General features: G+C 39.9%; 4 protein-coding genes across 5 annotated transcripts; 1 reads left to right on the forward strand and 3 right to left on the reverse strand.

Moving 5' to 3' along the window:
- Nucleotides 1-10,587: 10,587 nt before the first annotated feature.
- On the reverse strand, nucleotides 10,588-56,255 carry LOC309699072 (uncharacterized protein; the record flags this gene model as incomplete). The annotated part of the gene is made up of 6 exons (XM_082521927.1): nucleotides 55,696-56,255; nucleotides 54,985-55,022; nucleotides 51,915-52,091; nucleotides 45,239-45,443; nucleotides 13,363-13,405; nucleotides 10,588-10,726 (listed from the first exon to the last, which is right to left on the reverse strand). The coding sequence occupies exons 1-6, from the start codon at nucleotides 55,853-55,855 to the stop codon at nucleotides 10,588-10,590; spliced, it is 762 nt and encodes a 253-aa protein (XP_082378053.1). The 5' UTR covers nucleotides 55,856-56,255.
- A 718-nt stretch (nucleotides 56,256-56,973) lies between these two features.
- On the reverse strand, nucleotides 56,974-67,053 carry eif3eb (eukaryotic translation initiation factor 3, subunit E, b). The gene is made up of 13 exons (XM_082521870.1): nucleotides 66,884-67,053; nucleotides 66,294-66,411; nucleotides 65,497-65,614; nucleotides 65,307-65,349; nucleotides 64,098-64,202; nucleotides 63,866-63,991; nucleotides 62,129-62,253; nucleotides 61,680-61,806; nucleotides 61,488-61,589; nucleotides 58,728-58,837; nucleotides 58,340-58,442; nucleotides 58,028-58,162; nucleotides 56,974-57,317 (listed from the first exon to the last, which is right to left on the reverse strand). Exons 1-13 carry the CDS (start codon nucleotides 66,971-66,973, stop codon nucleotides 57,279-57,281), a joined length of 1,341 nt encoding a protein of 446 aa, XP_082377996.1. The 5' UTR covers nucleotides 66,974-67,053; the 3' UTR covers nucleotides 56,974-57,278.
- A 28,509-nt stretch (nucleotides 67,054-95,562) lies between these two features.
- Nucleotides 95,563-98,260, reverse strand: LOC309698190 (transmembrane protein 74). Of its 2 annotated transcripts, none has more exons than XM_082520494.1 (2): nucleotides 97,782-98,260; nucleotides 95,563-97,427 (listed from the first exon to the last, which is right to left on the reverse strand). In XM_082520494.1, exon 2 carries the CDS (start codon nucleotides 97,379-97,381, stop codon nucleotides 96,611-96,613), a length of 771 nt encoding a protein of 256 aa, XP_082376620.1. In that variant the 5' UTR covers nucleotides 97,382-97,427; nucleotides 97,782-98,260; the 3' UTR covers nucleotides 95,563-96,610. The 2 variants fall into 2 exon arrangements, with proteins under 2 accessions (XP_082376620.1, XP_082376619.1); XM_082520493.1 differs by having other exon boundaries at nucleotides 97,638-98,260.
- Nucleotides 98,261-116,542: 18,282 nt separating this feature from the next.
- Nucleotides 116,543-120,676, forward strand: trhrb (thyrotropin-releasing hormone receptor b). Its single transcript, XM_082521310.1, has 2 exons — nucleotides 116,543-117,669; nucleotides 120,222-120,676. The coding sequence occupies exons 1-2, from the start codon at nucleotides 116,887-116,889 to the stop codon at nucleotides 120,645-120,647; spliced, it is 1,209 nt and encodes a 402-aa protein (XP_082377436.1). The 5' UTR covers nucleotides 116,543-116,886; the 3' UTR covers nucleotides 120,648-120,676.
- Nucleotides 120,677-128,153: the final 7,477 nt, after the last annotated feature.

Here is a 128,153-nt window from a genome sequence, read left to right on the forward strand (position 1 = left end):
GAAGCAGCCAGTCAGGGGCCATCCTGCAGCCCACACCCCTCTGGATTTTACACCAGGAAACTTGATCCCGGACGCAGCCAGCAGGCAGCGTGGGAGGTGTCTAACTCAAGGTCTTCAATGTTAAAGTTATGAACTATAATAAATTTTACTCCTAATCTTTAAAAAAAAAAACACATTAGTTCTTTTAGGATCAAAATAAACTAGACGGTAGACATGCAATTGTTTTTTTAAGAAAACAATATTAAAAACGTCTTAAACACTGTGTTTAAGATTGTGTACTTAATCCCAGACACAATGGCCAGTATTCAGCTGTTATCTGATCTGCGGCAGCGAGACACACCCTAACCTGCTTCATCCTCTTTGGTCCGCTAGATAACCTGAGACTGGCCATAAAGTATTTCTGTGCTGACACCTTTTGGTAAGAAGACAGAACTGTTCCAACAAGAAAGACTTCCTACCTTGGCCGTGTTGAATCAGAGCCTCCATAAAGTCTCTAGAAAAATTCATTTCCATCGTAGCCAAAACAGGTTTCTTGATGATTTTTCTTTCTTACTGTATTATATGAAAAATGCAGCACACACTAGATTAGGAGTCAGCAGGTTACACACTCTGTGTTCTGCTGCAGCTAACCCACTCAAATACAGTATGGTCTTTTTAAATGTTGGAGTTCATGTTCATTGCAGGCTGGGCTAAGTGGAGGTTAGATGAAAGGTGGCAAATGCCACACACTCTGTGTTTTGGACTGCTTTGCTGCTTCGCCCTTTTTTGTGGAGGCACAGACAGGAAAAGCTGAGTGTGGTTTAATGGCACTCACATTTTTCCAGTCTCTGCTGAGTCATATATCAGCCCGACAATGGAAGGTTCTCAGGCAGATGTCATATTGAAAAGGTAGAGCCAGGGAATTCAGCACGTGGATTTGCAGAAGCATTTATCTTTTATAAGTCTTTATGCGCTGTATTAATATCTAGTTTGGGGGCCGTGTGAAATGCAGCATGTTCTGTGAGATGAAGAGAGATGGACACGCGAGTGCATGCAGCTGCAGAACAGCAGATGCCAGAATTAATGAATCAGCCACATTGATGTAGCGCACGCAGCAGCACAAATGTTTGCATGGATTTAATACTGAATACTGTGTTTAGACACCTGTAGATACCCTACAACGCCACAACATGTTTGCCAGAGTTTAAGTTAAAAAAGAAGATTTGACCATATAACACCCACACAGAGGTAACTACAGTATCTGCCTCCACTTAGACTTAGTTTATCTGAATATTTTAATGTCTGTTGACACGATGCAGACATCTCTCTGGTCTGGAATCTCAATATCTCTCAGACGTGTCAGTAAACTATGAACCAGCTTCAACAGGCTGACAGGTTCTTCCACCAATACCAGAGAAGCCTCTTTGATCTTTAAGGCTTCAAAATACAAAAATAAATAAGTAAAAGAAATTAAAAGATTCTTGTTTGGTTGTGTTTGTCAGTCATGTAGTTGCTGGTCTTAATTATAATTTTAACTGAGTTCTGGTTGTTTTACTTAATTTAATTTGTTGGTTTTCTCAAGTTTACTATTTACTTTATTTTTACATGTTTTTTTAAAAACATTTTTAATTTAATAATTATCTTTTTAAATTTCTATTTCTTTAATGAATTAAAATGATCAACTTTACCCCTTTTCATTAATTCAGGAGCTTTTGTGAGTCTTTCAGTTTAGTTTTGATCTCTCTATTGTTGTGCTGCAGTTTGTACCTGCTGTGCTACATAAATATAATTTTGCTACCTTAAAAATAACAAGACGTTAATTAAATATTCATTGAATTAATGGGTAGTTGATGCTGTTCTCCTTGGGGAACTGAACACACTGTTTTTCGTTTGAGTATAGATCACAACCACTGCAGAACAAAACTGCCTGTTCTGCTGAATATACGACAGTAATAATCTGCTTGACAGATGCAGTTTGAACATGTAGAAGCTTCATATGTTATCTTTGCTTTTTGCTTGTTTTTAACCCTCGAAACATCTCAAAGAAAGAGTTATATGTGTTTCCAGTTAAGAAGACTAGCAGAGGTAAAGCATCACAGGCCACATAAAACGAATGATCTACAAGGTGTCTCAATAATCAGTGTTGGATAAAAGTCACATTATTTTCTTATTTGTTATAAATTCTTAATGTTTCTACAGTTCGAGTTTTAGTTACTGTGAGTCCCGTAAGCAGATGTGTGACAGTAAACAAAATGAGGACTTATGCATTTTAAAAATATAACTGTACCCTCACTAACATACAGTATGCAAACATGTGCATGATTCACATTTAGACAAAGCTTGTCTGTGTAAGTGGGCCACTGGTTGCCACAATCCGCATCTGTAAAATGACACCTAATTGACAGTCTGTTGTTATTTAGCTATATGAAAAATGACAGGACCATTATTTGTATCAATAAGAGACGAGATTAAATTATCTCTGCTTCATCCACATAAACAGAGCCAGCAGCCATAGCAACACCAAGATAGCCTTTACTGCAAATGAAAGAGGAAGAAACGGGAGGAGGAGTTAGAAGAAGCTCAAACCTTCAGGGAAGTCAGGCCCGGTCTTCTGAGCATCTTTACCTTTTTCAGGTTCTTCTGTAAGAGTGGTGCAGTCTACCTGAAGCAGAGGGATCTTCAGAGCTGGGTAAACTGGTGGGACTATAGGGACGGGACGGTCTGCTTTAGTGGCTGCAGTGGAGGAGGCTCCAGATGCATCATGAGAAATCATGACTTCTGCAGAAACTATTGTCTCACTGTCTTTTTCATTCTCTGTATCTGTAATGTCAGATTCCATTGTTTTTTCCTCGGGAATATTTTGCACAGATTTGTAAGTGTCACACTTGGATGTTTCACTTTTATCTGCAGGGCTGTAAACTTCAACCATCACATGTTTCATCTCCTCAACATCACCTGGCAACTTCTTGTGGTATTCTTCTGTCACAACGTCAGCAGAAGATCCAAACGGAGCTGAGTTGACAACCTCATGGAGAAGGTCTTCATCTTTCTCTTCATCATCAATAAGCTCTTCCATCAAAGGGACTGCCTGGGGGTCTGCTACCATTTGTATACCGCATTCACTCGCAGGTACCTCTTCTTCAAGAACCCCCAAGAACAGATATTTGGTCTCTCTTCTCATCTCATTTAAGATCAGTTCTTTTACAGGTTCCTCAGTTGTAGTCTTCTGCACCTTCATGGTGGCCATAGCAACACGTCCAGACTCCTTATAACCTGTTTGTGGTTCAGCACATGTGTTCTTAAACGATTCCTGCAGGACCTCTGTTACTGGAACACCAGGAACCTTCTGAACTGTCTGGATTTCTTTTGGAAACTTTATCACAACTGAAGGAGAATGAAAACCTTGCTTGGCCTCCTCGACTGAGTAATGACCTCTGGTGGCTTTGTCTTCATGGTGGAGAACAGAAGCATTGAAAACTTTACTGTGACTTTCCTCTTCTATGCAGAGGTCTTTGTCCACCTTGAACAAGGTAGTGTTTTGATCTCTAGGCTGACCAATGGACATCTGGTAGGAGCCTCTGAAGGTTTTTGGAAGTCTGTCAGGTTGTTCTTCTTCAACTCTCTTGTGACGGTAAACGTGCCTGTCCGTAACACCCTCTTGGGTTCTTCCTTGGGCCTTCAGTTCTGAAATGGAAGATCTCGGGCCTTTCACGCTTTGAACTCGAGCAGAAAATCCAGGGCGAAAAATGCGATGAAGGGTTCTAGGCATGATTTCTGGAGGCAGGTGCAGGTAATCTCGCAGGTACCCGATACCTTCATTGGTGAGATAATAATAGGCATGTTTCCAGGCAAAAGTCTCCCTGACGTAGCCTTTAGTTTTGAGAGAGCCCACGGCACGGATCACCTTTAGGTTATTCACCCCATTGAGATCAGGATGCATGGACTGTGGCCGCCTGTCCTTCTTAACCACAATGACGCCATCTTTGAAGAGAAGCTCGTAGATTGCTTTCAGATTGGCTAATGGCATTACCATTCCAGCCACCATTATGTCTTCCCTTGTGTTCTTTGAGATCCTCAAGGAATTCCTTCTTCAGATACTATAAGCACTTCAATGCGCAGTATTTGCATAGAGAAATATATCACAAAGAAGACCTGTTAAAAATTCTTAATTCTACATAATTTTGGATTCACTTTGATGAAGCATTTATCTACCCAGTTGTCATCATGAGTCAGCATGGAGAAACAGCGATGCTCAGAACCCCTCCTACCTTCTCAGTCCCCAGTCGAAACAGAAACAGTGTGGATGAGAGGCGAGAGGGAAGAGAGGAGGAGAATCTAAAGGGGTGTGCGCACACAGGATGCAAACAGAAACCAAAAGGATCCAAACAGAGACGAGAAAAGGAGGTTTGGACCTTGTGTGGGTAATGGGCAGTGCCGCTGCTACAAAACCCCTGCTACCTTAGCCAGCTTTCAACACAAAGTGCAAAAACAGTGTGGGTTTTATATATATAAAAACGCAAACAATGAATTCTTTCTTTGCTAAATAATCCGTCAAAATCTATGCACAAATCAGACAGTGTATGACAATATATAATCATGAAATAAATATTTAAAATGCAAGATATTATTCATGTCTAGTTACTTAACGTGAACCAGTTTTAGTACTATTAGTTATTTCATATATGAGCTGATGGTGTAGAAAACTGTGCATCACACACAAATTCACCATCACTAGGTTGTCATCTTAATCCTTCCTCACCAGCCTCAGATGAGAACAACAACAAGAGTTTACCAACAGCACTGGAGACAAAAACAATAAAAATAGTTTTTGTAAAGTCACTGCAGGACTTACTGAAGGTCTTAATAACGCAGGATTGGAGTAACTGTAATGAGCTAGTGGTATGTTGACTACAGTCCAAACGGAGCCTGGCAATAACTAAAGAATTAAAACCAAAAAAGCCAGACATTACATTCTGCCTTTTAGCATACCTCAGAGTCATTTGGACAAATAACTGCACAGAAGATTTTCAGTAAAAGGATGGTGATTTAAAATGTGCAGCACTCTAACACAGCATCAGACATTAGAAGTAATACACCTGTAATAACACAGGGATACAACAATTAGCGGTGATGGGTGGTAATCCAATCATCTGTAAGACAGACACACTGCAGAATAGTACATATACCGTGTTACATGCATGAATGAAATGAGACTTTAACATTCAAACAGATGTGTAGGTAACAGATAACAGGGAAAAAACAAGCTGAAAGCTAAAACATCTGATATGGGGCAGGGATGACACAACCAACACCGAACAGGCCTGAGGGGATAACAACCATGCATACAATGCTGTGCAAAACAGGGACAGCTGTGGCGAATCATCGGCATGTGTTTTTAAAGGCAAGAGGTTTTGAAAATGTCACTTTGACGAAATACAAGGTTCCAGAATGAAAGGCTCTCTTTGTATTCTAAACTACTGAATTTGCCCAATATAATATACAGTCATGGTCACTAATGTTTTCCAAAGGTTCTTCAGTGCTATTCAAAGACACCAAACCTAAATGTCAAACATTAAGTACAAACAGTGTATAATCTTTGGTCTCCATGCTTTCCTTTCCTCACTCATAGCCCACATCTCCGGCCAGCCAATTCTGCAAACCTAAATGGAAAAGCCATCAAGTCGTGGATTTCCCCATAAGAAAAGACAATTGTGCCTGTGTTTAGGTCCATGTTACTCAACCTCCTCTGAGACCAAATGAGACTGAACAGCAGTTATAAGAGTCCAGGGTAACAACAGCTGCCAGTGGAGCTAAAAATACAAACAGGAGGTTTGGAAAAAGTCTGCAGGAGATGGTGATTTTCCCTAATTCTTCCTAATTTTCCCTCTTCTCTCTGACAGCTGCAACATTTAACAGTCATTTAATAATAATAATGAATATAGGAGCACATCTCTGCTGATCACATTAAAATCTCTGAACAGAAAACCTATTAGGGTGAAGTGTTGAAATAAATACAGAGGTTCAAGCTTTTTAATTATTTTTCCAAACAATCAATTTTATAATCTGCTTAATGAAAATCAGCTTTTGCCTGTTTGTGTCAAACCCATTTGTCAAGAAACTTGATTGCTCTACTGGGCGCAATGTTTTATAAGAAATCGCTTGGAGTAAGAGCATGCAGGAGAGGGAAGATGACTCCCTCTAGCAGGTCTGGGGCAAACAGTATTAAGCTATTTCAACATTATGCAGTCACATAAACACTGCCACCGATAAATCAGAATTCTGGAGATGGATATAACCCCGCCCTTTTGGGGCATGGCAACAATCAGCGCAAATAACTTTTGCGCCAGATGAGGCTCCACTGCAGATCATACCCGGCAAATGATCTCCTGCCAGTTCCATCGTATTTCGATAGGCTGTCATAGAACTCGAAATGATATACTGAAGCGTTAAGTGAAGATGTCTGGAAGAATGAATCACAATCTTTTTGCTAGCACAGATAAATTCTTGCTGCATGGCACAGCTGGTAAGAACTCTTCTGGTAAAAGAAAACAGGCCTCTCACAGCGCAAGAATTTAGTGGTCTTGGGATTCATCAAAAAAACTTGAGGACTGTGTTGGCTCACTGGATGCAGAGACTTAATCGCCATGTGTTCTCCATTACCTGTCCGTGGCTCTATATCAAACACACTGGCGGCAACAATAGAGTTTTTGTTTGGTTTTCAAACACAGAATCATAGATGGAGTGAAGTGAAGCTGTCTGCACCTGCGTCACACCTCTAACAGCTTCAGTTGTAGCCTTTCTTAAATGCAATCTAGAGATTGACGATCTCCAGTCAATCTTATTAAAAACAGCCTGATGGGAAAAATAAAAAATAATACGCATCCTCAACCTTTGTCTGGATATAAATAATGTAGATGTTTATTGTTGCTCTCTCCAAGTCATGATGAAAGCTCATTGCCATGGTGGCGATGGTCGAGGTCGAGGGAATGAAGACAACTCAAAGTGACACTGGGTGCTTTAAAATAAACCTATTCAACTCTACTGGCAGATAAATGCTCTCTACATTCCAGTGCGTACTTTATAGCGAGTCGTTTAAGCTGTATGGTTGTCTTCCAAGTCGTTAAATTCAAGTCTGCATTTTGACATTTGGAAATGGAGCAGTGGGAAAATGCTGGGAGGACTATTGCTGAAACAGTTCACACACACGTGTGGTGATAAATTCTGCAACTATTGCACTTAAAACATGTTCCTGACACGATGTTCAGTTAAGTCCTGAGGACATTCTGCAAACTGAACTGTCTGCAGTGCAATGGAGGCCAAATTCCTCTGGATAATGTATGCATTAAAGGCGTCATCCGTCTTATTCTCTGATCCATCTGTGCTTCTGGAGTTAGTACTTACATCTGTCCACCTCATGTAAAACGAGTGCAAAAATCTTTTAGTGATTTAAAAGGCACATTTTTTCCCAAGGCAGATGGATACGGTGTCAACTTTTAGCAGAATGGCTCATGGATTTAAAATTTGCTGGAAACTCCATATAATGGAACCTTTATATGGACATCTCTACCCTTACACATCAGCCCACTCACAAATATGAGTGAAAAACAGAGAACACACACAAGAAAGTAAGTGTACCTAACATTAAACTAAACAGAGTGATAAGATTCACCAACAAAGCTTGTAGCAGTTTCATACTAATTTTAGAGATGGAATCTCTACAATGCAGTTTAGTTTAGTATGGTTTAGTTTAAATGTATTTGAAAAAGGAAACTTAAATCTCATCAGAAAAAGATGAATCGCACCTGATTAAACTGCAAATGTTGAAATATTATACAAATACAAATCCAGTTGGCTGTTTAATATATTGCTTTTTGATTATGCATTTAATTAAAACATCCCATATAAACCAAAAATACAGCTAGAGGTTTTTTGGGAACTGATAGATGGTTAATGTTGACAAATCTGATTTTAACATCATGGACGTATATGCTTGTTACCCGGATAGCATCATTAAAAAATGCACATAGGAGAAAGCAGAATTTCTCATAAGCATTTTTATCAGTGCTCAGCGAGGAGTTAATCAATTTCATATGGAGCCATGTCTCTGCTGCAGTAACGAGTCCTTGTTAAGCTGAATAAACACTGTGTGATTTGGGCCTGTCCCAGAAGAAAAACAACCAAAGTGAAAGAATGAAGCTATAAATGGAGCTCCAAACACTGGCCAGGTCAAAGCTGCCCACTGCAATGAAATTGTTTTAATCAAAGGAGAAAGAGAGAGCTGCTTGTGGCAGCAGGAGTTTGTTTGTATGAAGTGTCTTTATGCTGTTATCATGACAGCACCAAGAAGGATGTAGCCTGTAAACAAACAGCAGAGGAAACGCAGCCTTGTGTCACAGCCTGTGAGTCATTGCACCATCTAAATATACTGAACTTCTCAATGTTTATTAGATACGTGTATTAGATACATGTTGCAGAGCGTGGGTTTGAAGTAAATTTAGACATGATCGGGCTGTTGCTCACCACTGTCCACTTTTCTGTTCTCTTAGCTAATAACAGAAAGAAAGCTACTTTTTCACAGCTTTTAGACACCCTTAAATGTGTATGACTACTTGATTTACGCCTACCTGGGACTGACACTAATTATATATCTCTGTATATGAGCAGACAGCTAAGTTGAGGGCAGCCAACAAGGCTATTCAAGCTTTCCTGACTTCACACCTCGATGTCAAACTGTCCTTGAGTGAGATGCTGCAGCATCCTACTGCAGAAGAGGGACAAACAAGAGGAAGATCGCTGACACTCAAACAGGTCTGCAGGCTGATGAGTGGTATCAGGGTATTTCAAGCATTTAATGGTTACTGGAAACTACTGACTGTGCAGAGCTGTGGCAGACTTGTGACATGTTAGCTTTACTTGGCAAGGCCTTATTTTTTTCCTGAGCTATTTTTGATGGCTGTAGCTTTATGTTTCTCATGTTTGATCAGTAGCATCTAATCTCTAATCTGAACACAATCTCTAATGTGACCAAAGCCTGAGAGCAGAACATTATTGTGTTGTTGCTGGTGTTTGTTTTAGCAAAAATCTTGTCAGTGCTGATAGTAGCATGCTTTATCCTACCATGCACAGGTAAATGTGGACAAATATGTAATTAAGACAAGAAATGGTTACATAAACCATGTGAGTTTTAGAAAAATGTAGCAACTATTCAAATATTTGAAAAGCATATTTATCACTGATTAACACAAAATGGATAACAGCATCAATGCATTGTTTTGGCTTTAAAGGATCACAATGTCAAGCCGAACTTATTAGACTACAGGTTTTTGTTGGTAATGCACAAACCACTATAAATACTGTTCACAGCATAAAAGCTTTGGATCACAAACCATCTGAAAAAAAAAATGGCTGATGCTGTTAGAAACTAATGGACCTCTGAGCCAGTCTGAGGCAACACGGGAAGGAATGAAGCAGCTCAGTGCAAAGGTGGTTTGAAAAATCCTGAACCTAAAATGGACGACTTGGAAAGTAGAAAATGGATGAACGCCAGACTTCGCCAAATCAGATAGGAGCATCATATGATTAAGAGGAACCACAGCGTAGCAACGGAAATGTGAAAGTGTGTGTGTGAGTGACCACTGCAATGAGTCATCAAAACCCATGGCAGGGCGTGGCTGGCCAGGAATGCCTGCAGCCACAGTAACATGACGCACCAAAGAAATATGAGTGCATAGAGTACAAGGCCAGAACAGTGGTCAGAGGCAATAGCATCGCTACTGGCAACAATAAGAAACAGACACACTCGTCCAGATGTTGAGAGCTTCTCCTGCTCACCACACAACCTGATCCAAAAGTTTCAGGTGATAAAAACATCAAAAGAAACTCTGGTTTTGACATTATTTTGGAGTTGCTCCGTTACCATTCACGCACACACCAACCAAGAAACTCAACTCGAGCATTTCAAAGGAATACTCCCCTAAAATATAACCTGTTGCTGAGCCCACAGTCTCCGTTTGCCTTCAACATGGATCGACGGACCTCCTCATAACCCTGGATCACCACTAAATATCATTTTAATTGATTTACTGTCGAGGAAGGAACTGTTCAAAACATACTGAACATACCGATCGAGATTACTGTGTAAAAGCTGTGAGACAAGTTTAATTCTCTGGTATTCTTTTCTTTTGCCTTGATACTGGCTCACCACTGGAATGCACTTAAACTGCTGAGAATCCCAGCTGATTATACACAGATCACCCACAAGTTCTTAGGAAAGGGGAGTAAACAAACACTCCTCACCAGTTATAATTAGGGGACAGTGTATTGATCGAACCCTTCAGGCACATCTCAAACAATTAATTATGTTAGTTTTTTAAGTAATGTATTAGCTGTATATTTTCACCTGCATAGATTTATCTGATCTGCATTGGGACTACAGGTCTAAATTATCACTTTCAATTAAATGTGGTATGTTTGCATTTTATATTTATGTCTATAACTTTGACCGTCCTTGTTAAAGAAACAATAAATACTGTGCAGGACCCCCTTGTGCAATCAAAGAGCTGGACACAGATCTGATGTGGTGCAGAGTGGGGTCTCTGAGTATCTAGTTTACTCTCGGATGAAAATCTTGGAGGGTGTGGAGGCAGCATCAACACTGTGCTCTTTGTTGTGTTCCTCAAGCTCTCCCTGAGCTGTTTTTCGGGCGTGGTCGGGAGCATCGTTCTGTCGGGGAGCCGTTTTTAGGAGTCTGCACCAGTTTTCAGCAGGATGACCTGCAAGGTGCTTTATCGTGACAAAAATTATAATTAGAAAAAAAGAGGTAAAGTGTGTCTTTTAATTACATAAATTTTCATGAACATGAACTAAATAAGCGTGAACTCAGTGCGACACCCTGATGGGAAGTGAATTTGAACTTTTAGAGAATAATAGGCCAAGCACGAAAAGATAACTTATTTTAATAATATCTTATTTTAACAGTCCGTGAAAGCTAAAATTATAACTGAACCTAAAATTTAATTAACACCATCCCTGGTATTATATGTCATAATTCAAGGGATAACACTGCATTTCTTTGGCTCTTTTGAATCTGTCAGTGTTGTGGTTGACTGATGTAGATGCTTTTCTTTGCAATGAAAGGGCTTTGTAATTTTAAAAGAGCTAAATTATGCCAACAAAACCACAAATATTAAATTAATCAAGTGGCAAACAGTTAAAATGTGGCTGACCTGCATTTATTCTCTTTTTATGATAAAAATCATTCCAGATTATTTTAATCCTTAATTTACACAGCCTTCCATAAAAACATGGAGATTAAACGTGTGGTGAGAGGAACGTTTAATCTCATTTAAAGTGTGTTTTAAAAGTTAAATTAAATACGGAGAATATAATAAGACCATCGAGTATATTTATGTCTTCATCAAGAAGAGTGGAGACATTGGACATTATGTTGAAGGAGACAACACGACGAGACGAGGAGCTGAAACACTAAAATTCCTTGAATTGTGCTCACATAACTGGATGTGGAAAAACCCTTTCCTCAAGTCCCAGGTCTCCGAAGCAAAATCAGTGTTAGACTCTGAGGTTTCTTCAGCCATGTTTGTAAGTACTGTTGTTGCTTCTGGTTTTCGCGGAAGGGTACTGAGCAATAATGGGACGGCTGATAATAAAATGCAAACAGTTTTTGAAAATCATCAAGTTGAGGGCTGAGTTAAGGGTTTGAGGGATTAAATCAGCGAGAAAACCAAAGTATATTTCACATGTGCTTGATATTGTGTGTGAAAAGCACAGTTTGTGACAGTGTGTCATATTAAAAGCTATGTTAATTATGTATATTTTGCTCACTAAGCAAAGACGTAGATGATTTTCTTTGGTGCGTTGAGTAAATTCACCAAAACATTTTTCAGTGTGCATATCAACACCAAAGGAAGTCATTGGACCATGTCCAGTATAAAGCCAGGTGTGCCGATTTCCACTGGCCTCTATGTTGACAGCAGCACACAGTCACGCTTCACTGACTTTCTCTCCATGGAGGCTGCAGGGCTTCAATCAGACAGCTCCTGTGTTTCTTATTGTTAGATATTCAGTCATGGCTTATTAAAAGACCCTTATTCTCAAACTTCTCAGGCAGGTCCAACTAACTACCAGCTGAAGAAGTCCAAAAATGTAGTCACTGTGGGGATGTTACCCACCAAGGTGATTTAAAGTAATGGGTGATAGATCCACCATGGTCCCACAATGGGGTTTTGTTTACTACCAAGCGAGCAAGAACAAAACTTAAAAGCACTTTGACAAGACATCGCTCTCAGGAAACCCCCGAAGCAACATGTCAGCATGATGTGTGTTCAGTGCCATTAGAGGAGTCCTATAAATCAGCTCGGCCTCCTCGTAAACTCAGCCCTGACACAATGTGACTGGGGCTTCACCTCCACTCTGTCCAGATCCCGTCCACATTCCCACCTCCTCAGGCCTTTTCTAGATCACTCCCAGACTGTCACTCCCACGAGAGAAAAAAATAAGCATGATAGTAACTGTTATCTGCTTCATAGAAAGTGGCAGTGAAGGGGTCTCACAGGGCTTTTCATACAGCAGGGCGCCTTGCTGGCTGTTGCTGGCTGTTTTGCCTGCGGTGAGGGTTGGCGGACAAACAGCCTCAGTTGCTTTTATAACGTCGTCTCATGCCAGGCAACTTCTGGAAACGGCACCAAGCTCGAGGGCTTTAAAACTTACAATTACTGACAAAGTTAAATGTCAGTGGGAGGGATATGATTTCACCCTGATCCTTGAATACAGCCCACTCTTACACTTGCAAAATATAGTGTGTGCATGTATATAAAGAAAGAAATTCAAGGAGTAGTAATTTATGCTCTTGTAACTTGAATATATTTACATTTGGGAATTGCTTGTTGACCAAAACCAAGAAAATGACCCAAAAAATATCGGAATATTGAAATAATTGCGAGATGCAAATTGAGATTGAGACACGATACAAGACAGAGATATAAAAGTGCAAAAGGAAAGCGAGACATGGCCTCAAGCTGCAGATCCAGTTTACTCACTTGGCTTGGCATCAGAAGAAAGAGTACAGAAGACATGATGGCAAACAGCCTGCAGCTCTTTGTGCCACAAACAACGACAGCACTGTTGTACCAGTGACTATTATACCAAATAAAAAGCAGCATTCACTTGAAGACTGTCACACACAAAGGAGTGAGGAATGAACAGTTGCATACTGTAACGAAATACAAAACTCGCTTGTCTAATTATGCCCCTGCATTAACAGAAATGAAAAGATACTTTAGAGTAAGAAGCAAGGACAGAAAGATCTGATGCACAAGCAGGAGGCGCTCACCCGTCCTGTGACACCGGACAGCCTCCTATTGTCACCTGGAACCCCACAAAGTTACAAAAGGCAGGAGCAGCAACTTACCTAGAAAGAGAGAAAAAAAAAGGCAAAAAAGAGAAATTCAACTTTCCTCCAAAGCAGACTCTCTCCCATTTCTAAAACCCAATCCTTTATATTTTTTATTACAATTGAAATCTTAAGAATCAACAAACAAACAGCAATAATTATGTTAACAACAGACGTCTCAATAGCCTCATTAAGGCCGCAGCAGCTGCACTAATAGTGCCCCCTCCTGGCCACTTTAGGGAAAGAAACTTAGCCGTGTGAACCCTCCGTCTTACAAGCGGCACAGGAGTCACCTTGTTTCAGTTTCCCTGCTGAATCCCCTTTCCCTAACAAAACAAAGCATAAAGAATGTAATTACGCTCCACTGAGAATGGGATTAGAGGAAGGATTGGATGATTAGACAGGATGTGTCAAATTATGGAGGCAGTTGCTCTTCTGAATTACAGGAAACCCAAGGTTAATGGGATTAAGCAATCTCATCGGCCAACTCAGGGGGGCACTCGCGGGGACCGTTTCCAGAGTTATCAAACAGCATGACTGACAGCCTCGCTGACAGCTCCAGCACTCTTCAGTACACAGGACCCCATTAGGGGGCTACACTGCCTCTGTTTAATTGTACTAATATAGGTCAGCTAATGTTTCTAACTGGAACTACTTGTTATTTAAGAAAAGCTGAAATTTGGGTGATTACATTTTATAATAGCTGAACAATTTTGAGATTTGTGTTCATTTTGCGATTGAACTTTTTTTATTAGACAGTTCTGTCATGTGTGTTGATGTCTAAAGATCATTCAGATAAAACGTGAATTGGAAATAATAGTTTTTGTTTGTGTTCCAGTCATTAATCCAGTCATCAGCTCTGTTTGTTTTTGACCTCTATAGAAAAGCCAGAAACCTGTAAATCAAAACCAAAGCACAAAAAAACGGAGGTATACCTGGATCGTGGTTCCACAGACCTGTGATACAAAATCACCTGTAACTAAGTATTGTTGTGTTCATTAGTTTAGCACAAGGCCTCTCTACAAACATGTCATGTTTGTAGAGAGGCCCCACTTGGACCCACAACATAAGGCTGGATGAACCCAACAGTGGACTTAAAAAGGGATAAGCTGATGCCACAGAGTTCCAAGAACAAACTTGTTAGCAAACAGTTGATGACCTGTTGAATGTAATGCCGATATTTACTTTCTTTTAGCTCAGTATTAGCCGTCAACCCCTTTAGTGCTACGATCTGAAACTGGGAAAGAATTGTATGATGCATTTATCAGAGCTTTTTCACTAAAAAAAAAGAGGTGCAACTTCTGCTGAAATCTCTGTCAATGAACCAAAACAGTAAACTTGCAGGTTGCCAATCCAAAACAATGAGCTGAAGGACACCGTTCTGCCATTCTGGGAACAGCTAGTGTAGTTAGTATCCAGTGTATTTGATATACAAGACAAGACATCCTTTCTTTACAGTCCAAATACATCTAAAAAAGAAAGCAGAAAACCTTAAGTACAAATTCTGAATACTGACATATGTTTAGCTAATCTCAAAGATTTCATGTTTTATATATGTCTGTGCACAGAGTGTAGGGGGAATGCTTTGTGCAACAAGCCTAGTCTTCACATCTGCAGTGAATCTTAACTCTGGCTGCAGAGAGAGAAACCTTGAATATAGTTATCGACTAATTCCTGCAGCTCAGATATCAGCTGAAGCATTTTGGAGCTACTGAGACTAAGACAGCTATATATGAGCCCTCTATCCATAAAATATAGACAGGATGTGTGCAGAAACACAAATACACTGTGAATAAATGAAGCTGTATAGAAACCTGGATGTAAACTTATGATTAACTAATATTTCAAACAGCGTTCCTTCTCTTCTCTGTCCCAACGATGACAGCCCCTCATTTATACCCTTCACAGAAAGTGCAGTAGCAAGAGGAAATTTGTGATCTTTTGCAGATATGAAACAGAGCATGACCGGAGATACACAAGCACGGGAAACTAGGAAAATGAGTAAGCAAATCAAAGGGGAATACTTCTTCATCCCTAAATTACAGATTCCTATCTATATCATACAGGTCTTTAATAACAACTCAATGATGACGTTATTTTACTTGTCAAATTTGGCCAAAGAGAGCCCACGTACTGTTTAATTACTGAACTGGATGTGGTAGTCAGGTCTGACAATCAAGACGAGGGTGTTTTAACCTCACGAAATCAGATCTGTTCACCGAAGCACAGTCCACTTTTTAATCTAATCAAACTATCCAACACAAATCTATTTATTCCAGCTGTTAAATGTATCCCTATTGTATGTTCTACTGTTTTACTGAAGCTACGGTCGCTTAAATTGTCAAAACAATGTCACCAAGCATCTTATCTGACCATACATAGCACCTCCTGTATGTCTCTGTTCTCGTTAGTCACAAAGATCTACACTCAGGCCTTTAATCTGCTGATTAGATCAGCCGCAGGTCTAACTGGCAAACAGGCTTTCAGCTGCTGGTCTTTCAGCCCTTTGTACACAAAGTAAATAACTCTTTATAGAGTAAAAACAATGGCTGAGGCTGACTGCCTGCTACTGTTATTGTAAATGGAAAAAAGGGGATTTAACTACAAGAATCCAGCAAAGACCATGTGCATCATGTGGCCCACAACACTGGTGCCAGCCTGATGTAACAACTAGTCAGTGGCACCATTTCCTGATTCATGGTGCAACAATTTCAGTGCATTTACGCGCTGGACAATTAGTCTTTACAGAGAAAGCTGTGGGAAATTATCATGTTTGTTTCTGTGTTAAAAACCAGACAAATAGTCAATGAAATGGAGAAGTAGGCAGCTCTGAAGGATTGCTGTGCTGTCGGCACTGGTGGGTGTTGTGTTATGTGTTTCGCATGGCTACAGCAATAACTTTGCGGTGGACGGAACAGGAATAAATCTAACAGGGTCAAGAAAAGAAGCGGTTGCCTTCCTGCTTTTAGCTTACAAATAGTGCTACCCTGGTCTCATTGCAATGAAGGGACATTTCTGCAGCCCGGCCTGTAGCTGCTGGGATATAGTCACACTACATGGATATATGCTGGCGTTATTATGGGGCATCAACAAACTGTCCATGCTCTGTTAGTATGTCAAATTGTTTTTTTCAAATACTTATTTTAAAGGAGTTAATGAATATCACCTGTTGGTCATCATGGTGCATTGATATGTGTGTGAACATCAGTTTCTTTCTGTTGCTACGGACCATTAGAAGTAAAATTCATTCATTGTGAGCGCTGACACTGCATTAGACAGCTTTAAAGTTTTTAAGGAGTCAGTGCACATCACAGTGCAGCTCAGCACACCTGCTTTTTTGCCAAGTACACTGCAAATTATATATTTATTAGACGACCACTCGATGTAGTTGTAGTTTATACTGTTATTTCATCGGCACCTGTAACCCCGAAGCCATGTTTTATGTTTCTGTTACGGTAAATCCACCACTATGCGCAAGACATTTAATTAAAATGATGTTTTTAATGCTAAAATATAATTATTGTTGTCATCCAGGAATTTTCAAGTTGACTGTTTTACCAAAAAACAAGAAAAAAAAAAACTGTAAAGCAGATTTTTTTTTTTTGAATTATCATGCCAAATCTCATGTTTTTTGTTTTTATGACAGTTTGTCTTATACACTGTTTAAGCACTGGATCTCCAAATGTTTTCTTGTATTCTTGTGTGGTGTTTGCAGCTCTTTTCCTTGGTGGGTTAATAACGATCACCTGATTCATTACAAACAGGAAAGCACATGATCTGTTTAAATTCATTTAGAAAGGAAACATCTCCATAGACATCATAAGATCTTGATGCTATCTTCAACATCAAGAGGAACAAAAAGCAACGTTTCTGGTGAATGTTTTCACCAACCTCCAGTGTGCTTGTATGCACGGTGGTCAAACCACATATTCAACTGTTGTTTTTCTTGATTATTTCATTTCTGATAAGTATTTCTGATGGCATTATTTAAAAAAACATCCTCACTTTGTCATGATTTCCCCAATACCCCAAAATGCATTTTAACACTAATCTATATAAAACACATTTATTTATTTTATGTAAAAATATAACAGTCCATTTCATTAAATAAACCTGCTTAAAATATGGAAATACCTCTAATAAAAGGTAGGGACTTGTCAAATGACCTGCTTCACCTTTTTTTTTTGTCTGCAACACAATACCACAAGAGGTCAAGTACTTTGACTCCTGCACCGAACTCCTTTTAACTGGATATCCTGTGGACCTGTGCTGCTGAAAAGCACAGCCATCTTTCTTTCACCAGCACGTATCCTTCAGAAAGCATCATTCATAACAGAAAACCTGCTGACAAGAGTTTGAGAAACCCTGGGGTAGAAAAAGTGCTGAAAGTAAAGGAGAATGTCTTCACTCTGGTTATTTTCTATTTTGAATAAAACAAAAAGTAACACTTTATTTAGTGTGGTAAGCCAGGAAACTGTTTTATAAGAGAGCAAAACGATACAAAAAAGAATACTTAAGAAAAAAAAAAACAGGTAGTGAAAAAGCAGAGATTTCAGTGAGTCAGTGAATGCACCACAATGTAACTTTTTTTTAGAACTTTTCTTCAACTGAGAGCAACATAAGCCTGAAATGAGGCTAAAATAATTGGGTCAAGACTGAGAATCGGCTTGTAGAAAGCAGTAAAGCAGACAGGAAAAAAATATGCTAATTTCTATAATAGCTGCTATGCACCTCTAAAGACATACAGCAGATCACCAGCAGGCTCCTGACTCTGTACCAAGTGTCTGAGAATAGGTGACACAAAGAGACAATGGGAGTGATGGTCCTGCAGTGACGACATGCTTACAAATGAACTCAGTCTGACTGTGTAAGCAGCGGTGTTCGACATATTAAGTAACTCCATTGGGAGCGCTCAGTGAAGCGAAGAGCCTTTGTCTCCACAGCCCTGGGGAACACATTCTCAGCCTATCCAAATGGGCAGGACTCCTTCAGATCCCTCTCCAGGATCATTTAAATGCCTCCGCTGCCTGGAAAACTTTTCCAAAGCGTTACCACATTTTGCCAGAATACTGCAGACAAACCACAGCTCCACACAGACACCAGCATTAGAAAAAGCTGCAACAGTCTGGTTGTTCTCTCCTCAAATTAGGGGCTTTCTGTCTCTCTAAATATAAATATATTTGTCTCTTACATGAAGTAGGCAACAATATCCATGACCTGAACAAATGTACATTCATTTAAATGCATAAATTATGAAACCGCAGCTAGAATTCCTAAACTTAACAAGGTCTTTCTTTTTCTAATTTTCTAAACTATTGATTTGAACGAGACCTACATTTAAATATCAGTGCTAAAGCTACAACTCTTTCCTTTTCCCTTGTAACACAGGATCAGCAGGTAGCATCATATGTTTCATTTTATAGATGAAATCTGAGAGAAATATTCACTTGTTATTATTTTTTCAAGTGTTAAAGCCATTTGAGTTCTGTAACATTTTCACAAGAAATCTGCCAGCCTTCTAAAATGAGTATATTTATTAGATAAATCAGGAACTACTCATCAAAAAAATATAACTAGGAACCTTTTAAAGGTTGATTTTGATACCCTTCATTTATAGGATAAGACATATTTCATTTTAATCTCAAAAGCTGTAAAATTCCCATGTTACAGAAGCCAAAACTAATAATCATAATCTGTAACAGAACTGCTTAAAAAGTAGGAATATCTAGATGCATTATATTCTATATGACAAAATATTAAACATAAGGTTAAAACTGAACAAAAGAAAAGTAATAGAGCTGATGAAAATGTGAATTTGCTTTTATATTTATTTAAAAAATCAAAATCTTCAAAATGGGGATAATAAGTGTTAAAATGACACTTTGCAGTACTGTATTTATGACGTCTGTGACACTGAAGTACAGCTGAGTGAGACACTTGAAAAGAGAAGGTGGGTGGAGCAAACTCTGATGATGTAAGCACTAATTATAAGCAAACACCGAAGCTCGCTGCAGCCAAACAAGCAGCACACAGAACACAGACTACGGCTGTAGAGCTGTGTGTGATCAGCTCCGTCTCTGCACCATCGCCGGTCCCATCTCAGGACTCACGCTTAACCATAATTCCTGCTGTTACCACGGCGATGCAGCAGCCGCTCTGCACCAGGCGTTGAGTTCTGCATCTCCCGGCGCAGACGCATTCAATGTGCCGCATGCAGCAGCACCAGCCTCCCTCAGCATCTCACACACACACACCCACCCACCCACCCAGCCAGGCTCATAAAAGACACCGCCTCACAGTGACCCCTGCTCCAACCCCTGTGGTCACGCCTGGACATCAAAGGGGAAGAAAAGCTTTTCACCTCTGTTATCCGCAGAAACGAGGCGGGAGAACAGGGGACTATAATTCCCCCATTTAACTCCCAGAAACGCTCACGACTGAACTTTTTCTTTAGCCTGCATCTATACAAATGAGGAAGTCCTGACCAGAGAAGGATTGTGGGAAAACAAGGCGGTCCTGAAAGCATATGATGGTGATGACAAGTCAGGAAGTTAAAAAAAAAGAAATTATGGAATAAAGTCAGGCGTGGTACCTTTGAGAGAGCTGATCTCATGCTGGATAGACCTTCCAGGATCCATTCTCACGGCTGCTGAGTCTCCAAACAGCAGTTTGAGCCCTGCAATGTCAGCTCAGCCCTGAAGCACCACGCTGGAGGATGTAAACGTCCCTCAGCTAACGGCAGTCTGTTTCTACCACTCTCTGCCTCCCTCCCTCTCCCTCTCTGCTCCCACAGGACTTGGCAGCTCAGTGTTTTTGTTCTCTCTCTCTCTCTCTCTCTGCCCACTTGCACACAAACCCTGTCAGCAAAGAAATTGTGAAAGAGGGAAGCACACCTCCCTCTTTTCCAGCTCCTACCCCTCCCTCTTGCTGTTCCTTCTCATCCTTGTGGTGTTTCACAGGGAGGTGCCTCAACCAGTCATCCTCCACCATCACATCACTAGCACGCAAGCAGCTGGTGTCGAGCAGGCAGTGCAGAGCATTTTTGACTCGAGTCGTGAGTGATAGGAGGGAAGAAAAAACCTTTAAATGAAGGTCAAATCCCCTGCAAACATATCTAGACTCTAAAATTAAGATAAACTTGACAAAGAGTCACTGTGTTGTTCATTTTTGCACTGAAACATTAACTATGATTCAGCATCTCCCAATAAAGTATTCCACTACTCGACTGGAAGAGTCCCTCTAATTTTCATTAAATGTACTGCAGAGGGGACCTCAGGGTGCTTTGGATGACAGAGCAGTTTTAGGAAACTGAATTTTGGAGCCTTAATAAAATGCACTCGTGCATCTTTTTAAGCACTACCATGATTCAACTCTGCAGAGGTCACAGTAATGAAGTCATTAATCAAAGCCACAAAACAAACTAAGATCACATCATTTCATCTCATGGATTAACAGCCATTCTCAGCATTCAATCTTATCATCAGATAAAGCATAAGAAAGTTCCTGTCAATGAACCAACAATCAAAGGGCTTACATTATCAGAGCCTTGACAGAAATATTTTAGAAGATGACAGCAAGGTTATGCTGACTTTGACTCAGCAGTCTCCTCAAGCCTCCAGTGACCGGCTGACATCGCTGCATTGTGCCTGAAGTCAGCAACAGCAAAAATGCTTTTTGCTTAAGCACGAATAAACCGACAGAGGATTGATGAGTGATCAGCATAACACACGGCTGTATGAAGAATCTGTGAACTTTTATAAAAGCACAGGAAACTTTCTTGCTTCAAATTCCAGTAGATGCATGCAACTAAATAAAGAACAATTCTAGTTGTTCAAAGAGATTTTATTTGTACTCAAAAACACATAGCAGGTGATAGGACATGCATCACACCAGAGTAACTGCACTATAATCAAGTGAGACTATTCAAGCAAAGCACAAAAAGTTTATTTTTTGATTTGTAATTGCCAGACATCGATAACAGATCTACTAAATGCAACTCTGGGAGCCTAAACATGACTGCGTGGCTTTTTCTTTGAGCCTGCCCCATCTAGTGGCTGGAGTGGACGGGGGTAAGTGGAGGTGATGATACCTGCAGGGTTTGTTTGAACTTCTGGAAACTGTATTTCAAAAATATTTGAAATAAATTGTGCTCAGATGTGAGGAGTCAGACATTTGCTGAGCTGCAATAAACAGTTCTCAGAAAAACATGAAAAAGGGAACATTATGGCAAGACATTAAAAAAAAAGATGATGAGAAAAATCTCATTTTCTGGTTCATGAGTGGAAACAGTGCTGCTCTCTACTGCTGACGTGTCAAAGCATTATGACAGTTGACAGGTAACGATTACGAGGAGAGCCGGCTTAGCTACACGTGAAACTCATGAGTCACTGAAACACAATGTGTACAAGAACCTCGTCTAAACCTGAGAGTCTCCCTTAAAGGAGAAATCTGCTTTACAATGCAATGAGTCAGCACAGACAACGTTGTGGTAATAGGCTTATAAGACCTAAGTTAGACTAATCCTTTGTAACCAGTCAGATTATGTTTACTCATAATCAAATAAGGAAGAGTAGGTTACGTCTATCAAACTCACGGGAAAGGTTCAGTCTCAGAGTCGGCTGTGTTTCCCTGCTAAGAGTTTTTTTCCCTTCCTAATTAATCGTTCAGTGGCCAGACTACTTAAAAGCACCTGTTACAAGCCAAAGGACGAGCTTTTAAGGTTCTCAGTGTTGCAGGTCTAAAAAGTTCCCCTGATCCATGACGCACAGATCTGACAGCTGCTTTCAATTAAAAAACATAAACAGCAGAAATGTTCCAAACAGCCTGCAAACCGAGCACTGACAATAAATCATCTTTAAAGAATTTTGACATCTAACAAAACAAGGTTGTTTTATGAGGTATATGAAAAACACGAGACGTGCATCAATCACTGGGGACAAATGTCTTCAAACCCTGCAGAAACAAACATCTCTGAGCTCACATGTAGACAGACGGGAATAAAAATAGCTGAATATTCCCTGGAAAAAAGAAGCTGCTGCTGCTGCTGCCGTGGATGTTTTCTCACTGAGACACTTTACAAAAGGTGTATTTTCTCTCCTAACAGAGAGCTGCTGAATTCAACAGCTGGTGTCTGACCTTAAACTGTTTCACACTGATGCTTCAGTTGTTCTAGTGTGAGAAAAAAAAAATGCCAAAGACACTACACCACTGTAGAGCACTTACATGACAAATAGTATCGTGATGTTGGCACATTTTAGCAAAGCACAGGCCACAATCATGGAGGAGGTTATGTAGGCAGGATGTAATGACCACTTCTACAATCAATACAAAAATCAATGGCTCATCACAGATCCAGTTACAACAGCAGCAAAGAGATAAGCAGGGACCCAAGAAGCAAGGGCTAATTGGGAGAACCTGGAAGAGATTAAGTCTTTAAATGATGACAGCAGATCCTACAATAATGCAGTTTGTGATAGATTAACAAACAAGACCAAACGCTCATTTTTAGATTTGTGTAATCCACAAATCAGCCCTGTTTATTACTCCCGCTAGAGTACAAGAAAACCATCACAAAAAACAAAATTCTCAACCAAATTACATTTATTTATAGTTCCAACACAAAAGTCACATGTAGCAACTCGGCTCAAAGCGCTTTACTGGTAGTGTCTTAATGTCCTTGGGGACCCAACCCCAACCAGTCGCAGCAGATGGCCCCGCCCCTCCCTGAGCCTGGTTCAGCTGGAGGTTTCTTCCTGTTAAAAGGGAGTTTTTCCTTCCCACTGTCTCCAAAGTGTTTGCTCATAGGGGGTGATATGACTGCTGGGTTTTTCTCTGTATGTATTATTCAAGTGTCTCCCTTACAAGATAAAGTACCTTGAGACGACTGTTGCTGTGATTTGGCGCAGTATAAAGACAGTGCACATCACACTAAAACATACCATTTCAGTGAGGCAGGACAAATGACTGGAGCTGGTCTTGTGTTAGAAACTGCAGTTCTTCTAGTGGCCACTTGAGGCTGGCCCAGAGAGCGAGTCAAACTCGATCACTTCCCATGCTGAAATCTTTAACTTTACATCAGTAGTATTTGACTGAAGAAAAAATAAATAAAAGAAAGACTCCTTGAATTCTACAAAGATTCCAACGTGCTGAGATGCATTTAAGTTTTTCTTAAAATCAAGACATCAAGTTTGACAGATGGATAAACAGAGGAATGAAAAAACAACCAAGTAATTTGACTAATAAACAGGCCAACTCACTCACACTGATGTTGGTCCAAACCACTCATTATTTTAATCCAGTGATGCAAACCCTGACTGCTCTTTGCTCCTCAAACAGACACGTATATGAACTTTCAGAAGTTAGACTATTAAATCACATGATGCATGCATGTGACTCTAGAACAAGCAAACCTGTTTAATCTAATGACTCAGTCACTAAAACTGCGGCATTCCCCCTCGTCTTAGTGCTTTGTGAAAGTATGTTAAGAAACACGGCTTAACAACCGCGAGCTGCCTCAGATCTGCAGAACAGAGTAGAGCAAAGGACTTCACTAAGCTAGGAGGAAATTAAACCAGTGGTTACGACAAACAGCAAACACCACATGTGTGTCAAAATAAACACCCATCCCCAATTTTGGGCCTCTTTAAATGCTCATGCAACATATATACCACTTAAAGTTAAAAATAAGGCCCACCCAGTCGTAGCGTTGGTCTGTAAAGTGTTGTGAGCGCCAAACTAAACAGATGCACCTCCACACGCATATTTCCGTACAGGAATAAAAAAAAAAAAAAGCAAATCTGTTGCTAAAGGCTAGGGCTGTTCGATATAACGATATATATCGGATGACGATATAAAAACGTCTATCGTTTCATTTTACGCTATCGTTTGTTTCGTGGTGTCGCAAAATAAACTGTTTACGGCAATATTTTTTCATCGTTTTGATGGTCACTGTAGTGGTTATATTCATTTCTTAAAGTTCTCTCTTTCTCTTATATTTTATATAACCACACTACGGACGGACAAGCGCCTGTTTTTATGTGTTGTCGGTAAAACCATTGCGTGTCCGCTTGTTTATGTTCCACATAAACCTTTCACAATAAAGCTCAAGATCCTGTTGAGACTTAAACTGGATTACGTGAAAGAGCAGATTATTTACGGATGAAAAGTAAAAAAGAGCCGCCAGGTGCTAAAAAATAAACCTTAGACTCAAACGTTAGAACAAGCTTTTCCCCACAGCACGCCGTGTGATAAATACAACTTATGTCTAAAAATGTAGTTTCATGCATCGGTTAAAACATTCGACTCCAGCTACATGACGCCCAGCTGGAAACACTTCACGCAAGTCGAGCTGCCCGAGATTCACAGAATTTACAGAAAATGTTACATTTTTGTGATTTATATCGTTATCGGACGATAGATGTCTTATATAGGGATATGAGATTTTGGTCATATCGCACAGCCCTACTAAAGGCTGATTTGAACAGATGTGAGACTGAGTAACATACATCATTGCAAAGACTCAAAAAGCAAGGTTTTGTTCATGTCAGCAAAAATGGCCTCTGTGTTATCCATTTTTTTTACTTTAATGCATCATACCTACATTTTGGGGGATTTGCAGTAAGTTCCACTACCACATCAGACACTTCCACACAATCCAGCAGACGCTCCTGCTATCCCTGTTTCTTATCCACTGAACTTTTGAAGTGGGCAAAGCTTTTCCCTGAAGGAATGTTTGGTTTCCAGGTGCCTCTTAAGCTCACTTGGCATCATGCTGGCATTAGTTAACTGTCCCCAGCAAATGCAGTCGGGCTGAAGGATGATGACTTCCCGCAGTGATTTCTAAAGATTGCTTTTTCGGTGGTTTTGTGGAAGTTCAAAGATATTTTCTTGTTGTTTATTTTTTTAATGCAAGCTTCTACTTTCAGCTAGGTGAGAGTTGTAGACAGATGTGCAAGAACAAAAATGTAAGACTTTGCATTTACATCTGGATACGTCTGGTTTTACGAAACAGTCCATAGTACCAGTATCGGTCATAATCAGGCCTGTGTTATGGTGTGTTGTTAGTTGGCTGCAGGGTAACCATCTTGTTGAACCGTAAAGAGAACATTATAAACGTTAATAAAGTTTAGCGGTTGACTGGTTAAGGGCTTTATGGGCCTGGCTTTGACATGATTCTCATTTCTCACTACAGCCCGTCGAGGAATTCAGTTTACCGTACTCTGCATTACACATGAAACCTGAAAAACCAGCTTCATAAAAACTCTAACAAAAGAAGTAAAATGAAAGGAACAGGTTTATTTCTCTACATGATATGTATGTACCTTCCACAGGGTGCATTAATAAAAACATCTGGTATTAAAGTGGACAATCTAGTCTCAGAAATAATTCATTTTAATTTGATTTAGTAAAGAGCTTTGGCCATGTTAAGGTTAGATATTCCCTCTTACGTAAATATTAATGTGCATGAACCTTTAATCACATAGGAACCTCACCTTGATGAGGAGCACTGGCAATAATAAGCATTTTCTGAACACCTACACACTAATGTTTTGAGATGGAAAAGGGTTAGTGTTCAAAACCAAAACTTGCACACCACCTTAGGAATTTCCTAGCTTGTGCTGGAGCCAATAACAAAGAAACATAACTCAGTGATTTGTTTTTTGATTAACTGTCAACTTTCTCCTTTTCAACTGTGACTATTTTGGGGGATTTCATTCCTGGAGTTTACTCTTAAAAACAGCACAGTCCTACACAGTAAAAACTATTGTTTCTGTGCATATTTGAGGAGTCAGAGAAAATTCAATTTCCCAGCTAAACGTCATTGTGAGGTATATTAAGCCCCCTGGCTCCACACCAGTTTGAATGATATTTCTGTTTCCAAGCAGCGGTGCCAAAGCCTCCAGTGCCTTTTAATCCCAGGTGGAAGACCCGATACACCCGCTCCACCCCTCTGTGGGATGTGGCTCCTCCCACTATGGAAGTTCAGCCATTAGAAGCTGGAGTGTCACCAACATACTCTGGGCTTCAGGGTGGGGCGTGTGGAGGAGTAGGTGGTGATACCCCCACATCAGTTCCTGTCTAGGTCCATCGGTGATATTAAACTCCCTGTGCAGTTGTTGGAGTTCATCTGAACTCAAACAAACAAGCCGAGAATTCAGCAGCTAAAAATAATCTCTTCACTACTGCCACTCCCTGATTATCTCACACATAAAAAGAGCCCATTTTAACATCAACAGCTGGTGGATGTCATCCTGTTTATATCATGGCCACTTGGTGACAAATTTCCCGATATTAACGGAATTAAAAAAAAAAACATCAACATCGACTGGTTTGTGGACTCCTGTTGAGTTTGCTGTCAACATGAACTCAGCGATGGGTGAAAATGACTGAAAGTCGAGGACACGGCAAAAGCATGTAGTGAAACCCGACTGAAAGTAAAGTCATCAAAAAAATGTTTACGATTATTTTCTTTGACTTGATCAGAGGAGTCGCCCCCTACTGGTCATAAGAAAGAATGCAAGTTTAAGATTTAAAAAGTAAATACAGAAATCCTTTAAAGTTACATTAATCTTTTACATAGAGTGTGTGTGTATTTGCATAAAATCTATGCAAAACTTCACTATGTTAACATTTACATTCTAAAGCGAGACTCGTGTTGCCGGTTTTATGCCACAACCATATACCAAACCTTCAAATATTGGGCAAGTACTATTTTCAATGCATTTAACTGCATGTTACGCTTCCAGTCATTTATGCAACTATTTCGTTTTGAAACTTTTTGGTCTTCGCAGCAATAGAATTATTACATTATATCGAATTTTGGTTACACAATTTATGCGTAACAGAAGCTCCCAGGAAAGGAAAGGAAAAGAAAGCAACCACAGAGGAATCTGTGTGTGTGTGTGTTCTATGAGGCTTTGTCTAAAGTCCTTTCAGAGAGGAGAAAAGGAGCACTTTTCAGGAGGACCACAACACCAGAGGAATTCACAGAATGTGTCATGATGACATATGTTTTAAGGCTTGTTGTCTTTCAGATCTGCACTCTGAAAAAGACACATTGAGGATGTCTGTTTTCCTTTTGGGTGTCTCTGATTCACCAGAGTCAGGACACCCAGAAGTAGTTTATTTACGCTGAACAACGTATCCATTGTGTGTGAATAAGATCAAGATCACTAACACGTTTTCAAACACTCATCGAGCTTTTAACTTCTGCAGTATCTTTCTCCGGGAAATTAATATGCTACTTTTTGCAGGCACTCTGTTTTAAATTCTTTCAATGTTGCAAAGCACTAGAAAATAAATAACTTGAGTAGTAACTTCTGAGATGAGCTCATTCTGTTTCACCTCTAAAAATGAGACGAGGTGAGACAGAAATCAATATAAACGTTATTGTTGAATCACCGCTCCAGACAAACTGCTCATAGCCTCGTTAGTATTAAAAAATAAAAGAAGATAGAAGTTGCAGACTTCAAGGGTCGTGGTGTGTGAAAAAAGCAGCAGCAGGGATTTTCAAACCCTGCAGAAAAACAGTGAGAATGCCAGTCAGCTCCCTACTGGCATTCCTGGCATTAGTCGGGATTACTGCAGCATGCCATAAACGGGATGTTAGCACCATTGTTCAGCGACCCAGGACAAACATCAGGCTGGGATCTCTGTGCTTCCTGATTCAAAGGTTAGACTAAGAGATGAGCAGAAGTATTCAGGTAAGGTGGGATGTGCTGCACAAATACAATGTCTTTATCAGGGAGATGAAAGAAGTAATTGTAATATTATGAATGAAGACGTACTCATACTGAGCAAGCTAGTTATATTAAAAACCTAAGAGTACATCCTGTCTCACGATCCTGGCTTTCAGTGCTGACGAGTTTTTGTTGTTCCTTCTTGTGTTTCTATTTTATCCATCTCTGCCTCTCCCTGTCTCGCCTATGCAGTAGTGCCTTTTGTCTTCCTTAGTTCTAGTTCTGGTTTTGGAAGTACATCTTATTTTATCTTCATGCTGAGAGCTTCTACATGGCGTTTTATATTAAACAGCTTGACATGAGAACTGTATCCTGTTTTTCATCTAACTATAAGCAGCAGAAAAACCAAAGTGATCTTTATTCCAAAATACAGACCTTTTCCTTTAATCAGTCAATGAAATGGATTTGTGGATACAGAACTTTGTGCTGTAGTATGCTGCAACTACAAATCATATCACGTGGTGTGGAACTATATTTTAATCTATTTTTGTAAGCACTTACAATCTTTTATAGCTTGACTGTGCAGAGCGCTCAAGACGGATAAAATAACAGTTTGTATATGACTGTATCCTGGAGACTGAAATCTCCCTGCGACCAGAATGATTTTTCCTCCAGTGACATCATCCTCTCAGACAGATTAGAAAGACATCTTTCTGTGTGTCACTGCTATCACTCAATAACCCACCGGACACACTGTACGAAACCTGTGCTTTAGAGCACTGTGGGGAAGTAAAGAGTGACATCATCCTATTCAGTGACCTGAGGTTGATGATTATTGATCGATTCTTTTCCTCTCTCTCGCTCTCTCTGGCCTTAAAACGGACAGTAAACAGTTAAAGCAGCTGTGCGGTTAGAGTGGCAAGCGAAGGGAATAACAGCTGTCCAACCTTCAGCTGTGTTGTTTGTGTTTTATCAACTAATATGTTAATTTGATCAAACATTCAGTCAGCTGCAGCAACGTCTGTAAGTGAAAAGTTTAGACAATATAGAGGTACCAAAAACTGCAGTTCCTCTATTGACCACTTGGTACTCCAAAAGCAAGTCAGTCCCCATGTTTAAAGACTAATAAACAAAACATATAAATTAAAAATAAAATTGAAAACAAAAACAAAACTAAACTAACTGCTTGGCCTCTTCATAACAACTCCACAGAAAGCTGGAAAACCAGTTGATTTTAGCAGAAAGCTAAACCAGTGCCACAAAAACATTTTGTGATGTTTAGTGTTTGGAGCATTTTTAATACATTTCTCTAACAAAATTGAAAAAAACAAAACAAAACTGTTCAAGATCCCTGTTCTCTAGTTTTGGTGTGTCAGACTCATGTATGTTAACAGGTACCTGTATTTGTGCCATGCATCAATAAAACCTATACACACACCTGGTAACCATGCTTGCTACTCATCACTCCGCCCGCTGGTCCAAATATAATCAGTTATTTTTAAACTTTTTTAAAAACAGAAATTGCCAAAAGTTTATGCATAAAGATTTATTCTTTTTTGTGCAAAAAATAAATAAATACAAAAATCAAGACAATTACATGTGGCTGAGAGCTCAACAGACATCTGGTGTAATCTAACTGAATACACAGTATTACAAAAATACTGGTGACTGCCAGTGCTACCCCTCAGCCTCCTAGCAGATGAACGTATGGTATAAATTTAAATCCCGGTGACTTCCTTTTTGCATTATTGCATCCACAGATGTTTAATAGACGCATCAACAAATTCAATTTAAAAATCCTACTTCACCTCGTTCTCGAGGTATTGCATTCACAAACTGGGGTGTCCATGCTGCTTGTCTGTCCACCTGGTAGGGTGACAACAATAATCCAAACTGCAATGCTTTAAAACTAATTTCCTAACCTCCTGACCCTCTGTACTGTGCAAAAGTCTTGCTTAAGTAATAGTTCTTCAGGCTTTCTGAAGGTCTTTCAAAGTTTTTCTCTGGACTTTGGCTGCTTTTTCAATAATTTTCAGTCCGAGTCTTATAGCTGACTATTTTCAGAGCAACGTTTTTTTCTTTGTTTATTTGTTGCCCACTTAACACTGCGACTGTGACAATAAAAATATAATATTTCTGATCTAGTTAAAGACTAAAAGAAAGTTCATACATTGAACATTTTGCAGTGTGGTTACATAACAAACGTCAGCTGTTATTGACTCCATGGATTTGGGAGGGCACTAATCCTCTGCTCCAATACAAATCCCATCTCAATTACAGCGGCTCTCACCAGCAAACTTTGCCAGGCTGAGTTCACTTCACGGCGGTTCACAGTCAGGATTTCCATTCCTCCGCAGACTTAAAGCAGTTCCACAAAAGAAACCAGAGACACAAACCAATTACATCTATATGCCATTTATCATCAGAAAGGATTTGGACTACGTGAAAGAATGTGAGGGCATCTATTAGATAAAGAGGCATGACCAGCACAGAATCAGCCAGATGACTAGTCTTACTGCAGGAACTGAAAGGTTTCTGAAAATCACAGCAGACTGGCTGATATCCTCTAAGATTTCAAAGCGCTGTACCTAATCCAGGAATAAGACGTTTCTGAGGTTGTTGTTGGCTTTAGAATATGTTTAACAAGTTGAACGGCCTTATGAACATCAGAAAGAAGAACTTGGTGTAGCTAAGGTCAGATTTCAGATAATTTTACATATAATAACTCAGATAATTACACAGCTTGTGCCTGGTCTACCACTTTTTTTTTCTTTTTTTTTTAAATGCAGCAACATAAAAAGTTAAAAGCCTAAATCTACACTAGTTGAAGATCGACCACACACAAAATACATGCTGTAACTGAAATGATTCACTGAATATAATTCTTAAAATTAGTATTTTGACAACTTAGGTTTGGGTCCTTTTACATAAAGATACTTATAATCGCAAAGAATTGTAACTCATGAGTGAGGAATTCCTCCGGATTCTTGATTGGTCTGAGAGTCAACCCCTGGTGGGTTTTTGTCATTGGGCTTGAGGCAGTACTGAGCAGTTTTTGCAGAGTGGTGATGTGCGTCGGTCTTGGGCTGCAGCCATTTTTAAATAGATAATACATATCAAACCCACATTCATATCACTTCCATGAGAAGATTGCATTGTAACGAGATGATATTCACCTTGCTCGTGTGGGATTTTGTTGTTGCTGCTGATTTACATGCTTAACGTGCAGCAGTCTGCACGGAATATGTTTAAAGGTGAATAGAGGTGATAGAGGTTAAAGGTGAGCTTTGAGTCCTCTGCAAGGGTATAAAAGTGCTATATAAGAATGAGTCCATTTACCATGTTTAAGCAGAACATACAGACTAAAAGGTCACCTTATAAACTCAAGAGAATTAGCAGACAGACAGGTGAGAATGGCCTACTGCAGCTTCTGAGTCCTCACTCATCTACCAGATACTGAGCCATGCTGTTGGCACAGTGGGATGGAGTGTAGGTGTGAACATATGTGGGAATAATGTAGGAGTATGTCCTCTGTCAGAGGACAGCAGCTCTCAGGCAATACATGTGCCCCTTTATTTCTCCTGTAACTTTTCATGTCTGCAAAAAAGATTTATAAATTTGTGTGTTTTTAAGAGGAGTGTTATCTGATGACTTGACAGTTTTCTCCGTGATTATTTTCAGGCTTTCAGCTGACGGTGTCGATAGTCTTGACAGGCAGAAACTCAAAGAAGAAGGCTTCTGATTATGCATTCAGACCAAATTCAATTCCATGACTTCAACTTGTGCTATGCTGCAGAGCAGAGTAACTATCAGTGCATGAAAATGCTAGGGGGCACAACTAAACTTCCATCAAGCGATCTAAAAACAGCACTTGAAACTATCCAAACATGCACAAGGAGACGGTCTTGAGCATGAGACCCGCCACATTTAAATAGGACATTGGTTTTGAACTTTTTGAAAAGACGTCATTCATCCAACAGCATTTGTCTGTTTGGCCTTGAACTGTGGCTTATTAATCAGGAATGTGTTGTTGCTTGCCGTGTAATTACCAGTTAGAGACCAGTCAGAATATCTGCAGATGTTCAAAAGTGCTCAACAGATCAGGATGAGGAGTTTTTACACTTTGGAGGCTCAGATCAACAAATTAGCTGGACATGCATGGACATGAAAATCAAAACAAATGTATGTCTGTGAAGGTTCTCAGTCATCCAGGTCATCGCAGTCCAAGGAGCTTGGAAAGAAAAAGCGTCTGGACTTCTTTGAGTTGCTTGAAGACGTTTCACCTCTCATCCAAGAATTGGATTGGGAAACTCCCACTGGGTTTAAATCTGGGACTCTCCACCATTTGACCCTTAGAACTGAAGAAGCTTCTCGGATGAGAGGTGAAACGTCTTCAAGCAACTCAAAGAAGTCCAGACGCTTTTTCTTTCCAAGCTCCTTAGACAAAACAAATGTAAAAAAATGTAATGTAAATGTAATGATAATGTGAAATATATATATATAAAAAAAATATACAAATAAAGTGTGTTTTTTTTGTAGAACTTCATAGATGTTAATGGATTATTCAGGGGGAAAAAAGAAAGAGGCGTTGTCCACTTGGCACATATTAAATGACAGAAGAGGAATATTTTTCCTATTTTACAACCTGGACACATCTGTGTGTATGTGTGATCACGCGTCCATAACTTAAGCACTATTACTATTTTTGAAAGTGAGGTCAAGTTGCATGAAACCTTATCTGAGGCAAGTACTGGAACTGAGCGGAGGCTTCCTCTGCGGGTGCTCAAGCTCGACAGTGATTCACAAGACAAATTTATCGCAGCCCTTTTATAAGTAAACTCTGTTAGTATTTACACACAGAAGCTCGCAATGTTGACTCTTTTACGTGTGTTTAAGAATGGGGAGTGGGACAAAATCCACCTCGCAGGCAGGATTACATCCCAGACCAACTCTTTACAGAACAAACACAAAGATCACATCAGCACAAACAGCTACTGCCATGTGACGCCTGTCACAGTTCACCTGTAAGCTAAAAGGAGCAAAACAAAGTATTATTCCAGTTCTCTTGTTAACATATATTCAGTGTTTCCCACACATAATACCACCTACCAATTATATTTGATGACTACATTTCATCTGAAAGAATTCCACCACTATTAGTTTACTAGTGGAAAACACTCTTGAAAATTCTGAAAATGTAGCTGTTGCTAACTCGCTTTCCTGTCTCATGTTTTTCCTACAGCTGGCTATTATAGTACTTACTGACATTATTTAGCTACTTCCCCCAGAGAGGATTGTGTCCCGTGGTCAGACTTATTATAACTCCATCACCTTGGACTATAGCTAATATAGATCTCACTCCTCCTAACCAGAACCTGCAGAAGGTAGACGAACTGATCCTGTGGCAAGGCAGCAGAGCATAACTTAGACTACTAATACTGGCTACAGTCAATTATGGTGAAGTTGGAGTTCATCCTTAGGATGAGAAGTAGCTGTAGAAGATTATATTGCTCAGTTCTTTAATGGTCACTTGGAAGCTTAAACTCTTTAAGCTTTACTAGAATGGTGTTTTAGAAACATTGTTCCTTCTGCAACTTGGTTGAAAAGATGAATATTTAGCAAAAGTTAGAGCGAATCCTTTCTCTGACATTTGGCTACAAAACTATCAGCCAACCTCTTAAGAATGAGTATTTGAGGTGAAGATAACCCAACAAGGTCAGGGTCACTGGAGTCATTAGTAAGTGCAGGTAATTGTGCTGTATCTGGGGGACTCATTAGGCTTCTCCAACCTTCGATGTTACAGCGTCAGCATTTTAGATTATCCAAGAAATTCCAACACTGCAGCCAACCATCGATAATGGAATAATCTCAGGAGTTTTGTCCAACACACGTAAAATGTGACTGGAATAAGTTACCGCGACCTTAATAACAAACTCCTCATTGAGTTAAATGCCAGAAGTTATTTAGCTTGTCTTTCAACCAGAATAATGCCAAGACTGACAGAGTAAACTCCAGGGATACATTTGCAGCGCGTATTTAAAGCAGGGCTGCATGTTTTACACTAATAGATGTGATCTGTTGCTATTCTGACACACAGCTTCACCCAGCCTTCATCACTCCCATAGGAAGCTGCATTTCACCTGTTGCAATAACTTATACAAATGTATAAGCCCGCTCACGCAGGAGTAATAACTTTTAGAATATGAAATTAATCCCTAACCATGTGATACTGTGTGCACGAATACTGCCAAGAGTAACAGTCCATCCTCCCCCTGCTACATGCAATCTGTGCATGATGGACACTTTATCAGGATCAGATCTCTCTCACCTGTGTTGTGAATTTTGAACCGGTGTCAACACAGACTAAAAATAGAGTGGTGTACCAATCCCAGTCAAGTATAAATTCATGGTTGTTTCAATAATTTCACCTGATTATAGGACTAATTGAGTAGCTTCATCTTAAGGTGATTAATGACCAGCTTAAATTCTCTAATCCAGCTCCATATCAAAGTTTTTCTTCCAACACTCAACTTTTCTTCTGCTTCTTTTAAAATGACAGGAACACTGCTTTATCTAGGCCATATTTGAATTATTCAGCTCACACACAGAGCTGCACACACATGCAACAGCTCAACACACAGCTTTACAGAAGGGGCTGACATCTCACGACAAACCCCGGCACCCTACTTTTCGCTCAAAGCTCAGATCATCTGAAACCACAGGTAAGGGCTGATAAAAACAGCATTTATATTTGTTATCGCCCATCTCCTCGTCTTTAAGGAGATGTGTTCTATTTATTCTAAGTGTACAATTATCTAAAACAAACAGCATCCGGTTAAAAACCAACAATAAGAAAGAGTAACAGGAAGTCTGATCTTGGCAGAGAGACTGGAGGTTATGAAAGGGGCGTGGAGCACCAGACTGGTGCCAGAGAGGCACAGCAGGAACACTGCCCACAGTGACATGCACAGTAGGCAACCACATGGGAAGAAAATTACTAGACTGATGCGACTGGATGGAACTGCTCGGTTCCCAGCATACCAAGGCCCAGAGAAGACTTGCACTGACAGTTTCCTGTAACTGGAATTTCAGGCCCACACTTATGGGTTCTGTTTTTACCTCCAACACATGTTAATCATTCATTCTGCTAATTATTCATCGTGCCTCTCAACAATTATGCTTTTATAACAGTGGAGTTGTGCACAGTGTGGGACTCATACAAACTAATTTGAGGCTCTAGAAAAAGAGATGTTTCCTCACTGATGTGTGACATGTTTGACAAGTGTAACATGACGGCACAGCTGCTCCTGCCAGCCTGTGTCCTGAGCTAGATTACCTGCAGATGTCAATGTAATTCACCTGCCTTACAAAGACATAATAATGTCTTTGTGATGATCTACATAGATCTGAATCAATCCATAAATCGCATCCATACAATAAGAAAACAAGACAAGATAATCTGGATTAATTAATCCATCTTAATCTATCAAACTTGGAGCAAAAATCAATGCATTTGCAAACCATCAGCTTGACACACATTAAAAACAACACGTAGACCCAATCTCAGATTCATGCACAAGCACAGGAATAAATATATATAAATATGAGATGTCCCATTTATATAATGATCTGATTCAACGTCTGCTCCATGATAACTGATGCAGATATGTTCAAAATGTTGTCATTAGAAAGATGGCTTGTATCGGTCACACTGTCTCCATCACTTATTGGCTAATAAGATGAAGTTTTCCAGTGGCACCAGCCAATATTTCTCTACAGTTTCACATCACATATTTTGTGCTGTTAAAACTTTCCAAGGCAGTGAGCTTCCACAATCAGTGCATCCTTTAATGTCATTATAGGCCTCAAGCATACACTTAATGCTGTTAGATGAAACTGCGCTAAATTTAAACAACTTTGTTTTGACATAATTTTGAAGGTTAACCAATCAAGAGCACCAGTGTCAAATTTCACAACTATCATATGTATGCAAACTGGGAGAACATGGCATGGAAGCTGGTTTCAAGTGCATTGAGGTGATTGTCTTCCAGGTCAAATTCAGAATCATGAACCGAGTAAACAAATGAGGTGCAGGTGCATCTTCAAGTCGTCTGGACTTCCTGTTTCTATCAACCCTGCAATTCTTTCTGAAACAAAATAAAAACACTCACAAGTAGGCTTTTACCCACATGCTGCATAACTGGAAACATGTTGTTCTCATACGCTACCATGTTGGCTGGCAGCTCTTATCATTCTCGTTGCATTGTTGGACCTGTGCCATTCAACCAAAGGCCAAATGTCTCACCTCTCTGTGCCCACGCTGCCCACAGATTCCCCTGTATGCAAAGACAGCAGCCTAGCCTGAGAAGGACACAAAGCATGCAGAACAGGAGTCCTCTTTGTTTTATCGATGCAGCTGTTCTGTTAGTGCACCTGTAGAAGTGCACCACTTAACCATGTTCTCCGTGTTGATCTGTCTGCAATACAGGGGGTTAACTACAACAACAAAGACATCACTGGCAGAGCTGACAAAAGTACCAATCCACATGCCCATGCCATTGCTATTTTAGAAACACAGCTTACAGAAAGACTCCATGAAACATCAATGAAAATCAAAATGGAATCAATTAAAAGTAATACGCTGGCCAAGGCTTAACAAGTATACTCACTGAGGCATGCACTCACTCTACACACCCACCTCCCATTCAAACATGCTTTCAACATGTTATCATTTGAGTTGAAACTCCAAAAAGAAAACAGGAGGTGTTGTTACCTTTATATTTCTCCCTGACGTTTTCATAGGCTTGAACATAGTCTTGCTCCTCTGGCAGTCGCTGACCTGGGTCAAACATGGGCATGGACATGGCTTGGCTGATACTGAGTCAGGGTTAGGGCACCTTTCTCTCTTCAAACTTTCCTTTTAACTTTCCCCTGGCAGTGTAAACCCCTCTTTGAATCTGTGTGTCCTCAGTGCTGATAAAAGCCCTCCTGGCTATCTGTCCACACCTTCTTCCTCACCCACACTCAGCCACAGTATTCCCACTCTGAACTGTACATATCATTCCAGACCACCACCACTCCCCTCCTCAGCTTGAGAAATACCCACACACACTTATATCAGACCCTCCTCTTAAAGGCACAGAGACAAACACAAGCCACAAAGATAGGTACCAGCTGAGACACAGCTACACACACACACAGGCACACCGTGCATGCCAACTCCACCCCTTGTAGACACGGCTACCTCGATGAAAAAACAAATGACGGAGCTGCGTGGGGTTATTTGAGTTCCTGCTGTTGGAGAAACTGGGGCAAGGCGCAGCAAGTGGGTTCTGTAATATTTACAGCTTTAAAAAGAACTCCCATCACACTTACACGGTTCTTCTCAAAGTCACGTCATATTCCCAAAACTGAATGACGGCATAAGTGTTAGGGGACCACACCTCTTCAGCACAGAACACTGGATCAGAGCAAACAACAGCTATAACTTTAAACAAAGACTTTCTAATAATCTTCAGGTACAGTATACACAACTCCTACTGAAGAACAAGAAAAGTGAAATGATACAAAATGCTGGCACAACCATCACTCTATCAAACATCACTGTATTTGATTTTATTTCAGAAACACACATGATTAACAACGCACGTCCACATTATTTGATAAACATGTAAAACTTTATTCCACTAACCCTAAATCACTTTTTTCCTATATTAACATACAGTATTTTTCGGACCATAAGGCACACCGGGTTATAAGGCGCATTAAGAGAAACAAAACAGTCTGTTGAATTCTCTCGCAGCTGCTCTATTCGCGTGTTGTTGCAGTATATTAATGACAAACTCATATTGTGGATGGATTATCTCAGTTGTTCTCTTGACTGAAGTTTGGTCCGTTTACAGCGTCCTGCCATGCGATTGCATTTGTCCCTAACCATCGCGAAACCTCACGTTAATTTTTATCGAGTGGAAAAAAGTTAGCGTTCATCCTCGAGCTTCACCGTTTATATTATGGTAACATAGCTGTGTCGCTTACTTAAGTTAAGACGTGGTATTATTTTTCATCAATCTTAAATTCCCTTCATTCATTCAGTTATGAAGAAGTAAAAGTAAAACTGATATATTTAAATGAGGGCAAAACACAGCACTAGCAAGTATCCCTCTTCTTAGGCCGTAAAGTTTATTGCAGCATGAAGACAATAGTAAAGAGACCTACTGTTTTATTCAAATTAGTTACAGACTCTCATGGATGAAGCAGTGACAATAGTAAGAAATGATGCCAAGAAAAACCCTGACTGCAGTTGGACCTTCCTACAAGGAAGTGGTGCTTGGAAGAAGCACTGAGACTTTGTCTCTGAAACAAAAACTGGAAAAGTTTAGAGGAAATTTACTTTGGATCCGTCAGAGTGTTTCTTTCTAAAAAGCTGCATTTCCCCAGTGAAAACAACCCAGTGTTGAAAAGGGAAGAGTTTCAGTGGTGTTTCTTTTTTTTGAGATGTTTAAAGTTATCAAATTATCCTCAGTAACATGCAGCAAGTTGGTCACACATATGTCTGCTGATAGTTAAAAACACACTGATATTTATGTTTCCTTTGTCACTGCCATATTTAAATTAAATATACCCATAATTAAAAACAGGGCAGATCGAATTAAATATATGCACAATATAATATCCTGGCTGCAAATAACTTGAGGTCTATTGTGAAATATACACACTAGCCACTTTGTTAGGTACACCTGTTGAACTAGTTGTTCATGTAAATATCTAATCAGCCAATTTTATGGTAGCAACTCACTGCATTTACTCATGTAGACGTGGTTTAAGCCAACCAAGAGTCATTAAAGGGAAATAAAGGTGCATAAAGTGATTTTTTAAAATAAATTAAATGTGAACAGCATGAAAGAATGGATCCATCCTGCCATTAAACCAGTAGTTTATATATATATTAGTAGTAGTGCCGTAATGGAGTGGGGGATATTTTCTTTTCACACTATGGGCCTGTTAGAGTGTTTTCAAGATCCACACCTGAGTGCAATTACTGTGTTCACACATGCACAAATGAATCGCCTCAATTTGGAAAACAAACCCGAATTCGATTTAAACAGACTAAACACTGCACGTTGATACTAACACACTTAGTCTCAACTAAGTATCATTGAAAAGCCACAGCCTGTCTGACTGCATGGGTACACTGACATCCAACAGGATAACGCGCTGTCACAGAAGTCAAATCATCTTAAACTGGCTTCTTGAATATGACAATGAGGTCATTGTAATAGCTCCACTGCACTTAAATTGCCTCAAAGTCACCAGATTGCAATCCAATAGAGCATCTTTGTGATGTGAGGGAACGTGAAACTTGGACAGGCAGCCAACAAATCTGCAGCAATGGTATTGTTCCAATATGTACCACAATCTGAGTATTACTTCCAGCATTTTGTTGAATCTATGCCACACAAATGTCCATCAGTACATCTAGGAAAAAGTTGCCATAATATTAGGATAAAGTTCTGTAAATAACTGCTGTGAAGTTACAGCCCTCTGTGCTAAATATTTGTAATTTCACAGTAAAATGTAAGCACAATTGGAAATTTACCATGTCGAAAACGAAAGAAAAGAAAGAAAATACTATATAAACACAGTAAAAGAGGTGGTGCCACTGTCACTGTTTAGATGTAAGGTAATAAGGCAGATATCCTGGCAGCCTGAGCACATACAGCTGGGAGTTTGTGTTTACTCAGCTATCGGGAAAATTTGCAGAGTTTCATCAACAAGAGACTGCAAATTGCAAAATCCGTCTTGATAAATCCTTCATATTAGGAATGTGGAAAAATATTTCAGCACTCTGACTCACTGGAATCATCAGTTACCGCGTGGCACCAACCACCAGCGGTGCGTCTCGACCTGTGAGTTATGAACTGAAAGTGAGTAACAAGAACGCTAATGAGTTCCAGCAGCAACATCATTATGAACTGAGGTTTTCTTTTAAAAAAATATATATCAACAGAGCAGCGACTGTTTGCAGTCCAACATCTGTGTTTAGTCAGACAGTTAACACTTCAGATCCAACAGAGCAGGCGATGTGATCTGAAAGCTATATTATAGTGCTGACATGACATTTAAAGACTTGTTTAAAAATAATTAAATAACTATGGTTCAGATCTAGTAAAGGTAAAGGTGGAGTAACTCAAAACACATCAGTAGAAAGTCAAAGAAGTCACTGTCACTGAAGAGCAAAGACAATCTGACAGTCTCTGAGTTCAACTCCAACGACAGCATCCATCACAGCATAGCCTGAAGATATCTCTAACAACAAACTGAGGACGTACAGTTTGCTTGCCTCCTTTATTTCCTCCATTCAGCAGAACGATGTGGTGTTTTAATACTGACGGCTTGTGGGATTTTTCAATTGTGCACTCAATCCCCATGTGTATAAAAAACCATCCCACTGTTTTCTCATCACTGGCCACCGGATGGTGTCTCTCAGAGATAATTTTTTTTTTCACTTTTGTCTCTCTGTCTGCTTCTCTGGCTCGAGTGTCAGGACTGTAGTGCAAGCCAGCGCTCCCACACATCACCAAACTAAAGCCTCTCTGCCCCAGTGGTGGCACTAATTTATGTTCTCTGCAAAAATAAAAGAAAACGCATCTAAGGAGGGATACAACGCCACCACTCACTATTCATTGACTGTTTTTGTGTGTATTTACTGATTTGTGTTTGTGAGACTTTGCCTGGTTACTTACTTACCGGTTGGTAGCATGAATGTTAATTAGAGGTTGAAAATGTAGTGGCCCCTGGGATAATGAGCTCCCTGGTAACACATTACTATTAAAATGTCGCTGTGACAAACAGCGAGCCTCTTTAGCATCTCTTTGGGCTCCACAGCCGCAAAAATCCATGACAAAATTACCTTTCAGCTTATGCTGCCCTTATGACAAGACAGATTTTAGTAAGCACCCGAACAGTAAATAATGTGAGCTGGGATCAGCTCCAGCCCTCAAGTGACCCTCTAAAAGCATTAGCAGGGGTACTGCTAATGGAGAGATAGATGGAAAAGAAGCAGTGGGGAAAAGAATTGACAGTGAAGGTAGAGCACAATAAGAGTCCCAAACTCTGAAAGTGGAGAAAGTAAAGCAAAGTAAGGCTTGCATCAATCAAATAAAGTGAAAAAAAGATCACTAGTCAAAAAAACTCAAAGTTGGTCTCTTTAGTTATGAATAAATTTAATAAATATTAACACAAACAGCATTACTTTACTTGTTTAGTCATTTATCCCTTGTTATTTCCTTGTTTGCCAAGGCTTAGTAGGCTTGGTATTGGCTTTATCTGTCAGTTTAATAAATTACTGCTGAGCACACACACTGAAAAGAATGACCAGGAAGTAGTCAAATGTCAGATTTGAGAGCAGCAATACAATCTAAGGAGGATGAGAAAGATGCAGGCATGATGCACTGCATTTTATCTTTGGATACTGTCCTCTAGTGACCACCATAGTACACTGCACACACCACCATTCTGGTTTATTATGATGAGTCTGATATCTGACATCAGCATTGTATACCTGTAGCTGGATACACTGGAAACACTCTTTCTTATTTTGAAAAGACAGATGCATGAAAGAGGAAACCTTGGTCAGGGTCCCAGAAATATCTTTAGAAACAGTAACGCTGCTGAAAGTGAAGACAGAAAAGGATCTGCAGTTCAATATCCTGACAGACACTGGAAAAAAATACCACACTGAAAGAACTGCTAAATAATTTATCTCCTGCATAGCAGACTCTAAACTCAATGTTTCATAAAAATCAAGAAGAAACTATTGTGTGACATTTCAAGACTTATGTGATACACTTCTCGGGGCTAACTGAATATCAGATGTCTGTGCAACAGATAACATCCTTTTCTTTACTTGCACCTTAACGCCAATATTAAGTTAACAGGATTTTAAGTTTGTCACGGACAGACCAAGAACAAAGCTACCCATGTTTTTGTCGGTTCTCACAGCTGTGGTCAAAGTAACACTCCAACAAATGCACATTAAAGAGTCTAATTTTTTTTTTTAAGGTAACTAAAAATTATTAATATACCATCTTTCAAGATAAAAAAAACAAAGTGCCTCACACCCAACGTGATAGACAAACATTTACCCTAAGGCAAGTTTAAAGGGAAGGCTTTTAGGCGTTGATACACGTGGCTTACATCAGTGGGACCTTAGGGACCCACTGATGTAAGCCACGTCGTATCCATGCAGTCCTCTAAACGTTACAACCAGACTCTTAAAGTGGACCCTCGAGTTAAAGTGGAGTCAGTGCAACAGAATTACATTTTCAACCATGAAAAAATTCAAGAACCATTCGTCTTGTGTTAGTACTTACTGGTACCAATCATGTGTTAGTATAATTAATAGAGAAAATGTCTAAATAATGTTTAAATATACATTTAAAAGATACTTATTTAAGATCCTAAACATCACAGTTCAAAAAGGAATTCAGGAAAAAATTCACAAAATGGGCACAAAAACATTATTTCCCACATTGGAACCAACATGGGAAAAAACTGCAAATGAGAATCCCAGAATTCCAAAACTTTCAAGTTATAAAAAGGATTTTAAATCAACTAGAGCTTCTACAGCTACTAATTACATCTACTTTTGTGTGTTTGTTTCATCATTCATCACCATAGCAGCCACTAGTCCCAAAGCCAAAACTTACATAATTTAAATGTCTTTTTTTAGACAAAAGTCAAAAAAACCAAAGATTTGAGGTTACTTATCATTAACCATAAATGCTCACAAAAATAAAAAGTTCAACAACTTATTGACTGTTTTTTCCAGTGTAAATGCCAACTTTTACCACTGATATTACTCGATGGTTAATGAGTAGCTAGCAGTCGTTATCGCTTAATGTTTGGAGGATGGTACTGAGACCTGCTATGAAGTATGGTTTAAAGGCAGTGGCACAACCAACAAGACAGAAGGCAGAGCTGAAGATGCTAAGATTCATTGGGAGTGATCAGGACTGACACGATTACAAATGAGTACATCAGAGGTGCAGAAGAAGCAGCAGCTATGATTTAACACTTGGTGACCCTTCTGTGTTTTGTGGGCCTGGCTGCATTGATATTCTAGTAATCTGTGATAACGAATTTTGAAGCCATTGATAATAATAACTGAAATATCACTGTCTGTTGTGAGCCATTATATGATAACATACAACATCCTGAACCAGAGTCATAAAAGAAAGTCTGGTGAACTTAGTTTGCTTTATTTTCAACAGAGCTTAATTATGTTGTCTCATCACCATCACTCTAAGTGATGTCATTAAACTAAAGTGTTATCCGATTAGGTATATCAGTAAGCTACAAAATGTTGATACAGTCTTACTGACACCATATTCAGCATTATCCGACACAGTCTGCCCCTCAGACTGTCTGCAGCTTGATAGCAAATGGTCACGCCTCCATTCACTGTGAGATAAAGCAATCATCTCACAAGGCTAATGACTCGGACTGAGTCAGGGCCATTATGGCAGCGATCCAGTGGGACAATACTCATACAGTCACACTTATCTAATGCACTTCATCTGATTCTGGTATCTGCCTCACAATGACAAACATTTTAGTCAATTTTCTGTTTAGAAATAAATTTACTTGATTGTCCTTAAACTGCAGCACACCAACAAGCTCTGCAGAAGTGCGTGGACATACAAATGTACTGCTGTTGTTATGTGTGCAGAGACAATAACACCCAGTCACACTGCAGTACCCCACCCCATCAAATCAATATTAGAGACAACTAGGGAGGGGGGAAGATGAGGTTGGGTTTCTGTCCGTGGTCCAAAGAGACTATCTGAACTAAACACCGACCACTGAACATGCTGAGGCAGCAAGTTGCTTCATCAGATCCCTGCCTCAGTGCACAGGTGAGAGTTAACAGAGGTGGAGAACCTGGAGAATCTCTAGAGGATAAAGAATCCCCGGGATATATGAATGAGCATAGTGAGAGATGCTGCTACTTTCCTTTTATTGTACAGTGAACCTCTGTCAAATGTAAAACCTCTGACAGAGTGTACAGTATGTATGAATGTTGGGAGAGTCCATAAGGATTTTTGTTTCTACTTTGTTTCTTTAAGTACTTAAAAAAGAAAAAAGATGCAGCAAGATTTGTAAGACAATCCACCTTTCTAAAGCTACGTGTTTGTAGCTACACCAGTCAGTACAGCTCAACAAAGGGGCCAAAAAAGATGGCAGCTACTGGCATTTTACAGGTGCGATGGTAGATCATCCAATCAACTGCCAAGTAAGAGCAAGGTCGGTACGAGTAATCACTGCCTGCTTGCTTTTTTAAGCTCCTCAGACTGATTCATGTTTTTGACAAAAACAAGTTCAGTGACTGGTGGACACAGGTTCAGTGATCTGATTGGTTGAACCCCAACCCCAAACAGTCTTGAACTGCAATTTGTAACAGTGGTCCTTTTTGCAGAACGCCACATGTATGAACCCATTCCCTAGGTACTTCAGGTTCTGGTTAGAGTGGCTCTCAAGGTTTCACAGCTACTGCTATGAGGGGACAAGACACTTTTATGGAATAACACCTACCTGGAAAGTAAACCATCTGAACAGGACGGGCCAGGATTGGCTGATTAGAAGCAAGTGGACTTTTACAATAAAATTGAGGAGGCATTCACTGACGGTGAATGCTATAACTTTCTAGCGGTTATGGCACAATATGTGCAGCAGATGATAATTACTGAGTGAATCTAAGTAGTGAGCTTTACTGTAATCCAAGGACTATGAAAACTAAACAAAGTACATGGAGAACATATTATTTTTGTGGGACAGAAGCCATAAATCACAGGCTTTCAGTTAGCAGTTCTTACAAGGAAAATCATTCAAATTGACTGTGCACAAGTCCTAACCCAGACACACATCCAGGTAATACCTGAAAAACATATAAATCATACTTTTAACCATGGTCTAATCAACAGCATTAAAAATGTTTAGGCATAAACCAACAAAAGAAACTTGAACTTCTGGGATGTAGATTTCCTTATGCAATGCTATACCCTGGCGTTAGAAACTCTACAGCAGCAGTTAGAAAAATAGTGTAGAGAACTTTACCAGCTCGTCTACAGATATAAACCACTGAGGGTCTTCTACCTGCCCATGAACATCTTACCTGCAATGCGGATGACGGCCCTCTCTGCTGGGTCCAGAACATCTCCAGAGGCTGACTTGGAGCGCTTGATCCGCTGGTGTTTGGGCAGGTTCCAGGGCAGGGTGTCTCCGGGAGACGGCGAACAGCTGACTAAACTCAGATCGCTGGAGCTCTCCTCCGATGCAGCCCTGACCAGAGGCCTCCTCTTGGGCTTCTCCTCCATAGTCTGAAAGGACACGGTGACCAGAAAAATATAAAAACGGAAACTCAAAACAAAAACTAAGACAGTTCTGTTTCTTATTATATATACTTTTTTGTTTGTTCTCGTATTTTAGTAGTTACAGATGACAGGCTACCTTCACTTAAAGCCTGAATTACTCCTAGCTAAAGCCCAACTGTGCTAATTGATACTGTCAGGTTGCTTTTGTGGGCCTGCCATCTACTAGCATGATTTTTTGTGACACCATATCTCCTGGTGGCCGGATAAATAACTCCTTAAAGTCCAGTCGTGGTAAATATCTTTTGGTGAATTTCTTCCAAGCGAGAAAGCCTGAACACCTGGCCAGTTATTTCTTGAAACGCTAATATTTCACTGGGCCCCAAGTAGCTAAAATCTGCCTTAAAGGGACAGGCTCGTTTCAACATGGTTAAAATCCAAAACCTATAAATGTCTGTTTTCCCCCCCAATTATCTATATATCAAAATCTCATATTTACGCATAGACTTAATGTCCAAGGTGGCGGCAATCAACTTTCAATAAAAAAACAAATGAATAAATAAATACATGAAATCACAGTACAATTGTGGTATTGAATTAATGCCCTACTTTGGAGAGTCTATTTTTAGACCATGCGTGTAGTAGCCCAGTGCACAGACTGCTGTGTGAAAGAGGAGGAGTTTTTACAGGGCAGGTGCTGCTGATGCACTATGCAACGTTACCGTGCTACCAGCTTCATTTCAGCTGAGTCACCATCCAGGATGCAGGAGGCTCTCCACAGGGGCGCTGGCTACACCACCACCGCTTTCTGATTGGATGAGAGCAGACAGGACCAAACCCCCAGGAGTAACATCTCCAGGGCTTCAGACACAGCTCATATTCAGGGTATAATTTACCTAAAGGCTATTTCTGGCTACTTACTGTTTCCTGATATAATTGCAGTTCTGTAACACTATAGCACTGATTATTTTATTTTTTGTGCAATTAAACCGTTACATAATTAAAGCGGTTTGTTTCAGAGCATATTTACAGCACACTGCCAGGTTTCTCAAAACACAGCCTACAGACCAACAGCAGCTCCAGGCTTATTTTTTCTGTGTCCTGCAGACACAACGGGAAAAGACAGCATTCCTGAACATTTATTTCAACCACTTCATGTTATATTATGATATAACAACTCAAAATAAGACAAAGGGGGAATTTCTCTTTAATTCAACTCTTCTGTTCCACACATTAGAAAAATAAACATGCAAATCAACGCCAAAAAAGGGGTGGCAGTGCTAGGTGGGAAACCTGCAGAACACAAAAGAAAAAAATTAATTACTCACGCACTGTGGGGCAGTTTGTCTGCTTTTTGCACCACAAATAATGTGGTTAAAAATTGTTATTTTTCAGGAAATAGTGCAAGCATAACCTGTTCTAGACAACCTACCACACTAAACATTGTTATCATGTTAAGAAGGTTTAAAAATCTATTAAACTACTATAAATAATATAATTACCAAGATAAACACTACTCATAAATCACACACGACAAACACTGAAAATATTTATGAGCGCATTTTTCATGTGCAATCCTCAATCATGTCTTGGCTTCTTAAACTGGCACATTTTAACCCTCTGATGCATAGTGGTCACTGGAGTGGACAGCTACTAAAACGTACATATCTCTTTAATGCATTGGTTTCTATGGTGGAACTGCATATTAGCCTCTAGAGTGCTCTCTGCTGCCATGCTCCATTGAGGTCAATTCAGTGTTCAGTTAGTGCAACTGCAAGTAAATTTCCTCTGAATCAAAGATGGCAGACAAACTGTCACCCCTGCCGACCACTGCTGGCATATCCTGTCAATCCTTCTATGCTAAAAGAGCCCAACAGGTAAAAAAAATATGATGATATGCAGTAACATCTAGGGAAGGATATTATCTGTTTGGAATAAGAAATTGTTATGTCTAATATGTAGAAAACTACGATTAACCATGTGTCCACTGTAGTGGACATCATGCATTACCCACTATATTTTTTTAACATAAGTCATAAATTGTCTCACTGTTTTTTGGGACTGTTTTGGTTATAAGTAAGCATATAATTGTTACATTTATAAGCTACTCATTTAAAATGTATATTTCTGTGCAGATCAGCTGTAGTTTGAGTTACTATAATAATTATTTTATCATATTTTGTAGACTTCAAATGCAGCAAAGAATAAGGCAGCGTACAGAATAGTCCAGGAAATTCCATCCAGCTCCAGTGATGATGATTTCATTGATGAGTGCAGTGATGATGAGTTCAGTGATAAGTCCAGTGATGATGAGAGTGGCTGCCAGAGCAGAACAGAGACATAGGAACTACGGACAGCCTAGGTGTGATGAACACAGAAGTGTTTGGAGATGCAGAGACTAAGATGTCAGTTTGTGTTTTCTTCCAGCATGCTACTAAGGGCTTGGTAATACTGTCCTGCATCGTTATAGAACTGTGTAGACTCAAAAACGTTTCTCTTGTTGGAGATAGTTTGCCATATTCAGGTGTAGGATTCACAGCTAGGACTGTTGATTGGTTTTGTTATTTACGTCTAAACATTGGGGCCTTATGAGTTGAAAGTTCCAAAAAAATTGCTGAGATGTTTTTCAAAGGATACAAGCAAACAAGTGTTTGTATATTTACAATAGAACACAAGGTAATTAATTTTTATAGTAAATTCACAGTATTTCATGCTAAGTGCTCAGGCGCATGTAGTCCACTGGAGTGGACAAGTTTATAACTTTATAAAAAAACATATTTTTGGGGAAAAAAAAGAGTTGAACATTTTTTTTCATGTCCTGAGAAGAATAAAAGCACTTAAGAAAAAAATCTTGACCAAGGCTTTCATAATTCATGCATCAGAGGGTTAAGATAAACAAAAACCTACTTCAGGATCAAATGAAGTGAAACTGAACATCTGCACGTGGCAGCTGTTACTATATGGAGGCACATCAGTACTCAACCACTTGTGTGGTTTCTTATTTAGGAAAACTTTTAACAGATTAAGATTATTTTATCATGCCATACCTCAATGTGCCTCTGAAAGTAGAGCAGTAACGCATTATGCTTTCCTGTGGCGTTTCATTGACTGGTCTAAATGGAACATTGGAACATTGATCGCTCTAAATGGAAATTTTGCCAATATTTGACCAGTACCAGTCAACTAATAATGGTCTTTGGGTTCAGCTTGGGATCTAGGAACTAGGGTCTTTCATGGACAACAAAGGGCATTATATAACTACATCAAGAAGACTGCAGACTGGGCTGTTTCAAAGGTTACAGGAAGTCACGTTAAAAATTCATAGCTTCTAAAACAGTGCCCACGCATAGCAAAGAGGGAGACCTCAGCACTGGCAAGAGGCATCAAAAGATAGCTTTCTGAAGAGTCCTTTCGTCAGCCAGGCACCAAAGTTTAAGCCTCTTTATGTCATCTGTGATCATCTCTCTGAATTAATTATTACTCTACTACAAATGATCTATGAGTGCAGATCAGATGTAGAGCATATAACCATCATCTACAGCTCTTATCACTTCTGTACTTATGTCTCCAACCTATTCCTATTCACAGTGCATATGCTTTCTTGTATGGCCTTGCTCCAAGCAGCTGAAAGCATCATGGTGATCCGTAGTTACCAGGCAACTCTGCAGAGCATTAGAGAGCATGCTCCATCCAGGTCTTGGAAATCAAAGAAAATGAAGTAGTGTGTACACAGGAATGCCCAGACTCTGACAGTAGCTCAGTCGAGCTGACAAACTCCCCTCTTCGCTCTTTCCCAAACTGTAAACAACCGATGGACTTCAGCGGGACTGGATCTGTTGATAATCACTTTTCAGACAAAGCTGTCAAGTCTGGATCCTTCCCAGAAAACTTGAACACAACAAGGATCGTAGATGTTCAAGCTCGTTCTGCTCTGCACCGCCACACCTGTAATGAGGCTGAGCCGCAGAGAGGACACGGAGGGGTGGGTGCACCTGCCGTTTAACAGGTTAGAGTGAAGGTTATGACGTGAACAGCCTCGCTTATACTACCATGATAGGTCGGGTTTTATTTTATGACCTCTAGGCTTTGAAATGCACTAAATCGTGTGATCATCGGTGTCGACGATGCGGCAAAACATGAAAAATGAATAATCTGTATTCCTCGTTTACTCACGCACAAAATATCCAGGATGGCTGTTGGTTTGGTCCCAGGTACACAACCGCAAAACACGGCTCTGCAGTCGTTACGTCGGCGGATACGTTCAGATTTAACCTGCTCAAACTTCGAAAGCCATCATCATCCTCATCCGCAGCGAGAGTCGCGCCTGCGTCCTGCAGTTTCCTGGTTGTGGGATGCTCAGACGCTCAGACCTGGACTGATCAGGGCTGCAGGACGAGAGGAGGAACCAGCTCCCTCAGCCTGCAGGCAGCATGCCTCGAGCTCTGCTCGCGCGACGACACCGGCGAAGTTGTCACTGAACAACAGGCACGTTTGAGATAAGGAGGCAGATCTGATTGCGCATGTGAAAACTGAGCTCAGGTTTATAGCGGGGAGGCTGTCGGTTCGCTACGCGTTACACCCTCCACGCTGACTTTTAGTTGTGGTAATGCGGGCAAGCTCATGTGGAGCCTATGAAGGAAATATGTGACTCAAACTGTGGTTCTGAGCGGGTTCGGGTTGGGTGAAGCAATATGAGTAAAAAAAAAATTATGTGTGTCTCCGTTTCAGTCTGAGAGTTCTGCACTTTCCCCCAAACTTCACAGGAAATCCTTTATAATGGTGTTATTACTCAGGACGCAACGCCAGTGCTGAGCTCAGCACTTGTATGTCACGTGGAAACAGCTGTAGTGTGCTTTCATTTTAAACACCAGAGTGTGTAGCTTACAAAACTACTGTTAAGACAAAGTTTTAAAAACTGAAAGAGATTTTAATAATATTTTACAGTTAAATCAGGTTAAATGTCCGCTTGCTCCTTCGTGCACTTGCAGGTTTTCTCCAGGTATTCCTGATGCCCCACCTGGCGCCCTATCATAGCTGGGATAGGCTCCAGCCTCCCCGCTACACTGTTGGATAAGATGTTAAGAAAGTGGATGAATTAGTAAGGGTATTCCAGCTGGCATCTGACAAGAGCCCTCGTCAGTGAGGCAACAAAATGTCTCCATGACACCGGAGGACTCCCGAAACAGGCCATGAAATGTTGTAGAAGTTCCTGGAAAGACGGTGTAATTGGACCCAGTGTTTAGTCTACATGTCTAAAAACTAAAAGGCCAAACAAGAACACTCTCACAATGAATGATTTTTAATTGTTGGTAATTGATTTAGCACTTAGTAACAGTCCAAGATATTTAAAATTGTTTTATTTAATGACCTCTGCCTGCCCTTTGCACTTTGATTAAAATCCCATTAATGTGTAAAATTGCTTAATTTCATTTCCCTTTGCTTTGTTTACTCTGTCATGTTTTTCAGGTTTCTTTTTTGCTCCAAATGAGACCAACTTGTACTGACTCACATTAAAAACTGCCCTGCTGAGCTATTACATAATCACAACAGTGACTGATGAATGGCAGATTGCTTGTTTGTGTGGCACTACTACATTATTAGTCTCCCACTAGTAGAATGAATTACCGAGGACTCAGACCGGAGGGGTGGGAGTGACGTGCTGGCTCCGTCCCACACAGAGCCCCTTCTTGTATTCACAAATCATGCATGTCACCAGTCCGGAATACCAGCGTCTGAGCCAACTTTGTACCCATTGTGCTGAAGATTTAATCTGATCAACTGAGTGCTTCACAGAGCCGGAGAGCTCTGAGTGAGAGATGCTCCAGGTCATGTTGGAATTACTTTGGTGAATCATTTTTTGCACGTACAGCATGTCAGAACCCAATCAGTGGGGAAATAAGTCATAGAACTCCTGCAGTTATTGCAGGTTTTGGAAAACCAGGTAAACAGAGAAGTAATCTAAAAGAGAGCAAACCTCGAATTTTAAGCCCTTAAAACATAAAATAAATTTTATAACACTTGATAAAAAGTAAAAGTCTTGCATTCAGGACCATTTTGTGCAAAACTAGTACCATCGAAACATCCTTTAGTACCTAAAGTAAAAGTACTTATTATGTATGATTTTATAGGAATAGATTTGATTTGATTTAATTTTACAACTGTTTAACTACTCTGGGCATCTTAATCCTCAAGAATCATAATTTATTAGTATATTAACAAAAAAAATTATGGATACAGTTTGTATCTAAAGCTTTAAAAAGTAATGGACACTATGTCTCCAGTCAGCCACATGTCCCATAAGCACCGAGATGAGTTCACAGCAAATCCAGATGAAAAATTTTCAGAGAAAAATTAGCCTTAACTAAGACAGAAAAGTGGAGCATTTTCATTCTTTTTAGGATCCTGAAGTGTGCCATTAAACCAAAGAAAGTAGAGAAAGTGGTTCTGAAAAGGCAGGAAACCCGTCCTATGACTCCTCACCTTCTGCATTGCCACTGTAGTCACAGTTTCCACCCCAGATTTAGGAGTTCGCTTCTTCCTCTTCCTCACTGCAGGGCATGGTGGCTCCTGTCCAATGGCTACAGACTCCTTTGCCACAACATCCTCTGGCTGGACAGAAGCAGATTTCTCTGCCTTTTCTTTTGCCTTTTTCTTCTTCTAAAATGAGACATGTAAAATAAGATCATGTTTAATTGTTTATCATTGTTTAGCTGAGATAAAAAAAGAGTATTTAATCAAGTATTAACACAACATCTAACATATTCAAGATAGAGTTTGTGTGCTGCTTCAGATATATCCACCATCCAACATGGAACAAAGTTCAGGTTTTACTTCCAATTAAAGGACTCATTTTTAAAGTTCACTCTCCAATTACAGATGGAAAACAGATGGTCTCGATAACTGGCACGCACTGATGACTGGGCCAGACAAAGACTTTATTTTAGACACTCATTAAGATTAGCGCTGTCAGGTAAACAAACAAGGTTTTCTTTTTCCTGCTGCTGGAATTCCCTGGCGTGAAATAAAGCCACAACATCATAATTTGTTTAACCTGAGTGGAAGAACATCCATTAGTGAATAGACATACTTTTGGAGTTGACAGGATTAATTCTGAATATCCTTCATCACGTTGCTGTATAGTCTTCTTTAGAGATGAATCTTATCTCATCTTACAGCACTCAAAGATTTTGCAATATTTTAGGAAGGGAAATTGTGCAGATTTAACCGCAGAAATTATGTTTAACATTTGCATCGTCTAAAACAAACAAGACTTTGTTCACTATTAGAAGATCATCTGTAACCATAATGAAACTATTTAAATGTTGGAAATTGAAATGTAAAGCCACTCAGCTCTGCTGTAACCTCTGCACCACCAGCAGATGCAGGTCATGAGTGGGAGTTTTAATGGCCCTCATTCTCATGGCCTCCTAATGTGTTTTGAAGAATGCAACTGTATTGCATAAATCTTGGTTGGATCCCTCTCCACACGTGTCCACTAGTGTATCTGGTTATTATGCTTTCGCAAACAGAGACCAGCAGATAACTGACAGTAACTCCACCACAGTGCCGGGATGTGTGCAGCTCTGCTTTACATAGAGAGACCTCACATGTCTCTTTGTCCATCCACTTGCTACTGCAGAAGAATATGGACCGTTGGTGGCTTGTCAGTGCCATTCAGACAAAGGACTTCACTCATGGAGCCATTTCAGAGAGGCCCTCCAGATTATCACTCACAATGACTACACAGTGCTTCTCTACTGTGTGACAACACTCATTCTGTCTGTGCCAAAACACACTGACGGAGGCCAGCAGATCTCTCAGCAGATCACAAGGCCACTTGCAGTCTACTTAGTAATGGCATCGCAGTGTGACAAGCTTCAGCTGCCAAGAGGTTAGAGTACAAAACATAGAGAGGAAGGACTGCAGAATACATTTATTGGATTTATAACATGTGAACAGCACCAATGTTGCATATTAGCTGCAGCTTCAGTGGCGTATGCAACGCTTTTAAGTAATCACTGAGTTAGGACAGTGACTTTTTTGTGTTGTAGAAAGTGCCAGCTCTGCTTGTAATTAAAGACATTCTCTTACTCACACTGCAAACATTAAATGTATCAATTGCCCTTATTACTCAGACAGAACACCAAATGCTAAAAACGTATTCACTGTTGGATGAATCACTGATGAATCATATGTTTTTGACATTAAGCTACAAAAGCTTTTTAACCCTAAATGCAGTGAGGCTCTGAGTTGGTCCACCACATTGGCTGAGGTTGAAATCACACAGCTATGACATGCAGCAGAACTGAGGTCCAGGTCATGTTTCCCAGAGGATGCACGTGTGGTTTTGAGTAGAACAATTCAACAACTGATCATTAATTTTTTTCCACTCAAGATGAAGTTCGAGACCATTCAGCTTCAAATGTAACCTGCATTTAGAGTTAATTAGTACAAGTAACATTCTAAATGAAGTTAGTAAACATGTAAAAGCTTGATGCACTGCTGTGATTACAGCATACACAATCTCACAATGGCTACATGTCTTTACGAGTATTTCGTCAGATTTAAAGGACACATATTAGAACCATAATCTTCAGGGAGTTGACTCACTTAAGTGCTACTTTTAACATCAGCAGATTTGCCAGTGTATTTCAGAACAAACAGAGGTGTAATTAAAAAGCATTAAAATGCATCCGTTTTATTTAAGTGAGTGTTTTGCACACTTGTTCTCTGGAGCAGAAATATAGTTAATTTGACCAATTACACCTGTTTATCCTGCTACTATGTGTCAAAAGGGCTGCTGTGAAAAAAAAATAAGTATCAAAGCTTTTTAATTATTCATTCTGTAAATAAGACTACTGAAAATGAGTGATGGAGCTGAGTTATATTGACATTAACCATCCCAGAAGTCAGACACATCGGGCCCCAATCTGAGCTATTTTTGGCATTTACAGCTTAGTCACTGCCCATGGAAATGTTATGTGGGACAGACATGATCCAAATGCACCTAACATTTGGCCCATATAAGGTGGACGTGTGGCAGAGTTACAGCAGTCAGACCCAACCTGAATTAATGCTGCGAGTCAAGGCCAAATGCGATCCATGGAAACTGTAGATGTGGGCCTCGTTTGGGTCTTATTGGGCGTTGTTATCTTTAGGTTTAATCGACCGTGTGAAATATTTTGACGACATCTTTATGTTAAAAAAATACGTGAGAAAATCTTATGGCAGATTTATGGCACATTAGACATAAAACACTAAAGCTGGAAGTTTTCCCAGACAATTTCCATAATGCTGCAAATTATATTTGACGTATACCTGTCATGGATCAGTACACTGATGAACTTGTCAAGCTCGCTGGTCTTGTCAGTTTTTCTCATCAGCAAGGGAGTTTTGATAAAGTACAAGTGAACGAGGACCCCTGAAGTCTAAGGGAGGCATTACAGGCGGACATATTTGTGAATAGATAACTGCTGTGATTGAAGAGCCCTGGAGCTACTGAGAAAAATAAAGAACAACGCACAGTCACTCTTACGAGAGCTTTTCTCACCTGAGTCGGAGCTTTAGATTTGGAGGGCTTTGCCATTGCTGTTTGGAGAAAGAATACACATCTGTCACATGCACAGCTGATAAGCAAAGTTTACTATGATGTTTCAGTTCAGATGGAGCTAGTTTAAAGAATCTGAATATGAGACGATAAAAATAACCTGTGACTTCTCATGGTGGTCACAAGGTGCTTGCAGTGACATGCATGTTACCATGACTCCGCAAATCACCTCAGCTGCGTGTTGACCCTTGTCATCACATATTGTCAAATTTATAACATATCATTAAGCTCACATTACGGACCGTACAACATTAAAATGTAGTTTTACGTGCTCGGTAAAATGGAAAATTAGATCTGTGGTGGATAAATTCCTCTCTTTTTTTAAAAAAAAAAAAAATTGTACTTTTGACTATGAAAGACCCATTGTATCCCTCACATGGGTAACAGCACATAAAAGTGGTAAGAAGAACTGCTCCAACCACAAAAAAAGAGACAGAGCCAACACGAGCTGGCAGTTTCTGGAAAATGAAACACTGACAATTTACAATTACCAGACTTTGAGGGGGAAAAATGCGTTTCCACTGAGAGAGTAGTAAAAGCGAGCCTGACTTGAACTTGAAGAGTCACAGTAAGCAGCCATGTCAGTTGTAAACCTATCACAGGCCTCCACACACCCACAGAGGGTGAAGGGGTGGGGATCAAGGGCCCACCTACCTGCCAGGTACCTCTCCAGAGAGGCCGATGAGCTATGGTTCCAGCTGTAGCAGCAGAAGGACAAGAACCAGACGAGGAGGGTAGCCAGTACCAGACCTAGGACCCAGAGGAGCCGGGCCACAGCTGGGTTACTGGCAGCCCAGGTTGTCGAGATATCCATGCTGAAGGCTGCTGATCACACTGATTGCCACCAGAAGAGCCTAACTATCTATGCAGTCTAAATCCAGCAGTGTGACAGCAGCAGAGCTCATGGGTGTGCTGCAATTGGCCAGTTTGTGTCCTCTCGGGGCAGCCACTGTGCCTACAGCAGCAGCAGCAAACACAGATGGATACCAGCTGTTCCACAAGGAGCCGGCTCAGACCTCAGCCCACGTCAGCTCTGTGTGTGTGTTAGCTTGTGTCTGTTGTGTTTTACTGAGTCCTGGAAAAGTGTGAGAGTGTGTGTGGGTAAGAAAAACAGTTTGGAGGAGTGGCTAAGAGCTGCCGCAGCAGCTAGCTTCACTGTGAGCCACTCCCTTAGAAGGGATCCTCACACAAAGTGACTGAGACACCGAGGGTCAACTGAGAAATGCACTCGAGGTGGTTTCACATTTTTCCTTGAATACCTGCCAGCTGAAACTTGTGTAATTACAGGGTAGAGTCACATTCTGACACTAGACGGTGTTATAAAGGTGATCTTGTGCTGCAGCCGCACTTCCATTTCTTCACACAACATCTAACCTGCACAGTAAGATCCAGATTATCTCTCACCGATAGTAACAAAGCAAAAAGACACAACACACGTTAATTAAATAGAACCAGTCACCCAACCAGTTTTAAAGGAACCCACGTCCTTACATAGAAGTTTCTAAAGTAAAGTACTGAAGACTGGTTTTACAGGGCATTTACACACCGCAAATATTTACTGATGTGCTATCTTGAAGTAGTCATTACTGTGTCATTCAATCTTTAGAAAAAGGTGCTGTTCAACAATAACTGCACGAGCAGAAACAAAAACGCCGCATGTTAGGATTAATAGAAACACACGAACTGAAAATGATCCAAGGCTGCACCTGACGCTTAACCTTATGAGAGATTTTCCTCTAACAGCGAGTGTTTGCAAAAGTTACAAGTTTCATTCATTTGTCAGCAAATCATAGAAACTCAAAATTAAAGTCATTGCAGTCTTACAGATGTGCAACTTTTGAAATGTTACCACTGTCTGCAGATCTGCAAGCATCAAACGAAAAGTAAACCAACTGTGCCATCTAGTGGCTGAAAGACGACATAGGACATCAATAAAGGGGGGCAGAAATCTTTAATGTAAACTGTCATGTAGGTTTTTAGATGATTACTTTCAGAGTGCAAGGAAATAAGCTTCATCTTAAAAAACAAATAAAAATAAATCTACTCATAGCAGATTATAAATAGGTTATCATGTAACATCTTGAGTGTCAATAAGCTGCCTCGCTTCATTGCTTTTATTGTTCAATGACAGGCAGTTAAATAAAAACGGTGGATAAACCGACAAATCTGTCAATAAAAAGCTTCAATAACATCCCGAGAGGCTTCCGAATCTTCCTGATGCTCGTTTCAGCTCGTGCTCAGTAGAAGCCGGAGTCCTGAGCAGCCCAGTTCGGTGTCTGAGGAAATGACACAAAAAAAAAAAAAAACACATCAAAAAGAGAACAAACACAAAGGTAACAAGAAATTTGTTCCAAATTAGGAACCATCATAATAAAAAATACCTGCCAGCTATTCTGTCAAACTGACTGACAGCTGGGAAAAAACAGTTCACATTAAAATAATAAAATCTTACAAAAACTACTGAAGTACTGCAAAATTAAAAAAGGAAAAGAAAACCAGGAGCCATAATTATAACGAACTGAGACAAATACAACGAAATATATGCTCCTGTTTTTCCACATTTATCCATCAGAGGGCAGTAGCACGAAGGAAAAGCGTCTGACACATGATTATGCAGGTGAGACACATTTGTATATTTAAATACAAACACAAACGTTTGTATTTTAAATTGTGTTTTAATTCACTTGTCCCAATATGTTTTTTAAAAATGAAATCACAGACGAGTGATCATGCTTACTGTTATCCTGCACAGATAAAAATCCTGCAGTATTCACTCAGGCTTGAATAAAATACTGAATAGAAATGATGGTTTGCTGCCAGCGTTACAATCAAATGCTGTCATGATGTTTGCAAGAAAATTTAGTTTTCTTAACTTTGTTGGACCAAACAGAAATGCTTCACTGTAGTGTTCATTTTGTCTTCCAGCAACAACAAACACGACCAATGGGTGACATCTTTTAATCCCTGTGCAAAGTCCTCAGATTACCTCGTTCCTGCTGCTGTGTGCCAGCTTTTTCTCAATGTTCATCGCCAACATCTGACTGCGGAAGGACAAGCTCTTGGTCTTCTCGATCACCTGTTGGTACGGCGACACTGCGTTGTTGCCCATCACGACGTGACCCTGAGAAACACTCGCAGGAATTAATATTTCCCCCCTCAAGGACTGATTTTAAAGTACTTCAAAAATAGCGCTCTGACAAGCAAAGAAATACACAGTGTTACTACTCAAATCAGCAGTCATGGCTGTTTACGCTCAGTGATTTGAAGCTCATCTGGATCAGCGAATGCAGAGCCTCACCAGTTTTGAGTCGATCTTGGCATCAAGTCTGGCGTTACGGATGAGGTTGACGATCCACCTCTCCGCCTCCTCAGGCGTCATGTTGAGTTTGTCTGCCAGCATGCTGGGAGGAGAGAGTGAAAGAGGACGAGGCGTTTCATTTCAGTAAATATCCTCTGGTTAAATCCAAAAGTCTGCTTTTGAATATACTTTAAAAAGAACAAGGACACGAGGTTAAAAAAAACAAAGTAAATAAATATGGGAGCACAGAGGTCAAACAAGTTCAGAATATGAATCAACTGGGCACAAAAAGTTTACAGATCTTGTAGGTTTAAAAAAATAAAACTTTTCCTCTAAAAGCAATTATAACTTCAGAAATAAAGACACTGCATAAAAAACCCTGACATACTTGATGCTGATGCACTGATGAATGCGGCAAAAGGTTTCAAAGATGAAGAGTCGGGCATTCTCGATGAAGTCCTCCAGACAAGCGACCAGAAAGAAGTCGTTCACAAGAACCTGACAGGGACAAAAACACCAGAGTGGTGAGCATCCATCAGGGTTTATACATACCAGGAACAAACAGAAGACCGAATGTTCTACAAATGAGCAATTTTTAGTTCCCCTCTGCCAAATACAGGGTTTGCTTTTCAGCAAGGAAATAACTACATTTCTGCCCCGAAAGATTACAACCCTCACCCTGCAGTGCTGAAAAGGTGCGTATATTCAGAGCATAATAATACCACCACATGGCAGCCACACATTATGTGCAGGCAAATATTTTCTGTGATTTAGATCTTCAGCTACTGGTTATTCAAACCTGCATATTAAAATATCTCAGTGAAAACCATCCAAGTAACGATGCAGCACACATTTCTACAGAGGCTTTTTTTGTATAATCACACAGGGCTGTCAGAACTCGCAGCTGAAGTAAGTAATGCTTTTATATTTACAGCAGACAGCAGTGGATGGCACAGCCCTTGGTTTTCCTCACGTTTGTGGGAGTGAGCCTCAAACCAAAATCAGGACCTTGCTAGTGGGCGATACCCACCATCTGTTAAAAATAAATCAAAATACTGGTGCTAGAAGAAAATACGCACCATAGAAAAAAATCCTTCCAGCAAAATGCCTTTATGAAACAGTGTCTTACATGTATGTAAATTATGCATTAATGTGCTTAATCAGTTCGTGTGTGTGTTGCTTCTGAAGTGGTTTTTCTTACATATTATATATAAAGTGCTACAAGATGTTAATGCGTGTTTATCATCAGCCTCAGTACCAATAATATACTACTTTCCATGTTTTGGTAAATTTAGTTTTAAAAGGCTACTTCTAACACATCTCAGCTTCATCACTAAGCAGGTATGTGCAGGGCTGTGGTAATCTCTCTACAGTTAAAAACATCCATGCTTTTTAAAGCCCACAGTGTTTTGACAGATCAGTGGAAAACAGCTTTTTTTAAATGACCCCACACACACACCTTTGACATCAAATATTTTGCCAAAGGACAAAAAAGACAATGAGAGGCATCACACCGGTGTTTGTTGTTGAGACTATTTTTATATTGTATATGTTATTATATTAGGTGCATTTGTCACATGTTGAGTTTGAATAGTTTTAGTTGTAAAAGAGATCTTTCTATTAAAAACGAAATAAAAGGGAAATAAAAACACAAAAGGAGCATTACAAAAGTAATTAGCTCAGGTTGTACGTAGCGCACTGAATCAACTCCACACTTTCACAGTAAACTCTGCAGACGCCACATTTACACATTTAAGTCCTGCTTTCTTTCATTTAGTGCCTCAGAGCTGTTTGATCTGCTGGTCTGTCTGCTATCGACTGACGAAGCTGTGGATGGTGCTTGTCCAAGCAATATTTAAGACCGTTTAAAGAACCGCTTAATACAGAAGTTGTGTCCTGTGTTGATCACTACAGACTTATTTGGGAAATTCTGTCAAGCATTTCTTTGACTTGAGGTTATGACAGCAATGCATCAGAGCTGGTAAAGCAGAGTCTTTACTAAAAACTAACCACTCACAACAACACTGGTTAAGATTTATAGAATCTCATTCTTGCAGCTACGTACGGTACACAGTATTTAACTCCATCGTCATGACTAAATTTAACCCACATGGACATTCGGCCCTTTTAACCATCACTGGAGAGCACAAAACAGTTTTTTAAAACCTACCAACATCATTCAAATCCCTAATGATTAGAAATCTGTCACTAAACAGAGTACTACTAGGCTGCGACTGCATTTCTACAAAAATAAAAGCGGCAGCGCAGAGGAAGGATGTTTGAGCGATCTCAAACTTCCAAGAGTTTAGATTTATGAACACACCGATGACAGACAGATGATATTGTGGTTTCATTTCGCAAACAGCTGTTGTGTAATAAATTAAGTCACTCACCACTTCAGCCACACTGAAGCAGCTTGCTAGCTCACTGATTGTTTTCATATTTCATAGAGGACACGAACCAGGGCCGTGCAGACATCAACTACTTCCTGTCAATCAAGTTCTCAACAAGACTTTAATCCTCAAACTGCACACCGCAAAACAAAAGCAATCATGTTTATACAGTAATTAAGACAAGTTTTTGATCTCCAGAGAAAGAAAAATTAAAAATGTAAATTTATATCCTCTTGAGTGTTACAAACCAACAGAATCCATGACAACAGACTTTCTTAATGAACTATCTTCATTCTTCCATCATTGCGCTCACTCTGCGTATCTGACAGGATAGTTGAAGGCTTTGCCAGCGCTGCATAATTTATACAAGAGGGGTTAAAAGCGAATTGATGAGAGTGCTTCGAGAATGTGCAAAGTGGTCCCCGAGCACAACTGCAAAATAGAAGTCAAGGGTTTTTAAAGAGAAGGCAACCGAGTCCGAAATCTGACAGCTGTTCCGCTTTGAAAATCAAACTGAATAAAAGTAAGAGCCAGCAAATCAGGCCAGACATGGATTTGCTTGGGTTGAATAGCTGCAAAGTTAAATGCCTGGGACTCAGGAGATCACAGCACCAAGGCTGAGGGGGGCTTCATATCACCCCTCAGTCCCAGCTGACAGCCAACTTTTGTGGGGCGATTTAGGCCTGTGCACGATGACAAAAGCACACCGTCAAAGACGAAAAACTGAACGAGGACGCTCAGGATGCTTTTCTTACCGACTCGCACTCCCTCAGCTTCTTCTGTGCGCTGTCGAAGTCAAAGTTCACGTAGAGACACTCCACAAACTCCGTGATTGGGTCCTTGTATGTGTAGGACTCCTTCAGGCGTGAGAGAGAAGCCATCATGTTGATTAAGTCCTCAAGGCACATTTGAAATAATTACTATAATCAACAGTTTCTCGGTCTTACCTGTTGAATGACTTTCACCAAGTCCTTGAGAACTTGCCTGCGCTTTCGTACATCTTTGTTGGTGATGACTGCGGTTGTGAGATATCGCAGGATATGCGGGCACATTGTCTGGATGGCATTCAGGTATCTGAAAAGCACAAAGGCAGCACGGAGCCAGACAAAAGTTATTCTTCACAATTAAATTGGTAGTATCAGCAGTCATTATATTTCAAAAAAGAACCAAGAAAATGCATTCACATAAAGAGAAACTGATAATACAAAAGTAAGGTGGCAGTCAAACTAGTAATATCTTCAATAATGTTCAAAGGTTTAAAAAATGATGTCCAAATGTCCTTGAGGATGGAACATCCAACATAAGCAGATGACCGCATCAGTGGCCTGAGCACAAGCCTGGCATTATATTAGAAAGATGACTGTTCTGTGATATAACTGATTATACAGTGACTCACTGAGGCTGGTAGAGGAAGAGCTCGATTATGTTGTCCCTGCCTTTGGGATGGTTGAAGAACACAAAGAGGGACCAGTGAATGAGCCAGGTCCTCTGCTGGAGTGACTGGAGTGGAGAGCTCACAGACTGAAAGGAAACACAACAAAAAACATGAGAAAATGTGACATCAGGCCGGGGTTTCCCGCAGCATACGGCAAACACAACCACACGCCAGGCATCAGCACAGCTTGGTCTGTATACCAGGGATTATTTTTGCCACTATAAACCTAAAACCAACAACTACACAGGAGTTTAAAAAGAAGAACATGAAAGAACATCCTAGAAGATGCACATATGGTATACATGTGAAAATCCCTGGGGACTTCCTTCTGGAGTTATCACTTTCACAAGATTTTCAGAAAGGTTGACCTTCGACCCCAAACTTGAGATCGGGTCACTGAAATTCGACTCTTCCAAGATTAGTAGATGCACCTACGGTATCAATTTTAAAATCCCACACGGCCTTATTGTCAAGTTATTGCATTCACAAACTTCTCCCATCTGCGTTTTACGGCTGAGAGATAAAAAGCTGAAAACAGGCAAATGCTTTGACTTCACACGGTTTTATCTGTCCGCCAATACCCATCAAGTAGTGTGCGCTAATGAATGTGGGGAAAAAGCATTCATTGCTGCCTGCAAGCAGCATTAAATGTGACTCAGTAAGTTAGTTTCTATTCATGATGAAAGTGAGAAATCAGGTGTACCGTCCTCCCTTCTAAAGCTGGGCTACAGTAGCTGAAGGCCTGGATTTTACTCTGTTGTGGACACGAAAAGCTGGAGACCTGACGTCTGAGTAGTCATTCCTCTTATACTTCTTTAAAGTTTACTGTCTGTTCCCATGCATGGTTGGTGTACTGTAATATGAACAAGTCACAAAAAACAGGCAGACACGCAGACGTCTGTGTGGACCCTCACGCTCACTGTCAGATGCTGAAATTTATGTCACAGGGACCCAAGCAAACCCAAGGGTAAAACACACTTTAATCATGCTTAACCAGGATTTGGTGCTTTCTTATTTTATATTCACATAAACGTGGAAAACAAACCACCAGGAAACTCTTTCTATGGCCTCTCATGAACAGCATGGTTGGCCAGAGCTTTTAAGCTTTGCTGCCAGTGTGACTCAAGATTCACAAAACTGAGGCCTCGGTCACACTACAGCCCCTTTTCCATTAGTACCTACTTGGATCGACGCACCGCGGTTCATCATAGTTTTCAGGGTTTTAGGTCACAGTACCTGCTACCAAAACCTGCTCAGCTGGGGCTCCAAGTGATCCGAGCAGATACTAAAAATGTAACATTGATGTGCCACTGATTGGCTGGTCAGTTAGTCAATGAATCGTGGGAGCATTGCATTCACAAAAATCGAAACCGCCATTTTTGAAACCCAGCAACGAGTGAAATGCTACAAAAAACAATGGCGTGGTCCCAAGTCTTACGAAAAGCCACAGACCGAGCAGCAGGTATATCGTCGCCTTGACATCCACCTTTGTTGTAGCGTTTTCTATATCGACCACAGGTTGGCAACCTGTCTGTGTGACTGGGGGCTTTAATTCATCACCAGCGTTTGACACAAATGTTTGCCGATCAGAAAAGCATCTTAATGCACTTTAAAAAACAAACAAAGTTATGCAACTTTTTTGAGCACACCAGAGAAGTGGATGTGCACCTCAAACAATCTCTTTAATTATTTTCTTACATTGTTGTCGATAGTTTCCCTTAGACGAGTGAGATCCTCCATGGCTGCTTCCCAGTTCTGCATCAGGATCTCAGAAGCCAATTTTCCCCACAGGGAGCTCAGTGCGTTCCTGTCTGTTGAGGGGACCTGAGCAGATAGCAACAACTTATCAAACCACACCAAGTGCTGTTTAAGAAAAATTAAAGGCATCCAACTTCATATTTACTACACAGTGTATAAGTTCACATCTTACCAAGACGCGGAAGAAGTAGAGGTATTCTGCAGCCCCAGAGTAGTTACCGCATTCATACTGGAACTTGGCGTACTTGTAAAGAGTATCCAGATATTCTTGACGAAACTAGGAAGTAAAATATAGGCGATTAAAATGGAAGCTACATTTCACTGAGTTCTTCCATCAGTACCTGTACGATAATAAAACTGTCTTGAAGCATAATCAGTGAACTTGGTAATAAAATCCCCCAAAGTTGATTCTGTTAACCTGCGTTTTCACTCAATTCAAACTAACGTCTTCAGTCTCAGATGATTTCCCACAGCCTTATAAACAATGCTGCTGAATAACGACAGAAACCAGCACCACTGCTCGTTAGCTGAGACCAAAGAAGCCTCTTGGATGAGCGATGAAATCTAAATGAACAAAATCAACTTTTGGGATAAAACTGTCATTTTTAAAAAGGTATAACATCAAGTGAGGATGTGTGTAAGTAGTCAATTAAATGCTTAAATGCTGAGTAATGGTTGAAATTGCCTTTACATACAGGCACAATATTCATAATGTTTAACATTGTCTCATTTATTCTGTTTTCAGACTACTAGAGTTATCATCTGATCTTGTTTTTCTCCTGTTTAACTAGTCGATTATACATCCTCTTGATTCAGGCTAAAATGAAAATTATATTAAGTCTACAGCTGTGCAGTACAGTGAAATCAATGCTGCATGTTTAAAAAAGTGCTACCATCAATTTCCTCTCTAAGAAATCTGACAGGGAGAGGCTGGAAAGCTGACAGCAAGTGGCTGATTAGTGAATGTGGCAGCATCTTTCATCTTTTTTAGTAAAACAAAGCCCTCCCCTCCCTGACAACAAGCCCCCTTTTCTAATGCACACGATGTGGACAATGCTGGCATGCACTGACTAGTCGGTAATAAGAACAGTAATTTATCTGTACATTAGATTAAAAGACTAAAATTAAGGAAAGAAATTAATTAGAAATCAACAAGTATTTACTCTGATTTTTGAATTAGTAATGAGCACACTGGTGCATCATGTTTGATGTTTAAGGATTCACAGATTTGGATAACAGTCCTGCTGGCTCACCGTGACAGCTGGTTGTTATGGAAACTAAAGCACACATCTAGCTCCCAACTTCCAAGATTAAAATGCAGTGCACCTTTTACCAAATATGAAACACATTGTGCATACACAGCTAACATTTAAATACTCACATTGTGCTTTTCTGACAGATAGTCAAACAGCATCCTCCCATCCCTGGTGAAGATTAAAACAAACAGATGAGATGATGTCAAACAGCTAGACGACTTTCACAGATCACATAAATAAAAATCACAAGAGTAATCTGATCAGAGCTGCAGTGAAGAATGGACAAGGCTTCTGAGAGAGATGAATTTTTCTGACCTCGTGGACTGCATCTGTCGAGTGGTCTCCGGGTCTTCAAACATCTTGACGATTGGCTCCGTCTCTGACTGGAGCTGCTTCAGCTGGGCCACTACAGTACTTCTCTTCTCCCTTAAAGCTGAAGCAGAACAATAAAACACATCAAAAACAAATCAGCAGCAGGTAGACAGATTTACTTTGGCTGAAAACAAATAAATGAATGCAGGACACTACAAAACCAAAGCAAAACGTTCCCTTTAAATGTAACTTAAAAATAACTTTAACCACCTAAGTTCATATTATGTTACTAATATTTCATGATCTCTTAACTCTAAACTGTCCAAGTGTGATTCATCAGTAGTTGGACAGTAATTAAAGTTACACTACAAAGGTCTGGCTTCTATGCTAAACTTTGCTTAAACTTAAAGATTAAGGAAACAATACATAAGATAAGATGGTTTTCTCCTAGATCAAAAGGGGCCTTTGGGGTTGACCAAACACATAACAATGGTTCGTTCCCGTATAGTTAAAGTAAAGAGTTTGTGTTACCATAAAGCACATTACTGTAACCCATTTAAATAACTAAAATGCATTTAAGCTTTACTAAATTAAACCTGGCTCAATTATTTAAGTGGAAAATCAAGATCGCTTTGTTTTATTCACAAGAAAACTCTGTATAACTACGGAAAAACCATTGCTAGCTTAAAGAGTCTGTAACCCATCTGTGGTGAGAGGCATTGTGAGCAAATCAAATGCGTCTGTGGTACAACATTTCTTACTGTGTTGTAACAAAGCAAAGTGTTGAGTTGTTTTCTTACAGTGTGGGATTTCCTTGTCCGGATACAGATTTTTGTACACATCCATGGCGAAATCCACCATGTTTGTGTCGCTGAGTAGGTCCAGCTTTCCCTGGAGGAGTTCCTTCTCATTGTAGATCTGTTACAACAACACACATATTCACAGGATTGGTTCCCTTTGAAACGCGAATTCAAATAATGAAACACCGGCATAAACGCTCTTTAATAGCGCCAGGATTATCACAGCAGACACGTGAATGGGGTTCCTCCCATTCAATCAGCTGTTATGCTATGTCGCTAAGCTATAAGCTAACACGCGGGGTAACAATCATAAGCCAGTTACCTACTGCATGCCTGTTTTATACATTTTCTAACCACTTATGGTGTCGCCAACTAGCATTAAAACAATAATCTGGTTATAAAGGACTAAAGTGTATACCCAGTTGCAAACTAGCTGTTAGCTGCTAGATGACCGGCTATCTAACGTGACTGTTAGCCAGTTAGCTCGCTAGGTCGCATCGCTGCCGGCCACAATCATATTTCACCCTATAAACCCCGCCAATAAACAACTGCATTTTACTTTTACACATATCACGCAAAAACCTCCATACCTCTTTCACAGACAAAAACTCCAGCAAAGGGAAAACCAAATGCCGGTCCAGAAAATGTGCAATCTTGGTGGTGAGATCGTACTCTGCCATCTTGACTGGCTTCAAAAGCAAACTTTATTAACAAAAGAGCGACAACAAGGCTCTGCTAGAGAAACTCAGAGCCCCGCCCCGACCTTGAGACCGCTAAAGCGACGTCATCACATTTCCGGTGAGCGCTTCATTCATTTTGGCTCCTTAGTCCAGCTATCTATCTATTCATCTATCCTTGCCTGTCTTCATTTGGTTAACCATTAATTAAATAGCCATTAATTAAATTATATAAAAATAATTTAATGTTGACTTTTAAGCCCGCTCTGTGCTCGCAACAAAATATAGTTGAGATTTTCTGCCACTGTGCGCCCCCGGTTGTGACCTGAGGTCCTCGACCAAGGCTCTGGTGGCCATCCCACAGTCTGGGCTGAGAACCAAGCAGGCTTTTCCTGTCAGGACACCCACTCTCTGCAACAACATCCCTGAGGAGATCAACAAGCTCACTATCAACTTTTAAATCCATCTTAAAGACATATTTTTATAACCAGACTTACTATTCTGCTAGTGAGTTTTTAAAATGTCTTAATTTTTATTTGTTTTAAATTTTTGTCTTTGATTTCCACTTTTCTTTCCCTCTGTTTCAGCATTCCCAGCCCTAATGTTGTTTCACTTTTATCTCTTCTTAAATATTTTATGTGTTGTTTGTTGAAGCACTTTGTAACTTTGTTTAGATATTTTTATTTTAATTGGTAAGAAAAAGTCATTAGCAAAGTTGTAAGTGCACATACTGTAAAAATTAGGTAAATGAGAGAAAAAAGGTTAAAAATTAAAAGAAGAAAAAAAACCTCTTTATCCACAGACAAATGGCAACAGGTAAAAAACAAACAACAACAATGAATGGGCTCATTAAAAACAAACAAACAAATGACTAAAATTGGTCTGCTCTTCTTTTTCATTATCTAACTAAGATCAAATTATTCTCATATTTGCCTAATGAATACTCCAAATCAGCCTAAGCAAACCATTGGCAGGTCAAAAGATAATTCCTGTCAGTGATAATTAGATGTTCTGCTTAAGATCATTGGGCACTTGCATTCTTAAATCTGAAACATATTACCTACCTAAATATTGCTGTACACCAAATGCTCCCTAGTGAGATGTAATATGCAGTCAAATATTTAATCAGTAGTCTTCCCAGCGGGTCACAGTTTATTACAAGATAGATATCTGGAGTCCCTGCTGATCCTATCTACTCAGCTCAGTTTTTAGTTTGTATTCTGAGGTTGCATAATGTTTTCTGGAGCAAGAAATATCAAAGAATCCACCTCATATAGCTCTGATAATGTCACCGTGTCTCTGTAAGTAATCCAACCACATGAATGCACGATTGGTTTCCGAGCTCAAGCTGTGTGCTGGTCTGTGTTATTACAGATTCAGATGGTTATCCCCTGTAGCTGTTAGGCAAACTCCAGACAACCTGAAACATGATGCACTAAATGTTTCTGACTTGGCACGAGGTAAAGACACCTTTCAAATAAGTAAAACTACAAGAAAAAAAACATCTTTTTTATTGTTGAATTGTGAGTGACTGTGTTTTTCACATTTTTAGAGAAGCACTGGGCTTAATCTGAAAGGGTGTTCATTTAATGTATTCTGAAACATTTTGGAGTCTTTGTGCTCCGTGTACATGCAGGCAACCAGAATGAGTCTCTGCTGTTTTACTGACCCCCCCGAGGTCAGAAAAGGGGCCGGTTAGGCAGGTAGCAGCTGTCACCACAGCCGGGACTGTGATATCAGAAATGTGGGTCATTGAGTTCATCAGCATCAGTTAATGAGCAGGAAAAAAAAGCACTCCTCAGCCCACCGGGGTTGTTACCAGCTCGAACCAGCTCTCATCAAGTCAATACTCATGGAGGAAGATCCGTTCTCTTCAGGGAGGAAGTATTGGTTGTATCCTGAGTCAGATGTTTTGTAGGAGCAGAGGAGGGTTGATTGCACACCTCTGAGCCTCTGAGGCTGCCAGAAAACCAATGATGAGGGAAAGATGGCTCAGCCCGAAGCCAACGTGAGTTCATTTATCTCAATACAAGAGATCAAGGAGCATAAAAAAGGTCTTAGTAATCAAAAATGTTCAAATCTCACTATTACTACGTCATGATCCCTGGCAACCTATAGAGGATGCATATAAATGGTCGAAAAACTATAGCTGATGACCCAAAATGCACAAATTGAACAAAATAAAACTCAAATCAAATCAGAAATAATGTGAAATTTGGAGGAAAGAGTGTGCTTTTCGGTCTGTCTTTGTTAGCATGTGATGGACTGGCGGCCGGTTGCTGCTTATAAGATAACACGTCTGACACACCGACCAAACAAGAGCAAATTTACTTTAAGTCTTGTTGCCCTCCAGAGCACCGTTTCAAGGAAATGTGTCCTTCGACCCATAAAATAGAGACAAAATGTTGTGCATTATCAGGTTTTCAGGTTTAAACTTCCTCCCACCTGGGCTTGACTACTCACACACTCACAATAACAGTAAAAGCATCTTCACGTTTATGTGCTTAATCATCGCTGTTTAATATTTGGTAGTAAATCAAACAGTAGGCTGGACATGTTTTACTTTCTGGTGCAATAGAAGAAAAATCAGATAATCATAATCAAGTCTTATGTCATCCACCGTAAAGCAGGGACGTCCTTAACAATTTTTATGAAAATTCATAGAGCATTTATTCCAGTATGGCGTCTAAGCCTCAGTGGAGGAGGGTTCTGGGCTTAAACCCAGGCAGGGCTCGCCTGTGTGTCCATGTTTGCTACTGAAACGTATGCTTTACTAATGTTGCCTTGGTCCAGGATTCCTGTGAAAAACAGAGATTAAAATCTTAATTTTAAGAGATTCGCTTCCTGGTAACAAATTTATTGAGGCATTTTATCCTCGACTGAAGTAATGGCAATGGCCTGTATTTGTATAGCGCTTTACTAGTCCATAAGGACCCCAAAGCGCTTTACACAACCAGTCATCCACCCATTCACACACACAGTCACACACTGGTGATGGCAAGCTACATTGTAGCCACAGCCACCCTGGGGCGCACTGAAGTGGTGAAATGATCAACAGACTAAAACGAGCAAACATATTTTTTTATGGTGGAGGCAAACATTCGCAATTTGGCTTTTGGAGCTTCTTGGAGAGACTCACTTTTTTCTGTTATATGCTATCTAAAGCTCATTTTGCTATTCGAGGTAGTGAAACTCTTTCCTTGGTGTGTCTGCACAGATACAGTTAAGAGTTAAATGGAGACAGAAAAAGCTGCATATGTAAAACTTTCAAAAAGTGCTCTCTCATCACTTTGCAGCTCTCTCTATTTTCTCAGAGGCCACAGGTCAGCAAAGACATTTTCATTGGCTTTTCACTACCAAGGCAATGAATTCCCACATGAGATCTGCATGGAAGAGGCTGTGCATGCCTTACTGTCGTACATAAAAAGCCGAGACTGAAGGAAACCACTTTCTTGATGGCAAGCATCCCCCCCCCTTTCTCTCTGTCCATCTTAGAGGCCAAGACATATCCCAGATTTGATCTCAGTGGCTGGCAGCCTTCCATTTCCACTTCTTTTTATGAGAACAAGAGCCAGCTGGCTGTGGTGCACTTCGCAGAAGAAGCCAAGGATTTAATAAAGACATAAGAGACACAAATTAAACTGATTAATGAGAGACAAAAGTAGCTTTCTATAAAAGATGTAATATTGCATGTCATATCCGCCCTTGGATGGCAATTCAAATTCAGTGATGCCCTCCTATGAGATTTACTATGTCCTCTACCAGGTGGCATACTGCACCACTGCTCTAAGGAGCCCATCAGGACCACAAGCATTACAGTCAAAGAATTTCCATGGTCTGATATTAAAGTAGTGGAAATAAAATAGCAAGATGAACAGTCTGTCACGGGGATGCTCGCCTCCCCCTGAACATCAACTTCCAATTCAGTTTCCACACAGTTTCACTGCTAACACAGTCTGCTGGGTGATGTTTACTCGTGCATTGGTAAGAAACAAGCCCAGTGATGGCTTGTGGCTTGTTAGGTGCACTTGCTGTGCTGCAGTCACCAGGCAACAGTGGTGAGACACTTCCTCACACTGCCCAGCCCTGTAAATACAAGATTTAAGTGACACTAAAGACAAAATAGAAAGAGCTGCTTGATTATTATTATTTACAATCACACTACTCCCTCATTTTAAGCAATTCTACCAAGAAAAACAAGCTAATATGTGGTTAGGGTCCCTCAGTTTTTCCCCCTGTGCGTTTGTGGCTGGAAGTCGACTATAATAGAAGAAAATGAGCAGTTACCTCTGAAAAGTGGCCTGAATAAACTCCCCCCCAACAACCCGATGCACCACAATCTGTGCAATAAATATGAATATGCCATTCTAAACGAGCAAAAATTCAAGGGGCACATAAGAGCCATCTTAGAACCTCGTGAAGTATCTATCGGCTGATGAATCTTATAATTTCGAGTGAGGCAATCTATAGCTACAGCTTTAAATGACGCATTGATTAGCAAAACAGACAGGGTTGGTAACTCTCTACTTACAAAAAAAAGCAATTTAAATGTAAAAACTCACTTTAATGCTGGTACAATGTTCCAGACCACCAGCTGGAACATGTGCCTCTCTGGTTACAGGAGTGCACACGCAGGAAAAAGTCCCGCAGACTTCTAACACACTAAAAATAATTTACTATTAGCTTCTCCCCTCTGGAAGTAGTCATAGAGCCCAGCTCAGTGTGCCAAAATGTTCCATATGAACATGTTCCAAACTTATGAAGATTTTAATCAGCCAAGAGACGGTGGGAAGCAATTTTAGTAAAATAACACTGCAACAATTATTGATGTCTGGTGTACTGGAGGTGGATAAAAGTCACTTTTATTGTTCCTTATAAAATAATAACAATGATTACGATACATTTTGAAACGCTTGTATGTTGTGTTACATTTTGAAACGATTAGGCTCGGCTTGGTACGCTTGGCTTCTTATAATCTCTTGGCACAGCAAAACACGTCTCCATTCTTCATACAGAGTGCAGCTGGTAGTTGTTGATATCACACTACATCTGTTGGTCGGAAAATGTTAAGCTGATTTCAAATTCGGAGGTTTGGACAAATATCAATCCACCCCAATTCAAAATACTAAAGTTAAGAAGAAAAATCAGGTCGAATGTGACTCATATTAAATCATATATTTAGTTTTGAAACATAGTGTAAGTGCTGTACATAAAGTCCTTCCAGTGTGGTCTAAGAACTGGTAGGCAATCAACTCATATTAGATGAGAATCTTTTAATTTCTTTCCAAGAAAGGTGCTCTAGTCTCCAAAACAGAAGGTTAGGGTTAAAGTAGCTAGGGTTATACCTCAAAATCTTTTTAAATACAGGCACATAAAAGCAGCTCTGTATATATTGAAGACACTCTCATACAATATTAATTCCAGTATTCTTGGCAGTGTCATGGATACAGCCTGTGCTTTGCTCTCTGTGTGTCTGAGTTCACTTCCAGCTATGTATCTCTATTCATCCTGTCAGTCTGTCCTCTTCAGTGTTTGTTTATAGAAAGCTTTTAAGATCTAGAGTCAAATATCTCATGTCAGCATCTATAGGTGATGCAGTTTATTGTCCTATATGTGTTATATGGATTACATTAAATCCGCATGTTATCGAGTTAAATCTAACATGGATATAAGGCACACAAGGTAAACTCATTCCACAAAAGTAAGACCCATTTTTGCTTTTTTCACCTGTCATGAAGATGCTTTTGTTAGTTGTTGTCAACGCTTGTCATCCCAAACAAAGAGCTGTTGTTTTCTCCTTTTCTTTATTTTTTTCACTGAAGAAGAAAAACATGGTGAAAGTGAATCCTCCTCCAAGAACCTCACAAACTCTGAAAGCTTTGCCTCCAATTGTTTTGGGAAAAAATGTTTAATCTGTTTTAGTTCTTGCAAAATGTCACTCAGACAAAGTAGACAAAGCAGACCAGAGGCCTTGAAAGGGTGCCAGTGATGGGCTGTTCGTTAATTACTTTGATATGTAACTAGAGATGGCACGATACCACTTTTTTATGTCCGATACCGATATCATAAATTTGGATATCTGCCGATACCGATATGAATCCGATATAGTGTTTTTTAATCAACAAAACTGTTTTTTAAATATCTTGCTGCATTTTGTATAAGTTCATACTCAAGTTTAAAACAACAACTACACTAAAGCTATTCTGTTATATCTGTATGCAAAAAAAAATATTTCATAGTTCAGCAATACTGATCAATCTAATAAACTTAAACCTACACCATCCTCCCTATTCTGGTATTTTAAAGAGTACTTAGCATAAATATTAAGCAACCTAACTAATAGGGTTCCAACTCCCAGCAACAACAAAAATAAATAAATAAAAAATAGGGAACCACCCCTCACGCTCCACCTCATGATGCTTAATCGACGTAATCAACCTTAATTTGATGCAGTGTGAAAAAAATGCACAGAAATCAATTATTTTTCAAGAAATATTAAATAGATTCAACATCTTTCTTCAACAAAATTGCAGACTGCACAGATGGTACCTTCCCAAAGGAAAAAGTACTATAGCTTACTAGGGTATATATATTAGACTTAATAGTTACTATATACAGTAATTGACTTCTATTCATTTTACATCAAATTAAAACTTTGGGTGTCAGATAATTATTTATTAAAAGCTAGACATTTTAAATGAGAATAAGAAAGAAAAGTATGTCTTTGTGCCCCCTTTTCCCTGTTAATGCCCTATCGGCCCCCCTGGCTAAACTTTGCTAGATGCGCCCCTGCACAGTTACCAGCCGTCAGCTACGTAGAAAAAGATCCTGGAGTAGAAAGTAATATTAAATACATTCTAACAACAGCTGATCAAGCTTAAACGTGCTGCTGTTGTTCAGCCGCTGGTTTCCTCTTTCTGGTGCAAAGTGGGCCAAAAGCAAACTAGAGACACGGACTCGCGACAGAAAAGCCGATCAGCTGATCGTTAAGCAGTTTCATGATTGAAGTAGCAGCAAGAAGAGGCAGTCGCTTGTTAAGCTTAACGCAGGAATGCTTTACAAACATTCAGAGATGGACTTACACACTTGCTTTACTTCTCTCGGGATAACTTTGTCGGAGATGAAATGCCGGGTTCAGCTCCAAATGCTATCCAGACCACCGACAGGTCCCGCATGCCACAGCCGCTCTATCACGTGATGCATACTGCTCCGACGTGCTAACGTTCTGAGGTGAGTTACGGCGTGTTGCAAGTTTTGTGAGGTGCTTTCGTGATATTTAATGGATCGGATTACATTTTTTATTTTTCTCCGATATCCGATCCAGTAATTTAGGTCAGTATCGGACCGATACGTAATATCGGATCGGTCCATCTCTATATGTAACCTCAGTATAGTAATGCTAATTTACTGCATGAAGACATTCGCTGCAGGTCCTGCAGGAATTCTTTCATTACCATTCAGGTTACATGAATATTGTATGTTTAAAAACGTGGGATCAAGGACATTAAACCGTAGATGGCTGGTGGACTCAGCCATAGTGATACATTCTCACCAGCAGAGCAAAAAAGACAGAACGAGCACAACGGGGATCAGAAAGTGGCAAATGTGTGGCAAGAACACACACACACAAAGACAAAGTAAGGCAAACAAAATCTAAAACCATTACTCTGTCTGACTGTGCCCGAATGGGGTGCAGTTATGAATTTATGAAGTTATGAAATGGCAAGATTAGTCTGGAAAGTTTGCCTTTAAGAACAAACACAAATAGGTCACAATTATACAAAGTGCATATTGCATATTTATTTCACATAAGCAGCTCAGTAATGTGTTTACAGTTATGCAGTAAGCTAAATCTTTCACATTAAAATGCTAACATGCACAATTTTTACATGTTAGCAGTGTTGGGGAGTAACAGAATACATGTACCAGTGTTACGTATTTAAAATAAAAAAAATATGAGTAACTGTATTCCGTTACAGTTACAGTTTTAAAAGGTGATAATTAGAATACAGTTACTTTGTTGAAATAATGGATTACATGGTGGTCTTTTCCTGTTTCATATGTTAGGCTATCCCCTCTCTATCCCCTCTTTAATTTTGGTAATTAAAGGCATTGCCGGAAACCCAAACAAACACGAAAGAGGCTCCAATGTAAGCGCCCTGTTAATGTTGGTGGTGTCAGTTACACAATGGACCCGAATCCTGCACAACAGAGCAAGCAGTGCACAGGCAGGAATGCATTTCTTAGTTGGAAATTCCGACACCACTTCAAATTCAAAGAAGAATTGTGCAATGCAAACTCTGTTTGTTGTTGTTTGTTAAAAAAACAACAACAACAAAAAAAAACAACTACATTTTGCGGCTTGTATTCTGTAATCTATAGTGGAATACATTTTAAAAGTAACTTTCTTAACACTGCATGTTAGTTTCAATAGTTTTCCATGTATTTCTCAGGCACTGAAAAATTAACCCAAGTAAATATTAAAAACTGCAGTTTCTTGAGCGGCCACTTGAGACTGACTGCAATGAGAGGGTTAAATGGCCAGATAAACAGCAATAAAGGAAAAGTTGACTTAAAGGTATGTTTTTACAGCAACTTTATATAAATACTTTTCTACTTAATAAAAACATATACGGTGGTTGAATGTTTTTTGTATCATATCCATTCAAAGACAGAAAATTAGCATTGTGATTGACAGGTATGCTAACAGGTAGAGCTCACTTTGACTCATTACAATCGCTTAACCCTTTAAGACCTACCACAGAACAAAGTCCGCCAGAGCTTATCTGTATATTTTTACATGCTGCAGTGCCATTTTTGGGAGCATTTCAAGTTGCTATACATTAATACAACCATTATAGCCCAAATTTTAATAATATGTATGCATTAAGTGAATGGTAACTACATAAATTGCAAAAAAGTGCAATGAACTACAAAAAAATGAAAATCATTTTTGTTTTGTTTGTTTTTTTACATTATTTCTAGTTAGTGAAATTTAAGAGGTTTATCCCTCAAAACTGTAAATACAAAAAAGTTGCACAAAATAGTTAATACAACAGGAAATGGGTTGCATTGTTGTATTTTGTCATGTTTCTCAGGTCTTTGTCTGAATTTCTACGAACATTATTGCTAAGGATTGTCTTATTGCATTGGAGTCACACTGGGTTAAATATGTACACTTGGGTTTTAAGGGGTATTTATTATTTTCTTCTTTTTTTTTGGGTTGTATGGAAGCCCCAAACGCAATTTCATTGTTCTTGACAATGACAATAAATAAATAAATACCAAATACCAAATGTATTTGGAGTGTCTTCATAGTTTTAGTTTTGAGATACACAAATTGTTATTTACTGCAGGAAAAACAAAAATAAATATTATAATATTATATATTAATGCAAATTTGTAAAAAAAAAAAAAAAAAAAGCAGTGCAATTTGAGTTCTAAGCATCCCAGAAACTATAGAGAAGAGCATAAAGTCAAACATGACTTTTAAAAACACCAGTATAGGCTTATAAGGCCCTGAAGGTAAAAAACTACATTTTCCGGGAAAATGACGTCACTTCCGGTTTTGGGCAGGTAATGGCGGACATGCGATAGTTCGCGCTGATGTCTGTTCCAACATAGGAAGTTTTACGAACAGCTCATCGGATCAGTAAAGCGTGTTTATGGATTATTATGTTTTTGTTGCTGCAAGTGCTTTTATGCAATTTTTGCAAAGCTATATGTGGAAGGAAACCGTGACCTAGGACAAACTGATGGCATAACATGTAAGTACAACTCCTCTGGTTTCATATGCAAAAAAATTTATTGTGATAGCTTATGTGGTTCCAGTTCTACAGGGATTTAAAAATGGTTACGCAAAACGGAGCGTGCCTGCTCCGACCGGTCTTAAAGGGTTAACTGGACCTCTTGCACTCTTTCTATAACGCTTCACAAACCAATGGGTGGCATGGTTACCATGTCCATCTTTTATTTACAGTTTATTCCTATGCATTGGACTAAACCAAAACAACAAAAGTATTCATTTAAAAAAAGGGGGGCAAAAACAATGGGTGACGTTATGGTGGCTGCTTCCATCTTTTATATACAATCTATGATTCATCATAAAGGTACATTAATGGAATTTAATTTATCCTGAGAGAAGTCTTTGAAGAATTTCATAGCATCACTTAAAAAATGTGAAGCTATTTCAGGCTGAATGAGAGGGCCACGGCTTCAGTGGACTAAGATCAGAACAGTGGTTTTGTCTGTGTTGCTGTGTTAAGTGCAGGATTCATGTTGCATGCATTGCTTTTTCAGGTTTTATAAAGAAAACTGTCCAGAATCAGCAAACAGCTGCTCAGGAAAAAGCAAAGAAGATGACATGTTTTTATTTGCCTCCAACTGAGACATTTCACCCTCACATATTCTAAGCTGAATAAAATGAACTGAGCTCCTTGAGCTGTCTGCACAGCACACGCTCACAGTGTGAAGTGAGACCGGAGGTCAGACATTTTGTCGTCTTCTTAGTAATTTATATGTAATATTGAGAGTTTCTGGCGAGGGAAAGTAAGCGCTCAGTGCTTTGATCCTACCAGCCTGATGACTTTGCCCTCCCACTGTCAGAACACATACATACACAACTGTAGACTACCATGTGTGCTGTCTGATCAAAAAAAAGCAAGCTGTAAGGTAAGGCTGTGTTTAAGTAGAATAAAAAGAAAAAGAACAAAGCAAATTCAGTGAGAATGGAAAAATGCATTGATCTTGTCTGTGAATGAACTGCACTCACTAAAAGTAGCAGCTTTGCAATATACTGCAGTGTAGAAACAGCGCACCAGCTATAAAAAGATTTGCTTGATAGTAATTACGTTCTTGCAAATACAGTTTAGAAAAGCATTCCCCATTTTTATTCATCGGCCTATTGTGCTGTCAATCGCGCCACAATTTTCTGCAGGATGTGAACATGGCAGGTGTATTGTGGTAGCTTGAGGGCCATTTTGTGTTAGACCCAAGAATGAGAATGGAATTGTTTCTGCTTTATGTCTTTGATAGTAAACACACAGCTCAACTCAGCAGGAAGAATAACAGTGGTACTTTTATTTAGACCATAGCTACATGCTCAGACTACTATTTGGCTTTGATGGCTTTAAAGCAGCATTAATTGATTATTTTCTGCAGATAAAGCTGTGAATACCTTGGCAGAAGCCTGTTCACAAATATACTTACTCTGAGAACATAGCAGCATTAGCATTCATTTATACTCAGTCAGCAGTGTAACTATGTGTCGGTTTGTGCAATGTGCTTATAAAAGCCACGGGTGCAGCTTGCTAACCAAACTTACTGCTGTTAGCTGATAACTTAGCACCCAAAACAATATGTCTAGATGCAGTCGGTTATCTAGAATGCTAACTTTAAGGACACCATTATACCTGCCATACAGTGCAGGTGAACAGCATTGTAGAACAAAGTTGATGTCACCCACTCCCGCAAGTCACCAAGCACCTCGTGATTTTTGTAACCTGGCGCTGCAGCTGGGATGAAGACATGAGTGTATTATCATGTCAGTTTTTACTGCCATGCCAGTATTATATCAGAAGCTCAGAGAATCACAGATTATACAGAGGGAGATGATGCAACAGTTTGTAAAGATAAGATATGTTAAAAAAAAACCTTGACAATTTCTTTGCTTTTAATTTTTTCACTTACAAAGCCTCTAAATTTTTTGGGTGTATTCATTTTAAAGGAGAGAGACAGCATATCAACCAAAAACCCAGAAAGAAAATTCCAAACAGATTACGCAAAGGTTATAGATTGATGAGTGAATAAGTTAAACAATAAATACATTTTATATAATGTAGTTTTTATCTGGATTTTTCTTTTTAACAGTTTGTCTTTCTTCATTAAAATGAAACTACCGTAAAGTTATCGTTCTTCAAATCAAAACAACAAAACACTGTAATTTGTTATGTAACACATTTTTAATAAATAAACATTAGAGCGCTTGCATTTTTGGACACATTTGTTTGCAAAGATTTCTGATCCAAGTTATTATTTAAAGTCTGGAGAGAACAGATGTGTCTGGATCCAAGCATTTAATGAAGCTTTAGATGAAGGTATCAGTAAATGTGTTCTTCAATGCCTTTGAGCATAAATGCTTACATATCAAATTCCACACCTGCAGTGTGATGCCCAAATCTCAAAGATCTGGGGTCTTCAAAATCATCACTCAAAAACCTTTGTATGAATCCATCAAACCACACAGGGCTTTACACTCATTATTGATATGACGTCAGTATACAGACATAAATTTAAAGCCCCCATGAGTTGTTTTTTCGGCCTGCAATTTTACAAAAGCAAAGATGGTTTTCTGACTCACTTGCAGCATTTACTGGAAAATTGGCCATCCTATTGTCAGTGAAGAGAAAAAAATAACAACCTAAAATTAATCTTTCACTGAGATTTTCTATTTCTCCTTTTGAGCATGACCAGGAGGCTGTAAGACTCAAAATACAGCTTAGCATCCCTAAAATAAAATAGCTACTCTAATCAGCTAATAGCTAATTATGCAGATAAACTTGAAAGAAATCATCATGGAGAGTGTTTAATGAATCCAGAAACTGCTAAAATAAAATATCAAATCTTGGGCCAACATAGTTAACACTTTAGGTAAAACAAGGTGGTTTTCAACAGGAACCCCATCGCTTACTTTATATAAAGAAAGAAAATCCAAACCAGTAGCACACCACGAAGGCACGGTGCTGTATATTGCAGTTATGCTGCCAGAGGATAAAAATCAGACTGAAGAGGAGCTCAGTGTTGTTATCTGCATTACAAGAGATTTGAAGGAGGGAACCTGGGATTGGATGAAGTCTGTGAAGTTTCCCGCTCGGTATCCAGGCTCATTATTTTCCTGCGTAAGGAACCAGAAACAAAGCGCTTGTAAGTACATGTATTTTTTTTGCATCAGTTGCCTCATGTTTGTTCATGATGCAGATGTGAATCACCTCAGTTTGATCTGGTTTGAATGACAGACGGCATAATTCACCCTGGAGAACAGATGGGGTCTGGTGTTCAAGCCGACCGAGAACAAAGAGACGTTGTTTTTGTTTTTCAAGATTTGAAACCTGAAATGTTTCATCAGGACTTCTTTTCAAACACACAAGTCGACATTAAAGAGCACTGCCACCTCTTCCTGCATATAACCACAGTAAAGCAAAAAATATATTTTCGAAGACGAGCAGTATTTTAGGTATTGCATTACATTGTGTAATTAATCTTTTTTTATTCGCTTCAGGTTATTACCTTTGCAGCACCAGAGAGATTACTGTGTGTGTTTTCTGTGCAATGAAACCATTTACATTTCACATGCGTTATTTTGGCTCCGGCATGGTGATGGATATGTTGTCACGACGAGTCACTCACATGCTCGTGAGTCAGCTGGCACATCTTGAACTCCACAGATCTGCACTGTTCAGCCAACATCTGCCAGACTGTGAAGGAATATTTTGGGAGTACTGCTCGTTAGGTTCACCTGAATAGCAACCAAAAAACGAGAGAGAGGAAGAGAGAGTATGCATATTTTTCTCCAACTTCTGCAGATTCCGTTTCAGTTTTACAAGGAGGTTGAAAGGAATTTCATTTGCATTAATCACAGCCCTGAAAAATCATGTTTGAAAAACTCAACCGCTTCTTTCAGCATGAAAGTTTTACCTGTACGAAAACTGTTCACACTGAGGTCTGCAGCTGGGGAAAAACAGGATGCTCGTGGCAAAACACCATTATTATTTATTTATTTATCTATTTATTTGTATCACTTGGATTATGCAGTAAGAATGTGATCTGAAACATGCCTGTAAGTCCATCTCTAAAGGGCTGAAACCCCCCAAGAAAACAAAATAAAGATTTTGGAGTGGCCTGAACTGAGATGCTCTGCATGACCTTAAACGTTTGTGCCGTTTATGCTCGAAAACCCTCCAATGTGGCTGAATTAAAAGGCAAGACGAGTGGGCAAAAATTCGTCCACCGTAATGTGAAAGACTTATCATAATTACTTGTTTGTGGTTCTTGCTGCCAACAGTGGCACAACCAGTTATTAGTTTTAGGGGTCACTTAAGAGATACAAGATGCTCGGGTTATCTTTGTCTAGTATTAACATTTGTTTGATGAAACATATACATGTGACAAATATGAAAAAACACTAACAAATAAGGAAGGTGTCAGATACTTTTTCTGGGCTGTAGTCACTATAGGGGAAATATTTTTATCCGAAATATGAGAATCACTCATCCAACATCGAATTCAACACTGCACTTACTTGGGTTCCCAGAAATACACCTAACAAATATGAAGCCAGTCAAATAAGCAGTTGTACTGAGGTTTCTCTTCAATGAGATGTAGTGCATGTGAATTTGTGCTCTGGGTGATTTTCCAGTACTGGAAACAATTGAAGTAAGAATGGTAGTATTAGCTTAATGTCCTCCTAAGCCCAACCACACTCTTTCTCATGGGGTGAAGCTCCAATATGTCCCCTGTGCCAGGGAATATTCAGGGAATAACATCCTTGGAACACATCTTCAGCTGTCGCCCAAAGGCCCTGGGAGACATATTGGTGGCATCACAACCAGGTGCTGGGGATTATCGCAGAGGCCATCTGTGCAGCGATCTCTTTCATCAGACGGCAAAACAAACAGCAAAGTGCTTTATTTCTTTTGTCAAAGCTGGAGAGAAGCAGCAACAGCTCACTGGCAGCTGAAGGTCAACCTGCAGTGATGGCTCAAATTCCCAGACACCATAGTCGTGACTACACTCAGACCTGACATGGTTCCAGTGTCAGAATCGTTGAGGCAAGTGGTCCTGCTGGACTGACTGTGCCTCGAGAAGACCAGCTGGAAGAGGCATTCAAGAGGAAGAGAGCCAAGTACAAGGAGCTCATAGAAATTTGCCAAAACAGGGTACTGAGGGCCCACTGCTTGGCCAAGTGCCAAGGTTTAGCTAGACATTCACTCCATGGGGCCACCGAGCTGCTCAAGAGAGCCATCAGGAACATGCTGCTGCTGCTGAAAAGCACTGAAAGTGCTAAAATTGCTGTGGAGCAAAAGGAACAACCTGTTGGACAGCACAAGTTCCCAAGACACAACCTGAGGACTGATCACCCAGGTGAGGGTTCATGATGTTGAAAATCCTGAAACACTGATCAAATCACTGATGTTCCACAGTAAGGTGTGTTAAAACCATAAAAGCCATCCTTGAGGTCTAGTAGGTATCTTCATCATGCCCAAACTTACAGTCTGCTCACAGCCACCTAGATTTATGTGTGTTCAGCTAATGCAAACCATAGTTTGTCTTTTCAACCAAGCCTAACATGTTCTCTGGCACAATTAACAGTACGTGCTGGCATTCATAAAAAGTATACTTTTTCCAGGATAAATGAGTTGCTGTAAATGAGAGTTGGTGGCTGGTTGTTTTCCCCTGAGGAATATTAATGAAAGCTGAAGTGTAAATGAAATGCTCTTTAATTCATTGTTGATTTTTTCTATTATGGATAAGATAAGATAAGATAAGATAACCTTTATTAGTCCCACACGTGGGAAATTTGTTTTGTCACAGCAGGAAGTGGACAGTGCAAAAGTTATGACGCAAAAATTAGAATACAATAAGAATAAATACAGTACACAGCTGTACAGAATAGAATAAAATAATATACTATATACAGTAGAATAAAATAGAATAAAAATATACAATAAGATAAAAATAGAATACGAATGCTATATACAACTGAGTAAAAATACAACGATGCCAGAAAAGATTATTGCACTTAGTGTTATTGCACATGTGTGGATGTGTGTGCTTGTTCAGTTAAAGTCTTTGTTGTGGAGTCTGACAGCAGTGGGGAGGAAAGACCTGCGAAATCTCTCCGTCCCACACCGTGGGTGCCGCAGTCTCCCACTGAAGGAACTGCTCAGTGCTGTCACAGTCTGCTGCATGGGGTGGGAGACGTTGTCCAACAGGGATGACAGCTTAGCCGCCATTCTCCTGTCACTCACCACCTCCACTGGGTCCAGAGGGCATCCTAGAACAGAGCTGGCCCTTCGGATCACCCTGTTCAGTCTCTTCCTGTCCCCAGCAGAGATGCTGCCGCCCCAGCAGACCACACCATAAAAGATAGCAGAAGCCACCACAGAGTCATAGAAGGTCTTCAGGAGTGGGCCCTCCACCCCAAACGACCTGAGTCTCCGCAGCAGGTACAGCCTGCTCTGCCCTTTCCTGTAGAGGGCGTCTGAGTTATGAGTCCAGTCCAGTCTGTTGTTCAGATGAACACCAAGGTACCTGTAGCTGTCCACAGCCTCAATGTCCATACCCTGGATGTTCAGTGGTTGCAGTGGAGAATGCTTGTGCCTGCGGAAGTCTACCACCAGCTCCTTGGTTTTACTGGCGTTGATCTGGAGGTAGTTCAGCTGGCACCAGTCCACAAAGTCTTGAGTCAGTCCTCTGTACTCCTTGTTGTCCCCATCAGTGATGAGGCCGACTATTGCAGAGTCATCAGAGAACTTCTGCAGGAAGCACTGGGTGGAATTGTGGGAGAAGTCTGCAGTGTAGATGGTGAAGAGGAACGGAGCCAGAACCGTTCCCTGTGGGGCCCCCGTACTGCAGACGACCCTGTCCGACACACAGCCCTGAGTCCTCACATACTGTGGTCGGTCGGTGAGGTAGTCCAAAATCCAGGTAGTGAGGTGATGGTCCACTCCAGAGTTCACCAGCTTGTCCTTTAGAACCGAGGGAAGAATAGTGTTGAAGGCACTGGAGAAATCAAAGAACATGATTCTCACAGTGCTTCCAGCGGTCTCCAGGTGAGCGAGGGAACGATGTAGGAGGTGAATGACGGCATCATCCGCGCCAATGCCAGGCTGGTAGGCAAACTGAAGTGGGTCCAGTGATGAGCTTGTTAGGCGCCGAAGCTGAGCCAGGACCAACCGCTCCAGGGTCTTCATCAGGTGGGATGTCAGAGCCACCGGCCTGTAGCTGTTGAGGTCCTTGGGGCGTGAAGTCTTTGGCACTGGTACAACACAGGAGGTTTTCCAGAGCTGTGGGACTCTTCCCAACCTCAGGCTCAGGTTGAAGAGGTGCTCCATCACCCCACACAGTTGGTCCGCGCAGGACCTGACGACCCTCGAGCTGATGCCATCTGGGCCCGCTGCCTTCTTGCCATTAATCCTCCTCAGTTCCCTCCTAACCTGGGTGGTTGAGAGAGACAGGCTGGAGCCTTGTGTTGAGTGTGTATTGGATGCTGTTGTTGGGGGTGGGGAGGAGTGAGCAGGGTGAATAGAGGAGGTGTGAAGTGTCTGAGGTGTCAGAGGTGGAACAGCAGCAGTGGGGGTGGGTGAGTCTGCAGCCGATGTTGTAGACTGTCTCATGGTTGAATCAAATCTGTTGAAGAAATGATTCAGTTCATTTGCCCACCTCACATCCCTCCCAGGCAGAGAGTTCTGCTGTTTGTGGCCTGAGATGGTTCTGAGGCCTCTCCAGACTTCACCAACGTTGTTTTGCTGAAGCTGGTTCTCCATCTTCTGCCTGTAGCTGTCCTTCCCATTCCTTATCAGTCCCCTCAACTCTCTCTGCACCCTTTTCAACTCCTCTTTGTCTTTGGATTTGAAGGCCCTCCTCTTCTGCTTGAGGACAGCTTTAATTTCTGGGGTAATCCAAGGTTTGTTGTTGGAGAAACACCGTACAGTCCTGGTAGGTACGGTGTTATCCACACAGAAATTAATATAGTCAGTAATGCATGTAGTAAGGCTGTCGATGTCCTCTCCATGGTCGTCACAGATCACCTCCCACACAGTCGACTCAAAACAGTCCTTAAGAGCCTCCTCGCTCTCCTCTGACCATCTCTGCACTGTGCGGGTGGCTGGTGGCTCCCTGCGCACTAAGGGCTCATACACAGGGACAAGGTGCACCAGGTTGTGGTCAGATTTGCCCAGTGGAGGGAGAGGTGATGAACTGTATGCCTCTTCAGCATTGGCATACAGTAAGTCCAGTGTTTTATTGTCTCTGGTTGAGACTCACGGTTGTCTCTGGAGACTCACGTCTGAATATTCAAGGTATAGACCTACAGCCCTGCAGCTGCTCATGCTATGTAGACTTCAATTTCAGATGTGACATTTCTTTGTCGTTATAGTGTATTTACTTTATGTCTTCTTTTTTCTTTGAATTCCAGTCAACCAGTGATTGTTTTCCACTCGGGTTTTAGCTTTTTATAATTATAATGTTTCTGTCCTGTGGTGCTGTAGATACTGAAACATTAACACATTAACGGTTTTCCCTCGGGGCTTATTGGCAGGGTCAATTTGGGCAGTCTGGTTTGTGGCAGCACCTGGCTGCTGTGCAGGAGTGCGATTGCTAATTGTGACTGCAAAATCTATTATATTGTCTCACACTGCAAACTTTGACTGTCTCCTCATTTCTTACCCTGTTCTTTTGTGTTATAACCAGTGAGTTATTTTTATTGCAGTAATTTAGCAGCATAGATTTACAGTTATTTAAATATAACTTCACTTGTACTGGACGTCTTTACTGCTGTGTTTAATTAAATGAAATATCGCGTTTTTCTTGAGTTGTAGCATTTGTAGCACATAATACTATACCAGTAGGTGCCATGCAGAACTTTGTAGACTTACACCTAAATAAGTTGAGTTTTGTCGCTTAGAGGGAGTGTGAACAAAAGGTGGAGCGTTTGTGCTGCTGTTGTCCTTTAGCTTAGCCCGTGTCATGGAGATTACAGTCAGACAAAGATTATTTGTAGTGAAGTGATGAAAAACAATGAATAGTCTCCACTGCTGCTATTGTCTGTTTCATATGTAAGCTTTCTGATTTTTTATCCTTCCTTTATTAAGTGTACTCAGCTGTTACTCCCTTTCATATTCAAGCCAAGTGTTCAAACAATCAGCATTCTTTTGGAAGACTCCACACAAGTGTGTCTCAGTAGCCTCTGCGGAGGATGGATTCCCCATTATCCCACTCTGTGTGTGGCCAGCGAGTGCAGTGCAGGACCATAAAACCCACATTAGGCTGCATTAAACTAAGATGACCAACTGCTCGCTCTAGCTTTAGCTTACCATAGAAGGGGGCATGCACCTTCTCTCCTTGAGAAAGCAAATAAGCGTCGTTTATGAAATGCCAAGGTCTTCCTAAAAGTGGATCCATAATACTTTTCCTTACTTTCTCTTATGCATATATTGTTACAGGGGTATGTGAAAGTAATCCCTGAGACAGTTTTTCTAGTCATGAATCTGCATGCTGTCACAGAGAGGATTTCCCTAACATGGTCATCTCTCGCACACAACAAGGAACACAGGGGAAGCACCGAGACAGAAATCAAGAGACTAGAAACTAGATAACAATGAAATCAAAGACTATCAAAGATTATTATTATGTCCAAAAACAAAAACATGAAGTTGCATTTCAATATTGCCTTTCAGCATCATGATTACAGTTTCTTTTCACTCCCACTGGTGTTTGGAGGCGGTAAAAACTCAGAGATGGATATTAAATTCTGGACAAATAAAACCAAAACAATACCAACAACACGTGGGTGAAGTGACATTTCAAATTTCGGTGCGCATCTTGTTACAATATATTTCTGCAACAAAATAATCTCTACCAGGCACGAACTGTCAAATAACAAAAACATTCCAGTGGATTATTTATTTTAGCTATGTAGCTTCCTGACACTTAAAAGTAAATAAAAGAACTCCAATGAAATAGTTTTCTTTCACACTTCCCGGATATTCTACATAGTTGCGGTGGATGACAAGAAAAGCCACAGCTCCGAGAATGTAGCCTTCCTCAGTCGCAAATATAAAATATTGATTTGGATAGAGCAGCACAAAAAGAATAGACATAATCAATGTTACAAAAAACCCACTCTTGCAGTGTTTGATACTGTAAGATTGCACTCAATTGATTTCTCCAAATAAAGCCCTCTAAGGCTTTTGTCTGTGGTTCTTTCTCAGCAAACCTCCACTGAGTCAGTAAACATCTGGGATAAGGACGTCAGATGCACTTAAAGATTTAGATTCACCCTAAATAGCAACTTAAAAGGAATTAGTATTCTGTAGAAATCCTTTATGTTCTTGCTCAGGTAGGCTCTGTGTGTTCGGATTTGAAAACCTGGCAAGTGGGATAAATTGCAACATAAATCAAAGACAAGGTAAGCAAAACTGTCCTGCTGTGAGTTTAATTTACCCTCCTCCTTTCACTCCACCACCACCCAAAGTGTTGAAATATCTGTTCAGTGAATTGCAGACAGAGAGTTTACATAATTTATTTCTTAGACAGAGATGCTTCCAAATGCTCCCGTGTTGATTCATATGGATTTGATAGATCCGATTTTTTTAAGACCAAAACATCCAGCATAAACTGTGCCGGCAGACCTCAGAAACATGTGAATTATACTTGTCGCTGCACAAACATTCACAACTGAAGCTTTCAGTCATTTTGATAACTTATTTTACTACTGCAATCAACCATTTTATACTTTTTTATAGCACATTTATTTCATAGTCATGAATAGTCCATCAGCCGCACCCCTGAGGATCTATAGACATTTTTGAGGGGTTTTTTTATGTGGCGCCTTTAAGAAAAAACGCACACTCTGGCTAATAGATGTAATTTTAAGACTATAAAAAGCCATCACCTAGGAAATTTGTCACGGGTTTCATGAATGCTGTAGCACTGTACTGTGTATATAATTCAGGGGTGGCTGTGCCTTTTATCTCTATGATGTATGATGTTTTAAATCACTTTTAAATGTAAAACTAAGATAACAAACTTCTTACATTATAAATATGTCGTTTCTCAACTCTGTGAAAACGCTACAGAGATAGGATGTAGTGTCTGTAGATCAATTCTGTTTAAGTGCTTATACATATATTATGACCACACCTACGAACCAGTGAGAATAAAGGAAGAAAAGAAAACAGGTTGCTACTTTATTTTTTTTTTACTACTTTTAAAGCTAATCTATCTCCCAGCCTTGACCAGGAAAAAGGTTGGGCGTTGCAAGAGACATACAGCAATACAGGTGTGTATATTTCTATAATGCAGAGTATAATGTGTAGCGTATCCCTAATAGAAATACTACAACAGCACCTTTCATACTCTGACTGCTTTCAGATCTGCCAGAATACTAAATTAAAACAGCTAACAGACATGAGGTTCAGTGTGAGGTCTGATGTTACAGTGTTATATCTAATGAAAAAAGAAGTTAACCATGGGATAAGATTTTGTCTGCTATACACAAACTCTAAATCCATTCACAGATAAAACCCCACAATGATAAATGCAATTTACAATTATTATAAATATAATTGTTTGTATTATTTGAACATAACGATTTCATCTCTCTACACACATGTATTTGTGTGTGACTGTCAGAGATGAACAGTAACGTGTTACAAGTTACAAGTAATGTGTTACGGTAATCCGATTACTTTTATCAAGTAACAAGTAAAGTAAGGAATTACTAGTGCAAAAAAAGTAATGAGATCACTGTTACTTTCGCGTAAGCTCGCTGCATTACTGCATTACTAAACCGTGATTTTATTTGTGAGAATGTCTCATGACAATGACGTCCAAGCGTACGACGTCCGTGGTAAAAGATGCGTGCAGATCAACAGTTATATGGAGTGCGGGAGAGAGTACGACCACGAAGCGTTTAAAGCTCGGAAGTACTGACCTTACTTTGAGTTTGATTCTGTGAAAAGTGACAAAAACATTAGAGTCCACTGTTCACTCTGTGTGGGAAGAAAACGTCTTTCCACAGCGAAAAATTAAAGTTCAAATCTGAGCAAGCACTTAGCATGCTGCCAACGGAATGTGAAATTCACAAAGGATCCCCACTGACATGACCGCTCCGGCACCGGGCAAACCTCTGACTGCTGCACTCCTGCTAAACAGGTGAAAATAGATTTAAGGGCGACAGGACTCAGTGCTGCTATACCTTTGATTTTATTTATTTTTTGCTCTGTTTTACTTGCATCTATTTGAAAGAGTGAGTGTAAACACACACAAAAATTATTTGATATGCCGGAATGAGCAGAAAATAGGTTTAAATGTTAAACAAATTTCTTCCAGTCAGAGAATGTTGCATGTAGTTTAATTTTTGCTTGATTGATTGTGCAGAAAATTGAAATATTAAAACTAATAAAACAATTTTTAAAAAGAGACTTTGTCATTTGATTCTATTTGATATGATGGATTATGCAGAAAAAATAGAATTGGGTGAAAGGTCTATTGCTTTATTACCTATTCAGGTTGTTTATCATGTTTTTAAAAACTGACTAAGTAACTAATTCCTTTTGAAAATAAGTAATCAGTAAAGTAATGAGATTACTTTTTGGAGAGGTAATCAGTAATTAGTAACTAATTATTATTTTCAAATAACTTGACCAAAACTGATGGCTGCTATTTCTGTCTAATTTGTTTTTGTCTAATTCTTTAATAAATACTTCCACAGTTAAGTTCCATTTTAAAAGCCCTGCTGTTGGCCTCATGAGATAAGATGAGATGTATTTATACCCATATGTAAAAAACGTAACACAAGGACCGGCAGTAATTCTTTTGCACAGCCTAGAAATTTGGTTCAGATGAGACCGACACAACTGAGCAACTTAACTTAGCTCCCAGTGAGCACAGAAAAAAACTGAGCTTGATTAGTCTTGATCAAAGGTGTGTTATATGTGTGATCAGATATCTTTAAGTAAGGTACCCTACTTCAATAAGAACCAGCTGTAACCCCAGCTCTATGTTTGATCTGTTCAGGTTTGCAGACAGAGGAAGTATTTTTGGTCTTTTTCTTGCATTCGTGCAGAGGTGGATGTTCAACAGGAGACGTATGATGACAGCACCTGACACGTCTCCTCAAATGAAGTTTGCAGTTCAAAAAGTGTCTTTATAGCAGGCATAATAGAGGAAATGTGCCAGTTTTCACACATGCCACAGCTGCCATTAGAAGTGGAAAATCAAGAGAAGAGCATCTTTAGCTCTCTTACACTGAGCCATCGTGGCACACAGGCATTTCTCCGTAGCAACAGGCTGACCTCGTTTCTATGGTTATGGTGTCCCTTCTGCATTTCTTCCAGGACAACGATAAGCAAAAGAAAAAAAAGGGACACGAGTATGTGGGTGCTGCTCAACCTACAGCAGGCGGTTCACTTAATCACCACAAACAAAGGAAAGGAAGATGCAGGCAGTTTATAAGTGTAAGTTTGGAGTGAGATCAGTAGATGTCTTTCATAGCTGTCAGACTACTTAAAATGCAATAGTTATCTTTTAAAAAAATAACCAAACATAAATATGAGCACTCATTAGTGATGCAACTGATGTATTTTCATTCATATCTAATAATGTTACTGCATTTTCATTAAATGATTTAAGCTCTTTTAGGCATTTATTTCTCTCCATCACCTCTGACCTAACTTCATAAAATGTGCTTTTTGCAAGTCAGGAAGTGCAAGAAACTTTTCTTTTTCACATAACAAATGAATTATTTTACACGGAAAGGTATTTATCAATCCCCATGTCTTTTAAAGTACAACTTTAATTGTATATTTAGTGAACCATATCTATTTTTGGTGGCACAGCTGTGCACTGTTTGAAAGAAAAATAGTATGTTTCTTAGTTTAAACCTGTTGAGTCATTCTGTGCATAGTTTGCATGTTCTCACTGCGCATGTTGTCCAATTTCCTGACAGAATGCAAAAAAATTCAGTGCAATCACCGGGAAACCACTGATTTTTTTTTTTCCTTGTAGCAAGCAAGTTGCTGCCTTATTGCCACCTAACTTGCCAGTGTAGTCTACCTAAAAACGCTAGTTGTAGCAACAGCTATGCTTACTTAAGTTGTTTCTTCTCATTTTTTTTTAGCAATAACCTAAAGAAAAACCTGGTATGAATTTAAAGTTATGTAATACTTTATAGAATATTTTAATCCCATTTGGGGTTGCATGGGGAAGGGCACCCAGCAAAAATGTCTTGCAAATCCTCTTGCGGTGACCCCTTGTGGCTGGGAAGCAGCAGAAAGTAGCACACACAATGCTTCAGAATATTTAATTGGTTCAAAATTTTGGTTGAGATGAAACACGAGTAAAAGAGTTGCAGCAAGTTGAAAGAAAGCTGATTCAGCCTTTAAAGTGAAACTGATCAGTAAATATGTGCAGATAGCTGACGCTTCCCTGCGTCCCCGCAGAATTCAAGTTAAGATGCAGCCTACAGGTATATATCCGCCTCGATGGCTTTCAGCTCTGAAAACCTCCTGAAAGACAGCTTGAAAGAGGAGGCTGTCAGTTTGTGCAGGATTTGGTTTTTAAAGCCTCTGAGTTGACTGAATAAAGCATATAAATGACGTGGACGCTGATTTTATTTCCAACTTGTTATTTTTACTCCTTTTTTTTAAAGAATTTCCTCCTTTGTCCCTTCTTCACTCTCTGAGCTGCGACTGAGGCTGCCTGCCGTTGCTATGCAACAATGGGAGTAACGAGAATCATTATTGAATAAGTCATTAAGTTAAGGCAATAGTTCAAGAGAAGCATTTCAGACCAGGAGACATGATCTTACTCGTAATTTATCACATCAGCAGAACAAAGTAGGTGAGACTGTGTGATGTCCAGCGAGATTTCCTGCCAGTGCAGTCGGTGCTCTGTCACTCAGTGAGATGAGTGGTTGTGACAGCTGATGATAAGTGACTGCCAGACGCTGATGTAAAGCACAGCCACAAAGGCTTTCCTTCCTCCTGATCCCCAGTGTCCAACAGCCACGCCCAAGCTCTTGACCCCGAGTGACCTCCTCAGCAATCCAATTCCATTTCCTGCTGCCAGCTGCCCTGAATGATTACTCTGACTAACTCCATTCATGAAAAATAGGGGGACGAGGACCAGGGGCTATGAATGTACGTGCATGAATGTGCATGCACTGCATGAGAGTGTTGTCCGTCCATCTGCTGGGAAGTCCTTAGGGGTGTACGTTTTACACACAAGCCCAGCTACTGGTGGTGTTTGTGGGATCCTTTCCAGTGTGTGTGTGAATATGTGTGATTTTTTTGTTTGCTTTTTTTATTGCAGGTTTGATTTTGTGTCTGGAGAGTCCCCTGGCAAAAAAAAAAAGAGAGCGAGAGAAATAAATAAATAAACAAACAAACACAGACACCAATTAAAGCTGTTGCAGTGTCCCAGCTCCTTTACATCAGTAGTAATGTGCCTGTGGAAGAAACAAGGCGCTTTAACCCTTCTCGTGCACACCTTCAACATGAGCAGGCTGTAATTTCTTATGAGCCTGAGTTAAAACCAGAGCGGTTATTTCACACGAGAGACGTCTGTATTTGTGTTTCTCTCAGCCTTTCTTGATGGCTTGAAATGAGCTGGAAAAATAAAAACGCCAATACGAATTCACAAGTGCAGCTCGCATCATAGTTAACAAATATTTAGAGATTTATCTGTTGATTAAAATGATTCATTATCCAACGTAAGAGTAATTTGCTATAAATGCCGTGTAAAATAAGCTGGCTGACCCAACACCCACATCAAACCGATCAGCTCCCATCACCTCAGGTTAGACTTGTCTGCTTGAAAGTTTTGACAGTTAAAAGAAAGTTTCACTTCCCCTATTCCCCCCCAAGAAAGAACGAAATAGATCAAAGTCAGTTGGGGGTTGCTGCATTAAAAAAAAATCCTCTCTTATTGCCAGCCTTCCAAAACAAAGCCATGCACATTTTCCACAGAGACTGTAAATAAAGATGTCTGCATCCATCAAAAAATATTCTTTGCCTTCACCAGAACAAAGTACGTGACACTTGCACCCAAGCCCCTGCGGCCCTTCAACATAAGGTTCACCAACTCAAGCAGCGCCAAATTGAGACATTTTAATATGGGAGTCTATTCTGATTGACTGAATTGAGCCAGCTTCAAGTGGCCGTTAGAGGAACTGCAGTTTTTGGCATTTATTTGGATGTTATTTGGCTGTAAGTTTGCCTGGACTGCTCACAACAGCTCAAACATGAAACAAAGCTTTCATTTGGGACAGTTACGTAAACACGTGAACTTATGCAAGTTCACATGGATGCATATGGAGGTCAATAAGTGGCTGCAAGAACAAAACAAATTAGCATAATGCTCTGTGGTGAACGCCTAATACAACAGACGATCAGAAATGCAGGATAGCATTATCGTCTGCACACAGTTTAAAGGGTATTTGAGTTGTAGTTAATGCAATTTTTTAATGATTCTCACTCAGCTTTCTGCTTTAGTGGTGGTGCGCTGTGTGTCACTTAAGTCATTTGGGTTGAACTAAACTTTATTAAATCGCATGTTACCAGTTGAAATAATATAATTAAGTTGTTTCAGCAGTTATGAAGAAATGTAACTTTTATATGACTGTAAAATATGATAAAAATGGGGAAGAGGACTTGGAGAAAAGTAAGTAAAATAAAAGGTCTTCTGGATCATTTCTGAACATATGTTGCTGTAACTTTATTCCAGCTCCCGGTTGTACTCCCATTAGTTGTTGGGGGTAAACTCTGGGTTGTGAAATAATTGTCTTTGCTTGACTGAACATATCATAACCTTATAAACACCTCTACAATGTCATGAAATCCTTAAAAATCACTAGATTGTTATCTAGAAAACGCCAATGGCAGTCACACCCTGATCAAACCACGTCCGCACAGCTGTACAGAAGTGTTCACCAAGTGTTGAACGTTTGCATGTCATCATTGCATTACACAAATGAGTTCTTTCATGGAAGCAATTAATTGTGAAGGTGGGTGTGGATGACCAGGAGTGGAATTTAGCTGAACGACTATAATTATGTCTTTCTCCGGAAATGCAGACATGCTGGAAATGACACAACCTTTCATGGATTTATGAATAGTTTGTGGGTTTCCATTAACAATGAATTTGACTGTTTTTGTTGCACTTGGAGTCACAAATATTACTCAGTGTATTAAAGACTTTTTAAAGGTAAGCACGAGTCTTTATTCTTGGCCTTGGAGGCAGTGGAATTAAATAAACTATGACTAATGTGGACCTTCTATTACCAGGTTTTCAAATACTTTAAAGGGGAAAAAAAATAACTCAAAGCTACTTAAAGCTGGAAAAAAACATAACTTTATTACTGGTGGGACATTTTATTGTCTCTAATTCCCATATACATAGATAATTTGATGTTAAAATTAGACATTTTCTGCATGCTCGTAGACAAATCTCAAAATAAGTATACCAACTGGGAGAATTTCTAATGAACAAGGGCTGGAAAGACTAATATCTCTGCAGACGCCAGCCCCAATAGGGCTGAGTGCTTTGCAGGTTGCGTTGATTTAGGAGTCTGACTTTCATGTTTCCACTACTGTGAATACTGACTCTCTTACTATGCAATACCACTCTCTCCCACACATTTAATGCAACAAGCTCACAGCTGTTATATGAAAGCTATGGAAAAAGGCAATCCGCGGAAAACGTGAGAAATAGTCCGCTGCTGCAGATAAGAGAAGCTTGGGAAAAGTAAGAGATTCTCAACACTTCATCCCAAAATAAAAGCATCTAAGAAAAGCATTTCTCTCCCTTCTAAATTCAAGAAAGCGTCACCCAACGGGTACCCAACTACTCCTCGGGATGCTACATTAAATAAGGACAGATTAGCATCAGAAATCGACTTAATATTTCATACACAGGTCAGCGGATTGCACCTATTTAATTACATTAACGAGGTGAGAGAAAGAAGGTCATGTGGAGGATAATGTAATCCTGCCAGCCATAAGCACTTCCAATTATTGCACAGCACACATGTCTGCACACCCCAAGCAGGGGATAAAACTGTTTGTTCGCAGCTTCTTTTGTGAGAGCGGGCGATTCTTCGCTTCCTCCCCTTTCAATGCAATGTGACATTTCACTCTAATATTGCAGCTGGAATGGTTTGGTTCTTTTGATAAGCGGCTTGATTGAGATAGCTGTTGAAATGCTCTGGGGTTGTTTTATTTTTCACTGATTCACATGCCTCCCATGAGCAATTAAGTAACTCCAATTACCAGGAGAGCTTTTCCCCCAGGGGTTTGTTGATTCTCTTTCTGTCTTTTTCTGTCAGCGTTTGAACATCTGCAGTCAAAACCCCCAAGTGTATCCGGCGTACACTGAGCTTCCCCGACATCGGTGCTCAACCACAAAATCTAATTACACCTCCTGTGGTATTACTATTTGCGTCTCAACAAATCTGAGCAAATACAAGCATCGCTTCACCAAGCCACATTTATGTCAAACAGAATTTCCAACATGGACTCATGCTATTGTTATTTTTCTAAGCCTGCTCTGCACAGCTTTGTTAGTTGTAATTCAGCAGGGTTCTGTTGCTGACAAGGTGGAAACTGAAGGCTACAGATCTTTAGAGCACGACACCACTCCTGGTTCAGGTTTGCAGCTACAGCATACAGGCTTTTCAACACACAAGTATGTGCTGGCATTTAAAGTGTTTCCTGAAGTTGCAGCATCATTAGCAGCAGCGGATGCAGTGGTAAACAACAAGTTAGGTCAGAGATCCTCACAAGGAAAGCCACCTACGGTACCTCCAATGTAAACAAAATATTTATTTCAGGAAAGAATACATCGTGGTTTTAGCCTCAGAAGTCTCGGTGTTTATATGGCACATCACCGTCTATACATACCCAAAGAATAGATTGACATTTGCTCAAGTCTATCTTAACACAACACTAGCATGCACACATACTGGGTGCACGAAAACATGTCTTTGTTTGCTGTAACTGTTCCTAATCTGAGTGATGGTGGACTAAAACCACAATCCCTTTTCACACATGAGTAATGGAAGCTGACATCAGGCTTCAGCAGTCTAAACTGACCATAACAAAAATCAAGTTTCCCTCATTGTGTTTTCGCTTCAGCGGATGGATAAAAACACAAAGAGTGATGCTTGTTTTGACTGGGGTAACATATTAGTGCTCACAGAGGCGTTCAAGAAAACTGAGGAGGCCCATTTCATTAAATTGAATGCTCACTTGTGATATGACCACTTATTTCTTTTTTGGTATTTCCTGCACAACTGAAAACACAAATGAGAAAATGATAGCCACCATTATAGCTTTCCAGCTTTCAGTGTTTTAGAAACCTGCTGTGCAGTGTTTTGGTTTTGGCACATTCAGTGCATCTGTTGCACAGCCTGGGCTTCCTGACTGTATTTCATGCTTCACCGTACCTAAAGCAACTTACTGCTATCAAATAGCCCTGTGAGTTCTTCAATAGCTCTGTTCTTTTGGGCTGTATTCAACCAAATCAAACTACTATATTTAGCCTTATTTATATATATATATATATATTTCTGCATCTACCCAGAAAGAGGATTGTGGATTGTGGCCCCTATCATCTGTACTGAGATTGGATGAGCTGAAGGGACAATAACAGCAACCAATAACTCCCATATGCGGAGGACTGTATTACAACAGACGTGAAAAAATGCAAGCCTATCCTTTCAAAAGAAGTCTATCTATTAACCAAAATACTAGCATTAGCTGTTAGAAATGAAAAAGGCATTAAACCTGCCGATTATAGGACAGCTCTGACAGGATTTTCTAAGCACTTTCTGAGTCTTTTCCGCTTGTCCTGTCCATAATTTCAGCTGAGCACTTCTAAATCCTCGTCAGCCACTGACAAATGTGAGCAGGATTCCCGAGTGGGGCTGGAGCCAGCTCTCAAACTGATGGATCCGTACAACTTTGCTGCGTGTTTGGAATAGGCGAAGGCTTTCCTCCTCATCATCTCCCCTTTCCACATGGAGATCATGAGCAGCGTGGACAGCAGCACGCCCCCGAGGGTGAGCAGACACAGTCCCGCAATGACACACCGGTCCAGATGGGCTCCCACTCTGGCTTTCTCCCTCTCTAGACGCTCCATCTCCCGGGCGGTCACAGTGTCCGGGTCCACCCGGACGTCCCTGGGGACCGTGTAAGCTATGGCGACCAGAGAGATGCCAGTTACCAGACAAGTCACGGCGATGATGAAGCCGTAATCCACAGACTTCCCCGAGTCCTCAGAGGAGAGGTCGTCGTCGGACAGCAAGTAAAGTTCCGGGATGTCCTCCTCCGCTTCCTCCATTACCTCCTCCTCCTCGTACAGTTCACTCGAGGATCTGCAGGTTTCTGGACTCGCACCTATCAGCTGGACATCATCAGCATCTTCATCATGTTGGTGTTTGCAAGTAAAAGATGTTTCCGTTTCCTCCTCCGGACGCGGAGCTCCCCTGATCTCTGTCCATGGTGCTGAACACTCTCCTCCGCCGGGATGAAGTGACTTTTCACCGCTGTCACCGATACTTTCTTCATCTAAAACCAGGGAGACGTCTCTGGGATCCGGCTGATCAAAGTAAAACAGTTCCAGATCAGCCATTTGGGCATGGGCTGGGTTTCCCGTTTTATCGAGCCCATGCGTCCGTCTGTGGAAGTGAAACACACACGCACACGCAAAAGAAAACAGTAAGATGTTTAAACTCGCTGAACTTTCATTATTTACAAGGAAAATCTATAGGCTGCGCTTCTCTCACCCGTGGGCATGCACGCATTTTAAAGTGTAGCGAAGGAAGTCTAAAGAATAATTCAGCGTCAGACAGTAAAATTACAGGCAATAAAATAGCTACACTGCTTACCAACACTTAAGCTTTTGCTTTTTTCTGGCTTTCAAATCGCTTTTCCAAAACACTTAGTAACCATGCGACGCCTAATAAATCTAATTCCAGGTAATGTGTTCCAATTATACGCTATTAAGCACCAACATGCGGTCTGCTGAGTACCTCTCTCTCCGTCTGTGGCCGCTCGCTTCCCCCGACTGATTCTGCTCCCTGGTCAATTAGAGGGAAAGGTTTGGCAGACCCCTCCCACAGCCAGACTGGGCTCCGGCAGACCGCCTTATAATGCTTATTACCGAGCCAACTTCAGTGTTCCCCGACACATACAGACCACTAATCAGATGAGAGGCAGGAGGCGGCTGAATGTGCGCTGTGGGCAAGTAAAGAGCTGAAACACTTCAAATTAAGGTACGCTTTCTCCAGGCGCTTGTCAAAGTTGCTAAAATTTTTCATCCACGAATGTCAGAAGCAGATTTCAATGCAATCCGGTCAACAGCTGAGAGACATTTTAATCCAAAACACACAGGGCGGCGCTGGAGGAAAAGAGAGAGAATCACCAGCCGGAGATCATGAATGTTTACGCTTCATTACAATTCATCCAGCAGTTGAGATGTGACCAACAACTCCGTGATACTTGGCCTTTACTGCGACCCACGGGGTCTGCAGTAAATGCAATACATCGATAGTGGTTGAGATGCCCTGCAACCCTTTATTGGAGGTCAGAGGTCAAAAAGCCTTGTTCTGCTGGAAGGTTTCTACAGTCATATAAAAAAACACTAAAAACGAATAAAGAAGATTGTTACATGCCGTAAGCTGTCTATCAAGGCTGCCTTGTTTGTGTGGATCTTTTACTTTTTGCAAAGCAGAAATCTTGGGTGAGTGATAGATGCTATATTGACTGCTGAAGAGAAAGTGGTTTTCCAGGTTTGGCCCCTTTTTAGGTAGTTGGAGTTCATGTGGAGGGCAGAGATCCTGCAGCTGATGGAACAAGCCCTCTAAACAAAACTAGTCTTGGACAATTGGGGGTGAGGTTGAGCTTTCAGAAATAATAAAGTCATGGGTCCAAGTTCCTCCTCTTTTATATATAAAACTCAGTTTATTTCAGATTTTTTTTAAAATCCTATCTAAGGGTAGCTGCAGCTTCAAAGCCCTGCCAAGGAGTCTGGAGTAAACTCTTGAATTTTTTTCTTCTGAGTTTTCTTTCTTTTGAAGGTTAAAAAAAAGCTGATCACAAACCTTGGAAACAGGCAGAGCCTGGCTGTGTCACAAAAATTCACAAATCAGGACCCTTAAAACTTTTAAACGAATAAAGTCTTAATTTATTCAAACAAAATGGACAGAAAGCTGGAGATGGAAACTCAGCTGTGAAGGTGAGAGCCAAAAGCTGCAGTACCTCTAATGACCACTTGAGGCTGGCTCAAAAAAAAACGAGTCAGTGACGACTGACGTTAAAATGTCCAACTGCACATCTTCAACAGCAGCTACAGTCTTGTCCTCCATAAAAGTCTCGAACGTGTCTGATTTATTGCTCCAGCATCCAACATATATAACATCATAATCTGTATTAGGAGTTCCCACAATATATAACTGTGACAAAGGCACATATAAAAATATCAATGAGTGATTAAAAAAAAAGATTCAGATAGTTACCAATAATTTGAATGACTGTTCCTTTTTTTGAGAAGACATGACTTTGATTTTCAGTGTAAACTGTGACAAATGTCTTATAGTCAATGCTGGGTGATGACCTCCAAACTGGCAGCTTTTCAGGAGCTAATAAGCTTCCCTATCACATCATGTGTTTAAAAGTTAGCATGCCATTCCCAATATATTTAAATGACAGCTGGATTAAGGATACTCCCTTAGGGAAACTTGTCCAAATAAACAGAACAGTCTTTTCTGCACTGAAGCATATATAGGTTATACTGAAGGCATCCAGAGGTCCTGATTAGAAAATGCTCCATTGCTCTGCTATTGAAGTTCATTTGCTAGGATCCACCATGTTGATGCTTCTGGATACTCATTGTATGCTGTATCACTATACATACAGAAGTTACAGTCTTTTACAGGGAGAGGGAGCAAAAGTAACACCCAAGGGTGGGTTTAACATTCATATTTAAAAGAGGAACTGTGTTTAAAGCAAAAATATTTCACAGTTTTGCAACAGAGAATACAGAGTAGACGTGTAGTCTGCAGGCACGCTGGAAATGTTCAACCTCTGCACTACAACCTCCTGTGGAACTGTAGCCCCTTTAATCATTGAATCCCTTTGTGATATGTGCTTTAAACCAAATTAGCTCTTCATTGCAGAGAATTAAACTGACTCCCGTGGTTGCAATAAAAGGATATTTGGCTACCTCAAAGCCTCACTCAAAACAACATTAATAAACTAATAGGAGATTATGAAAAGTCATCTCACAAGGGACAAAAACAGAAGAAAATGATTAGGAATGAAGTGCAACATTTGTATTTACACATATATCGAATGTAGTCTGTGCCAAAATGATAAATTACACTCAAGAGACCAAACTACAGTAAAAACTAAATATGTAAGTGATCAAATAAAAAGAGAAAAGAGGAATAATAATCAATAAGAGAATAGTAATGGAGTGACTTAGATCAGTGGGTGTGACCAAAGTGAGACACATATGCACTTGTTAGTTTCTCTAAAAGCAAATGCTGCACCCTACAGTAAAATGTGAAACAGCAGCTGTGGTGTAAGACTCAACAACTCATGGCTTCAGCACAGAAAACCTCAAACTGCTTTTGTTTACATCTGTCCACATGTAACATTTTTAAGACAGCTATCCTGCTGCTGAGCCCAGCTCGGGGGACGCTCTCTGTTCTCTACTCGCTTTGGCTTTTCTCAGTCAGTTTTCAATGTGTGAAGCTGCTTGGAAAAATGTCTCCAGCCATTCACACAACTGAAATAGGGAGACAATCATTAGCCAGGCACAACAGATGTGCAGGTTAGCACTGTTGCCTCACAGCAAGAGGGTCCTGTGTTTGAATCCACCATCTAGAGTGTGGCGTTTACATGTTCTCCCCATGTTTGTGTCTCTCTGGCTTCTCCGGCTTCCTCCCAAAGTCCAAATTCATGCAGTTAGTGGGGTTCGGTTACTTGGTGACTCTAAATTGCCTGTAGGTTTGAACGTGAGTGCCAGTGGTTGTCGATCTCTATGTGTTATCCATAGGTGTAATCTTCAGGATGTCAGTTACAGTGCTTAACTTATTATTTATTAGACCAGGTGTCACACAAACAAGAAAACACAAATATTTAAAAATCTTCCAAGACCTTGTTTAAAACTAAAAATTATGTCTTTATTTTACAAGCAAATTACAAACTGATGTCACATTTTTATATCCAATTTTTGGGGAAAAGTAATCAAGTATAACATTTAACTAAAAAACTTTTTTTTTCTGTTTGGAGATATAAGTAAATAACTGTAATTTGGCATCTTTATCAAGAAATAATTATGTCATTTATTATTTTTCTTGTTTTTTTGAAAACTAATTGAAATGAATGGATAACAACACTATTTCAGCATTAAAAACACAATTTGGAATAAAGCGCTTGCATGTGCTGGTGAATTAACCACTGTAGAAACATAAAAATGATTTTGACAATTACCAATGCTATTGATTTGGGGCAGCATAAACCTGAGCTCATAAATTCATTAAGCACTGCACTTTTGAGCCGTGGTAGAAAATATCTGAACATATTCATTTATAAATTTAAGCACGTAAGTAAGGTTTGGGATACTTATTATTTTATACTTACACAGTACAGTTCGATGTCTTACTCTCCCGTGTTTAGTATTAAAGTTTTATTTAAACAGTGTGAGTATATTATTATGAATATTATGTTTTATAGTGAATCTCAAGCATTTTGCATTATTTGATGAGAGTATTGTGAGAGTATTCTTCATTTTCATTCACCATGTATTTGATATTTATTTTTAATTTGTCAATTTACATCTACAGCATTCATTTAATCTTCTTTAACTGAATTATTTAATTAATTATTGCTAAATTATTTTCTGTATCATTTTTATTTAGTAATTAAACAGAGTTTTATTTATTTATTTACTTGTTTATTGATCTATTTATTGTTACTTGCCCACAGTAAGGAAATATTTTCATTTTAAACTTTTGAGGCATTTAGACAACACTCTGACACTCAGTAAGAAAGATCACTTTAGTATTTCAGCAACAAGCAATGACTTTATGAAATCACCTATCGCAGGTTCACACAGCTTGTGACCCTTCAGATTGATCTTGTTGCACTTTCAGGGTCAGAATTTACAGTTCTTTATCTCCGGCTCCACTTACCCAAGGACAGATGGTTTCAGCACAATGATGGAAAGTGTACGACCATCTTCATGCACTCTTGTCTCTTCCTCTGGCAATTAAGTAGAGGTGGCCGAGCTGATGTGGGCGATAACCAAGGTTAGATATGTTACTTTAGGCAATATTTGATTGATGCAAAGTTTCTCTCTTTCTTTGCTTTACTGTACACGCTGCCCACAGTCTGTTAGTTTTGTGTTTGTGCACTTTTGTCCTACAGCTCTGTTTTCTACAGTATGTGGAGCAAAGTACACAACTTGGAAAAAAAAACTGTGTTTTAGAACTTTCAGCAGTAAACATCAATATTTTAGCAGTTTTCTGCATACTGGAAAGCGTGGTGTACAACACTAAACCCTCTGAAGACATTACTGTAAACGCATAAATACGATATATAGATGTATATCGATTGTGGCTGAAGAGTTGGGAGTTTGCCTTGTAATCATAAGGTTGCCGGTTCGAGCCCTGGCTTGGACAGTCTCGGTCGTTGTGTCCTTGGGCATGACACTTCACCCATTGCCTACTGGTGGTGGTCAGAGGGTCCGGTGGCGCAAGTGTCCGGCAGCCTCGCCTCTGTCAGTGTGCTCCAGGGTGGCTGTGGCTACAATGTAGCTTGCCATTACCAGTGTTTGAATGTGTGTTTGAATGGGTGGATGACTGAATGTATAAAGCACTTAGGGACTAGTAAAGCGCTATTCAAATACACACCATTTACCATATATATATATATATATATATATATATATACTTTAACAGTACTGGGTAGGAGCCTCTTTTGCTCTCAGAACTGCCTTACTTGGTGGCATAGATCGAACAAGGTGCTGGAAACATTCCTCAGGTCAATGTTGACATGAAAGCATCACACACTTGCTGCAGATTTGTCGGCTGCACATACGACTGTCATGTTCAGTGAACCAGTTTGAGAAGATTTGAGCTTTGTCCCATGGTGGGTACACTGTGGTCATGATCAGCAACAATACCTAGGTAGACTTTAGCATTTAAATGATGCTCAGTTGGTACTAAAAGGCCCAAAGTGTGCCAAGAAAATATCTCCCATTCCATTACACCAGCAGCAGCAGCCGGCACTGTTGATCCGAGGCGGGGTGGATCTCCACCTCCATGCCATATATGTCAAATTCTGATCCAAAAGTTGCAGCAGAAATTGAGGCTCATCAAACGAACTAAGATTTTGTATTTAATCTTGAGTTGTCTAATTATGGCGAGCCTTTGCCAATTGCAGCCTTACTTTCATTTTCTCACCTGACAGGAGCGGCACCCAGTGTGGTCTACTGCTGCTCTGCTTCAAGGTTTGACATATTGTGCATTCAGAGATGTTCTTCTGCCTGCCTTAGTTGTAACAAGTGGCTATTTGAGTTTCTGTTGCCATCGTATCAGTGCAAAACAGTGTGGCTTACAAGAAACTTTCTTTTGTTTTTTGGACCATTCTCTGTAAATCATAGAAACAATTGTTTTGGAAAATCCCAGTAGATCAGCAGTTTCTGAAAACCTCAGTCAAGCCTCTGTAGTACCAACAGCCATGATGCATTCAAAGCCACTTAAACCACCTTTCTTACCTGAGGGGGCAGCTGGCATCAGTCCAGTGTGGAACGTGCCACACGGCATGGTTCAAATACCAAAATGCAACAGGAGGATGCTGATGAATTTTGCGTAACCAAAAAATGTCATAAAATTTAAATATTGAGCTGTGTGAAAAGACATATCTTTGAATATTTTTCAAAAATATTATAGTTATCTTTTTAAAAAAGACAAACAGGAAATGAAGACGTAGCTCTTCAGCACCACCTCCCCCCTCCACCTGCAATGCAATCAGTTCCTTTGAGCAAAGCATCAAACGGTTATTCAGCTGCAGCCTCTCGGTGTCTGACAGCACGGTGCTTTAGTAGTGATGTGTTCTCCTGGGGTTTTAGTGTGTCTAACCTAATCTCCCCCTGCAACCACATCCCCTCGGCAGTAAACAGAAAAAGGGAAAATTCATCTGTCTAAATACGACTTTAAGTTCAGAGCTGCAGCAAAAGGAAAGCCAACCGCTGAGAGATGTATTGAGAGGACAGCCTGCTAATATTTTGCTCCATCACAGCCAGACAGAAAACCACCAGACTACTCCCCATGAGATGTTTTTCTAGTAACACTGCTGCTCTGTTGTTTATGATCTAAAGTGATTTGTCATTTCCTCCAGAGATGCTCCCAACCAGCAGGCCCATTTTATTTACACCATCCGGTGAAGTGTGGCATTTTACACTGACGGATCTGCTGTGAAGCCAGAGCACAAGTGAAGCTAAGAATAGCTGATAGGAAGCCAGCAGCAGCAGAGGCAAAGACGCTGGTCCAAGGTTAGGCTAGGACACAAAAGAAGTCAGATGGCCTTGCAGCAGGGCTGGGAGGAGGGCTGACTGGACAGAGCAGTGACGGTGGATGCACAGAGACTCACACTGTATGTCTCCAGACTGGTTCGTGTGCTGTGGTCACCACTCAGAGGCAGGGTGCATACAGTAAGAGCTGAGCAAAGCTGCAATTTAAAGCTGAGCTCTCTTTGCTCTCACTCAGCACTACTTAAAGGATGTTTTCATTGAAGTTCATATAGGGAAATGATAAAAAGAAAAAAAATCCCACAGATATCAAAGCACATTTGCCCCGAGATCAGGAGTGCAGCAGAACTGCCAGCAGCAGTGCATAAGCTGGGAGTTTGAGCCCTTTTCTATTCCATCTGTGTTTCCGCACCCACAAACAAACATGTGAGTTCACACATGAGTTATTGGACGTGATCCTGACTGAACGTCTGGTTTTTGAGGCTGATGTAGATGAACTTTCAGCTGAACCCGCTTCTCCAAAATCTGTCTCGGGAGGACCGTTTTCTGTTGTTGTTTTGCAGCAGATTGTCTGAACAGTTGCTGCGTCATATTTCCGAGACTGACTTTTTCCCCCTTATTGTAGATTTCACGCAAACCCAGAACAGTGTGAAAATAAACTGCAGGTACAGATTAACGATCATGACTAAAGAACACACAAAAACATGAAAAATGTGCAAAATTGCTGGGAGAATACACTTTTAGTATTTACAAGTGAGTTTTATGTTAGCAAAAACACCTTTTAAATTGCACACAACATCAGCTTTGGGCCATCTGTTTATTTCCAGACAGAAAATATTCAGGCCTGATTCCAGGATAACACAACAGAAGAATCTGAAATGAGTCCAAATACATAAAATATGTCAGCAGATGCTTTAATCATTATCAAAGTGCTTTATCTTTATGCTAACTGCATAAATATGTTTCTGGGAAACTAACACTTCATGTACCTGAATTCTCAAAAACAAAGTCAGGTTTATGGTGCAATGAACGAGGAATTTAATGTATGTTTCCTATGTACATTTAGGGCACTTGTATTTTGTTATACATAACATAATATACACGTGGGTTTATTATTTGTATTTATTTACTTTCTTTAAACAATACAGGAATGAAACATATTCAGGATAATGACACAGACTTACAAGAACCACAAGATGAGCAATCACTGGGAGAGTAGGGACATAATAATGTTTGTAGTGCATATGAGTAGGTTTCACTATATTCTGTCATTGATCAAATAAAACGGGACAAAATGATAATAATAATAAAATGATAATGATAATAAGAACAATAATAACCGTAATATTAATGCTACAAAGTAATAATAATGACAAAGTAAAAAAGTAAAAGAGAAGATATAGACATATACTGATGTAATAGAATTGATAACAAGTAGAAGTACACAGGTAAAAAAGGCGGGCGTTGTTGGAGTGAGACAATCCAGAGCATGGCCATCACCAAAAATAACAAAAAAAACTAAACAGGGTAAAGCCTATTAATTAAATGGCCATCGGTCAATTATTTTTCAGTGTTTTATAAAACAAAGATAAAGTCAGTTGTCTGTCGACCTGCCCATGGTGCCTAATCCTGCCTCTCCACATATTCTAATCTAATCTGAATATGGTCCTCTTCTAGGTTAACGAGTTACATTTAACATACATGTGAAATTAAATAAAACTGGCAGTGTTGGAACTTGCACCTGAGTATATAATACAAACATTAGCAATGATTTAGAACAGGAGCTGAAGTTGTGGACATCCATGGCACTCAAATGATGTAAAATGATGAACCAGAAACTGTTGCTTTGTCTGTCTTTGTTTATGATACGCTTAGCTGCACTTAATGCTAGTTAGCAAATGATAGCATGCTGAACTCAGACAGAAAACAATTTGTATACCTGCTGAAAATGAGCATGATGTCACTGTTATTGTGAGCTTGTTAGCATATGTAAAGTTGGGATTATCAAAGGATGTAGACTCACCTTATTCAGTTCAGGTTTAATTATACAGTCAGATTACAACAATGGCCATCTTACAGTGTTAAAGAGAAAACACCAACAATCCACATACTCAGTGTGGAGGACAAAAATAGTCTGCAAGGCACATTAGCTTGCAAACTGCAAATATGATGAAATGCAGGAGGACATCCAGGGATTTTTGGCATAATGCATTTGGTACTGAGAGATATTATACCTTTTTCTGACATACTAAATGGAGCAATAAGCACTGGATCATTCCTTTGCTCTCTTGCTGCACTAGAGATAGTGGAGCAATCATTTCTACAAGACACTGTCAATCAAACAGGTAAATTAAATGTCAGCACAGTCTATTATTATGTGTTCTTCTCTGAAAATGACAACCAGGACAGATTTAATCTGATAACTCCAACTCCAACTCCAACATGTGCAGAACTCTGCTGCCCGTATTATTACTAGGACTTCTTCTACCCACCACATCTCCCCAATCCTGAAGCAACTTCACTGGCTCCCGGTCAAATTTCGCATCCATTTTAAAATAATTCTGTATACATTCAAGGCTATTCACTCTCTCTCTCCACCGTACCTCTCTGACTTATTACAGATGAAGCTCCCATCCCGCTGCCTCAGATCTTCATCTTCTCTTTCTCTCTCTGTTCCCTCTGCTCGTCTGATCACAATGGGAGGGAGGGCCTTTAGTTGCTCTGCCCCTCGACTTTGGAATTCCCTACCCCCGGACCTCAGAAATATTAGCTCATTCTCTCTTTTTAAGTCCACCCTTAAAACTCATTTGTTTAAAATTGCCTATTCTTAAATTTCTGTATGTTTTAACTTTTATCTTCTATTCTTATCATTGTGTATATTTCCAGTTTTTATCTGTTGTACAGTGTCCTTGGGTGCTTTGAAAGGCGCTATTTAAATAAAATGTATTATTATTATTATTATTAACTTGACCCACTTTTGTCACCAGCAGAGTGCAGAGAGTGTCTCAGACATCTCAGACATCAGACATAGAAATCCAGAATGTATGTTTTGCTGTTTTTGACCATCCCAGAGGAATAAAAGAACCACTGTAAAATGGATTTCAGCTGAACTGTCCTTTCAGTAGACTATTCCGATTTTTAAAAATTCACCTGTTCGGAACAACTGACTGCAAAGGAAAAGTCTTTCTTTTCACAGGAGATATGTTTGTATGTTTACGAAACTACTGAGAAAAGAAAACCAAATTTTGAAGAAGAAGACCAGATTTTGTTGTGAATAATGTTTTTTAAACTGAGAAATGTACCTGGCGATAGAATATACTCAAATATCAGACCTGTTCACCCAAATGCAGACCTATACACTCAAATCAAAAGGTCAGCTTTATTTAAAAGCTGTTTCATTATTTGTGGAGTGCAGGATCCAAGAAGCATACCGATGTTAACAAAAGGCAAGCCAGTTATTAGACTAATGCAGTAGTCCAAAAGTGCAAATCTAAAGATTCACAGGAGTACATGGAGGGAAAGACAAAGAGACATCATGACAGAGAGTGATGGGAAGAAAGGACTAGTTATAGACAAATGGTGATTATGGAAGAAGGAAACAGAAAAGAACAAGAAACAGGTGCTCAGGATCAAGCTGATCAACAAGTCGAACTAAAGACAAGATAAGAGTTACTGACAAAGTAACACAAAAAGATAACTAAGCACAAATTCACTCTGAACAAGACACAAAAAGAAACACCAGGGAGGCCGAAAAATAAGAAAACAAAGTGAATAAAAACACAAAACACAAAGATCTGAACTATTATTACTGGGAAAAATAGGAAAAGTCGAAACAGAAAGCTAAACTCCAGATAGAAAACAAGGAATGACTTAATGGATCCAGCTGATAGCCAAAGCTCAAATAAACAGCAAAAGGATGAAGAAAACAGGACTGTGTATACACTGAGGACTAACTGCTGATTAGAAACTGAAACACAGGTTAAATTAAGCAAGTCACACAGTCAGGAATAAAACAAACACTCAATCTTACTATAATGCTCATAATATAGGCATATATGTCTGCTGCCTAACTCCTCCTACGCATTAATCAATTAACTGTTACACTACAAGTACTTAGGCTATTGGGACTATATCTATATAGCTTTTGGGAACTACTTTTACAACACTCATATCCTCACAGTTTATATATATCATGTACAGTAGCTGATCTTGAAGCAAACGGCAACATTAGAGCTACACTACAAGCGTGTGCATTGTTGACATTATGTATGCGCTGCAAAACAATTTTTAGTGCAGTGGCACTGTGAGGTCACTGGGTGTCATGCATATCTATATTAGTGATGCTAATAGTGTATGCACTTAATTATTTGGTCTGTACTGTGAATATGTAACCTGAAAAGAAGAAGAACAATAAATATGAGTGAACTGAACAAGCACAGCAGGGCCTGGTTTTTGCTAGTAATGTTAAACAAGAAATGCCAGGAAGCCCTGGGATCATGACACCACATGCTGTTCAAGTGTTTCTTCTTTCATTTTTAATTCCAAATTAAAGATGTTTAAATCAAGCCTCCCACGTCCTTAGGCATATCATTTTCTCTCAGTTCTATCCCTGTGCCGACAAACACGTGTACAAAAACCCAGGAGTATCGTTGGGAATTAGCTGGCTAATTTGACGCTTGAGGTATGCGATGAAAGCTGCTCGTTTGACTTTTTTGTCAGCAAAATTACACAAAAACTACAAAAATTAATTTCATGAAAGTTTATGGAAAGTAGGCAAAGAAAAAAACTTGTGTGAATACAACGTGTCTTTAATATAGAGCCGTGAAACACAGCCCTGGCTTTGGTGGTGGAGCCACTCTCGAAACGTCCATGAAGCTCATTATTTTTACTTATGTAATATCTTGAGCTATAAAACATAAACATAAAAAAATCTGTATTTTAAGTGTCTTTATTACTATACTACATATTACAATATCTAGCAAATAAAATGTTTAATCTTTCTGAAAAGCACCATTAAGACGTGATCGTGAGCTTGATTTCTGTTCTGTAACAGTGCTCTGAGAGTGTGATGGGAAAAAAGAATTTACAGTTTAATGCTGTGTTTGGAGACCTTGGGTTACATCGCAATGAGCACATTCATAACTTAATGAATTATGAATGTGATTTTTTTCACACCCACATACCTCCACACTGTCACACCTGAATGCTGCCCAGAGCAAATGCAGCATTCTGCTGTTGTGATGAACACAATCAGGCTCCCTCTGCATTTATTGTGCAGCTGTGTGTGTGTGTGTGTGTGTGTGTGTGTGTGTGTGTGTGTGTGTGTGTGTGTGTGTGTGTGTGTGTGTGTGTCGTACTGAGGAAGTGACTACCAGGGCGGTGAAGAAAACAAGAGAGCTGCCTTATGAGTAGGAGTGAAGCTTTCTGTCAGTGGATGTTATATACTGGACCCCACAGTGTACTTACCATTAATTGAAGGAGGTCAGGGTCAGAGCGGCGGGTAGCTTGTTTATGACTAGATGTGAGTCATAACTCTTTAGTGTGTGTGTGCGTGCAAAGCTGACAGCCATATGGGTCTCGGCTGGCTTGGACTAAGTTCCTTTAAAATGACCTGCCAGCGTCTCGGTAAATCAGAGTGGTCAAAGGTCATTTTACATTTTAAAATGCTCTTATGCACTGAGGGATTTATGGCATATACAGTGTATGTGTGATGAAATACAAAAGCAAGCCTGACACCCCACCAGCCCCGCCCCCAAACACACACACAGCTGACAAATGCATTTTTTTTTATTTACTGTGCACTATATGAGTGGGCCTGTGTTGGATTGCTGCGCACATTGTGAAGCTGTAATATAACTCAAACAGAACGGCCACTTTTATGTTTATAGCGCTTTGAGAAGAGACACGGACGCACTGATAAATACATATGTTACAGGCTTACAATACATCCATATTCATCAGACACCTGCAGAGCATCCAATCTTTCTCTCGCTGGCATCTTTTATAGCATTTTGTCAAACCTGAGCAACACTTGTGTTTGTAATTAGTGATCCACTTACTGTGGGAAATACGGTAGCTAAATGTTTTCGAGCTCAGACACCATCAAACCCTCCTGCTCAGCTTAATCTGTTGAATTTCTGCAGATTTGTCTCCTTTGCTTCTTTTTCCTTTCTATACACCTTTCTAAATATAAATGGGACAAAAATAACATTTTGCGGCTCCTGTTACTTCCTGGGTGACGTACAGAAGTTCAGCAGGTTTTACTCTATGCTTTTTCTTTCAAGGAACACTTCAGTGGTTTCACACAGGAGATCTCGCTGTCTCATCTTGGAGGCTGCGGCTGGCCCATGAAAACAGTTTTACGTCCTCTGAGGGTTTTTAGGAGCTTTGTGAAGCGAGAGAAATTAACCACATTGGGATTTTTTGTTTTGACATGAGTCTCTACTTCTGTTTAATCTTTAAATTGTTCACACTGTTTCATCCTTCAGCTTTACTTCCAGCCTGGAAGTATCCATCCATCTTTTAACACATATCAAGCTTACAGTCATGTATGTTATATTATAACATATATTTCACTAGCAAGGAATGAAAAACATTTATTGATAATGAAGCAAAACGCTAAGCCACAGGCTACAATTTTGAGGAAGGCATCAGAGGATCGCTGGCAGCTCCGGGCTTCACAGATCCTCCTGATAACTTTGAGAGAGGCTGACAACCAGAAATGAAACCAAATGGGTGTGTGGCGTAAGCAGGCATTTACAGATGTATGCCAGAGAGAGGAGGTTTTTCAGGAGTGGCCTAGCTCTTGATCAAATCGTCTGTACTTCCAGACAGTATTTGAACTTTTGGAAGTTTTCTCATGTTTCCCACTAATTCCTGTTTAACCTCTTTGATCTTATTCTTTTTCTTCGTTTTTGTTTTCTGGTGTACTCGTTGGTCACTTCATTGTCTACCTTCATATATTTAATTCTGGCTTTGAAGATTTGAAGATTTAGAGATTGGATCTTACGCTGCCTCTCTCTGGTGTTATGCGTCTCTTCCTGTAAACGTGGGAAGCGCTGTTGTGTCATCATCAAATCATCGTCAAATTTAACACTGAAAATCTGGAATTTGACATTTTTATCTCACAAAAATGCTCCTGGTTTAAGCCTCCTCTCCGGCTGGGGCCTTTCTGTGTAGAGTTTTCATGTTCTCTCTTTGCCAGTTTGGGTATTCTCCGCCTCCTCTCCCTTTCTCCCACAGTCCAAAGACATGCATGTTAGGTGATTAACTGGTGATTCACAAGTGACATAGATGTAAATATGTCAACCAGTCCAGGGTGCACCTGAAATCTCTCCCCATGACAGCAGGAATAGAGTAATCCCACCTGGACAAGCAGTTAGGAAAACGGTTGGGAATGCTGTGATTGATCTCTGCTGTATCAGTTGTGGCCGGTCTTTTATAAGCAGTGACCTGCGCTTCCCTCAGCAGTACAATAAGTTATTGGAATGTTTTTAAAATCATTGTTTAATAGCTTTGCAGCAGTAGACAGCAGGGAGCAGCAGAACTTTTATCTGCAAAGCACATTATACAATAAAAACTGACCAAAGTGCTCCACAGAGTTGACCTAATGGTTGGATAAGAATACAGAAGTTGTGAAAAAGTCATGAGCAAAACAGCACTGCACCGAGAACAAGTAACCACAAAGCAAAGAGGGTGAGCAATGACTATTAAAATGGTAGTGAAAGAGTAAAGCTCATAAATACATTAACTAAAGAGAAATATCTGATTATTCATTCTAGAATTTTCTACTTAATTACAGAGTCACTGGATTCACTGGATTTTGCATCAGAAGTTCCCAAAATATCTGTAAAGAAACATTGTTAATGGCGTTAATTCTGTTGGGGTGGACTGCAGAGAGCACTGAAATGCAAGTTGTGCAAACAAAGTAACAAAAAATGAATCTTTGATTAGAACAATTCAAAAGTACAAAGCAAGTACAAATTCCAGGAGATCAGAGACAAACAGAGATCATAAGAAGGGGAAAGACTACATGTATGCAGAGGAGAAATAGCCAGGAAAAAGATATGTGTGAATGCAATCAAACACAAGTGAGACTAATAAACGCAAAGCAGATAATCACACTGAAGGAGAAAAGGAAGTAAAACTGCAACAGGACACAACCATCAAAACAAAACAGGCCAAGAGACAAATAACAGTGAGACATGAAGATTAACTTGAGCACGACAAATTCAGAATAACGTATGACAAAGCTTTTGTTACTTTGAGGCTGTAATTCAGGCTTCTCTGAATAGACAGACCTTAAAGATCTCATCATATGATTCCAGCAGAGCTTCCAAAAGTAGAATGAGAGGCAGAGGCTGTCAGGACCCTCTCCTCCACTGTCAATGGATTCAGGAGACAGAAACCTTCTCAGCTTTTAGACTTATGATAATCTGAGTGAACTATCCTTAAGTTAGTCAAACAAATTTATTTACAAGGACATTTAAACACGTGAGGTGTGGAACAAAGTACTATACAACTAAAATAATAAAAGAAAACTTTTGAAAACATGAAATAAATCATAAAATAAATGGGAAAAAACAATTAAACAGTAACAAGAAAAAAGCCATTAGAATTGAGTCTGAAAATGGGTTTTCAGATCATTTACAGTAGCCACTCCTACTGCGAGATCTCCTCTGTGTTTTAAACCGAAGCATCTGTTAAGCAAACTTCTAGTGGGAGTAAGTTCAAGTTCAGAGCAGTAAGACGATGCTAATCTGTGCATTAATTTGAAAGTAAGGTGGGCTGCTTCAGATTCAGGCTGCCTCTTTGTAATACCAATGTGCTTGTATGCCAGTATTGCAGGTTTGTAGTTTATGTTTTGTCCTGTTTGTTTGTGCTTTTGTGTTTTTCTCTTCTCTTTCCTCTCACACCCCAAACCGAGCAGCTGCCCCATCCTGAGCCTGATTCTCCTGGAAGTCTCTCTTCATTAGAAAGTCTTCCTGTGTGTGTGCACATGGGTTCTTTCTCTACTATTGTTTGGTCTTTGTGTCACAATATAACATCCCTTGATAATTGTGTAGGGATCTATATGCTCCTTGAGCTAAATTCAGTACTACAGCTAAAATAAATGGTGCAACTTTAAATGTACAAACGGAAGGAATGATCTTGTGTCAGTTGTGATGAACTGTTTGCTCTTGTCACACATTTGGTACTGCCCAGCTATGTCCTTTAGGGGGCAGTAAAACTCTTTCCTTTCATTTCTACATATTACTTTTCTCTGTGGCACGAGCTCCTGTGATTTGAATAATGTAATCAAGTGAAGATGTTTAAACAGGAACTGAATACAAAGCAATGATATCTCTCAGACAATCAAGTTAATTTATGTCTGAATATATAAAGTAATTTGGAGACAGGAGAGGTTTTTCTTGTAACTGATTAAAGGCTCAAAAATTCTCATTTTAGTATTTATTAATTAGCAGATAAATCATTTTAAATCTATTTTAATATCCTTTCAACGTAGACTTATAGCTTCCACTCTAAAGTAAAGACAGTTAACTCTTAATTTAGGAAAAAAGATAAAGAAACTAATTTACAGTCTTGGAAACTGAGTCACTGACAGCAGGTTAGTTTCTACTAATATCATCCAAAACCAAGAAGGAGAAGGATGAAAAAAAGCTGAGCTAAAGATGACGGGAATCATGGGAGAAAAGGGGGCGTCATCATTATGTAATTTCCACCTGTTGCTCGGGATGGACGGCTGGCAGCTTCAGGCCTCGAAGCACAATCGTGTGAAAAGTGTGAGTGTTGGCGTGATCGTCACCATTTTCCGCTCAGTTCCTGGAGAATATGCACAGTTGGTGTGGAGGAGAGTTTGCCACCTCCACAGTATTGTGCTGAGAACAGGCAGCCACAGATTGTTGGACAGCATGGCAGTTAATACAGGTCACTGCTGATCTGTCTTTTTGTGCTTTTCACATCTTCTTCCAACTGTAATCGTTTTCTATAATGAAATTTACCGCATCAGCACGAAGTGAGCTGATTAAATCTGCAGGGTGGAACGTGGTGCTGATAAATCACTGCACTACATGATACGTTCATTGACCAAAAATATTAGTATTAAACTCTTAAACTATGATGTATGGGCTCAGATTTCAGTAGCAGATGTTTAATCCACTGTGGGAATATGCAGAAAGATATATATGTTTTAGAATAACTAGACGTAGCTTTTGGTATAGTAGCAAAAAGTATTTGGACACAAGCTGATTATCTGTCTTTATAGGATGGAGTATATATATGCATGGATTTCAAGCACTGACTCTAAATTACCATTAAAAGGCTTCTTCAAAAGCAACTAGAATTATAAAGATGAGTGCAGGGAAGATTGAGCTCCTCTTTAATTGGGTTTGTAGTTTTAAAATAACAGTGACAAAAAATACAAGATTTGTCACTGAGTGCAAGCAGAACCAGAAACATTTGATGCATATTAGACTGTAAAATATGACTAAAATAAAGAAAATCAGACAAGAGTGATCAACTTGAATTGCCTACGAGATCCATGAACGTTTCTATAATACAGCACAGTTCATAAGTCATCTGACGTACAATCAGCTCAAGAGGGAGAGCTATATGGTGGAAAGCATTCATAAGAATAAGACAGCAAGGACTATATCTGAGAAAGAACAAGCGCAGAAGGAGTGAAGCTTCACAAGAATTTTTTCTGAATGAGAAAATTAAAGGTTTAATTAAACGAATTAAACCTTTGTGAATCTGATAGCAAAAGGTTTGAGCGGCACTGAAGCTACAATAAAGCACAGAGGTAGGAACGGTAAAGTGATGTATTCATGCTGGAATACATGCAGAAGACACAGAGTAGGATAATCCAAAGCAAAGAGGCTGTCGAATGAAAATAAAAAGGGGAAAATAAAAGTTGTAGTGTGACCCTCCCAGAGCAAAATCCACTGGATCCCTGGCGGAGCACCAGTGTGTGTGGGGGAGGTTAAAAGAAACATGTCTGCAGAAGGGTACAAAAAAAGCAGGGTGTACTTTAACAGAAGTGTCCGTCTCTTAAATCTTTAATCTCTTAAATCTTTCCATTAAAATTCATTCATTGATCCATCCATTCATCTTCAACTACTTCACTTCAGAGCTCCTCTGGAGCCTATCCGATAGGACGAAAAGCAAGCTACACCCTGAACAGGTCACCAATCTGTTGTAGGGCTGAGAGACAGAAAACCATTCACGCCTACAGCCGATTTAGAGTCACCAATTAACCCAGCATGGATGCCTTTGGACTGAGGGAGGAAGAGATCCCTAAGAGAACCCATGCTCAAACAGGGAGAATATGCAAACTTCACATGGAGAGGCCCAGGGATTCAATACCAGGACAACTGTGCTGACCACTGCACAAACATATGTCCATTATAAACAGACAACAAAACAATATAATTTATATATTTTTCTTCTCAGCTGACTTGACATTTATTTTTCAGTAGCTGTACACCTGGTCACACCCATATTTATATATCACAAAGACTTCACGCACAGTGTTTTCAGGCTGCAGCTGTGATATTGCTGATAAAACAACTGAAGTTTTTTTTAAGGATTAAAATTAATTAAAAGACAAGATAAAAATAGAGCTGACCAGTGATTTGTAGTCAAACCAAAACATTTTTAGATGGAAGTTAAAGTGGCTTTCATGGGGACTCAAACGCAGGACTCATTTTCAGTAATCCCTGAGCTCATTTCTATGAGTGATTTTAGAGCATTTGGTATACAGCAGTCTTTAAGTAATAAAGAAATCGAGGATTGAGGCTCAAAAATTTGTTCATATTGACGCCTTCTTTTTGCACATGCATCACAGGAAATGTTTTCTGAATATGTTCGGCCATACTTCAAAACAGCATGCACTTTTCCAACCTCCGCCTTCATGTTCACCTGGAAGAGTGTACATGCTGATTAGCGCTATCGTAAAAAAAAAGAAAAAGAAAAAGAAAAGAAAAAAGAGCGCCGTTCATGAAGTTTAAGTGACAGGCTGTTGCGCAAGACAGCAAATCAACGAACTGTGACAAATTTGTAAATGTTTTATTCATCATTATGAGCGGCAGCACTAACACTGATTCATGCAGTGGTAACAATCAAATATCAGATAAACAGGAAAACATTCTAACATTTTGCCGCTTGGCCAGCTGGTTTTGTTGATGGGGGAGGTCTGGTTTGGAAAATGTAATCATGGGCTAATCCCCTCGCATGCGTATGACTGCTCGTGCCAAAAGGAAGGCTCAAAAAGCAAACCTCCATCTGTCCGCCAGGCACAGTTGTTCCGACGAGAATAAGGTAGCGCGTCGCCTTTTACGCACAGCACTGCGACGGAATTAAAGCAGAGTCCGAGCAGCTCTTTGTCACTTCGTCGTTTTTCAACGTGCACCGCAAGCTTTCGTCTGTCCTTTACTTTGTGTGTGTGCGTTTCATATTGACTTTCCAGACCTGTAAAGTTTTTGGACTTCTAACTTCTATCGCGCGTAAAACCGGGCTGGTGCGCGAGAACACTGCAAAGCCTCTTTTTAAAAAACAAACAAACAAACAAATTCCTCATTTATTTGAACCTTTTAAACGAGATGGAAAACTTCACATCAGCTCCATTGGAGAACAATACTTTACCGACATGGGTGGACCACAGCATTCAGTACAAAGTGATTAGCAGTTGTCTGCTCTTCATGATTTGTGCTCTAGGAATTGTTGGCAATGTTATGGTGATCCTGGTGGTGCTCACTACTAAACATATGAGGACTCCCACCAACTGCTACCTGGTGAGTTTGGCTGTGGCTGACCTGATGGTGCTCACAACGGCTGGTTTGCCAGCTATTCCGGAAAGTATCTTCGTATCTTGGGTGTTTGGCCGCTATGGGTGCCTCTGCATCACCTACTTTCAGTACCTCGGGATCAACGCCTCCTCTTGCTCCATAACAGCTTTCACTATCGAGAGATACATCGCCATCTGCCACCCGATTAAAGCCCAGTTTCTGTGCACGCTGTCCAGAGCAAAAAAGATCATTTTGTTCGTCTGGGCTTTCACTTCCATTTACTGCTTGATGTGGTTTTATCTGTCAAACATCCAGGAAACGGTGTACAAAAACATCACCATCGTCACCTGCGCCTACAGAGTTGCCAGGAAGTTTTATTTACCCATTTACTTTTTTGATTTCGGCGTCTTTTTCGTGCTGCCGCTGCTGCTCTCCGCGGTTCTGTACGGCCTCATCGCCAGGATCCTCTTCCTCAACCCGCTGCCCTCCGACCCTAAAGACAAGAAGAAGAACGGACACAACAACCACGCCATCAACAAGAGCACCAGTTGTAAAAACTCTCGACACTCCAGCTCCACCGCGACCTCCCGCAGACAGGTGGGTGGTGTGTGAGCGTGGGGAGGATGAGAACCAGGATGTTTTTACTCTGCTCATTCAGCGAGATGTTGCAATTTTTTTGCACGGGTTCGTAAAATTATTCAAATATAAATGAATGAATAAACCTAGTCACATTCTACAGACATTTTAATACCAGTTATTAAAAGACAAAGTGAATATTTTAAAGTAATTAGGAGTGGAAATAGTTGTCATTTTCAGTATACAAAGGAGTTTTTAACATTTCTTCATTAAAAATAAGTATAATTATAGTGATTGTTTTGTTAGTTAATTTGGTATAAGCTCTACAACATGTGAAAACTGAAGGTTTCTTCTGAGTGCAATCAAAAACCCAAAGATGGACTTCTTATTCTACGATTGCAAAGAAATGAAATGAAACAAATTAACATTCTTATGAAAAATAGCAAAAGATAAAAACAATGACCTCATCACAATTACAAATTTTGAATGTTTTCCACACCATAAAGATAGCCCCTCCATGTGTTAGAAGTACCTCTGCAATATCATTTAGTATGCACAGGAAATGAATATGCAAATTGAACCACACCTCCCACCTTAGCCTCTTGTCTCTGCTGCTGCAAGACTCACTCAGACGTGCTCTGGAGAGAATAGAAAAGCACCTCATAGAAGTGTGTGTTAAGTGTGAGAGGAAAACCCAGCCCTTCATTTAAAAATCAGTAGGTTAGGAACACAGAGTGGGTGCTTGTTCCACAAGTCACAAGAAAAAAAACAACGGAATAAATAAAATCCACAAAGAATGGAGGAAAGCATTTAAACTAATTAACACTTGCGACAAAGCTTTTATTTCACTTACAGTGACTCACTGAGTTCTCACCAAGTGATGTTACCTTCAATTCACCCGTGTCGTCTCTCGTCTTCTCCCTGTTTGACAGTTTCACTGACACACACACACACACACACACACACACACACACACACACACACACACACACACACACACACACACACGCACGCACGCACACACACACAAATTATGAAACAATGGGCAGCAAAACAGCAGTAGAGACTCCCACAGTGAGCTGAAATGAACCAAGTGCACATGCACAACATGAACCTTTGGCTTGTTACATAAATCTTATCCTGTACTGCCAGCTTTCATAAGCCAGCTCCACCCCACAATCTAAAGGGACTGGTTGGTTGTCTGAATCTGTTATATTGAAGCTGTTATTCATATACTGTAATTCCAGTGTGATTTAAAACTTGTTTTTTATATTTATTATAATGTGTATATTAAAGAGGTATTGAACGCTGGGGTCAGTCTACACAATTTTAGCCTAATTCTGGACAACATGTCTGTAATGGGGTTACCACGAAGGAAGAGATTGGCAATGATTCAACAACCAGAAACCCTGCAAAGTCAATTAAAATCAGCAAATGTATTGACAACAGAGGGAACAGCCAATAGCAACAAATACTGGTCATATTGGTCAACTTAGAAGCAAGCGATTGAAGTGACAACCTACTGAACTGAAGGATACTGTTGACTGACATATGGCAGGGTTTACCTGTGTAACTTCAGCCTGGAATGACTTAGGACTAAGAGCCAGCTAGAAAGTGATGCATTTTAGATCATGTTATATATGAACAGGGTGATTATCATCATTTTTTCTTGTGTTGGGTGTCATAACGGATGAAAACTGATGCTCCATCGCATCGCCCTAGCTGAGAAAGGCTAGCTCGTTTTTGATGATGGGGCAGGGAAATGAAAAAGCCAATAATATATAGTCTGCTTCGGAATTTTGTGTTCATTTTCTTTTCTGGAAATCATGAAGGGAGCCATTCCACTTCCCACAAATTCCTTTCTACAGAATCTGACTACAGTTCAGTCAGAGGTGCAGCAGAGGGCGCTTATTCAATAAAAAGGAATGGAGAGGAGTTGAGATCAAAAAAGCCTAAATATTATTTTAGTTGTTGCAAAATAAAATAATACAATTACAGTGAACAAGTCATACTCATAATCATTGTGCTAATGCAGTTCTGGTCCACTGATGATTTAGGAAAGGAGACGCTCCCTTGGCGTTGCTCACTTACAAGTATTTCTCAGCACATGTTAGAAATGTAGTTAAACCGTGCGTGTATATGAATGTTGTGTTGTGGTGGTTGAAGGTTATGTTACCAGGAGGCTGCTGCTAGAAATATTCTACTCCTGCTGCTGGCTTCATGCCTGAAATCAACAAAGCGTAGGCTGAAAGTAGCTCCCAGAGTGTGACAGCCAAAAGGCTCGTGGAAAGATTTTTAATTAAAATCAAAGCTACATTTATTATCGCAACCTCTTCTATCTGAAGCAGAAGTTTGGAGTGGGAGTTCTTGAGTGCATCATCCTCGATGTTAAAGACAACGAGCAAGACGGGTTGGTTACCAATGAGTAGTCCGTCATATCCCTCGGTCGAGGGGACACTGACCATCATAAAACACAAGAAATACTGTGTGGTCACAAGCCTGCATTAATAAATAAAACCAGCTTCCCCATATGCAGGAGCAGTTCTCATATTTCTCCTTCCTTCCCACTGCAGGTGACCAAGATGCTGGCAGTGGTGGTAATCCTCTTCGCCCTGCTCTGGATGCCGTACCGCACTCTGGTGGTGGTCAACTCCTTCCTGGACAAGGCCTATTTGGACAGCTGGTTCGTGCTTTTCTGCAAAATCTGCATCTACCTCAACAGCGCCATCAACCCAGTCATCTACAATGCCATGTCTCAGAAGTTTCGTGCCGCTTTCCGCAAGATCTGCCGCTGTGGGAGGAAAGGCTCGGATAAACCCGCCACCTACAGCGTGGCCCTCACCTACAGCGCTGTCAAGGATACATCAATGGTGGAAAGCACTGATCACTTCACGACCGAGCTGGAGGAGCTCACTGTCACTGACGAACTGCTGTCTGATCAGAAAATGATGTTCCCAGACCCCAGTGTCTACGGAAAGGTGAACTTCAGTGACAATTGAGGTTTTCTTTGAGGCCAGAGATTTTTTTTTTTTTTTGGGGGGGGGGGGGGGGGGATAATTGAAAATTAAAGACTTTGAAAATGTTGCTTAATGGAGTCTGTCAAGTGGAAGTATTGTTTTCTCAGTGCTTGCTTACCTTTCAAAGAGAGGCTGCTGAAGCTAGAGATGTAAACACAGATTGCAGCCAGTGATGCGTAACAGCAGGCTTTGGAGCGCAAAGCCAAACACACTCTTTATGAGGCGTGATCCCGGACATTGTAAAGCCACCAACGCTGACAGATAAGCACTCTCATCACTCAGCTGTTATCTTATCTTTTCCATATAATATCAGGTATATGAGCCAACAACCCATGAATGCGAACGACAACACTGTTCCCACTTCAAATACACGGTGTTGCGTTATAACTCCGATTAGCACCGACTCAATTCTGATCTTTAAGCCTGAATGACGCAACAAGGCACGTCAAGAGGAAATAAACTGAACTTGAATGCTCAGACATCCTTTGAAGAGGTGCTGTCAATAAACTGGCCTTGACGCATTTATTTTCACCCACAAAGCCGGCGATCGGTACGTTGTACCAAAGAATACCGCAGGCAGATCAGAACTCTTCGAGTGGAATTTAGTCTTTATCATTAGATTCCCCCCACTTTTTTTTTTTTTAACTCATTGTGCTACTGAAAATAAAATTTAGGATGAGTTATTATTATCAGCTTCACTCACACTTTCAGAGTTCTTCTCAGAAATAAGGTGAATTATCATACTTGCAAACACACCCCAAAAATCCTCACCCTATACAGCTTTAATAACTGCATGCCTGCCTCCCTGACGTTTTCAAGGCAGGTGGTCCATTAAAGGGTGAGTCACACATGAACCTTCACTGGCAAAATAGGCCCTATTTTTGCTGTGAAGGACACGTACAGTGTGCAGCCTTGAGCACAATGTAAAACCAAGACAGATTTGGCTGTGAGTGCTCTGCAGGAAGGGAATTTGCTGTGAGTTTTATTTTCTCCAAGGACAAGCATTCACCGACAGACAGGGGCTGCAGAACTATAAAAAGCACTTTGTAACTTGAATTCAAAAAGTGCCATGATGCCATTTATGTGTTATCCTGTTTCTAAAAAGGCATACATCATAAAGAGTTTATAAGTTCTAACTGAAGACTTTACTTAGAGGCGAGACGTTTTTATAGAGCGTATTTTAAGAACTTTTTGGCTACCTTATCTATAGCTCTAAAGTCTTAAGATTTTTTTTTAATTAAACCCCATGTTTGATTCTACTGATGGTCAGCATTTGTGTTTGCTTTCTGTTTTTATTGTTCTTTGATATATTTTTGCTTTTTGATGGTAGTCTGGCATTGCTGTGCAAGATTTCAGATGGGTGTGGGAAAGAAAGCATTGCAGGTAACTTTACAGTTCTGATTGTAATTACATTATATGGACAAAAGAAATGGGGTACACACCTCTTGATCTTTGAATTCAGGTGTTTTCAGTCTCATTGCCACAAGTGTCGAGATCAAGCTCCTAGCCATGCAGTGTGCCTTTACAAACACGTGTGAAATAAGGTTGTTCTACAGCGTGCCACCATTGCAGCATGTCAATATGTAACAGAAAGCACAGAAGCCTGGCCGTGAAGTGTCAGACCAGTTACAGAGCAGGCTTTCTGAGTGCCAAGGTTCATAGTTTATAAATGGGATCATGAGATTGGTTTCCATGGCCTAGCTGTTGGTGTAGGTGTAATGTGTAAGTGGTCCAGTACTTTTGTTCATATAATGTATATCTGCAAGCCTAAAAAACTAACCAGGCAAAATCAAAGCACGTCTACGAATGGAGAGTATTTTGATCAGTGAGTCAAGCTTACCTGGGACAAAGTTGTGAACCACCGACAGGCTGAATATTTGATATTACAAAAGCCAGCAAACATATAACTGCATAACATTGGTGACAGTTATAATGGTGATAAATATACTGAAAATAAAAGTGGACCCATGATACAGCCTTGAGGAACACCACAATTAAAATGTAGAAATGTTCATTTTCTATGGCCAAACAGGAGGTTCTGTCGAAGAGATGGAAACTTCAAAGATAGATTCCCTTAAAATGTAACACACTCTTGACATACCCTTTTTATATGCCTTACGGTCCTTTCCTAAATGATTATTTTATTTTACTTTTTCCATGCATTAAAAACTGCTTTGAATTTTTCTTCGAGCAGCAGCAGTGGTGGTTGTAAACCTCAGTGTCAGATACTGTATATGTACAGTGCCACAGAGATTTGGTGTAACATATACGATGTGGTGATATAGTTTAGCTGCAGCATGGTGATTTGAGGCTGAAGCAAAGTGAATTCAGTGTTTTGTTCTGTGTTATGTATCCTGTGAACTGTGGATTTAACAAACCGTCGCTTTGCTCATCCCGCTTCTAGTTGTGAGAGCGGTCAGTGAGCCGGTGAACACTGCTGGATGGACGTAAGATGAATACTGAAGATGTGCTGATGTTGTGTGGCATTTTCTGCCAGATCAGTGACTGTCTACTGTTTTCAGTCTGAGCACTGTCTGCCACACAGGGAAATATAATTGGGTAGACACAGCAGAGTGGGTTTCATCACTGCTGAATGTGGAAGATAGTTTTAATACTGCATATGCATCATGTTACAGTGGATTAATGCATTTGTGTGTGTTTATGTCCCATGTGTTTTTAAAGTGCTTGTTATTTATGGCAACTCGTTTGTATATCTTTATGATACTCTTGCGTTCACTATTGCACATTCAAAGTTTATCAATATTACTTTGTGATGTACTATTTGGAAGCTGCTGCTTTGATCTTGCTTCTAAAATTATTGTGGTCCTGTGAATATGTTTGATGGCTCTCTAGAAATAGTTCATTTGTAATTTTTATTTCCTTGTGTCAAAATAAAGTTATTTCTGGAAATAAAGTAGTGTATTTTCCATGTGTCGAAGAGGCATTCTAGCTTTATTTTCCCCAAATCTTTGCAGGTTTCTGAGAAAATCCCAAACAGAAGGTGAACAGAGAAAGATTTAATTTTGGGGGGGTCACACAATGGGTTGTATGTTTCTGTATCATATATAGCAATATATAATATATATAATGTACATTTAGATAATTCTATAAAAGCAGAACAAAAAAAATTCTAATTTCAAATGAAATTATGAGAAATTAATTCAAACATCTACATTAGTGTAGCTGGTTACTGGAAATTTTACTGGTTATTGCATATACTGGTTAATTTTAGTTAAAGACTTCTCTTTAGCTCTGAGTAAGTTTGTTTGCTTTGTGACTGATCAGCATTTGTACATTTATTTCACAGGCACTGGCCATTAATGACCAAAAAATACATCAGTGTCCAGTGATTCTGTTAAAAAAAAAAGTAAATTATTAATAAATATTCAGATGTTACCAGCAAGCTAGTAAATGTCCACTGTGAAGGTAGCAGAAAATAATCCCCTTACCTTTCAGACTAATTTAGCTCCTATTTTTCACCCCACAATTTTACTGTTTTGGTCTCTAATAGCATCAGCCTCATTTCTAGCTAATGAACAGAGTGGTTTATGTAGCAGCTAATGATCTGAAATTAGGGTCAATATTGAGCTTACATTTAGAAAGTGCCCCCAAAAAACAACTTTTAATGAGTGCTATTATCTGCTAGATGTGTACCCGTGATACCGTGACCCATGAATATATTAAGAAAAAACTGATACCAAAAATCAGTCATTTCAGTGAAAGCTGCTAAGCTGCACATACACCACTTACAAGAGGTACACAGACGTTCCACATGCTTTCCAGTTTTGTGCCCATTCAGCATGCTTGTATTCTTCCAAGTCAAACCTGTAGAAAGCAAGCAAAAGATTCCTACCTGACAATGTCCTGTTGCCTCCCTGCACACATGAATGAACTTCAATAAAGCAACAGTGCAACCTTAGACTTTTTTCCACTTTAAAGCTTTAAACGTAACATGTTAATCACCTCTATGTTGGGTTTTTGGATCCAAAAGTTATTTCTTCTTGTCCATATTTGACAAGAAGCTGGAGTGCTATGTTAACAGCTAAAGCTAGCATTTTTTGTTAGCAAGATGAATTCATTCATTGTGCGTCTGCAGCACAAAGACACACCTTGTAACAGTCACAATGGTGTGGTGTCTCTTTAAGACAATGTAAGGTAAGGGTTAGTGATGTCAGTATGCGCCACTGCCCTCTTTGGAGTAAGAGAGCAACGAGCTTCCATGTGAGTATATAGACAAAGACAGACCTTATATCTTTTACCTTTCTAACAATTTGCAATGTTACGGGTTGTAGGAACACTGTGCTTCATGTATGATAAAATCCAGCCGCTCTACTGGGCCTTGTAAGGTTGATGAAGAGAGTGTGCATTAAAGGACAAGCATTGTGGGATTCCCAGTACCAGCGTAGTCATTCGTTTTTCTGAGTGTTTCTACCCCTCCTCTCAACCACTGAGCACAACCCACATTACAACCTGCTAACCAGTGACAAGTTCAAACTCAAGTTTTACTCACCAAAATGAAGCAAATAGTTCCTGGACTGTCCGTATGGTACATTACTCCACATTATAATTTTTCAAAGTACCGACATCACAAACACAGTCAAGAGATCTCAGTCAGCAACTCAAACTACTGGTTGTGAAAGGTTGTCAAACTTAATATTGAAATTACTGACGTTACTCTAGTCTAATATTTTTTTGTCCTGGCTTCTGTCTACCAATCGGTTTTCATCACTGACCTTTTTTTTCTGATGAAAACAAGACAATAGCTAAATAAAAACTAAAAAACACTAAAGTACAAAGACAAAAACTATGATGAAACTATGATGACATGTACTGATGCTTTCATCAACACATACAAATCAGATAAAATATTCTGGATAGATGAGATCCAATCAGAACTAATTAGGCTGTGCAAAAAGGCGGGACAAGTTTAGAGGTGGTCAGTACAGAAGTAAACTCCTACAGTGAGGTTTTGTTTTTTTTTCTCTCGAAATGTTATAACTTGCTCCCATGTTCCCAGTTTCCCATGAAAACATGACAAAATATCAGCACCCTGGGAGAGAAGAGTAGATATATGGGCACATTTCTCATTTTATGTCAAGGAAAACAAGATGCTGTGTAAACTCTCACCGGTAAAAATACGATAAACTTTAACACTTTATATTTCAGAGAAATTTGATACCTAAATTGTGGCTAAAACTAAATGATGTTTCAGTCAAAAGACTATGACTGCAACCTGTCAGCCTCTCTTCTGTGTCCTTTAAATCTCAGTGCTCTTCTGTCCGCTTTCCTATTCTCTACATCACTATCGCTTTGCCACGCTATCTGTCTCAATACTGTCATCATTATTCTAGTCCAATCATTTTCTTGCCCGACTTCTTTGGGCCAATCAGCTTGCTCTTTGTGTATTTTAAATATGTGTTCCCCATCATTTTGCCTTTCAGACTCTCATTCACGCAACCCATCTCCTCCCTGTCTTCACCTCTCAGGCACCTCGGTTAGAGCTCCATCCAAGCCTCAGTCTTTATCTTCACCACCAGCATCTAGACTCCCGAGGATCCTGTCCTAAATCCAATCCCAACTGGGATTCCGCTCTGCCATGATGAGTCATCGGAGCCTAATCGCCAAATACATTAATTTCTTTATCCTAATAAATCATGTTAAATTGTTCCAAGTGATCTCCCCTTATTGAACTACCTTTCAGACTTTCCTTCCTGTAGCCTGCTTCGCTCTGGTCATTCAGAGCTTCATCACTAACATCTTGACTCAGACGGTCATGCCCTAATTCCAATCACTGCTGGGACTCTTTTATTGGAGCCGAATCGCCAAATAACATCAATCAAATTCTGTATCTCAATAAATCACATTCATTTCTTCTAAATGGTCTCTCCTTATTTAAATATAGAGCAGACTGCACATTTTTTATTTCTACTGTAAGTTCATTTAACATGGTAGTCCATGGGCACTGACTGCAGTTTTCAGTACTTTGCATTTGCATCATTTTTCAGGCTCTACAGTTTAAATTGTCAAGGCTTTCCAGAAGTTATTGAACTAGATGAATCAAGTTCTGATCAATCCATCTCATTTGGTAAGTTTTAATGCACAGAAAAAATGTACAGACAGTTATTTTCCAGTGATTGCAAATGTAGAATATCTAGTTTTTGGCCAGTGGGCTGTAATAACACTGTTTCGTAAATATACTGATACATATACAGTTTCTGGATGTGATTTCTTCCATGTTATCTACAACAACTTCTGAAAGTCAGTGTTGAGATGACAGCTTTTTGTGATGTGCCCAAGTGTATTCATAAAAAGACACTACATATATTCCTGCTGCATTAACGGTGCTTGTGAATAGTGTACATGATTTATTTCACATAGTGTTCTGACCTTCACACACAGCTCAAGCAATAGTAGAAATAAATGAGCTGCTCAGTATATTAATGTGTCAACCACAGCTCTTACCCAACTCATCATACAACAGACATCATTGCGACACTAAATTGCATTCTCTTTGGCAGCATTTGGACATGAGACATACCTCGAGAGCATACACGAGAAGATAAACACAGCACTTCTCTCCAGTAAATTTAGGGTCTGTCATCATGTCAAGCATCTCCGCAGTCTGGGAGACATTTCACGTACGTGCTAATTTAACGCCATTGCCAGGAATAAGCTGCATGAGGTGAATTTCAAAAAGGCTCCATACAGTTTCATTGGAGTGTAAATAATGTTTTGCTGTGAGCCTAGCCTCCTGTGATCAGATGATCCAGATCTGCCATCAGCTCCAGACTCGAAGGTGAGAATGGCTATAAAACACCTCAGAAAGAAGACATTAACCTTTGGCCAGTTCTCTGATGAAGGCCCGTCTACAACCATGAAGGTACAATGGCTGTTTCTGCTAGCTGGCCCCGTGTGTGCTTCTGTTCACTTAGTGTCCTTTAAGTGGCTTACATCAAAGAAATACTGTGCTTTTCCCCAGGATGACTCATTTTAAGGATTAGTTCACCAAACTCACAAAAAATGAACCTCAGTATTTACCACTAATAGGTCTATGTACTTTAGACAGCCTTAGCTCTCATATGTTTTACTAGATATACAATAGAAGCTGTCATCACCCCATCACAATGGAGGTACACCAATCAGGCTCTGGGGAGTTTGGATGACAGGTCGACACCTTTGGCTTTTTGTCATATTTCTTGAGATGTTGCTGAGCAGTTATTGAGGTGTGACAGGGCCAACTGTCCAACTGCAATGGAGACTGTTACCTTAGGAGGGTGTTACGTGTCAAAGAAACAGCGACATGCGTGATAGGATGTTTCCCAGAAGAAAACTTCACTGCAAGAAGGTGATCATTTCATTTTACCTGTCAGTCAACCAAATTTGTGTGTCTTGCTTAAAGCATTGCAGGTTGAGTTTAATAAGAAAGTCCTGCTAACTTCAAAGCAAACATTAGCAGTGCTAAATCTGGCATTTCTGTTTAGCTGGTTT

Source organism: Aulonocara stuartgranti (assembly GCF_965226115.1).
Source record: "Aulonocara stuartgranti genome assembly, chromosome: 22".
In the NCBI taxonomy this organism is placed as follows: Eukaryota; Metazoa; Chordata; class Actinopteri; order Cichliformes; family Cichlidae; genus Aulonocara; species Aulonocara stuartgranti.

Excerpts from the sequence above, each read along its gene's own strand:
- eif3eb (XM_082521870.1), bottom strand. The coding sequence starts at position 66,973 with ATGGCAGAGTACGATCTCACCACCAAGATTGCACATTTTCTGGACCGG. Across the intron at positions 64,203-65,306 it reads ATCTGTCAGAAAAGCACAAT|TTTCGTCAAGAATATCTGGA; the intron begins GTGAGTATTTAA and ends TTTACTTCCTAG. Across the intron at positions 57,318-58,027 it reads CACACAGCAGCAGGAACGAG|ACACCGAACTGGGCTGCTCA; the intron begins GTAATCTGAGGA and ends TCATTTCCTCAG.
- LOC309698190 (XM_082520494.1), bottom strand. The coding sequence starts at position 97,381 with ATGGCTGATCTGGAACTGTTTTACTTTGATCAGCCGGATCCCAGAGAC.
- trhrb (XM_082521310.1), top strand. The coding sequence starts at position 116,887 with ATGGAAAACTTCACATCAGCTCCATTGGAGAACAATACTTTACCGACA. Across the intron at positions 117,670-120,221 it reads CCGCGACCTCCCGCAGACAG|GTGACCAAGATGCTGGCAGT; the intron begins GTGGGTGGTGTG and ends TTCCCACTGCAG.